Consider the following 144,179-nt stretch of genomic DNA (forward strand, 5'->3'; position numbering starts at 1 on the left):
AAAGAAATACACCACACGCATGAAGCTAAAGTGTTCTATTGGTTCTTCCAAGCTTACACATTACGGCCATGTGCCAATCCCAGTGTCCACGTAAGCAAAAGAGAATTAAGCCTACATTCTCTTTGGAAGCGGCCCACTTCCTAGCAAACATGTAGGTGAGTCTATCAAGGATGCTCCTGTAGCCTAGACATCCCACTCATATGAGTTATAGATCTCATTAAGAGTAAAATACTCAACCTTACAAAGCTTCATGATATCATACTGGGTCACACCATAGGGATGGACTTCGAGATAAACTCATATTTAGCATGATTGTTCACCAATTACACAATGACTCGTTTTCCCATTAAAAATCTAGTTCTTGGGATCCAGTCCCTAGATTGGGTATACATCATAGGTAATTACTCATTAATGAGCTTAAGTTTCATCCCCCTCGATGTATTGTAGATTTTCTCCCTTGATAAGGCCTTAGTTAAGGGATCTGCTAAGTTGTCACCCGATCTCACAAAATCAACGGTAATTGCACCATTGGATATCAACTATCTTCATATTTTTCATGACTTTCCTTTATAGTACTTGTTATGTTCTCTTCCAAAGGCCGCCATGTTGTCACAATGAATCAAAACTGAAGACACAGGTCTATCCCAAACATGTATGTCAGATAAAAAATTCTTTAACTAAGTAGCTTATTCACAAGCAGAGGTTAGTGCAATTAGTTCTGATTCCATAGTAGATTGAGCGATTATAGTTTGTTTCTTAGATCTTCAAGAGACCGCACCACCACCAATAGTAAATACATAACATGTGGTAGCCTTGGAATCTTCTGACAAAGTATTCCAATCTGCATCGCTGAATCCTTCTATGACAGCAGGAAATCTCTGAAAATGAATCCCATTAGTAATAGTGCGTTTAAGATATCCATTACATGTGATATAGCATTCTAATGTTCTATACTAGGACAACTAATATATCTACATAATAAACCAACAGCATATGCAATATCAGGTCTAATGCAATCTGTAACATATCTTAAACTACCAATGATAATAGCATACTCTTTTTTATTTACACTATCATCATCATTAGCATACAATCTAATACTTAGATCAAAAGGAGTACAAATAGGTTTAAAGTCAAAATACTTATACTTTTTAAGTATTTTCTCAATATAATGGGATTGATCAAGAGATACCATTTTCAGATCTAGTTATTTTGATTCCAAAATTACATTTGCTTCTTCACCAAGATCTTACATATCAAAGTTTTGCATAAGCAAGCTTTTGGTTTTATTAACTACTTCTAAGTTAGAACCAAAAATTAAAAGATCATCAACATACAACCAAATGATAATCCAACATGAATCATAATACTTATAGTAAATGCATTTATCACTTTCATTAATCTTAAACCCATTTGATATAATAATATTATTAAAAATTTTATGCTATTGTTTAAGACCATAAAGTGATCTCAACAATTTACACACTTTGTTTTCTTGACCAAAGGTAACAAAACCATCTGGTTGATCCATTAGATCTCCTCTTCCAAACTACCATTTAGAAATGCAGTCTTTACATCCATGAAATCCCAATAGGCAACATAAGAGGGGGGGTGAATTGGGTAATTAAAATTTTTGCTTTAATAGAGTGCAATGTTAAAACCTATTTTAATAGTTTAACATTTATATATCTAACCCTTGTTCAAATAACTATGATAATGAAAATAGGGTTTAGATTTTACCAATCACCACAAGAAAGAGAATGAAGAAGAGAGTAGATGACGCAATCATAAATAGTGGTTTGGTCACAACCGGACCTACTCCACTACCCAAGTACTTGGTATTTTCTTGAGATTTTCTTTCACTACTTGAGATTCCGCACGCTGAATCTCTTTACAACTTGACTCCTTCAAGGGACCAACCCATTTTATACAAACTGCCTCTAAGGTAATTGCTCCTCTTTGCAAGACGCCTCCAAGAAGATGAACCCTTTTTACAAATCACTTCTCTTCGCGAGTACAATGAAGATAAAGAAGTTTAAGCACTCTCAAGCCTCTATATGTGCAAATGATACAATCAAACTCACTACAAACTCTCTCAGAGATATAAACAAAAGTCCTAAATCCAGCATTGTTAATGCTCTCAACATCAAGGCACAAGTGTTTGGGGAGAGATTTGAAAACCCAAAAATGATAGAGCAATAGGTTAATGGGTGTTAGGCTATTTTAGAATGTTTCCATCAAGTTAAAATGGAGCTAGAATCTCCTTTTTATAGCCTTTGAGAGGATATAGCCGTTGGAGGGCAAAACTGTTAAATTAGGTCATTTTGAAAACAATACACGAAGCCCCAACGGATCTATTTTACGTGGTTGCGGTCGACCGAGGGTGTGGTAGTCGCCAGGGGGCCATGCGCTCGTCAGATTTTTAAAAAGGAATTTCAAACAATCTCGGTCGACCGGGGTGTCGCGGTCGACCGGGTAGGTCGCCTGTGATAGGGTCGGTCGCCCGCGAGATGGTTTCTGACCAGTTTCAATTTCACTTCTTTAAAAGGGCTGGTCGACTGGGGTGGTAGGGTCAGTCGACCGCCGATTGCAAAAACTGCCTTTTTAAATTAGTTTTCAGGGTTTCTTTTTGCAATCATTTTGGGTTCTCTCTTGGACATTAAAAACATCAATTTGGGGGTCCAAGAGAGTGTGCCTTGATAGAGAAAATATCAAGAGTATTAGAGATACAACCTATACATGGATTTTTCATCTCTTGAGTCTTCTCTTGAATATGACCTTCAATGAGCTCCGTTCGATGCTTGACTTGGTTGAGATCTTCGAATCTTCACTCCATTTTGTAGGATCTTCCATCAATTAACATTTTGAGCTTGCTCCCACTAGGATCTTCCATCTTCGAATCTTCACTCCATCAGTCGACCACGAAAAAGGTAGTGTCCACATGAATCTCCAAGTCATGCATTGTGTTGTATCATGAAATGTGCTAATCTTTTCCTGTTTCAACACAACACTCAAGGCAACTTATTAGTCTTATAAATCTAATCAATTTATGTTTGTTAATCATCAAAAGTTGGGTGAAAGTATGAGGTACCCTTGGGAGAACCCTTGGGCTTACATTCTCCCCCTTTTTTATAATGACAAACTCAAATTGATAGAATCCCTAAAAGACTAGGATTGCCATGTTTAGAGTTACTAAAGTTGTATGGCCTTGGATATTTAGAAACATTTCATGTTCATAGGGTTATACCTTAACTTTGAAAACGTTTGGTGAAGGAAACTAAGCTCAAATATCACTTTCTATTTAGAGTTTAGTTGCCAAACGAATTTGGGCACTTCAGGAAAGCTCTATGGGAACTTTTGCCTATAAAAGAGACCCTTGGTTCCTCTTGCCACACACCACAACACTAGAACTCATTGAGAGATAAAGAGTTCACTTTTGAGAGGTTTCCCATAGACCTATTGGTGTGCAAGGTAAGAGAAGAACATGGGGCATTTCGGCCTTCATTATGCTTAGAAGAGATCGAAGACTCGTTGGATTTCAAGCTTTAAAGTGGCGGTCATGGTGAAAGGTACATCAAACCCATCTCGTTAAATTCAAGTTTTTCTTTGATTTTCAATGTCAAAGATCAATTGGGATCACTAAAGTAATGTTTAGAATAACACCTTGGTGGTGTGAGAGTCTCCCAACAACACCTTCTTACCAACATCTACAGGTGTATAAGTCTTGAACCAACTTCTGTCATAACAAACATGACGAGAAGCCCCTGTGTCAGCCCACCACCCATCAGATCCGCCAACGGCATTCACTTCAGTGGTCATAGCCACAAGTGGCTCTTCAGTCACATTGGCCTGAGGGATTTGTGCACCTTTCTTTTGCCGACAAATCTAGGCAATATGCCCTTTCAAGCCACAGTTGTAGCACACAACCTTAGAATAATCATTATTCTTTTTGGGGTTCTGGTTCTGACTCTTATTGGTACCTCGGTTTTGGTTCTGTTTCCTCTTCATCGACTTCTTCTTAGGCTTCAGATTCACTTGCGGTTTCTTGTTTGGGTTTCTTACATCAGAAATAGCATTAACATTAGTACCATTTTTCTCTTTCTTATCCTGGTTACGATTCTCTTCTTCAATCCGAAAACGGACAAGAAGACTTTCCATTGAAAGTTCTTTAGATTTATGTAAACGAGAGTTTCTAAAATCTTTCCACGAAGGAGGCAACTTGTCAATCACAGCAGTCACTTGAAATTGTTCACTAATGACAATTCCTTCTGCAAGAATGTCATGGACCAATTTCTGCAATTCACAAGTCTGTGATATAACAGTTCTCTCATCAACCATGTAAAACCTAAAGTCTTTGCTTACAGCATACTTCTTTGAACCCGCCACTTCCGTATCATATTTTTTCTGTAATGCTTCCCAATGTGACTTAGAATCGTGAGAGTCAGTATAGAAATCATACAGCTCATCGGAAAGGCTATTCAAAATAAAATTTTGACACGAGTAATCAGTTTCTTTCCACTGTTTTTTCAAGACCGAACGAGTTGGTTCCAGTTCTGATCTCTATGTCTTAGGTTCAGTTAATACATGGGCTACCTTTTTCGTGGACAGATAAAAGAACATCTTCTTCTTCCATCTCTTAAAGTTTGCACTATTAAAACGAAAAGGTTTATTCGGATTGGAGGAATCCGATAAAACTTCATCGCTTGACGCCATATTAAACAGAGACAATATAAAATTCACCTTAAAATTGTTGTGGATTTAGTATATAATACGGCTTACCAGATTTCTGTTGAAGAACAGAAAAACAAATAAACAACGTTAGTGTAACCTTTTCCGATGCGGCGAGATGCGTTACCGACTATGTCGCTCTCTTTAAGGTGAATTTGCGCCTCTGCGGAAACTAATTCCAATGCAGTAGATTACTGGCCACAATCACCCCTAGGATACAACAACCTAACGCACCGTCGATTTCAAAGAACTGCACGATCAAAGATATTCGAACCACCCGAACACTCCAATTACCCAACAAAATACGTAAAATAGAAAGAGGAAGAAAGAAAACTTCGTTTACAGTAAGATAATGAAAACAAGAAGAAACAGTAAACTTCTGTAATGTTTTTTCGTTGTTTTTGAAAATATAGAGAACTTCCTCTTTTTATAACCCTAACATGTCCGTTCAAGATGCCCTTTAATGTAGTAAAGACGCCATTTATAAAAAGAGCCATTCAAATGACGTTACAGATGCGGAAGGTCGCATCCCAACAACTACAACGTTCAGGAACGGCGCAGTTATTCATAAAATAACGGCGGCATTATTTACCCAGTTATTTGACGTTCCAGGAAGTCGGCTTACTTAATAACGTCGGCGTTCTTTTTGAAGAACGGCGAAGGTAAAGGTAATGTTTTGACGGACAAAAATTAAAATTTAGGGGGAAGGGAAAATACCTTGACTCACTTGCGCGGCCGGCCAGGCCGAGTGGCGCGTGCATGTGTGGGTAGCCAAAAGCCCACCGTGTCCACTTGATGGCTCATGCGCATAGGCCCCCTTTCTCCTCTTCTCATTCACAAAACTAAAGAAGTGAAACGCTATATAAACCTATGAAACTTTTCTCCACTTTCCAATACGGGACTATTCGCTTGTGTGAAGGAAGTGAGCAAACTCATTTTCCAAAACCAAAGTGGCTTCTGTTTGTAAACAAAATAACTTTGTAAAAGACCAACAATGGCCACTCTTGTATTAAAATACCAACAATAGTTTGATATATCACATGACACAGTGCACCTGAATTTCTATAAAACACACAACCTATAACAAAATAATGCTTTGCGCTATAACACTAGCAATGTGAAATTCGCTTACGAAGAGAGATATTTAATTTTTTTTAGGCGAATGTTAAAGTATAAAAAGATTAAATAACGCCTCCTCCAACAGATTAAGCTTTTGGAGCAATTGGTTGTTTTCACAGCAAAAGAAAGAAAGTGACCTATCAGAATTGAATGAGAGAAAGAGAGTTTTGTGTTTCTTTTTTCCCAGTATAGCAAATATTTTGGATGGGTGAAGGTTATCATAAAACGGTTTCCCCTCAGCTGCTAGTATCTAGGATCGGTGAAGGTTATCGCTGAATTAGAAAAGGGAAAATGAATTTTAGCGCAAAACTAAATTAGATAAAAGATAGCTCCAAAACATAATCCCAATTGAAAATTGAAATTTAGCTGTGCGGGAAACAAATTTAATAGTTACAACCATTTTCTAAGAGAAAACATTTTCCAATAAAAATTGTCGAAAAAAAGCGAATGACAATGGAAATAAGCACGGCAATATATATTATAAATGGGTGAAATGGATCGAAGTGCATAGAAGTGCTATGTGCTATATGTCACAAGAAAATAGCACTTGAGCTAAAAAAAATTTACATCTATAAAGTATTTAATAGCTATGGAGAAATTACAATCAAAAGATATTCAATCTATCTATACTATATATAGTAGGAAAGCATGAGTTAACATTTGGAAGTCTCCGCACTAATCTACAACCTCGGGGGCACCCAAAATTTCTAGTTAAATAAGGAGAGATATAGATTATTTGGGGGCTACTCACCTTGTTTTACATTGTTTAACCAGCTGACAAAGGCGATTACGTTTCCCAAAAAGGTATTGGAAACCAATTAAAATGTGTAAAAAACAAGGCGAGTTCTCCCGATTACCAAAACATGATCATCCACATCAGTAACCATTTATTGTTATATAAGTTTTAATATCTACGAAAGGGATTTTCTGGGCAATTTTGCATAAAACCACCTCGCGGCTCACTTTTGCAAGAGACAACGGCCGCAGGCTCACTTTTTAGTAGATTGTCTTATTAATTTAATTCATTTGAGGTGGGATTGGTTTGAAAGGGAGCTGGCTCAACCCTTGATGATGACATACAAAATGGTGATTAATTGCAAGACGAAGAGAAGAAGAACAAAAGGGAGAAGGAAAAAGAAAAGGAGAAGAGAGAAGAATTTTGGAAGGATTTCACGCTTAATCTCCAACCTTGAGGACAAGGTTAGAGGAAGTGGTAAGTGGGTTTTTTCTTTATAAATAACATGTACTCACTCTTTATAATAAATGAAGAAACTTGTTCCAGAAAGTGTGTCTTTGTGCACAAAGGAGAATTGATCCTTCCCTCGAAGTGGATCAAGAGGTTCATCTTCCCTCTAAGAAGATCAAATCTATTGCAGACCGACATGGGTGTTAGATTGGGAAAAATATTTTTTTTACTGCAAATCACTGATTTTCCCGATCCATGTTTTTCTGGGTCGGATCTTGTTGAAGCTTTCATTTCGTCTGATTGCTAAGAGGGATAAAATCGAACCCGGCCCAAAGGATTAGTCTTGAATCTGGCCCCCAATAACAATGCAGGCCCAATTTTGTGTGGACATTGGGTGGGGTTTCAAATCAGGCCGCTTTAAGTGGACTGCCATCAGCCCACCTTGATTACTAAGAGTCGAAAATTGGACCCAGTCCAGTTCATTTCCCCAAGTGTTTGGTCCAATACCATCTTATATATGAACCCATCAGTGACTTGGCCTGTTTACAGCCTTTACCGGAGATACCAAATTAATCCACCCCACAACTTTGGCTAGAGACCTTCAGAGTAAAAAAGTTTTCTCAATAACTCCAATTCCTTACAACATTTTGATTTAGTTCTCTACAAATGAATTCAAGCAACGCCACAGTATGTCATAAAACTTCTTACTAAAAAATACTAAAACAAAATTAGTTCAGATCTAATTCCATTTCTGTTGATGATGTTTAAACCATCTGAAAATCAGACCCAAGAATCCAACACTCTCAATGCCCAAGCAGGGTCAGCCCATTCAAAAAAACTCAGTTCGTTGACCAAGTCACGAAGTTTTAGAACTCAGGTCCCAATCAATCATCACCATCCCATTTAAACAAACAAAATGAAACCTTCACGCTTCATCGAGAATTGCATCGGTTCAACCGTAGAGTCTCATTTGCAACAAGCTTGGATACCAAAGCTTCGAGCTTCTTTACATAAGGCCCTGGTTTGACAACATTAATACTGTTCCAACTCAAGCACGAATCCTCCCTGCTTTGATTTAATAGGGACCTTGAACACGACTTTCTCAACACCACTCCATCCATTGGCAGCCGAAGAATATCTTCATCAACCTTGAGGAGAATTGGGTCTCCTTCGTTGAATCGTCTGGCAAAGGCGGCCCCACTTGTTACCATCCCCTCATAATGGGATGATAGATTGAGTAACTGTGAGTCTAGATTTGGAGGGCTGTCCCAAACAATGTACCTTAGATCATTGTTGATAGTTGTGTTTTGGAAATCAGGAGAATTGCAGAGGAGTGTGTGGAAGTAGGATTCTAAAGGGAAAGCTACATTGGCGAAATACATGAGTAGTTTTCTCGGGAGGTTATCCCACCCATGTATACAGTACTCCATGAAATGCCTACTGAGAATTACCCATGGAGAACCTGTTGCATAAAACAGAATATAAGGAAAACCAAGTGAATTTATGTATGATAACGTTTGGTGAGTATGAACTTTTCTTGTTGATGAGATTATGAAGATGCCCCTTGTTTTTCATGCGATGAAAGAAGAGATTCCCCATCTAATAAATGGGGGATTATACAAAAGCGGGAATGTTTTAGGAATACTACATTTACTTAAATAAAAACTAAAGAATAAAAGACTTAAAGAAAAATGTCGGAGAATTTATACATGATAATGTTTGGTGAGTATGGACTTTTCTTGTTGATGAGATTATGAAGATGCCCCTTGTTTTTCATGTGATGAAAGAAGAGATTTCCCATCTAATAAATGCGGGGATTATACAAAAGAGGGAATGTTTTAAGAATACTACATTTACTTAAATAAAAACTAAAGAATAAAAGACTTTAAGAAAAATCTCTAAAGAAGAGTTTTTCTAATAAAGTCCAGCTATATTCTTAATGAAAAATTCCACTCACCACATTTTCTTATTGGAAAAAAAAAACTAGGCATTTGCAGAAGTTAATTTTCTTTTGTGAAATTGCTCATACACAATTTGATCTTTGAAGTTTCCTAGATTCCTCTCCGAGAGTGATGCATTAGTTCTTTTTAGAAAGAAGTGACAAGCAATGTATATTGTGAAACTTTCCAACAAATCAACACAAATATTTTACCCTTTTCATGAAATTTCATGGTAGTTATAAAAAACTTCTCTTTTTGCACAAATTGTGAGGAATACGATTATGACTATTCCTCTATTTCAAATTATTTTATAAAACATTTCCCCTTTTGTAATTAGAATGGGTAGCTTATGATGCTGATGGTTCTTCAAAGTGGGATACATCATCTGTATCCATTTGAAGTCCAATTTGTAATTTAATTTTGAAAATTAGAATGGGCCGTTCACTAATTTCATGAAAATTCAGGTAGCATTTGTTTATTGTGATGCATTGCTTATGCAAACTATCAGTGCATGTAGAAAGCTAGTTTTTAACTCAGGCTGCTTTTGGTTGCTTGGGAAAAGTATGAAAGGTAATTTCTAGACAGTCAGATTTAATGCTCAGGTGAATTTCCTTCACATTAGTCCCATATCAAGAGTTCTACAGAAAAAAGGGTGGCCCAGTGCAGGAGGCTCCTGCCATTGTGGGGTCTGGGGAGGGCTAGATAAGAATGGATTTGTTATTGAAATTTTGCTTCATTTTCTGTATCAAGAGTTCCACAAAAAATGAAGCAAAATTTCAATAACAAATCCATTCTTATCTTGTGGCTCACTTATATGCAAAAGTGTCTCAGCTTAGAAAACGATAGATTTCTTAAAAACACGATTCAATTGAAAACATAGGGAACAAAATACTTGTATGCGTCAAGGAAACTGACCTGTGAAAATCTTGAAGGCATCTGGTGTCACTCGAATTTCCTTAACGTAGAAGATTGGGGTATTCTCTGACAAATAAAGATTTGGATCTACAGCAATTTGATTAATCCTCACATACCTGCATCAGTATTTAGTTGATTATTGTTTTTTTTTTTAAATGGGCAAATAGTTGATTATTAAGTCTTGCAGAAGAATTTAACATTAAAAATAGAAGAGAGAAATCAGAAAACAAATACTCAGACTTAAATAATACTTACTCTTTCCATTCAATATTACTTGTGTAATGAATAAAGTTAAGATCCCTAGGCAAAGAAGTGAAAACATGAAGGAGATCTGCAAAAAATATAGAACAAGATTACAACATGAACTGTAAAAGAAACAATGATTTGAACACGGCTGGAAAAAAATTGACATGACTTAAAAGGTTTCAACTACGACTTCAGAATAACAAAGGTATAATTCATAACTGAGTATTCAAGTAGGCCACTTCCATGCTAAGTAGGTCCAGTTTTAGAAGTTAAGCCCCTTCTGAGGATCTAGAAATGCTCAATTAAATTAAACTGACAGTTCAAACTTCATTCTTATTGAAGGATAAGAAAATTCAAAGTGATCAATTCATATTCAAAGATATCACATTTGCCACTAATTGCCAAACTCCATGATGGTTAGTTTTCCCTAATTAGAATAATAATAAGAATCAATTCGTTAGGTATCATAAAAAAAATGTTGAATAATATGTAAGGGTAGTCCAAGTATTACATGTATTGTAGAGGCCAGTATAGTCTTTGTACACATGTTGCCTTATGTGGGCCTATATATACATCATTTACATGATGAGCTCCCTTAGTGGATACTCTCCTTCACCTTCACTCATCATCTTCTTCTTCCTCTCTAACCCTAATATCATTTCTAACATGGTATCAGAGCTTTAGGTCTGATCCTCACAAAAAGGAGGAAGAAGAAGAAGAGTCATCCATGTTTCCCATCTCTCATCTCGCGCAATCTCTCTCTCTCTCTCTCTCTCTCTCTCTCTCTCTCTCTCTCTCTCTCTCTCTCTCTCTCTCCATGAGATTTTCTCTCCACTCTCTCACGGTTTCTCACTCTCGCTGTTTTGCGCAAATCCTTTTTTTGGGTTTGCCGTAAATCCTCATTTCTCCCCTCTATCGAAAATATTTCTCAAATCCCTAAAATATCTCCTATCCTGTCTCAGATTCCATCTCTCTCTCTCTCTCTCTCTCTCTCTCAAACTCAAACCTCTCTTTTTGGTACTTCTATCACTAAAATCCCTCCCAGTCATCTCTCACACCCCTCCTTGCACATTGCGCTCCTGCGCAACTCTCTCTCGCATTCTTTCTCCAAAATCCATAAAACCCCTCATTCCAAAACCACGAAAAAAATAAAAGGAAAAGAAAATCCATTATCGTGACCACTTGTCTATTGTGAACCCATTTTGGGTTCTCCTCTTGTCATTCCAAGACCCCAACCTCCACTCCAAATCCCTTCTTTCTCTGTACTTTATCACCACCATCTCATCGAGTTCCCTTTTTCATCCCCAAACCCTAGATCTATTACCTCAAATCTAAACTCCAACTACTTTATTTTCTCTTTTCTATATTTTTTTGGCTTCTATGGCTTGTTTCTTCATCTCCAAGGTGCACCCCAATTGTTTCATGAAATGTCTAAGAGGGGTTTTGTGCCTTAAAAGTCTTCTTTTCTTCGCAAGTTGAAGGTATTCGGCCTTCAACTAGAGGGGGAGTGTTGTCTTGTATTCCTTTCTTGTTGTCTTGTTGTTGTTGCCTTGTGTTGTCTTCTCTTGTCTTGTTGTCGTCTCCGGGCTCATGTAGTCTTGCCCGAGGGGGAGTGTTGGTGGGCAGTGGTGTTGTTCTTCCTCGTATGTCTTGTCATCTTCACTAGTTGATGTTGTTCACCCTTTTATGGCTTGTTTCTTCCTCTCAATGTCAGTCTTTCGTATTGTTCATTGTTTCTTCTTTGCATTCTTGGAGTTGTTCTTGGCCTAGTTTGACCCATTCATCGTGGTTTGCGTTGCACTCCACTTTTCATTGTCTGGCTATATGCCAGGTTGTTAGTGTGGCTATCAGCCTTATCTCTTCAAGTGACGTGCTGCCACCAACCTTATCTCCAGACGATGGTGTCCCCATTGTTGGTTGGTTATCTTCAGGCGACGGTGTCCCCCGGTCCCCATCGTTGGTTGATTATCTTCAGGCGACAGTGTCCCCCGTCGACCTTGTCTCCAGACGATGGTGTCCCCATCGTTGATTGGTTATCTCCAGGCAATGGTGTACCCCATCGACCTTGTCTCTAGACGATGGTGTCCCCATCGTTGGTTGGTTATCTATAGGCGACGGTGTCCTCCGTCGACCTTGTCTCTCCAGACTACAGTGTCCCCCATCGTTAGTAGGTTATATCTCCAGGCGACAGTGTTCCCCGTCGACCTTTACTCTCCGGGCAACGGTGTCCCCTGTTGTTGGTGTCCCCCATCGTTGGTTGTTATCTTTCTCCAAGCGACGGTGTCCTCCGTAATTGGTTGGTTCCAATCACCTTTCTGGTCGTTGTTCTTCTTCTCTTGGCGCTGCGCTGCTCAGCTGATGTCTCTGCTAGTAGTACTTCGCCGTTGTTCACTATGCACGCCTTTGGCGTGCTTATTTTTTGTTCGAGGCTTGTTGCTATTTTTCTGATGCAGCGCTTCTGTTTGATCGTTGATCGCAATGTTAGCCGAGCTCTGATTCAAGGAGAGACCACGTTCTGATTGCCCTTGCCGTAATGCTTATTCAAGCGGAGCTGTTCCTTTTTTTTTGCCGTTGATCTCGCTGTTGTACTCTTGTGGCCGTAGCTTTTTATTATTATGTTTGTCATTATGTATTCACCACACCAGCTTGAGGGGTGTTTTGTTCCAAGTTGACTCTGTATGAGATGATTTTTCTATTTTGTTATATGGTTTTTTTAGTTGGTTCTTGTAGTTTTCTTAGTAGCAAGCTGGAGTTTCATAGTATATACACTGCAGCTTGAGGGGGAGTGTTGAATAATGTATAAGCGTAGTCTAGGTATTACATGTATTGTAGAGGGTAGTATAGTCTTTGTACACATGTTGCCCTATTTGGGCATATATATACATCATTTACATGAGGAGCTCCCTTAGTGGAGACTCTCCATCATCTTCACTCCTCTTCTCCCTCTAACCCTAATCTCATTTCTAACATCATATATGATATAACCATAATATTTTAATCCACTGAACCTCCAGTTTTCAGCTTCTGTACAACCAAACAAGGCAGAAATCTTACAAGGATATACATATGTGTAATGCAACAGACATGAAACCCTAAAAACATAAAACACATCAGTCCAAATAAACTAGTTAATTTTATATACAGTATATTTTTTACGAAGAAAATAAGAGTGGACAGATGTAAAGGCAGGGGGCACTGGTTTAATGATCAATCCGTGTATTTGTTGGTTCTCCGTAAGTCATGCACAAAAACTCTCTCATTTGATGATCCTAAACCCTTCATCTTGTGGCATTTAAAATGGACAGTTCAGAAAATAAAAAGGAAACTAAACAAAAATCTCCATAGCCTGGAGAGTGGTTAAGAATAAGATTTCTCAATTCATGAGATTTTGATATATAGCCCATCCATTGTAGGGAACAATAGATTAATGGTTTCAGTCACCAAATCAGAGCATTGAAGCTATAATTTTGCTAACAGTGTTTTTCCTTGGAGAACATACACAAAAATACTCGTTGACACAATATAATCTTTCTCTTTTCTCTCTCTCCCCCTCTCCCTCTCTCCCTATATATATATATATATATATATATATATATATATATATATATATATGAGGAAACTGTTGGTGAGCTTAAGCTCACCAAACTTATGGTGAGCTAGCTTGCCCAATCACATGGGTCCCACATTTTGGGGAGTGATCCAAACCATTCATTTGCAAGGCCTTATCATAGATAGGGGGTGTACCAAAAATCAGCTCCATAGGATCATCCTAACCCCTCCATTTGTGGAGGACAACAATGGGGCAGATTTGTGTCTGTCCATTTTTGTCCTCCACAAATGGAGGGGTTAGGATGATCCTATGGAGCTGATTTTTGGTACACCTCCCATCTATGTAAGGGACTTTCAAATGAATGGTTTGGATCATCCTAACAAAGTGGGCCCCCATGTGATTGGGCAAGCTAGCTCACCAACAGTTTCCTCATATATATATATATATATGGGATTTGCTAGGGACCATCACAGAAGGCATTTCGCGGAGCGTCTGTTGCATGAAAGAGCAGCCACCTCAGATGAATTAAATGAATAAGACAAAATCAGAGCCTATGTGGCTGCTTTCTCATGCAACAGACACTCCACAAAATGCCTTATGCGATGGTCCCTAGGAAATCCCTCTCTCTCTCTCTCTCTCTCTCTCTCTCTCTCTCTCTCTCTCTCTCTATATATATATATATATATATATATATATATATATATATATATATATATATATATATATATAGAGAGAGAGAGAGAGAGAGAGAGAGAGAATAGAGAGAGAGAGAGGGTTGATTATTTAGATGCTTATGCTGGATGGAATGCCCTTAGTAGTTTTGGCTCTTATATGGCCATAGTTGGGATTCATCGTGTCTTCGTGGTCGTACCAATCACTTCAAGCAATGGAAACAAAAAAAGATGTGCTTCAAGTCCTTGGGCTGTTGAAGTAAAAGAAAAAAGGTCTTAGATTGCTACTAAGAACCTAACAGAAGGAGCTCTGCCAATGGGCAAAGAATTGGAGGCACCATTACAATTCCATGGTGTTTTAGTTCTGTATTCGAGGACTTGCCCCTCTAATTCGTTTGTTTAAGGGTCCGAATTACTCTCCCTTTCCTTCTTTGATTTGAAGTTTTTTCTATCTTCCTCCCATGCTTTCCATTGGTCAACAACCAACCAGCTCTCATATAGTTCTTCATGTGCACAGCCAGTTGAAGTGCATTATTGATTGAGGCAAGTCGATTTAGTAAAGATTTTAAATTTCGGTTTTGGTTTCCACATAAACGAAAACATTTCAGTTTCGGCGGAAATCTTGTAAAATCATGGAAACGCATGGAAAAATACGCAACTGATAGAATTTTAAGTCAAAACTTCAGGAAATGCTAGAATAAACACAAATACACGCTTAGAAACCATCTAATAAGCAAGATAATCATCCACGATGGTTTAATAACAATGAACACCTAGTGACATTTGCTTCCGTGCATACCAGATAATGCAGTACAACCACATTTCAGATGTAATTCATATAAATATGAACAAATAGTACATTCACCACATTTCACATGCAATTCAGATAAATATAATTATGTAACATGTACTGATACAGTATACCACCAATGCGCCTGCAATTTTAGTTTTGTTCTACCAAGCTGGCTGTGTGTATGACATTATTGTTTTGTTGTTGTATGGGTATTATAGCAGTTTATTGTTGTTTTCTTTGTAACAAGCTAGAGTTCTATAGTATATACACTCCATCTTGAGGGGGTGTGTTGAAGACTGTTGAAGGGTATCTTAGTCATTATGTGTAGGGGTATTGTAGTCATTGTACCATGTTGCCCTACTTTGGGCCTATATATGCATCATATTCATGGAAGAGCTCCTTAGTGGAGAATCTCTTGTCTTCCCCCTCACTCTTCTTCTCTCCCTCCAGCTTATCCATTTCTCAACATGGTATCCGAGCCAATGGATCTGATCCATTGATGAAAAACAAAAAGGAAGAAAGGAAGGAAGAAGAATCCCTCTATCCCACGCATTTCTCTCTCTCACTCTGGTGCAAACAATCTTCATCTCTGTCGCATAGCCCACACTCGCGCGATAACCCACTCTCTGATTTTTCTCTCTCGAAGATCTCTCTCTTTCTCATATCTCTCTCTCTCAAAGTCTTTCTCATTATCGTAAACCCCTATTGCACAATTCCCAACGCTCTCTTTTGTAAACCCCATCTCATCTCTAGCGTGAACCCGCCTCACTTCCCCTATTACGAAAACCCTAACCCATTCCCCATAATACCGTAACCTAGTCACCCTCTCAGCCTTGCCGTAAACCTTACCACCCTTGCGTGAAACCCCCACCCACATCAGCACATCAGCAACCTTAGCGCTATCCAGCCTCCACGCCGTATTACCCTCGTCCCTCCCTTGTATTACCGTGACAGTACCCCCTCCACAATGCTGTCATACCCCCCAAGCTGTATCACCATCCCATTCTTTTTCCTTCTCTCCATTCACATCCACATCCAAAATCCCTAATCTCCTCTCCCTCATCATCTATTCCTCCATAGTTTCTCATCACCATCCCATTTGTGGAAGAAACATTCTTCCTAAATACCTTTTCTATCCCCAAACCCTAAATCTCCTTACAAAATCCCAAACACAAAATCCCTAAACCCAAACCTGTTCTTGTGTGTCCCTAAACCCCAACCCCTCTTGTAAATATCGTTTGTAAATCCATCCATCCAAAATATAAAAAAACCAAGAAAGATCCCCTTTTGTACATTCTTTTTCTTCTTTTCTCCATCCAGAACTCCCTTTCTTGTCCTTTTCTTGTTCTAACTCCATAGATCCCTTTCTTTTCTAGATCCATTCCCTGGTTGAGTTCTTTCTAGTTTCCTAACCCCCTTTCTTTATGGTTCAAATCTACCCTTTCTTTTTTGAGCCTCTTCCCCCCATCCACTCCATCCTAATCTTTGTCCTCTCTTCTCTATATTCATTGTATCCTATGACGTTTGTCTTGATCTCAAAGGTGTATGTACACCAAGTGTTTGATGAAATGTCTAAGAGAGGTGTTGTGCCTTGAAAGTCTCATTTCCGCTGCAAATTGAAGGCCGCAGGCCTCATGTAGTTCCATGGATGGAGTGTTGTCTTGTTGATGTCTCCGGGCTGATGTAGTAACACCTCTCGTTGGTAGTTTGCCTTGTTGGTATGATTCCTTTTATGTCGTTCTTCTTTTTTGGTGATGTGTTGATCGGTTGGTTTCTTCTTCGTGTTGTTTGTTGTTTCCTTTTGCTTGGTGTTTTATGTTGTTCACCATTATTTGTTAATAGTTCGCATTGTTAGTTGCTTCTCCGCATTGTTCATTCTTGGCATTGTTAGTTGTTCCTCTTGCTTGTTGTTGGTGCTTCTACACGTGTTTGTAGTTGTTTTGCGTAGTTTTACGCATTCATCATGGTTTGCGTTGCAATCCACTTGTCATTGTCTATGGATATATGCTCGGTCGTTAGTGTTACTTTAGGCCTTGTCACTCCAGACAACGTGTTGTCCATCGTCGTTAGTTGGTTGTCTCCGGCTATATGCCCAGTCGTTAGCGTTGCTTTCGGCCTTGTCTCTCCAGATGAGATGGTGTCCCCCGACATTAGTTGGTTATCTCTCCGGACGACGTGTTGTCCGCCATCGTTGGTTGATTGTCTCCAGCTATATGCTCGGTCGTTAGCGTTGTTTTCGGCCTTGTCTCTCCAGACAACGTGTTGTCCCCCACTGTTGGTTGGTTATCTCTCCAGGCGACGTGTTGCCCACCATCGTTGGTTGGTTTTCTCTCTAGGTGATGTGGTGTCCCCTGTCGTTGGTTGTTTGTCTCTCTAGGCGATATGGTGTCCCTCGCCGTTGGTTATCTCTTGAGGCGACGTGTTGTTCATAGTCGTTGGTTGATTGTCTCTCCTAGGTGACGTGTTGTCCTCCATCGTTGGTTGGTTGTCGTGCGCTCCTCTGTTGAGCACCTTATTCATTGGTTCTTGCATCCGATCACCTTTTTGGTGGTTGGAGTTCTTCTTTTGGCATTGTGTTGCTCAGCTGGTTATCTCTTTAGGCGATGTGGTGTCCCCCATCATTGGTTGGTTTTCTCTCCAGGCGACATGTTGCCCGTCGTCGTTGGTTGGTTGTCTCTCTAGGCGACGTGGTGTCCCTCGCCGTTGGTTGGTTGTCTCTCCAGGCAATGTGGTGTCCCCCACCGTTGGTTGGTAATCTCTTCAAGTGACGTGTTGTCTGCCTTCATTGGCTGGTTGTTGTGCGCTCCTTATTCGTTGGTTCTTGCATCTGATCACCTTTTTGGTGGTTGGAGTTATTCTTTTGGTGTTGTGCTGCTCAGCTGAAGCAATCAATATACTCACAAAACACATTGTTCATTAGATTACAAAAGGTAGCAGGTGCGTTTGTGAGCCCAAAAGGCATAAAAATATATTCAAAAAACCATACCCAGTCAAAAAGGCTATTACTAACTAGAGGAAAAACAAGCCCCCTCTCTACGCATTCAAACAAAAAGAGGATGAATCGAAATATAGCTTCTACACCAAAACTGGGTGCAAAGAACCGAAAGCCCTTCTTTGAAGTTCCTCCCAGACACATGGCTTACATACCCATATCAACATTCAAGAGAGTGAGATCCTAAAAAAAATCTGAGATGTGATTTTCAATGAACAAGATGCTTGGACTTGCCTCTCTTATTGTGCTTCCGTGCGTCCAAGACCTTCCGCTCCTTCGGGTACCTCTTTTGAAAGTTATTACATGTCATTAATAGGCCTATCACGCCCCTCATTAGCCCTATTAATGCCCCTCTCACGTAAGTTAAAGTTCGCTTGGGAAAGGGGAGTGGTGAGGAGGGCCCCTGAGCTAATTTATTCCCTCTTTCCAGCGGAGACCGCAAATAGTCTCTCCCTGCGTAAAACTATTAGTACCTCCCGAAGATGCTGCAAATGCAACACAGGGTCAGAACTGTATATGAGGATGTCATCGAAGTAGACAACGGCACATCGTCCAATGAAGGGTCTGAGCACTTAGTTCATGATCGCATGAACGTGTCTCTCCCAGGCGACGTGTTGTCCGCCATCGTTGGTTGGTTGTCGTGCGCTCCTTTTGTTGAGCGCCTTATTCGTTGGTTCTTGCATCCGATCACCTTTTTGGTGGTTGGAGTTCTTCTTTTGGTGTTGTGCTGCTCAGTTGATGTCTCTTCTCGTGCTACTTCGCCGTTGTTCGATGTGCACGCCTTGGGCGTGCTTATTTTGTTCGAGGCTTGTTGTTGTTTTCCTGCTGAGGCAATTCTGATCATTGTTGGTATACAACTTAGGCTCTTTGATGATTGCTCTATAGGTAGTGTTGATTCAGGAGGAGCTGTCGTTCTTCTTCTAGCCGTTGATCACCCCGCTCTACTCACTGTGGTCGCTGTCTTTTTTTTTGTTATGCTTTTAATTATTTATTCACCACACCAGCTTGAGGGGGATTGTTATGCCAAGCTGGCTGTGTGTATGCGATTGTTGCTTTTTTTGTTGTATGGGTGTTATAGTTCTTTATTGTAGTTTTCTTTGTAACAAGATGGAGTTCTATAGTATATACGCTGCTAGGGGTGGCCAGAACCGAACCAGACCCGAATAAAAACCCGGACTAGACCGGACCGAAAATACTTTGGGTATAGGTCGGTCCCACTGATGAAGAACCGAACATATTCGGTTCGGGTACGAGTATAATTCATTTGGTTCGGTTATGGAACCGAAGAACCGAACTATTTGAATATATATATAATATTTTCTATATTTCTATTATACACATACTTATTAATATAAAGAGAAAACATTTCCTACACACTTGTGTAGGTAAGTTACCTACACACTAGCTTAAAATACAGTGGGGGCCCACATTGTTTGGGTGATCCAAACCATTCATTTGAATGGTCCTCACAGAGATAGGGTGTCCACAAAAAATAATATAAATTACTTATAATATTAATAAGTAACAGTTATTAGAACAGGAGAACCGGACCGAACCGATTACTTATTAGAACCAGAGAACCGGACCAGACTGGACCGATTATGTTCGGTCCTACTATGTACTACGGTTCGGTCCGGTGCTCCGGTTCATGGAACCGGGAACATTTTCGGTTCACTTCTAGGCACTATCGATCAACAGAAAAAGGATATGGTTCAACCCCGATCCACAGGCTCTCGAGCCCCTTTCGTCCGCCCTGCCCGTCTGTGTTCCGCGCAGCAGCTGTAAGGCCGACGTTTTTATTCCTGTTGTTTGAGAACAACCCTAACGTATGCCTCAGAGCAATTTAGCGGCCTATCACATTTCAGGGGCCCCATACTTGGCCAACAACTGTTACTGCTCGAAACAGCCCCCGTTCACTCCGCTAGCCCGGAGTTTACTTGCTTTTTAGGACGGATTTGTTATATCATCCTCATGGATTGGTGAATTATTGGGTCGAGCTGGATTTGCACCAGCGTAGACATATCGCCAACGAATTTCCTCATCTGACTCTTTATAAGTCACAGCTCAATTCGACGTTTCCAATTTCCCATAGAATCTCCGGAGCCTTTGTCGCCAGTATGGTCTTATTGGGACCACTCGGCCGTCTTGCCATAAAACGGCTCCCAAAGCATGAGCAGAAGCGTCCGTCTCGATTTCGAACGGCTTCTGAATGTCTGGCATGGCCATAACCGGTGCTTCGAAGACTTTCTCCTTAAGTGCCTGGAAGGCACGCTCTGGATCCTCTCCCCGGGAAGCGGGTGAGCGGTATGAGCCGCCAGGGGCAACCATTGCCTGTAGAAGGCCGCCCCGTTTTCAGCAAGAGATCGGGTATCGATGTAGACTGAGAACCTATTGTATAAGGTTTGACTATGTGTGAGAATTTGTTTACAATTTTTTCACATACTCGATTTACCTAGGAAGTCCTGAGAGAGTCGAGCTAAGTGACTTCGTAACCTTTCCGTAGCGTAGTAGAATGAAGGCTACGCACCGACACTCTCTTATCCATACTTGGCCAACAAATGAAAATATTTCGGTCGTTTCATGTGAGTTTCGGTGGAAATTTAAAACCGTGGATCCAGTTGTTTCTGGTGACCAAGAAGTGGGTAAAGGAAGTTGATTCAACAGATGTAGAGTGAGTTCTTCCTTGTGCCCACAAGAGCAGAACCAAAGAGAGGACCAATACCCTTAGCTGTAAGAAAAAGGTCATCAATTGCTACTAAGAACCTAACTGAACTTTTCCGGTAAACTAAACTCTAACAGTTGTTGGATAGTTTGTTCTGTTCTCTCTTTGACTCTTTCTCTGTTCTCAACTTTCGGTGATTCTTGAAGACAATGTGAAATAAAAGATCTTTAAGTTCGTCTTTTCATCCTTGGTCTCGTCAAAGATGAAACCCTCTTTATTATATGCAATGTCTTGATTGATTCACTCTTCCAGAAAGGTAATTTCAAAACAGAGAGAAACTACTAGTTGCAACTGCAAGGAAAGTATTTCGCTCAAGCTTTTCATTGCTTTTATCCTAAACAGAAAGAGCCGCTCAATAAAGGAACTTGTCTTTGGGAAAAGAGAATTCCTTTGCCGGGAAGCGCCAGTCAAAGTTGTAAAAAAGAGAAAGTGAGCAAGAAGCGAGCAGGAGTAGTTAAGGGCTTTCGATTTCTAGATTTAGTTTGAGATCCACTTCTGGCTTTGGAAAGTTCAAGTTATGTGAAGTCGGAAGCAGATGTCAAAGAAAGAAGCAAGCAAGCTCAGTTGCGGGACGGTGACTTTGATAAGAGAGAGTCAGAGAGTGATGGGAAAGGATAAGTGCTAGTTGAGAGATTCTGAGGATAAGTTAAGAGAGAAGTTATTTTCGCTGACCTCTTCTATCTACTCGATCGACCGCTTCTTTGGGCAACATGGAGATCTATCCATCATATCTGCCGATCTGCTCGGAGCGTGACCATACTTCCAGGTTTCATGTGAGGATGGGAACGGGAAGGTCAGAGTTAAGCATTCGCTACTCGGAAAGCCTGACTTACCATATGTGAGAAGTGCTAATAGGGGCCCATTAGTGGTGATGGTTTGTGCCTTTTTTTTTTGGTGGTGGCAGTGGGGGGCGGGCGGCTTTGAAGCCCCCTAGACGGCCTATTAACGCCCCCTCACCTAAGTTTAAGTTCGCTTGCTAGAACTAAAAATACAAACAACGCATATTATACTAATAGGCTCAGAGGGAAGTGGGAAGGAGCCCTATTTGTAAGGAAGCGTTACATAAAACATATGTATGTTTAAATACAAACATAATTCTTTGAATCATAAAGGAGCAAAGAATATACCAAGCACTGGGCTATGAGAAAGAGGCGTTGTTTATGTAGACACTGGAGACACTAATGGAGATGGATGGAAATTATCCAATAATCTTCAGATATATGGGCAGATACCAGCATATGAAGTGTATGAATATGAATATTTGTTTGAATTTAGTTAAAAATCTAAAGTGGTGGAAACAAAGATCATTTTAGTAGCTTACCTTCCTGACTAACAATTGGATAATCCGAAGCGCTCAACGTGATAAACCAATCCCAATCCATGCTAATTTTCAATAGAATTGCAGCCGCGTGGAGTGTGGCAGAAAGAGCCGATGAACCTATCTGATCGATAGCATAAGCTTGACCCACCACATCAACATTTCCAAAAGCTCTAAAACGCCTTTCAGATTGAACTGAGACAGCTAATTTATTTCTCTCCCAACTCGAACAACCAGCATCGAGATGCAAGAGGTATCGGTTCCTTGGATGATAAACTGCCTTAAGCAACCTAAAAATCTTCTCACTATCACCATGAGTACCTGAAATATAATAAGCAAAAATAGGAGGATCGCCAGACCCCTTTGATGGAACTTTATTCACAAATTCAAACTCATCACCTCTACTCAAGAGTCCACCATGCAGAAAAGAGGTAGAAAAAACCAGAATCGCAAAAACCAGAATCGCAACCCAGAAACTTGAAAGCCATGGGGAAAATCTAAATATCCTCATTGGATTAGTCTAATTCCTACCTGCAAAATAGTCCTACAAGTAAATTTTCCCCACTGACTAATATTCAAAATCTTGATCAAGGCCCACAATCAAGAACTATACACCACAAACAGAAAACCCATGAAATCTCCACCCCTAAAAAATCCTGATAACCACGAAACCTTGAAGTTCAAATCTGATCCAAATATACCAAGACATACATACGAGCCTTAATCCTGTATTCATTCTTCCCTCAGCAATCCAAAACAATCCAAAATTGCAATCAACATAACTAATCTCCGACTTCGAAATTCAATTTTCTACCAAAGCATACCAATGAGAAGCATAAATCAAGACTATTCCATGAATTTTGTTCTCACAATAATTAATATACTTCAGTGAAACCCATGAATCCCTCACCTCCCACAACGTCGAATCCTCAATTTAATTCACTACATAACCAATCAAGCATCAAAACCCGAAACCCGTGATACGAATTTCAGAACAATTAAGCCAAATTGCTCCAAATTTCTCAAACCATAAAAGTACCACCCACCTTACTAGCAAAAATTATAAGAAGACAATCAATTCATTTTAAAATTGAAATACCCATCAACGATCAGGGAAGAATATAAGAAATCAAAGTCTACGAAAGTTGCTAGGATGGTAAGCTACCGAAAAAATCGAAGAAAAATGGAAATGAGGTAGAAGTTAAGCAAAACAACAAAAGAAAGAGATTTTGAATGATGGGTTTTGTTTGAAACAAGACAAAGAGAAAAAAAAAATACCTGGAGAGAAGATTACAAGGTGGCCTTCGTTTTGGCATGTTGTCATTTTTTTTGCAGGCCATGAGAAAGTGACCCAAGATAGAGAGAAAGAGACTCTTTCTCTATTGTTGAGGGGTTGATTTTTTTATTTATTTTTTATTGTGAAAGAGATGTTTTGAATTTGGCGGTGTATTTTAGATTCCGTGTTTGAAAGTAAGGTATTATAGTTTTTTGAGAGACACCTGTCTCTGTTGAAAGTGAGAGATTTGGCAAACTTTCTGACCAGTTTTACACCTAAACCCAACGAACGGTCAACAATTATACAAGTTCAAACATAAAGAGGGGGTGGTGATAGGGCCGATATAGGCAAGGTTTTAAATCTCGGTTACGGGTATAATTTCGGTCATCACCCACTTTGAGGAGTCATTCATCCAATTGGTGAAATTTCGGCACAAATTCGATAGAAGCACACACTCGAAATGTCGGTTTTTAGGCTGAAATTTCGGCCGAAATTCTGTAAAAAAAAATAAAAAAAAATAAATTATCGAAAATTTAGCTGAAATTGCAGAAACATCTGAAATTTGGACCGAAATTAGGTAAATTTCGCAATTTCAGTTTCAATCCTGAACAAAATTCGAAAATTAAGTCCTAAAATTCAGGATTTTGGCCGAAATTTAAAACCATGGCGATAGGTGTGCAACTTGGGTGGGGCTCAACACGAACCCAACGGGTTCAACCCCATTTTGGCTTGGGTTGGGTTACAGCTGGGAAAAGCGAACCCTATTTAATTTCAGAATGGGGTAGGGTTGAAGCCTTGGAAACCGACTCGACTTGAACTGGACCACCTCCGTCCTCTAAATTTATAATGATTTTCTTTAGGTTATGTTGTTTCTTGTATTTTTCTGTTTGGCCCGGGGTGACCCCGGCTCAACATGACCCGATTTCGGGTTAGATGGGTTGGGTTATGGTTGAGAGATTTAGAGGCGGGTTGGATTAGGCTTGACCATCCTCAACCTGAGGCTCGGGTTGGGTCTGGTTAGGTTTGAGGGAATGCTATCTTGGGATGGGCTAGGGTTGGCCTCAACTCAATCCAACCCAACCCGAGTTTCTACCCTAGGTGGTGATATCAGTTTCCCTTGTTTGTTAAAGAGAGGGTGGGTGACTATTGAAGGCTCTTTGGTATCTAGCCATTTGCCCAATCTCCACAGTACACTTTGCATGATCATGATGATGGAGCTAGTCATCTAGTGGGGTCTACTGTGGATGGCTGGGATCTGAAAATTACGGGTGCAACATGGCCCGCGTTGGGTTGGGGTTGAGGCTAACCCTAGCTCAACACGATGAACTAAAACCCTAACCCTAACACGAGCCTAGGTCAACTCTAACCCAACAAGCCTTTAAATCTTTCAACCCTAACCTAAGCTGGTTGGGGCTGGGCTGGAACGAGTTGAAATTGGGTTGGCATGGGGTAAGAAAAACAGGGAATGATAAATTCGCCCCCTTTTCTTCCCCGGGCCAGCCACTTGTAGTGTTAAAAAAAAAGGGAAGCCAATTTACCACTTCCCCCAAAACCATATCACGGATATTTTAAAATCGTGATAAAATCACAATAAAAGTAGGGGAAGAGAACGGGTCCGATTCAAGTCGGGATTTGCCAGGCAATTTCGCAGACAGCCATTTGGCGGCTCGCTTTTGCAAGAGAGAACAGCCACACAGGCTTACTTTTTAGCAGATTTTGTCTTTTTCATTTTATTCATATGAGCTGGCTGTTCTTTCTGTGTAATTGCTTAGCAAATCCCATACATATATACTTTTATAAATAATTCACAACAAAAGGCATGGAAGGATGATTAAGTGTTTTGAATTTCTAATGAGACATGTGAATAATATAGGAGAAATTGAAGAATTATTCATCAAATTTGAGTTTAATTGAAAAAACATTGAATTAAGAAAATGGAAGGGTGATTAAGTGTTTTGAATTTCTAATGAGATATATAAATAAGAGAAATTATATGGTGCCCGACCGTCAAGTCCCATGAAGGTGGTACCTCAGAAGTACCACCCTTGATATTTGATCCAACAGCAGCCTCTTAAAAAGTGGGATGCTGTTGGATCAAATATCAAGGGCGGTACCGTCTTGACGGTCTGTCATCATATAAAAACTCAATAAATAATATAGGAGAACTTGAAGAACTATTCATCAAATATGGGTTTAATTAAAAAAAAACTCTCATTGAATTCAAAAAAGCAAGAGTTTGAATTATTCATGTGTTTTTGAAGTTCAAAAGGGCTAGTAAGAAAGGCTGTCAATGTAGTTTTTTATTGACTTGGTAGAGAAAAATTCAGATTCCAATGGGTACTCAGCCAAGGTTAATATCAAAGGGGTAATGATTGACTCTTGAAGATGCAAATAGTAATTTCTCATCCTTTGTTTTCCAGTCATGTGTTTGAAAACAAATGTTGTGTGTATACTTCTTATTTTCACATTCCATCTATCCACCCATCTACTGGCCTACATATATGAATGCATGCCTATTCCATATCTGCCAGACAAACATAATGTTATATAATCCAAGCTATTATCCTTGAACTAAACATGCACTAGGGATTATATGTGTTCAGTTATATTCAAAGAGCATTCTAAGTTTTACCAATCCTTAAGCAATTCAGCAGCAACATCTTTGTAGCTAATCTTCTTCTTTTTTGCTGGGTTTGCATCAGGATCAACTTGAGACTTCTCATCTTCAACAACAGGTTTTTCAGATTCAGCTTTCTTCACACCAAGACTTGGTATCATGTCTAGTAACATAGCCTGAACTGGATCAACCATTAGTTCCACCTTTTGGGAGGTACCCTTCTTTTCTTCTTCAGTGTTAGTGAGATTAACTGTCCCGTCGGCCTTTCTCTCATCTTGGGTGCCTATCTTTTTCTCTGATTTTATCTCATCCACACGACTAGAACCTTCTTGGTGTTCGTCATCTCGGGAACACTTTTGTTTGGTGACCTTCATTTTAGCATCTCCTGGTCTGTTTGTATCCTTTGAACCATCTTTTTCATTCATTTCAGTTCCACGAACGTTGAGAGACTCTCTCTGTAATTCAACATTTTCCATCCCGTGAATTTCATCTGATGAAACACTGTTATCTGACTCATTTTGATCTATTTTAGCAGGCTTATTTCCAAGCCTTGATCGTGTCATTCGTGCTCGCTGAAAACCCGTTCTTCCTCTTTTTGCGTTTGTACGGACAGGTCTGCCTCTACTCTGCCTTTCAGGTCTGTCGGGAAATGATGAGAATTTCTGCTTTTCTACATTATTCAAGGTAGCAGGAGCTTCTAGCACTTCTTGTCCACTAAAAAGAAAAATGAAAGAATATAGTTTCCAAAAGGGAAAAACGATGAGGTGCAAGTGATGATACAAAATATATAAACTTGTACGACTTATGTAGACTGACATAACTGTACTAATAATATATGCAAGCATACTTTTGTGTGTGCCATGGATTTGTGTTTAATTATCTGTTTGTATACATCCTAACATACTAATGAGCCACCATAGTATAAGATTTTTGGGTGCCACCAAAATTAGATCTTATTTCCAAATAAGATGAATTAAAATTTATCTTATTTGCAATGAGACACTATGGCCCTGTTTGTTTCAGATTGTGACAACTGATGCTGAGGGCCCCAGCCGATTATTGGCCGAAACTAGTATTTAGTTTTGGGCCAATAATCGGTTGGGGCACTCACCGTCAGTTGTCACAATCTGAAATGAAAAGGGCCTAAGGCTTCTTTGAAAGCTATTATTATACAACTTCTAAGACTTTATTAACCGTTATTTGCTAATAATCATATTTAACTTCAAGACCGTTTGGATGTATGCAAGTAAGTTTTAGAGGTATTCAGAAAGACCCTAAAGTGTCGGAAATACGATATGCATTGGACACCAAAAAATCCGATACATATCGGATTGTCCCCAATACTTCTGTCTTTGATTAGAAGTCATTGTTTTTGGGTGAACAATGATTGTATCAAACAATACATCACATTTTTTATATATGTCTTACAGCTGAAAGTCAGAGACAGATTGGCACCACACAGATATTTGTGTTCATGTATACATATATGCAACAGAAACTCAAAAATAGTGTATGCATATAAGCAACAGAAACTCAAAAATAGCAGCACCCTTTCTACAAGTCACTTCAAAAGGGACAGAATCTCCTTGCTGGTCTTCTTTCTTATTGTCTTTGCAATTGTAAAAAGTGGAATGCTAAACTGAGGGGTGCCCTTGCAAAAATGAGCTGAAAGGGTGCCCCATTGGCTGCACGTCACCCACGTGTATCCAATACCCTTTGACTTTCATCCATTGTAAAGGCACTTGGGTGACATGCGGACAATGGGGGCGCCCTTCATTTTAGCATACCTCTTGTAAAAATTGCAAACATTGGTAACGTAGAACAGCTATGTGGTTCGAGTAGACACCGTACCACCTTTCCTACTTTTCTTTTGTGGCCAAGAAAGCATTGGATAGCGAGAAAATGGAACAATAAACATAGAAATGTGCATGAATGTATTCATGAACTCTACATGTATAATTGTATGTGTTTTCACCTTGTATAAATGAATTTATTTATTTATGCTAGCATGCATGTATGGATGCATAAGAACCATGCAGCATGTCTATAAGCACGTGTTATCACATAATATGATATATATCACGTGGTTACCTTTGTTCAATACTTGATTCTCCTATGTTTTCGGGCTTCAAACTATATGCATCCACTTGCAACCTCTTACCCTTCTCCAAAGAATCTTCCAACCACTGATGCCGCACAACATGCAATTCTTTGGAAGATAGAAGATGTCTATGCACAGCTGGAAAACTGCCAGACACAGAGAAGCAAACAAATAAGCCAAAAGATGATCTCCAAGTGGGTAGTTTTGGTAGGAGAAAAAAACATTCCATATGAAAGTGAAAAGCTACAGAAAAGACAGCATTAGTCCACGCAAGGAGCAATAGCAGCCCCACTACTGATTACATAAGGGTGAAGACAATATATTGCCGGCATGTTGTGGCCTGTAATTCCTTCAAAAGGAAAAATCTAGAAAAATACATCTGAATTTATAGTGTTACATTTGAATTTATTGGCAACACATAATACCATTGCATTAAGCCTTTTAAAGATAGAATAAAATAGAGAAAGAAACCAAAAAAAATGCCAAAAAATAAAAAATCTAGAAAAAAACTATTTGGATAAAATAATAAAAATAGAATGTTTTCTACTTGCCAAAAAAGAAAAAGATCTAGAAAATAGAATGTTTTGGAAGCTAACCAGTATCTAAGAGATCACTTCTACAACATTGGGGAATAATGACGGCATTACTTCGACTTGACTGGTCCGTAATTGGAGTCATATCATCATCCATGACTTAAAGCCTTTCCAGAGCATATCTGCATTGATTCGTTATCTTCCGGAGTTTACATCATGGACATTCAGATGGAGTCCCGTCAAGGATTTCACTGGAGGCTAGTTCGTTGGCGAGGATGTTCTCATAGTTTTAAATTTTGTCCGAAATCCGAAATTTATGCCGAAATATTTCGGTTTCGGTTTGGACCGAAACCGAAATTACATTGAATTGGATTTTTACATGATTTCCCCGAAATTTCGCCGAAATCCGAAATTTCGTTTTTCACCCTTATTTACAAAATTTCTACCGAAATGTAAAAGATTTCTAGCGAAATGTAAAGATTTCCACCAAAATTACTGAAATTTCCACCGAAATTTTGGCCAACCACTATGGTCCCCTCACTTGCCCATAGTCCCTTCTCTTGTAAATCCGAAATTGGCCGAAATTTCGTTTTTCACCCTTCTTTACAAAATTTCTACCGAAATGTAAAGATTTCCAGTGAAATTACTGAAATTTCCACCTAAATTTTGTACTTTTCACTGGAAATTTTAAGGAAACCGAAATTTTTGTCACATTTTTACATGATTTCGGCCGATATTTCCACCGAAACCAAACTATTTCAGTTTCCGTTGTGGCCGAAACCGACATTTAAAACCTTGGATGTTCTATGATAGAGTTCTCTAGGTAGATGCGTTACAATTAAGACGACTTTGCGTCGACTTGTTTCAGGGCGCTGTAGATTTCTACTTCTTCCCACATGAGGGGAACGGATGTGATTTGGTCTCTGGTTTAAGAGTAGTTATTGATGGATTTGGTTATTTACATTTTCTTAGGGTTCTATTTTAGTCCAGTTGCATATTTATGGTACTAGATAGGGGATGTCCACATCAACTTATGATCCACTTGTTTATTACCCATAACTTAGTACCCGAAACACAAGCCCAAATTCACTTAAAAAGCCTTATAATCCCATGGGCCCTCCTACCATCCCACCCCTTAAAACCTCTATTGCCCAATTATTCCCATTTAAACTCCCAATTAATTACCATTTTCAAAAAAGAAAGAACTCCCAATTATTCCCATTTATCCTTTTGGCCAAACCACTATTATGGTCGCCTCACTTGCCCATACTCCCTTCTCTTGTAAATCCGAAATTTTGTACTTTTCAGTGGAAATTTTTGTCAAATGTTTACATGATTTCGGCCGACATTTCCACCGAAACCAAAATATTTCAGTTTCCGTTGTGGCCGAAACCGACATTTAAAACCTTGGATGTTCTATGATAGAGTTCTCTAGGTAGATGCGTTACAATTAAGACGACTTTGCGTCGACTTGTTTCAGGGCGCTGTAGATTTCTACTTCCCACATGAGGGGAACTGATGTGATTTAGTCTCTGGTTTAAGAGTAGTTATTGATGGATTTGGTTATTTACATTTTCTTAGGGTTCTATTTTAGTCCAGTTGCATTTTTATGGTACTAGATAGGGGATGTCCACATCAACCTATGATCCACTTGTTTATTACCCATGACCTAGTACCCGAAACACAAGCCCAAATTCACTTAAAAAGCCTTACAATCCCATGGGCCCTCCTACCATCCCACCCCTTTAAACCTCTATTGCCCAATTATTCCCATTTAAACTCCCAATTAATTACCATTTTCAAAAAAGAAAGAACTCCCAATTATTCCCATTTATCCTTTTGGCCAAACCACTATGGTCGCCTCACTTGCCCATACTCCCTTCTCTTGTAAATCCGAAATTTCGTTTCTCACCCTTATTTACAAAATTTCTAGCGAAATATAAAGATTTCCACCAAAATTTTGTACTTTTCAGTGGAAATTTTAAGGAAACCGAAATTTTTGTCAAATGTTTACATGATTTCGGCCGACATTTCCACCGAAACCAAAATATTTCAGTTTCCGTTGTGGCCGAAACCGACATTTAAAACCTTGGATGTTCTATGATAGAGTTCTCTAGGTAGATGCGTTACAATTAAGACGACTTTGCGTGGACTTGTTTCAGGGCGCTGTAGATTTCTACTTCTTCCCACATGAGGGGAACTGATGTGATTTAGTCTCTGGTTTAAGAGTAGTTATTGATGGATTTGGTTATTTACATTTTCTTAGGGTTCTATTTTAGTCCAGTTGCATTTTTATGGTACTAGATAGGGGATGTCCACAGCAACCTATGATCCACTTGTTTATTACCCATGACCTAGTACCGAAACACAAGCCCAAATTCACTTAAAAAGCCTTATAATCCCATGGGCCCTCCTACCATCCCACCCCTTAAAACCTCTATTGCCCAATTATTCCCATTTAAACTCCCAATTAATTACCATTTTCAAAAAGAAAGAACTCCCAATTATTCCCATTTATCCTTTTGGCCAAACCACTATGGTCCCCTCACTTGCCCAGACTCCCTTCTCTTGTAAACCACCCCCCCCCCCCCCCCCCCCCCCCAAACCAAAAAAAAAAGCCTAGATTGGATTGTCAACAAGTGGGCACGCCCTCAAACCACTATCTCTCGCTCCCTCTCTTCCTCCTTTCTCTGTTTTTCTTGTTCTCTCTTTGCCTCCTACCCCCTCATGGCTAGGGTGAATAGCCGCTCCATCTCCCCTTTCTTTCTTCCCTCCTGTTCAATCTTCACCCATCTCTTTCCCCCTCTCTTTCTACTTCTTCCACTTCCCTCACCCGCACGGCAGGACTTGCTTCCAACTCACTCTCTCTCTCTCTCTCTCTCTCTCTCTCTCTCTCTCTCTCTCTCTCTCCACATTTCTTTCTTTCACCTCACAAATTTTTATTTTTATTTTTAAATTGACTTTTATTAATCCAGAAAGAGGAGGATGAAAGCATCCCCAAGGCGAGGAACAATCATATCATCGATCCAATACATTGCCCAAAAATGAAAAAGTTTACAATAGTATCCTAGTACGTTCCCCATATTATTTTACACAGTGTGAACTGATATCTCCGCCAAACATTACTCCTTGTTAATGCCAATGCGTCTGCCTTCCACTTCCCTCACCCTCACGGCAGGACTTGCTTCCAACTCTCTCTCTCTCTCTCTCTCTCTCTCTCTCTCTCTCTCTCTCTCTCTCTCTCTCTCTCTCCACATTTCTTTCTTTCACCTCACAAATTTTATTTTATTTTTTTAAATTGACTTTTATTAATCCAGAAAGAGTAGGATGAAAGCATCCCCAAGGCGAGGAACAATCATATCATCGATCCAATACATTGCCTAAAAATGAAAAAGGTTACAATAGTATCCTAGTACGTTCCCCATATTATTTTACACAGTGTGAACTGATATCTCCGCCAAAACATTACTCCTTGTTAATGCCAATGCGTCTGCCGTTTCGTTAGCTGACAGCCTCCTATGTTTAACCTTCGGGCAAATAAGGCAAACCAAATCCCACACTTCCACAATGTAGTTATGAAGGCGCCATGGTCTTTGTGGTTTGAGCAATTGCATTTGGAGAATCACCTTCAACAATTAGTTGGTTGTAATTAGATGCTGCAAACCATTTCAGCCCAAACAGAAGAGCTCTAATCTCAGAGCCTCATTTGCATCGCATGTTCCACCGGTCCCGAATAAGATATCACAATCCTCCCGCAGTTGTCCCGGATCACGCCTCCGACACCCGCCCTACTCGGGCTGCCTATAAAGCTGCCATGAAAAATGAGTTTCATCCAACCTCCCGTGGTGCTTCCCATTTTGGAGTTTTCTTTTCGACTATTTTCCTTTCCCATATGGCCTCATTCCAATTCCGTAGGATGACGCCTATTCCATACATTACACATGTTATGTTTATCACCCCTAATATTTCAAAAATCGAGCTTCCAAACGGCACAGATTTTACCCGAGGATGATTCACCGAGGCTAAGTCAAAGCCCGGACCTCCCTGTTTCCCTTTTTCGTATACTTCCTACTCGTTCTCCTAGGCCCCTCCCTTATTTCAATATCATCCAGTATGTTCCAAGTCACCCTCTTACGTCTTTCTTGCGAGGTAAATTCCTCACTCGGTTGGCCAGGAACTCTTGCCTTGGACATCGTTACGTTAATTTTTTTATGACTGTCCAGTTCCGACAATTCCTGGATAGTTTCAGACACCCCGTCCTTCGCCTTGCGATCAATCAACCTTTGACTGCTATCACCATCGCTGGTCTTAGACGGGTCATTTTGGGCCTGATTCTCAGACACAGACCCAGATTCTTCGACGAGCACTAGATCTTCAATAATTTTCTTTGGTTCCATATCCGGAGTGTCCTCTTGTTCAAGATCCACCGCTTCCATAGGTGAGAGAGTCCCGACGGCTTCAACTTCAGTCTCGGGGGCTACTCCGTGCTCCCTCTGTTTTTTAGATTGCAACTTCAAGAATTCTTGAGCGATCTCCTCTCTCGTAGGAGATTCATAAGCTATTAGTTCTGTTCCTTTGGCCACCTTTATACTCTCACCCCGTAGTTTGTATAGGAGTTCATTGAAACGACTTCTGATTGCCCCTCCGGTATATTACCGGAATGTTAGGCGCCATATTGAGAGCCCCTCCTTTGACCTACACCTGACAGTTTAATTCTTTTCTTTAACCGGCTAAATCTATTAGAGACAACCGTTTTCACTTCCCTGTTCTTTTCGAATTTTCGATGGCGATAGTACATGGTCCCCATATGTCCATCATGCAAAAGATAAGCCTCCGATGACTGCCACCTATTCACACTGCCAAAAACTTTAGCACCATGTGGTCCATCCTCTGATCGAACAAAACTAATATCATGCCTCCTGTCCTCTCTTCCTTTTAGGACTTGAGACAGTGTGCCCTCTTTTTGGAGGTTACGTCTGTTACAAGGCATCTTTGGAGCAACGTGATCTCTTTGATCAAAGATGCGTGTCCCCCTTGTTGCGACGTGTTCCATTTGATCTGAAGCACGTGTCCCCAATGTATGAGACCCTTGACGTGTCGCCCCATTTGTGATTTGATGCTTATCGCCAGCCTTGTGGTTGCCGCGATTGAGTGTGCGTGCCCCACCCTCGAGCCGATTATGATTTGATTCATCCAATGGCTCCATTCCAAGCATCCCCACCAGCCCAAAATTCCATACCACCCTAGGTTTTTTCCTCCAGCGAAGGGTCCCTGTTGAAATTTGAATTTACGTCAGGATAGTGTTCATACCCTGACTCCTGATGATGATCGATGGCTAAACCTTTGCCCTTTCTCTGTCTTGCTGTGTTCCAATAGTAATCCGTTGATACATCCACACCGTTCGATTGTTTTCTAGTTTCAATCAACGGTTTGTCCGTCATCTTCCTTGCAAGATCACCAAAAAAAGAAAGACCACGATTAGAGCTGTTGTTCACTACCTTTTCAAGTTCTGTAAACCATTTTTCCCCGACACCTGTTCGCTTCGCCATGGTGTCCTCCAAATCGAAAGGAAAATGATCCATGTTAGTATCAAAATTGTTAACTTACCAACTTCTCCAAAAGCTTAAGCTGTTGGAGAAAAGCATTATTTATCTTTTATACTTTAACACTCCCCCGCACGTGTGGCCCACTTGGCAAACACGTGGCACATGTGGTCCCACTTTGGGCCACCATCGCATGTGGAGTTTTGCTATTCGGGAGGTTTGAACTCAAAACCTGGCTCTGATACCATGTTAACTTACCAACTTCTCCAAAAGCTTAAGCTGTTGGAGAAAGGCGTTATTTATCTTTTATACTTTAACAAAAATGTTTGACTCCCATTTTTAATTCATCAAAGTGGTCACCAACCACGCTAATAGAGGACCATCTGTCCTCCACCTTTAATCGCACGTAAGAACGTATGAACCTCCATTCTGACGTAAAAACTTTTGCGGAGGCGTACTCCATACACTGATCATTTTTCCCGACTGTTTTAATCTCCATAACAGAGCCAAAAACGCCTCCCAAAGCTTCAAAAGTTGAGTAGGCCTACGCATGAAGGGGAATCCCATAGAACCGAATCCAGATGGCTTTAGCACCCGTCTGATGTGCCGGGTGCCAAGGACATAGGGATAGGAGGAAGTTTCCGCATGCTTGGGCTCCCCTTTTGAAGTTGGCTACGGCTTGGGATTCAGTTTCGAACTGTAACAATATTTCCCTTGCATTAAGGATATAAGGTTCCGGAAGATTCGGTTTGTTCCAAAACCATTTAGCCCATTTCCACATCTGAACCCAAGACCATTTTTCCGATTTAACCTTGCCAATAAGGCAAGTTTTGAAGAGTTCATTTCTCTTCTCAACCTCCTTACCAGTTATAATGACCTTGGGAAAACCATCTTTGTTTATGACATCGATGGTGACAGAATCCGGCCATATCTGATGCTTCGATACATCCACCCTTTCAGCCACCATACTATGATGTTTCCTTGCATTTTTTGTCTGATTGCATCTCTGGCATCGCTCCCGTCTCCTAAAATTATGATACCGACAACCATAACAAATCCAGTCCCCAGGAAGAATATCCCTCTAGTTCCTAGAACCCATCAAACCTACCGCCATGGTTTTGAAATATTTTTCTTGGGGTGAGTAATCATCTTTTTCACCTCAAAATTAGGGAGGATCAACCCTCTCTCTTCTCTTTCCTTGCATCCCTTCCCTTTTCTTCTCTCTCTTTTCTATCCCCTCTTTAAGGGAGCAACAATCCTCCCTTATTGTTCCCTTTCTTTCTTTATCCTCTCTCTCTTCTTTGGCTAAGATCATCCCTCCTTCCACTACCGCCAGCACTCTCTCCCCTCTCGGGCGCCGCCTACAGGCTGCAGCTAGGCACGAAGCCAGGCACGTCACCCCAGGGATGGATCCCAGGCGTAAAAACATGTACATTATAATCAATTGTATACTACAATCAGATCTACATTAAATTGCATCAGGGCATCCATATTAGAATCATATTTGCATTGCCAGTTTGTGGGTGGACACCATGAAATGGAGCCCACTGTTTTTTAAATGCAAGCAGAAAGCAAAGAACTACAAGCTCAAATTTAATAAAAACTTGTTTTATCGAAACCCCACTTTCATACCTTTTGCATATTGTATCGAAGTCCACATTCAACTCCGTTACTGAAAAGGCTACCAAATGAGTAGCACATGAAAGAATGTTGCTGATTACACCGCCATGCATAGAGACTTCAAGTTTTATCCTCCTCAATGACAGCTCCAATAAAAATTTGGAATCCATATCTCTTCATTTACAAGATTCATGTCAGTCCAAGTAACAAAAGCCTTGGAATAAAATATGGGAAATGATGTTGTACATGCAACCGAAATCTGAAATTTCGGCCTAAATTTCAGATTTCGGTTGGGACCGAAACCGAAACCCACCAAAATCCGAAATTTCGGCCAGACTCCAAAATTTCAGCTGAAATTTATAGTAATTTCAGCCAAAATTTAGGGAAAATGTAATTTTTTAATTTTTTTTTTCCAAAATTTCGGCACATTAATGAAATTTGCTTTTTTTCTTTTACCGAATTTAGGCCGAAATTTATGTTTCGGCTAGATCCGAAACCGGAACCGAAATTTTAAACCTTGCATGCTACCTTATGCATACACAGCAGTTGATTTTCTCATTCATTGATCTCAAGGAAACAAGAAGAGATGAAGAAAGGAGAAGATGGGACCTTACGCTGAGTGTATTGAATGGTGGAAGTAAATGCAGCAACCCTGAAGCAGACACAAATTCTCCATTGCACAGTACTTCTTTTTATAATACTCAATACCTTTGGGGTATGCAAAACCATCCATGTTGCTAAAGAGCTGGTAAAACCAACCAAAAAGACAATTTAATTTCAGTCTAGTGAATTTTTGGAAGGAATGGGAACCCATCTGAATGCTAAGGCTTGAAGCTATTCGTACGGCTTGAAGTCAACAAAAATCACCAGTTTAGTCTACGTAACTTAGAGTATCAGGGACCGACATGCATGTCAGTGTCAGACAGTGAAATGAGGTATCAAACTTGGTGACCTAGAAAACCCAATATACTTGAAGACCCATCATTACATAAATATTAATTAGTAAAGCATAACAAAAAATGTATTTTAATAATAAAAATACATTGAAAATATAGTATATGAATTGTACCAAAAAAAAGATAAATATCAAATATGTATGTACGTATGTGTATGGGAAATGATATTTCCACCCTATTTAGCAGCATTTCCACCCCCTATGCTTGGCTTTTCTTGAAAATGAAGTCATTTCTATGAAAACACAAAGGAAAGGGGATGGAGAAGCTGATGTATGTGTGTATATGTATGTGTACAGGAAATGATATTTCCACCCCATTTACCAGCAATTCCACGCCTTTTGCTTGGCTTTTCCTGAAAAATGAAGTCATTTATATGGAAAGACAAACGAAAGGGGGTGGAGAAGTTGGAAAAGGAGGGGTGGAAATACCATTTTTCCTACATATATATTATCTTTCTTTTCCCAATAGCAGTGCAGACATGTTGTGTGTCCTGACACGACAACTTTTTGAAATGTGATGTATGGATGGCACATAGAAGTTTAATTTTGGATTTATAAGATATCATGCAAAGATATTATAGGCTCAGAGCTCAGACATTTTACTGCGACAAAATCGTAGTGGTTATAAACTTAAAACAGATAAGCCCAAGCCCAAATGATGCAGCCAAGTCTAGTAATAATTCAATTCATCTAAAATCCATGTTTGGTAAAGTCTAACAATACTACCATCCATATTGAACACAAGTACCCAACAAATATAAGTCAATGGAACTGCCAACCACAAATTTAAGTCTATCAAACCCAAATATATAAATCACTGTCAGCTAAAGAGGGAATAAAAAAAGCATAGATAATAATCAAAACTAACTCTCGGCGCTATCAAGCCCAAATATATAAATCAACACAGCAAGACTAGAAATTTGAATGATTTTTTTAGATTAATTAAGGCAGAATACGCAAAAAATACAGCGATTCAAGCGACAGAATGTAAAATGCAAATCAATGACTAAAACATGAAACATGTCACGATACACCAGAATGTAGAATGGAAACATGATTATGGTAACTATAAGAAAGAAGGCCTCATTTCTTCAAAGTATGCCCTTATTCTGAATTATCTGAAGTGCATCAAATACATGTGGCCTTTATTTTGAGAACCGGTTTTGGAAATTTTGTTCCATCCCATGTGCAATTGAATTTATATTCATCCTTCTTTTGTAGATAATTACATGTCGATTACAATGTTTTTTATGCATTAAATATTACATCTGATCATTTGCAGAGCCCAGATAATGATATTTTTTATTTGTTCAATGGAAAATGTCTGTGGGAACTCGACAAGAAAAAAATATGACCCAGTTTTGGTCAAGGGTGGTGGTGATTAGAGAACTCGTTCTGTACCTCAATAATGTAGTATTCATGCAACACATACAACCATTTGACCTTACAGACCATACAGTCTTCATTTCGGCTCAATTTGTCTGAGCTTACATATTTGCAGTCTAGACATTCCGCCAGTTTTCTAATTGCAGTATTAGCCGACAATTAAGTACAAAGATTCCATTTGATTAAGAAAGTCACAAAGATTCAAGATCTGAAATTTTGCATCTTTGTTGACCGGTTGACCAACTTCATATAATTTGTATTGTATTTGTGCATAATCATCGAGAATCGGGTTCGGAATGGATTTAGAAGTGGAAGTCAACCAAAAAGAGCCAAAATATTAAAAGTGAAAGCATCTACAAGATTTGTATAAATTAACATCTAATTGTGTCATCTCTATTTCATAAAATATAGAATTTGGTTATTTTAAAAAAAACTGGATCAGGAAATACCAAAATTTACCCAAAAAATAAACAAACAAACAAACTAATTGTTCAAAACAGACAAAGATGGTGCCATATGATGCTACTGCACATACCTGTTTAAGGTCCCTAATATCAAGGTCACAGTAGTAATAATCAGAAAATTCATCAATCTCTTCTTGTAGCTTGTTCTTCGAGGAATCCCCAAGGAAGAGAAAGTACCTTCCAAAGAAAAAAGGTCAACTACATGAAATATTATAAGTCTGCATAAAAGAAAAAAAAAAGATAATAAAAAATAATACAAGTGAATGAATAGATGATGTGACTAACTTCGGTTGCAAATGCAGAAGACGTTTCTGTGAACAACAATCCAAGATCCAAGAATAGTGAATTACATCTCCACGAAGCATGGCAGCCTGATATTTGATCCCTGCCAAACTTATTTTATTATTCACTTTTCAGTGCTCGGCATACGAACTTTTAGTACAAACTGACAGTCAAACCTTTTCTCTCAGCTGCGATACAGTGTGTAACCGAGTCATTTAGATTCATCGAGAAAGTCCCCCCATTCTCGACCACCATTTTATGTAAAGAATCAACCGAGTAGGAAGGAGGAACATTGACAAAGTCTATGCAAATCAAGGAATTAGGTAGTTTCTCATGGATATACTAAACAAGATAAAAATATATATGAAGGACGCGACTACGTAAGGCTCTGTTTGGATGCTTAAGCATTCTTTAGGGAAGCAGGATTTTGGATGTCATGCAAACCTTGGGAAAACCATGATCTTTATTATGTTTGGATGCAAGTTAACCAGGAGAGGGAGAGATCGAGAAAAAGTTAGAGAGAGAGAGAGGGGAGAGGAGGATTACCTATGAAATCTCATCTTTTTTGAGATATTTCATATGGAAAAAGAAGTGAGGCCACGTCACCAGACATGCAATTATTACACCTTTTTGTTGTTTGGTAATCTCTAAGGATTTTGGTGTTACTTTGGCAAACAAACACACCAAGTAATCCAAAAAGTGCATTTTTTTGCTTAGGGAATGCTTGAGGATCCCTTACAATTGGCATCCAAATTCCTTTTTAAAGAATGTCATATAAATGGGCATTACCAGATTATAAAATAAAGGGAATGAAACAAATAAAATAGCCATGATTAGGATATAAGAAAATTAAAGTGGGTAAACCGTACAATGTACACGAAATAAGTTGATGCCACGGGAAATATATCAGGCGTCATCATCATTTACTCTTCCTATTTCTTCGGAGAAAAAGGAACAGGAAGAACCTGATAAAAGATTGGGAATAGAAGTGGCTTTATTCAGAGGATACAAAACATCATGTTCGTAAATATGTATGTTGTTTCCTTAATGCCAGAGACATCAGTCCGAATGAAATGAGCAGGGACAACAGATGTGGACTTCTCTCCCTTTTTAGTGCGTTTTGATTTATGATCTTGTAAGCTTCCATGGTCTGTTTCTCTTTGTGTATTACCATTGCTTGAGTGCACCAAGTCAACAAATGCTGAAATAAAATTATATTAAAACATAATCAAAATTGTCAAGTCAACAAATGCTGAAATAAAATTATATTAAAAAATAATCAAAATTGTAAAGAATGGCTGATGTGTAAATAATTTCAAGTCTCCATGATATGTTTCTCTGTGTATTACCATTGCTTGAGTGTACCAAGACAACAAATGCTGAAATAAAATTATATTCAAAGATATAAAAAATTGTAAAGAATGGCTGACATTTAAATAAGGGAAAATTATTAAAAAAATGCAAAGTTTATGCTAAATTGTGAACAAAGGGTGGACATTTCAAATCTATAAAAAAAGGGTTGTCATGTACGAAAATAGACCATTTAGGACGAAAATACACCCCCCCCCCCCCCCCTTTTGCTTTTTCCCACCAACTATGTAGGATCTAATCCCTAAGCAATTTCACCTACCACCTTTTCTTTTCTTTCTTCTTCCCCAAGCAAGTTCCAACGTGAGAAACAGCCATTGCCAATACCTGGGTTGATGAAAAACAGCCATTGCCAACGTAAAAAACAGCCATTGTTCTTTGGAAAAAAAATGGGAAATGTTATCCTCACTACCGTATTTTGATGAGGACACTCCTCACTTTATTAAAAGTACTGTATGGCCCACACCATAGGATGATCCAAGCCGTCCATTAGATGGGCCACAGCCTAAATAGGTTGTGCCCCAAAAAGCATTTCCATAAGTTGATCCTAACCCTCCGATCAGAATGTTAGAGGGTTGATCCTAACCCTCTATAGATCAGAGGGTTAGGATCAACCCATGGAAATGATTTTTGGGACAAACCATTTAGGTTGTGGCCCATCTAATGGACGGTTTGGATCATCCTATGTGGGGGCCATACCGTACTTTTAATTAAGTGAGGAGTGCCCTCATCAAAATACAGTAGTGTAGACAACATTTCCCAAAAAAAAATACCATTACTTACTAAACTATTTGGGTGATAAACATAGCTTCAAATATGTCTAAATTATGGTTCCAAGAGTGATACTTGTGATGGGGACATTCTAATAGTATGAAATTGGTTTTGAAACTGATCATGAGTGTTTTAAACCTTTGGAACCATTACATAGGCCCCGGAACCACTAGGGAACCATATTATAGTTGTTCCGAGTCCGAGGTGTTAAGTGGTTCGAAGAGTCTAAATTATGGTTCCAAGAGTGCTACTTGTGATTGGGACATTATAATAGTATGAAATTGGTTTTGAAACTGATCATGAGTGTTTTAAACATTTTGGAAAAATTACATAGTCTCCGGAACCACTTGGGAACCATATTATAGTTGTTCTGAGGTGTTAAGTGGTTCCAAGAGTCTAAATTATGGTTCCAAGAGTGCTACTTGTGATGGGGACATTCTAATAGTATAAAATTGGTTTCGAAACTGATCATGAGTGTTTTAAACCTTTTGGAACCATTACATAGGTTCCGGAACCACTTGGGAACCATATTATAGTTGTTCTGAGGTGTTAAGTGGTTCCAAGAGTCTAAATGATGGTTCCAAGAGTACTATTTGTGATTGGGACATTCTAATAGTATTTTGCAACTGATCATGAGTGTTTTAAACCTTTTGGAACCATTACATAGGCCCCGGAACCACTTGGGAACCATATTATAGTTGTTCCGAGGTGTTAAGTGGTTCCAAGAGTCTAAATTATGGTACCAAGAGTGTTACTTGTGATTGTGACATTCTAATAGTATTTTAAAACTGATCATGAATGTTTTAAACCTTTTAGAATTATTACATAGGCTCCGGAACCACTTGGGAACCATATTATAGTTGTTCCGAGGTGTTAAGTGGTTCCAAGAGTCTAAATGATGGTTCCAAGAGTGCTACTTGTGATTGGGACATTCTAATAGTATTTTGAAATTGATCATGAGTGTTTTAAACCTTTTGGAACCATTACATAGGCTCCGGAACCACTTCGGAACCATATTATAGTTGTTCCGAGGTGTTAAGTGGTTCCAAGAGTCTAAATTATGGTACCAAGAGTGCTACTTGTGATTGTGACATTCTAATAGTATTTTAAAACTGATCGTGAATATTTTAAACCTTTTGGAACCATTACATAGGCTTCGGAACCACTTGGGAACCATACTATAGTTGTTTCGAGGTGTTAAGTGGTTCCAAGAGTGGTTCCAAGGTATAAAATGTGGTTCCCTAGTGGTTCCCGGGTAGAAAATGTCGTTCCCTAGTGGTTCCAAGGTATAAAATGTGGTTCCCTAGTGGTTCTGTGGCATAAGATGTGGTTCCCTAGTGGTTCCGGGGTATAAAATGTCGTTCCCTAGTGGTTCCGGGGTAGAAAATGTGGTTTCGTGGTATAAGATGTGGTTCCCTAGTGGTTTTGCGGTATAAAATGTGGTTCCGAGGTATAAAATGTGGTTCCCTAGTGGTTCCGGAGTATAAAATGTGGTTCGGAAGTCACCGTCGGACTTCCGAATATAATCTAGAAGCATAACCCATTCTACTGTCTCCGTTCGGACTTCCGAATTTTGGTTCTGAAGTCCGACTCGGACTTCCAAACAATTATTCGGACTTCCGAATTTAAGCCAGAAGGATACCCCATTGTTTTGTCGGAAAAAGCAAGGGGGGGTATTTTCGTCCTAAATGGTCTATTTTCGTACCTGACAGCCCTTTTTTTATAGATTTGAAATGTCCACCCTTTGTTCACAATTTCGCATAAACTTTGCATTTTTTTAATGATTTTCCCTTTAAATAATCATTACAAAACCGTCGGAGAAGTTAGGAAGACGTCAACCAAGAGAAGCCATGTAGATTTTCTTTGAGGTGACGGAATGCTTACATTGTACATCGAGGCACTCATGCCAGGGTTTGTCATATCTCACCCGGTCAATGCGTGGGAATCTCAAACTGTATGGTGCGCCAAACACCTAGAAAAAGGCAATGCCAATTTCAGTTGAAAAACAGAAAAGAAAATCATTATAAGAATACTAAATGGTTACAAGCTGTCACAAACATCTCCGATATTTTCAAAATATAGCGATTTTATAGCTATATTTTAGTAAAACGACAAAATCCTGATATAATCCTGAGAATTAAAAATATATAGAGATATTTTCATTTATCATGATAATATCCTGAAATTTTTACAAAATTTCATGAAATTTTTATTTTCTTTCTTAATTTATATATTTTATAATATTTAAATAACTTTATTTTATCATTTTTTCCCTGATATAAACCCTAAAAAATAAAGAAAAATTAATATATCCAGAGATTTTCCCTTTGCCGAGAAATTCCCGAGAACGATATTTGTCACATAGGTTACAAGATGTGACAAACGCAATCCACAATAACTGAACTACAAAGTATTGTCTGTTAAGTCCGACAAGGAAAGATAAAGTCAAATAGCCCCCAGTCCCAAACTATACCGTTGACTTTATTGTTCGGATATCGGAAGTAATGGAAAGTATGATCGATCTGCAAATCCGTAAAAGATACATCAATTTATGCAAACACATTAATCTTTCTTTTTAGAGAAAAGAAGAGAATGATGGTCTGCTAACTTTTCAGGGCTGTCAATCCAAACATCTGGTCTCTCCTTTGAATTATTTGTTACTTCATAAAAGCTTGGTGCCTTCTTCTTTGGGTACTCATTTTTCCTGATAACATAAAACTGCATGATATAAACGTCATACCATCATATTTATCCATTTATCTTTCGATTAAAGCATATATAATCTATGTATCTATATGTGTGTGCTTCCAGCTTCAAAGATGCATAGTGACCTGAACCCCTACAATCAAACATATAAAAACAAAATAGCTGTAGAATAAATAACAAAAATACAGATGTCTCATTAATAAGAATTCATGGTGTGTGAGTTTTTTTTTATTCTTCTTGAAATGGTTCATGGTGTGTATGTTTATTGAATGAATGCATTATCTTCCGATATATTTAGTTGATTTAAAACTATTTCCGGATTTTGTAGCCTTTTAACTGTTAACGTATGTTAGTAGTTCACTGAGTTACATAAGAGTAGTCTAATCTTTTCTCTCTATCTCTCACATTTTTACGGTATCAGAGCCCTAGGGTTTTTACATTCTCATCTTTTTTTCTCTTTCACTTTATCTTTATTTTCTTCCAAACTTTAAAAAAAAAGGTTATTGTTGAACAATACCGCTGCACTGTTCACGTGAGCAGTGACGTAATTTTCTAGGGTTGTCAGAGGGCACTAAATGGTGCGTCTATTGTTGATGGTCGACATCGCCTTCGTCAATTGAGGATCCGATGCGGAGTTTTGCATCTATTGCATGCTTGATGTTCAAAACTAGATATGTGATATTCCACTTTAGTTGAAAATCCACTCAGATGTTTGGCGTAGTATAAGTGATCAAGGGGTGGTTAAGCAAAATTCTGACAGTTCGACCGTGGAATTTCGTTGCTTCAATATTTCCAGAATGTGTGTGTGAGACTTTTTATAAATGATCCTATTGATAGTATAGAGAATGGGGTAGAAATCAAAGAATTTCTTGGGAATCCTATAGCATCAGTTCCTTCTTTTTTCTACGACAAATGGTCAAAATGTAATCTGGGTTCAAATCCTACTAAGATGTCCACTAGAGACTAGAAAACATTTCTTAAAATATCTTAATTGAATGATATGGAATGACTAATGAAATTCATTTTTATTCTAGATATTAAAGACGTGTCATTCTAACGAATAATACTAAGTAAATTTCCACAATAAGCATAAGAACCACTTCAAAGTATAAAACAAAAATGTTATAAAATGTACCTGAAATAGGGCTTCAATTTCGTAATGATAACATCGAGTTCTTCATCAGAAAGGCCAGTACCCACTCTACAAAATGAAATAAATCTGCCAGAAATATTCTAGCATCATTAGCATCTCAAGTGCATTTAGAACAACAGATAAGCCACGATATTAGAGGAAAAAGTACAATAAAATTGATTAGCCAATAATATTAGGACAGCCGCAAAATGCACTTTCCACATTTCAATTCAACCTAAATAGACTAGTATTGTTGCATGAACGTTTAAAAGGTTGCTCCAATCCATGCTAGCATTTAAGCAACAAAGACATATTCTTATGTTTGGTGGCAATTGACAAAAAAGAAGGTAGACACGTCACATACAATTATTGGACATCATTTTGTCCATTTTTGTGCAAAACCTAAAAATAGTCAATGCTGCATAATTCTAGGTGCTATTATTTTCTCATCTTAAGTCACAAAAATATTAGATCTGAGATCCGATCAAGAGCAGTTTCAAGAAAGGTTTAGAGCAGGATCTGTGATTCATGAGCAGCAGAGTTGTTTCTTGGATCACAAGCACCTGACTTTAATCACTTCACACAGATGGCAAACCAAATATTAGAGATGTATCTCCTACATTCAAACATATATCCGTTTGGCTGTAAAAAAAAAAGAAATAACTTTATTAATAGGAATTTGAGTTAAATAAGCATAGATAAACCCTAGTAACATCACCCCAATTTCTTATTTATATATAAAACCATGTTCATGGTTTCAATTGAGGAAAGCATGTGGTCAGAAAATACACCACTATTTTATTGAAAATCTTGATGGCTAATTATGAGGCATTATACGTAACGATTTGCTCGTTATGCACAAACATTTAAACAAAAGTTAATTACCGGTTTGGGTAGGTATCAGGGGTTGAGCGCTCTGCAAGACCCATCAAAAACTGAGCTACCTGAAATTAATAAAAAAACAATTTGAAAATTGTTTTAGATGGGAACACAAAATACATAAGAAGAAAAGAAAGAGAACAATGGTGATATCCAGAAGAGAAGAAGCATTATCCTTCACCCTTGGAGTGGTGCAAACAGTGGAACCCATGCCTAACCAACAATAACCTTTGTTGTCTCAGTCTCAAGGTTTGCACGACTCTAGGGGCAAAGGATGACCTTTCTCCCTTTGGGAAAATGATACTAGAATTTCCCAAAGAGCTTAGGAGAATGATAAGTGACTCGCCTCCCCACCACGACGCCCAGAGCCAAAGTATCCTCCTATTAACAAAAGCACAAATGAAATGACAAGCGTAACTTAGAAGACAGCATAAAAGTACAAGCATAAAATATGTAACAGATAAAATCGGCAAACCTATTATTAGAACATCCAAATCGGAACCAGCGTGTATGTAATCAGGCTTCAACTTTAACCACTTTCCACTCCGATCTCCAGGTTCCCATTTAGAACCTAGGTCTTTCAATACAATTCCTTCATCTCTAGAGCAGTGAAGAAATCAGTTTAGTCCATGAGAAAGGAATTTAAATGAAAACCAACAATCCGATACGCGGTCCCAATTTATAACCTAGGTCTTTCAATACAATTCCTTCATCTCCAGAGCAATGAAGAAATCAGTTTAGTCCACATTAAAGGAATTTAAATGAAAACCAACAACTTGTATATTTCAGGAAGATCACTCGTGTTTGCAAAAAGAATACACATTGGGCATGGATTGAAAATGTTGAGGTAAAACAGCCAGTAAATTAACCAATAAATTGTATCAATAGCTAGCCTAGAAGGATATATGCTTCAGAGTAGAAAGGCAATATTGGTATTAGAGTATACTAGGTTGTTCGATATTTAACAGTACATAGGTCAAATAATTCAAAAAAAAAAAAAAGGATACGTAGGTCAATGGTCACCCATACATCCTGCAAATATGAACATTAACCACATCCTTTATATCTTCCCTCGACTTTAAGAATTATTGTGAATTATGTTTCTCTACTGTCTGTCTAGATATGTTTGTATGTTTTTTAAGAATTTTTTTTTTTTTTTTTTTTTTTTTTTTTTTTTTTTTGAAGAGGCTGTTTTTTAAGAATTATTGTCTAGTACGCTTCTCTATTGTCTGTCCAGATATGTTTCTATGTTTCTTTCTTTCCGCGGCTGAAAAGAGGGATGGAATTGATTTTAAATATTCTTAAGTCTAAACTCGTTATTTAAGATCATATAAACTGGAATAGATATTCAATTATCAATATATATGAATTGACATATCAGTCTTGGGCTTCACAAGATCACTATATTTGACATCCACACATCCATCATCATGTTGGACAGAATTGCATGGATCAGTTCAAGATGCTAGGTAAGGATGAATGGCGGAAAAAGGATAAATTATTCTTGAACTACAGTGACCAGCATTCCAATTACAATTCATTGCTTAACCATAAATATTTACATAAGTAACACTTGTAAAACATGGAAAGGAAAGTCTGAATAAAATGCTTGCTAACCTATTCTCGATGGTTTCCTTGAAAAATCTTTTGACGTCTTCAATGTCATATGCAATGAGAGACCAGCATGGTTCGCCTATAGGATCAACACAAATTTAGCTAGATTAAGAGCCAAATGATCAAGGATGTGCAAGAGATCAAAATGATAATAGCACCACAAGTATAACATTCATGCAACTGTTACTCCATTTTCATGATCAAAGATGCACTTCGAACATCAAGGTTATTATGGTTAGTTTGAAAAGTTGAAGAATACTCAAGTCATATTTAGGAAAATGTAGAAAAAACATGAGCTAATTTTGCTTATATTAGGGTTCTTACCCAGTGGACAATGAGAATTAAGACCACCATTAGGCACTAAAATTTCCAAGCTGCCCTTCAAAGGATTTACGTATTTACGGAGAAGATCATGGCGTTCCTTCAAGCTCTGATGAATAACACTAGTGTCTCCAACATAAAGAATGTCAAATGCAACATCTAATCATATCTTATGTTAAGGAAAACGTAAAAACATACTTTGCACGACACTGAATCCAATGACCATCATAAAAACAAATCAAGGCAACAAAAAAAACATATGGTGAGCAAAGTAAAGCAGTTAAAAACAACTAAAAAAGAACAAAAGTTCAAATTCATCACAAAAATGTGAACAAAAAAAAAAGATCTACCTCATTATTAATTTTAATGTCAATTAAAACTTTTAATACATCATCACTTGAAAACGAAATTCAAATCACAAACTGCTGAGAAAGATGACTGAAGGCATAAAACCATGCAGCGAAGGAGTTTCAAATTGGTAAGAAGTTATTAGCTTTTATTGCTTACTCAACATTGTTACGTGAAGGGAACAATCAAGAGAGAGAGAGAGAGCCATGTATGTCCTCTCCTCCTCACTAATATATATATATGAGAATAGTGTTCCTTGCTCAGATAGCTTATCTGAGCAGCTACTTCAAAAACTCATGTGGCCCACATTTTTGGCGTGATCCAAAGCATTCATTTGAAAGGCCCTTCCATGGATAGGGTGTGTACCAAAAATCAGCTCTATAGGATCATCCTAACCCAATCAAAGGTGGAGGGGAAAATGGACAGACACTATTTCTGACCATTTTTTCCCTCCACAAATGGCAGGGTTAGGATGATCCTAGAGGGCCCATTTTTGGTACACACCCCACCCCAAAAATGTGGGGCCACATGAGTTTTTGAAGCAACTGCTCAGATAAGCTATCTGAGCAGCTGCGCAAGAACACTTTACTCAATATATATATATATATGAAATGGTTTGTGTGCAGCTCCACAGATAAGCTTATTTGTGCATGGCTCACAAACCATAGGGGGGCACATTTTTGGTGGGATCCAAAGCATTCATTTAGAAGGTCTTTCCATGGATAGGGTGTGTACCAAAAATCAGCCCTATAGGATCATCCTAACCCTGCCATTTGTGGAGGGAAAAAATGGGCAAAAACAGTGTCTATCCATTTTTCCCTCCACCTTTGATTGGGTTAGGATGATCCTATAGGGCTGATTTTTTGTACACACCCTATCCATGGAAGGACCTTCCAAATGAATGCTTTGGATCCCCCCAAAAATGTGGCCCCCCTATGGTTTGTAAGCCATGCCCAGATAACTTATCTGTGCAGCTGCACATAAACCATTTCCTCATATATATAAGGTAAATGTATGTATGTATGTATATATATGATTTGTGGACACGAACACGAGAATCGCGTGTCAACACGGACACGGAGTGTCGGACACGGTACCCTCCCAAAATTTAGAAACAGGGACAGAGTTAAAATAGAAAGTATATAGGATACAACAACAAATATTAGTCAAAGAAGAGCTAAAAATGAGTTAATATTAAAATAATAGTTAATAATAAACGAGGTAAACACAATATGCAATAATAAAACAGAATGTCACACTTGACACAGCACAAAAATGTGTCCACACACCCACATTATGTCTTAACACCGGTAGCAATACATTTAAAATTGTCCAAAGGAGGGTCGACACGGGTGGAGCAGGACACGTGTGCCAGCAATAAATTCGAAGTGTCAAATAAATCATATATATATATATATATATATATATATATATATATATATATATATATAGGGAAAATTGATGCTACTCGGTCTTGCAGCTAAGCTTATCTACTCGGTCGGGTTAAATACATTGGGGGCCCACATTGTTTGGGTGATCCAAACCATTCATTTGAAAGCCTCTTACCTAGATAGGGTGTCCACAAAAAATCATATCCATAGGATCATCCTAACCCATCCAACAGTGGAGGGAAAAATGGACAGACACAATTTGTCCACAAATCTGCCCATTTTTCCCTCCATTGTTGGATCGGTTAGGATCATCCTATGGGTCTGATTTTTTGTGGACACCCTATTTAGGTAAGGGGCTTTCAAATGAATGGCTTGGATCACCCAAACAATGTGGGCCCCCACTGTATTTAACCCGACCGAGTAGATAAGCTTAGCTACAAGACCGAGTAGCAACACTTTTTGGATATATATATATAGAGAGGAAACTGTTGGTTAAGCTCACCAACAGTTTCCTCATATATATATACGGAAAAGTGACTGTACTCGGTCGAGTAGAGAAGCTTATCTACTCGATCGAGCTAAAAACAGTGGGGGCCCACATTGTTTGGATGATCCAAACCACTCATTTGAAAGACCCTTACCTACATAGGGTGTCTACAAAAAATCAGATCCATAGGATCATCCTAACCCATCCAAATGTGGAGGAAAAATGAGGAAAATTGGAGAGATGTAGTTTGTCCACAAATCTACCCATTTTCCCTCCACCTTTGGATGGGTTAGGATGATCCTATGGGGCTGATTTTTTGTGGACACCCTATCTAGGTAAGGGCCTTTCAAATGAATGGTTTGGATCACCCAAAAAATGTGGGTCCCATTGTTTTTTAGCTGACCAAGTAGATAAGCTTATATACTCGGCTAAGTACGCTCACTTTTCCCATATATATCTATATATATTATAGCAGAAGAGAAATTAGAGAATTTTTTAAATATTTCCAAAATTCTGTGAGATTTACACGTCACAGTTTTTTACTTTTTTGAACAAATGCACCCATTCAACTATATAATTTCAATCTTACCCCATATACATGCAGCTTCTGTGTATACCTCCTGTTAAAGAGAAAGATATACACTGTATTTCTGTGTATAGAAAGGAATACGTCCCCTCAATTTACCCCATATACATGCAGCTTCTGTGTATACCTCCTTTTAAAGAGAAAGATATACACTGTATTTCTGTGTATAGTTATGTCAGAGATGTTTGACTTTTTTCCAGTAATTGTCATATATTACTACATGTTGTTCGTATTTTTTTCGTAATTTAAAAACTTTGTAACCATTTATAGGTAATTTTCATTGAAAACTTTATAACTTTAGCTTATTTACTTTTTTTTGTAATGATTACCTTTTTTTTTTTTGCTACCAACATTTGCCATCACATTTGCCATCATTTGCCATGCGCATCTTTGCACGAGGATCTTTTATTTGTAATGATTACTTTTTTTTTTATTTTCTAGCAACAGTTGCCATCCGCATCTTTTCACCGAGAAAATTTCAATCCTACCCCCCTTTATGCTTTTAACAAAGGCACCCATTAGATCAAATAATTTCAATCCTACCCCCTCCTTTATGCTTTTAACAAAGGCACCCATTAAAGCCATATAATTTCGATCTTACCCCCCTCCTTTATGGTTTTTTAATTAAAAAACTATAGGGTGATCTTGACCATCGGATTTAAGATAAGAGGAATTATGGAAACATCTATATATTGGAGGGCTAGGATCGGCCTATGGAAATGATTTTTGGGGCACAACCTATTTATGTTGTGTTCCATCACATGGATGGTTTGGATCAACCTATGACGTGGTCCGTACAGTTCTTTGTCGCCACAGGGTTTTTACTAGTATATATATATATGAGGAAACTGTTGGTGAGCTTAAGCGCACCAAACTTATGGTGCGCTTAAGCTCCCCAATCACATGGGTCCCACATTTTCTGTGGTGATCCAAACCATTCATTTGCAAGGCCTTATGATAGATAGGGGGTGTACCAAAAATCAGCTCCATAGGATCATCCTAACCCCTCCATTTGTGGAGGACAAAAAATGGGCAGATTTGTGTCTGTACATTTTTGTCCTTCACAAATGGAGGGGTTAAGATGATCCTATGGAGCTGATTTTTGGAACACCCCCCATCTATGTAAGGGACTTTCAAATGAATGCTTTGGATCATCCTAACAAAGTGGGCCCCCATGTGATTGGGCGCTTAAGCTCACCATAAGTTTGGTGAGCTTAAGCGCACCAACAGTTTCCTCTATATATATATATATATATATCGAGAGAGAGAGAGAGATTGGCACATCCACATGCCACTGTTTTTCTTTGGAGATAATTACCTTAGCCACTTTATATCCAGTAAGTTAATAAAAGTTCTGAGATCCAAAATTACACCTACATGGTGAGTTGCCCAATTCTACCGAGCTAGCCTCGGAATTGTGAAATAGATACTTGTAAGGAAATATTTTCTAAAGTGTATCCTGATGTCATTATGCGAGTAATATAAGTTCTCCAGTCTCCACTAAGGACATATGCTATGTTCTTATAAAATTTGTAAGACATAAAATGCACAAAACTATTACACCTACATGGTGAGTTGCCCAATTCTACCGAGCTAGCCTTGGAATTGCGAAATAGATACTTGTAAGGAAATATTTTCCAAGTGTATCCTGATGTCTTTGAGTAATATAAGTTCTCCAGTCTCCACTAAGGACATATGCAATATTCTTATAAAATTTGTAAGCCATAAAATGCACAAAATTACTAATTCGGCCCATCCTACAGAGCCAATCTGAAATAGAAAAATAAGTGAAGGACATTCACTTTCACCATCCCAGTTTAGCTTCATGAAATAGATTGAGAGTTAAGAAAGTAACCAGTTTGACTTGCATTCACACACAATGCAGCCCATTATTTGCCCCATCATCTATTTAGTACTATGAGGGCCACAATTTCATAATTCAGGATCTTATCACCAGCATACTCACAAATATTTTCGGTTTATATCGAAAACAACTGAAAAATAAAATATTTAAAAATATATAAATGATAAATTTAAGAAAAATTACAATAAAATATACTGTGAAATTGATATTTTCATGGTAAAAGATTAAAATTTGAAAAAACTGCAATATTTTTTAAAGGGAAATGATATCAGCACTCCAATATTTTGATATTCAAGCTCTCCTTGCTTGTCTTTTAATATTTAATAGGCCTCTGAGAGCTTTTTGGGAACTGTATTAACCTTTTGACAGCCCTTTAAGTACTAAAAGATGAGCTATGAGAGCGTGAATATCAAAAGATGGCAGTGCTGATATCATTTCCCTTTTTTAAAATATCTGGATAATTATGAGTTTTGGCTGTTTTATCAAAATGTCAGGATAAAATGGCCATATTTTGGGGGAAAAAAATCGGAGACATTTGTGACTTTGACCATTAGAACCACTGTGACATGCAAAGCCCAAGTATATCAGAGATGTTTACAAGTTCTCTGCTATTTTTTGTTTTGGGTAACTACTTGCATAAACTAATGTGGCCCATAGTGGAAGAACATAATAACCTTAGCAAAAATCGAAGGTAAATAGGAAATATTTGATGAAAATGCCACTAAAGCTATTAATATATCATATATCATATAGAACACAAATAATAAAAAAATTAACTTTAAGATCCATGAACTTTCAATTAAAGTTCAATGTAGAATTTCATAGAAATCTATTTTTGGCCAAAACTTAAAAGCCAGCACATTTAAAATTCCTAAGGTTGGTAAAATTTTAAAGTTATCATTATGCAAATTAAAACTATCCTCTACTTCTATGGAGCTTACTGGATGAGACAGCAATTCAGACATATGAACCAACATGCTGCCAGAATGACTGAGAAGCATTCAAAGCACCAAAAATAAACACGGAAATGAAGATAAAAAGACAGAATTGTGGAATACCATATCAAGCATAGTCAAGCTGAACAAACCTTTTTTTACTATGGTAGAGAACTATGATAACTGATTGGAGAAATCAATTGTTTCCAAAGAACATGTCTATAAAAGTATGACTCAATAAAATATGAAAACCAATATGTAGATAGCAATTATTAGTATAAACTCTCATTTTATTAATAAAGTTATCTTTCAAAAAAATTTATTAGTCTAAACAAGATATACAGTAGTATTGCATCAGAAATTTATACAGTATAATAATTAAAACCTGCACCAAGCAGCCAGTGCAAAATATGAAAAATTGCAGACATCCCACCAATTTATGCATTAAAGTAAACCTGCATCTTAGAACCCCTGACAAAATTTAGTGTGAAAGAATGCTACAGCTGAAACGTAAATACCAAAGGAAAGAATCATAAAAGTAAAGCTCCCAATCAAGTGATTACTGTCATAGTTTTAAATTTCGGCCGAAATCGAAATGTTTCCGCCGAAATTTCGGATTTCGGTCGAGAGCAACACCGAAAGAACGTAGGATCAGTATCGGTCAAGATTTCGGCAAAAGTTCTCCAAATTTTCTGAAATTTCGTCGAAATTTTATTTTTTTCATTTTTTTTGCATAATTTCAGCTGAAACCGAAAAATTTCGGTCAACCGAGACCGACATTTCAATCCTTGATTACTGTACTGACCTCCAGAAAACACAATGTAGGCAATTCATACTAGGTCTTTAGTAACCCAATCAAATTTCAGCACTAGATGCAGATTTAAAGTTTGAGAGACGTCAGGAGGCAACTCAAAAGGATACAGCATAACTGCACCAGAAGAGAATACAAATCAAACTACTGGAAAAGGTCCACCATATTACTTATTAAAACATGAACATAAAAGTAGAGAATTTCCCCAATGGCAAACCTGTCGATGACCCTCTAATCCCTCCTTCACTGCCTTCGCTGAAAATGAAAGCATTTTAACACATTAAGGCTACTGAAAATAAGTGTATTACATAGTAAGCAGATAATTACACAAGCAACTCAACCAAACTAATTAAAGACCTATTTCTTGATTGGAGCCAAACTCTGCAAAACGATTGGTGGATGTGTCCCAGACCAGCATTTCACCGTCAAGTATACACCTGGATAGCACTGTATTCAGAACACTTACCAACTAAAAGTAACCTTTATACTGCCACATCAGAAATTCAACGCAATTTGCTATCACCATGGTTCTAAATTTCGTCCGAAATACCAAAATTTCCACCGAAATTTCAGATTTCGGCTGTGACCGAGACCAAAATTTATACCGAAATTTTAAGATTTAGACCGAAATTACCGAAACCGAAATTTCAAACCTTGGATCACACCATCATACTAAAGACCGTACGACATGGTAAGACAATAATCATATGCCAAAACACAACATAGTCAACTTCAATAAATTTACACCTCTACTCAGTCAACTATGTAAAGTGTTCAACTGTCACAGTAATTAATGGCTATGCAGATTTTCTTGATAAGTCAAAACTTTATCAATGAAACTTAATATATTACAAATAAGTCGACAAGGGGCATAGGGTTCAAATACTACATCTCCCATTATCCTCTAAAATAGAAATAATGGACACATGATTGGGGATTGGATGAGGGAGGACTTTTGGGGAGACAATGCGAAAGTTTCTTTCTACTCAGAACATTGGAGAAAGCAGTCCAGTCTACATTACCCCTGATATATCTATATTCTCGGAAGTTGTCCCGAACTTCAATTTGGTGTACCCACTTGGTCTAGTAATGAAGCTATCACATGCGATCTCCCTTTCATCGTCAAAGCCAGGAGCATAAACAGCTATCACAAGACAAAGAAAGAGACGATACTGAATTGGACGGGTGTCTGGACATATTATCTCCACAAACTGACATGGGTCCCAAAACACCCAGATGACTCCAGACAAGCCCCTAGAAGGGAGGAAGCCTGCTATTGCACGATCATATACTAACTTAATGGACTCTATGGTGAAAGACTTCATTTTAGTTTCCAATTAGGAAGGATATCAGGCCTTGTTGAATCGATTAGATCAGCCATAGTCCTCTTATGATCTTGGCCATCCAATCCCCTCATGTTCCACGAAGTGAATTTCATTCATGTTTTGGACACAGAGGAGGCCTCGTATTGGGATCAAGGGAAGGTTTAGCCCTAGGGACCATATCATAAGCGATGAAGAGGGTTTTCCAAATTATCTAGCAAATTTCAGTTTGGATATTTTAAGGGAAACTTTTCAGTTCGTATAAAGAATGACTTTTTCGTCTAGAGTGTCACTAAGGACAACAATTTTATGTTTTACAATCTATTCTTAAAACAGGTGTACTTTAGCATGGTTTTAAATTTCCATCGAAACTGACAAGAAACGACCGAAATGTTTCCATTTCCATCCCGCCAAAATGCAAAAAGAAAAAATGCATACCAAAATAAAAAACCGGTAGTGTATTAGTGGTATACTATATCAGTATGTGTTATATAATTAAATTTATATAAATTATATGTGAAATGTGTTTCATGAATTACGAATAAATACTTATATGAATTACATGTCCAATGTAGTATGTATTGACTATCAGACATGCGTGACAGCACATGCCACTATGTGTTTGATGTTATTAAACCATTATGGATGTCATGCTTATGTGATGGTTTTTAAGTGTGTATTTGTACTTATTCTATCATTTACTGAAATTTCGTCTTAAAATTCTATCATTTGCATATGTTTCCACATGTTTCTGTGATCTTACAGGATTTGCACCGAAATTTCCATCCGAAACCGAAACGTTTCTTTTTCTCTGGAAACCGAAACTGAAACCAAAATCGAAATTTAAAACCTTGTATTGCAGAACATTTTTATCTGAATGGGCAATGAGAGGAAGAGATTATTCTTCTAAGGAAAATTTTTTGCTCGATTAACTCTTCTTTGAGGTCATCTGAGTCGGTGTCAAAATTATAGCTCGTTGATGAGGAGCCAGAGAGACACGTTTGACCTTGTCTTGGAATATGAGCTTTTCTAACAATATTATGGGGAACCATACTTCCTACTTTTGAAGATGGGGCGAGGAGGTTAAATTTTTAGGAGCTAACTAAGAAGCTTGGAACTTGTTGAAAGATTTCTCCCGAAATTCAAAATCTAGCTTTCTAAAGAGGATACGGGTCGAAGTTTATCTCCATTAGATAGATTTGCAGTCGAGATCAAAATCATGTCCATGGTGACAGAATCCAAACATCCAATTGGATAAAGTTCTTTACCATCTGTCAACCCCTCTTCTTCTAATAGATGGTCAGTCGTCTGACAGAACTAAACCTGGGACCATGGTTTTAAATTTCCATTTTGATATGTATTTCGGACTTCACCAAAATCGAAATTTTGACCGAAATCATGAAATTTCAGCCGAAATCCAGTACACCAAAGAAAATCAATATTTTATACTTAAAAAAATACAATATTATTAAATTTTTGAATTTAGCAAAATTGCGCCCGAAAATTTGCGAAATTTCAGAAATTTCCAAAATTTTGAGAAGTCCGACATTTCGGATTTTGCCGAATTTCGGTATCAGTCCTAACCGAAATACGGACGAAATTTAAAACCATGCCTGGGACACAAGAAGAAGATGTAGAACCCGCCTAAAGTTTGCAGAATCTGGTAGCCATGGCAGCTAGAGATGTGTGTTGTGCTTGAAGGATTTAGTATGTGTTTCAATTGGCATGGAAACAAAAACATTTCAGTTTGGTTGAAAATTTTGATGGTAATCTTGTAAAACAAGGAAACAAATGGAAACATACGTGAATTATGGAAATAAGCACAAATACACACTTAGAAACAACCACATACGTAAGACAGTCATCCATAAAGGCTTAACAACATTGAACATATAATGGCATGCATTGCCGCCCCTGTTTGGAATAATAAGGTTCATTCTAAACTCAAAATGTATACAACCATATAAATGTAGGAAACACAAAATGTATCATTCATTAATTCCACAAAGAAAGTAGAATATAATGTAGAACAATATAAAGATGGGGTAATACAACGTAAGGAAGAAATTTGCATGCATAAGATATGTTTACATGTGCGGTATTTGATATTACAGTTAGATGACACTAGCATTATTGGTCCATACTATGCATGGGTGTAAAATAATGGGATCCACCCTAGACATGGACTTGGGGGGAGATCGTGGGACCCACCCCATCAAAACCCGAGAAATAATGGTGGGGCCCACCCAATGCATGGGTTTGAGTACGGTTGGTGGGACCCACTCTATCTAAACATGGTGTAAATGGTGGTCCCGACCCTATGCATGGATTTGGCTGGAGATGGTGGGCCCTCTCATGGGTGTAAAATGGTGAGCCCAACCATATGCATGGCTTTGGGTAGAGATGGTGGGCCTCACCATATCAAAACATGAGGTGCAAAATTGTCAGACCCACCCAAGCTATGCATGGGTGTAAAATGATGGGCCTCACTCCATCAAAACATGTATTGTAAAATGATAGGCCCCACCACTATGCATGAGGTGTAAAGAAATCTACCATAGAAAAAATTCCAATAAAATATTCCATGAAAAAGTTTTCCAAAAAAAATTTCCATGGAAATAAAACGAATGACCAAAGAAAGAAACAAGTTTATTATTTAGTATAGATTTGATAATTAATGAAAACTTTATGTTTATAAGGTGTGTTTATAAGGTGTGTTTATAATACGTCTTTTTATACTCACTTTAATGGGGGAGATTTCTTGGAATCTAACTCCAAGGTTATTCTATTTATGCATGCGCTAGTGGTGATTTTGACGTTAAAGAGGTAGAAGTTCTTATGATATGGAATAGAGTCAGGATTATTCTCTTAATGAGCGTTTCTAAGTTGTGGACAGAAGGAGATTCAATGTTATTAGGTGACTTTGTATGGAGTCTAGCCCTTGGAGATTTAGACATCTCTTCATAAGTTCATATAGACCTTTCATACTTCGAGGGAGGTGGAAGACTTGATGTAGAATGTCTACTTTGTAGTTTTTGAATTTTTTCTTGTCTTTTATTTTGGCGGACTTTCATCGCACCCTTTCTCGCTTGTATGAAACTAAACTCTTTTTTTTTCTATTAATTGCAGCTATTTGAAAAAGATAAATGACTTGGGTGGTGCGGGAGGCAAAGTTTTCCTATAATTGTACAAAAGTCCTTGGATTTGGATTGTGAGATAGTTAAGTTCTTACATTTGTAAGTTATAAAAAATAACATTTATAAAATATGTTAGAGTCAGAGAATGAAAGAGTTGGAGACTTGCTCCCCCTCACTATGATATTTATATTATAAAGACAAGTGCAATGACTATATTGCCCTTAGGCTTATTACATATATCTAACACTCCCCCTCAAGCTGGAATGTAGATATTATACATTCCTAGCTTGTTACAAATATCATTGAGTTTAGCTTTGCTTAAGGACTTGGCAAATACATCCGCTAGCTGATCTACAGATCGAGTGAAAGCAACCTGAACTTCGCCTCTCTGCATCCTCTCGCGAATAAAATGACAGTGTACATCGATATGCTTGGTCCCCTCTCATGAAACACGGGATTGGTAGCAATGTAGATGGCAGCTTTATTATCACAATAAAGCTGTGCTAGAGAAGACGATGGAAACCCAACCTCAGATAGGAGAGATCGTAGCCAGAGAAGTTCTCAACTCGTGTGAGACATAGATCAATACTCTGCCTCTGCACTAGACCTAAAAACTATATCCTGTTTTTTACTTCTCCACGATACAAGGTTGCCTCCAACAAAGGTACAATAGCCTGTGGTGAATCTCCTATCTGCTGGAGATCATGCCCAATCTACATCACAAAATCCTTCCACTCGACTATGTCCATGTTTCTTGAACAGAAAACCTTTCCCTGGTGCCCCCTTTAGATAACGAAGGATCTGAACTACTCCCGCCCAGTGAGACGTGTGGTGCACTCATAAACTGACTAACCACACCAATTGCATACGAAATGTCTGGACGAGTAACAGTGAGGTATCTAAGCTTTCCCACTAGTCGGCGATACCGACCAGGATCATCCATCAAATCTCCTTCTTCTGCCATAAGTTTAGTATTAGGGTCCATAGGTACAGTCGCTAGTTTCATTCCTATGAAACCAGTCTCCTCCAATAAATCTAGAACATATTTCCTCTCTAAGAGAGATAAAATAGTACCAGAATATGCAACCTCAATCCCCAGAAAGTATCGAAGGCGTCCAAGATCCGTTGTAGCAAACTCTTTTTGTAGGAACACTTTCAACCTCTGTATGCCAGATGTATCACTCCCTGTAATAATAATATCGTCTACATAAACAATGAGCAGAATATGCCCTGCATCAGAACAACAACTAAACACCGAGTGATCCACTGCACACTGTCGCATACCAAATCTCATAATCGCATCACTAAAGCGGTCAAACCATGCTCTTGGAGATTGTTTCAGTCCATACAAGGACTTATGGAGTCTGCAAACTGAGGACATCTCTCCCCGAGCAACATACTCAGGAGGTTGCTCCATATACACCCCCTCAATCAACTGCCCATGAAGAAAGGCACTTTTGACATCCAGCTGATACAGAGGCCAGCCTCGATTGACAGCGAAGGAGATACAAACACTGACAGATGGAATTTTGGACAGTAGTGAAAAGGTCTCTGTGTAGTCAAGGCCATATGTCTGGGTGTAGCCCTTAGCGACAAGGCGTGCCTTAAGTCACTCAATGGTTCCATATGACAAGTGCTTGATGGCAAATACCCAACGGCAACCAACAGCCTGAACTCCAAAAGGAAGCGGAACCAAATCCTAGGTATAATTAGATTGAAGGGCCGCCATTTCAACATCTATAGCAGCACGCCAGCCTGGGTGAGCTAGTGCCTCTTGGACATTCCTGGGTAAAGAGACAGAAGATAAGGAAGAGACAAAACTGCGAAAACAAGGGGTGAGATTCTCATAAGAAACAACTGAAGAAATGGGATGAGCAGTCTGACGAGATCTCATACAAGATGTAATAGATGAATCAACTGCAGTAACAGGACTAGAAACAACGGGTACCTGAGTGGCAGCAGTCGGGATCTCTGTCTGGGAGGAAACCTGCTCAGGCGTGACATCAGATGCCTTCTCTTTCGCTCGTCATTGGTGGACCTTAGTAACAGGCGGTGGGAGACACGGTGCATCTGTAGTAGGAGGACTAGGATGATCAACAGGATCGTGAAGAACAAGGATAGAACGAGGAAGCGGCGGCACTGAAATGACAGAAGCATCCCCTGGAGAGGGAGGAAAGAACGGCTCCAACTCAAAGAAGGTGACATCGGCTGAAACAAACATGCGTCTCAATCATGGGCTATAGCAACAATAGCCTTTCTGGGTACGAGAGTATCCCATGAATACACATTTCTCTGCCTTAGGATCCAATTTATCAGCACCTGGAGATAGATTATGAACAAAACAGACACATCCGAACACTTGCAGATTCAGAGGAAAGGGCTCATCTGTAGGATGAAGGGAAAAAGGGGTAGAGCCATCCAAAACGGAGGATGGAAGACGGTTAGCCAAGAAACAGGCAGTAAGTACGGCATCACTCCAATAACACTTGGAAACTCGCATTTAAAAAAGCATAGAGCGAGTGATATCGAGAAGGTGGCGCAGCTTGCGCTCAGCCACACCATTTTGCGGTCAAGTATGTGCGCAGGAAGACTGATGCACAATACCACGAGAGGATAAGAAATCCTGAAACTCGGTAGAGAAATATTCCCTAGCATTGTCAGTGCGCAAACATTTAATGCTACAATTGTATTGGTTAGCAATCTCTGCATAAAATGTGCAAAAACATGAAAAACATGAGAGCGATCCTTAAGCAAGTAATATCCAAGTAACACGAGAATAATCATCCACAAACACAATAAAATATCTGTAACCAGAATGTGACATCCTTGAAGGACCCCATACATCTGAATGTACTAAAGCAAAAGGACTCATAATACGACTAATGACTCTAGAGGGAAAAGACACACGGCCGTGCTTCCCGAGTTCACAAGACATGCAATCAAAAGACTGAATAATAGACGACAAAACTAACGACTGGCGAACCTTCTGTAGAGAAGGGTGGCCTAAGCGACAATGCCACAGGTAAGAATAGCAGAGTTGTCCAGAATATGACGAGATGGGCTACTGTAAGCGGTAGAGTCCATCATGCTCACGGCCTGAGCCAATCATCCTCCCAGTCGAGAGATCCTGAAAGACACAATACGACTGATAGAATGAGACACAGCTATTTAAATGTTTTATAAGCTTACTAACAGAAATGAGATTAAAAGGGAATTTAGGCACACACAAAATGGAAGATAAAGTAAGCCCGGAATGGATGTCCCATCGATGAGAGTGACCGAGTGGGAATCAGAGGGAAAAGGGAGAAAAGAGCTACGAGAAGAGGAATTATTGGTGAAATGGTTCGAAGCCCCAGAATCAATGATCAAGGAGATGAAGCTACTAATTAAGGATGCCGGATAACCACCTGGCTGGGCAAAACTCACAGGGGATAGACGGCTGCTCAAGCGAAGATGCCGAAACTCATCATAATCACCCCGTGAAATGGTCAGTGTATCCATAGCATGTGCAGGAGCCGAGTCAAATGGAACAGAAGTATCAGGTAGCCTGGCAGCAATGATGTGGGCCGAGCGTGGAGGTCGAAGCTCAGGATGGAGCTGAAAACAAATATCAACATGGTGGCCCTCTCTCAGACAATGGGTACAAAAGGAGCATCCTCGGCCGCCACCAAGGCGACCACCACCATGGGCTTCACGGCCACGGCCATGTCCACGACCAAAGGAGGCACCACCACGGCCCGAACGAGAACCGTTATCATATGCTTCTAAAGCAGAGCCATCAAGACACTCCTACCGATGAGTTATGAGGAGAGCATTGTTGAACACGAGAATAGACCTCCATGAGTGAAGGAATGGATCCAGATCCAATAATCTGCTGATGAAGATGTGTATACCAGGACCCAAACTCTCAAGGTAATGAACAACACGTATCTGCTCCCGCTGGCGAGCAGCAACAGTAAGGTCGGACGTGAGAGGCATAAATACATCAAGCTGCCGGCATAAGGCTACAAACTGACTATAGTGAGCAGCTGTGGACATATCGCCACAGTGAAAATGTATCCACTCAGAGTAAGTGGAGCAAATACGACTGATGTTGGACACATCAGAATAAAGCAGTGCAGTTTGATCCCAGACCTGTTTGGTTGTAGGAAGAAGCATCATGGGGCCAGCAATATGATAGGCCATACTCTGCCAAAGTAGGGTACGGACCTGAGCATCTTCCTATTCCCACCGATCATAGGTAGGGTCCATAGTACGAGGAGGATCACGACGAAGAATATGGGCCTTGCCCAAGCAACTAAGTCTTAACTGCAGCTTTCCAAGTCACATAGTTTGCACCATCTAATTTGACAGTGGTCATCTGTGGGAATGAACCATCCACAGAGACAGTCGAAGTAGGAACCGAAGAGGGTGTCGCACGGACCTCATGGGTCACGCCGGAGGATGGATTCTCAATAACGGGATCCATAAAGACAAACAAAAGAGGAAAAAAAAGACAACCCTGACGAATCGGTTTAGAAAACAAAGAAAGATGAAAAGATGGGCAAACTAAATGAAGAAGAGTACACTAAACGAGGCTCCAACGAGAACATACAACTGAATTAAGGCACAAGTAGACATCCATAGGGAATAACCACGGAGCCACAAACAAGAGAGAAGGGTAATAGAATGACAATCTAGTGTATTAGGGCGCTAGGAGGAATAGGGAAAGAAAAACAAGAGATAGAAAGCGAGAGACATGTTAAAAAAAGGTAGGGTTAGGGTTTAGAAAATGATGCTTAGGGTTAGGAAGAAGTGGAGGGGCTGGTTGGGAGAAAAAGAATGGGATGGAATAGGGTTAGAGGCGAGGAGGCGATGGTGGAGGCGAGGCGATGGCGAGGGGCTGGAGGACGTGGCACTATTCACGGTACTGTTCACTGGTACTATTCAAGGTACTGTTCACGGGTATCGTTCACAGAGAGAGAGAGAGAGAGAGAGAGAGAGAGAGAGAGAGAGAGGTGGAGGCGAGGCGATGGTGGAGGTGTTCATTCGCGGTCCCTGGGGCATCGTAATCCTAGGGCTCTGATACCATGTCAAAGTCAGAGAATGAGAATGAAAGAGTTGGAGACTTGCTCCCCCTCACTATGATATTTATATTATAAAGACAAGTACAATGATTATATTGCCCTCAGGCTTATTACATATATCTAACAAAATATTTAGTAATTTAAGGGAAATTCAAGAAATGAACAGTTTGGATCATCCAATAATGTGGGCTCCATTGCTTTTTTTTTGCTGTACTTGCATGCAAGTGAGAACATCATAGAAAAACTCCTATCTATACATCTGTTCTATATATTTTAATGGGAAAATATCGGTGACCATCAAAGGTTACTAAAAACATTATAGATGTAAAGTTTTGTTTAATTATTAAATTCTTTGTAATATTAAATTTTAGGTATTAAATATCATATTCATATAAATTTTTCTATAACTACTAAATAGTATATTAATGTAAATTTCTTTGTAGGATATATGAGAAAATATGAAACCTCAAAGCATAATCAATGAAGAATAAAGCATATGTGGAATATATGCACACAACAAGAGGAAAGAAGTAAAAGCTGGCCAAGGGAATAAATTGTAGCCCGTAAAAATACAATGCCTGACTACTAAATTATCAACAAAATGTGTTTTACCTGTCGACCAGGATGTTTTGAAGGATAATCTTTGACATACCAGATCCATACTCAGGATGATCAATAAAGTTCCTAAATAAATGAATAATCATGAACCATAGTTAACAGACATAAATACTCGTTATCTAATTGATGAAGAGGATAAGCAGAATAATCAGGAAAACAAAAATAAGAACAAAAATTGTTAAAGGTGAAAGACATAGTGTAAAGTGTAAACTAAAACTTCAAAACAAGAAACCACTAACATTGTCCAAAGATCTGATAAGAAGTTCTAGCCAACAAATATATTCAGCAGAGTCTTTGAATGTTATGATAATAGAAGTGATTCCAGATTCTGGTCTTTAGCTCCATTTTCCTCTCACTGTTGGGTTGGTTGAAGACATCTATCAGTGACACTGGACAGCACATTAAGATAACCGTTCAAAGTTTATTCTTAAGAAGCTCTATTTCACATATCTGAGCACTAATGGCATGCTTGTAAATATAGGGGATAGAACTCGGGAGTTGCCTCTTTACCCATGTTACATGGATTCTTCTAAGTGGGCGAAGGATCCATATCGGACACGTCTTGGATTCCAATACTTCAGGATTCTCTAAGACACTTCTAGATCTCTTTTATCTGTTTTCTTTTCTTTTCTAAATAGTTCTAACACAACTTTACAAATAATGTACTTCTTGAGTTTTACACATCTTAATAGTAAGTTTCTTAAATGAAAATAAAACATTGTATCTACATAACCTACTAAAATTTTCAACATAGTACTTTTTATAATATGTTGAGAATAAAACATTATATCCACGAATCATTCTTTTTTAGGTTTGCCGAATCCGACACTCATATCCGTTGCAACATAGTTCTTTACCCTATCTGAATTCTACCTCTGTTCTTTTCTCTGTCTCTCCTTTCTCCTCTTCTTGATATATGAGGAAAGTGTTCCTGAGCTATAGCTCAGATAAGCTTATCTGACCTATAGCTCAAAACCACATGTGGCCCCACATTTTTTGGGGGATCCAAAACATTCATTTGGAAGGCCCTTCCACAGATAGGGTGTGTACCAAAAATCAGCCCTGTATAATCATCCTAACCCAGCCATTTGTGGAGGGAAAAAATGGGCAGAAACATGGACACACATTGTCTGTCCATTTTCTCCTCCACGTGAAGGAAATCATAGGTGGAGAAGAAAATGGACAGATAATGTGTGTCCATGTTTCTGCCCATTTTTTCCTACCATTTGTGGAGGGAAAAAATGGGCAGAAACATGGACACACGTTGTCTATCCATTTTCTCCTCCACCTTTGATCTCCTCCACCTTTGATTGGGTTAGGATGATTATACAGGGCTGATTTTTGGTACACACCCTATCCGTGGAAGGGCCTTCCAAATGAATGATTTAGATCCCCCCAAAAATGTGGGGCCACATGTGTTTTTGAGCTATAGCTCAGATAAGCTTATCTGAGCTATAGCTCAGGAAAACTTTCCTCTATAGAGGAAAGTGTGTGTGTGTGTGTGTGTGTGTGTGTAGAGAGAGAGAGAGAGAGAGAGATTAAATGGCGGCCGACCGCCAAGTCCCGTGAAGGTCATACGTCAAACATACGACCCTTGATATTTGATCCAATAGCAGCCCCTTAAAAAGTGTGCTGTTGTTGGATCAAATACCAAGGGTGGTACCGCTTTCACGGCATTTGACGGTCAGGCACCATATAATATATATATATATATATCGGAAAAGTGTTGCTACTCGGTCTTGTAGCTAAGCTTATCTACTCGGTCGGGTTAAATACAGTGGGGCCCACATTGTTTGGGTGATCCAAACCATTCATTTGAAAGGCCTTTACCTAGATAGGGTATACACAAAAAATCAGATGCATAGGATCTTCCTACCCCATCCAAAAATGGAGGGAAAAATGGAAACAAATTGACAGACACTATTTGTCACAAATCTGCCCATTTTTTCCCTCCATTTTTGGATGGGTTAGGATGATCCTATTGATCTGATTTTCTGTGGACACCCTATCTAGGGTAGGGCCTTTCAAATGAATGGTTTGAATCACCCAAACAATGTGGGCCCCCACTGTATTTAACCCGACCGAGTAGATAAGCTTAGCTACAAGACCGAGTAGCAACAAACAAACACACACACACACACACACACATGCCAATATTACAAGCATGTCACTTATTAGTGACAACATAAGGATAGGGCCCATCAATACATTATATATCGAAGTGTAAACCCTATGAGAGGCCCACTACAAACATCCACTTCATGTAAACCCTATGAGGGGCCCACTACACACATCCACTTGAACACTATAAGTCCCTAAAACTTGTAATTATAACCAGCCATGAAGTCCTCTAATTAGAACCCTAGCCTACAGTAATCCTTCCTCCCCGGCCTACCATAACCCTATGTCATTTTATACGCTTCCAATGAGGCTTAGTGCACACTTTATGTTTGTTTACCATGATGCGTCCCACATGTTTCCGCTTTACTCTCCGCAATGTTCCTTACTAGTTACAGCGGTACAGTGGCTGTAGAAAGCAACTACCAAATCGAACTTCGTTTTTATGTGGACTTCATGTAAAAATAAATTGTGATCAAGAAAATAAGAAGCAAGAACAACTATGATCTGTGGACACGGACACGGACACGGCGACCTCTGAAAATGTAGAAACGGGGACACGGCGAATAGAAGGGGACACGGTAAATAGAAAAGGGACACGGCTACATACACACAATGAAAAATATGTAACAATATGAAGATTATGACTTTAAGCATTTAAACATGCCATTCAAAAACAAATATGAAATGCAATGTGTGTAGCCTAAAAAACATTTATTAGGCTCGAAATTTATCTAGGAACTCGGGCACGGCACCTTAAATTTTATTGATATATGGAAAAAGTACTGGAGGGGGGCATACGGCCTTACCTCTAAATAAAAAATAGAAGACATTCCAATTATAAAAAGTGCTAGTAAAAAAAACTAATATATCGATAGAATAGAAGCTATACAAATCAAATTAAGTTCTCAATCGAATAAAGTATCATCATCTACTCCTAAATCTTCATCTAGTGGCACCGAGACTGGCTCAAGCATTGGATCATTAAGAGAAAGATTCTCCAGATCCAAATCTATAGGTACTTCCAAATCTGAGTGCTCAGCAACAACATCCCAACATTTGGAAGGCCCTACTTTGTAGCTCTCTTCTCTTCTTGATAATAGCCTTAGGTTACTATGAATATATACAAGATCTTCCGCACGATGAGCCTTCAACCTATTGCGTTTTACATTTAATATATAAGAGAAGGTACTCCAATTCCTCTCATAGAAAGAGGACGAAGCTGGTTGATTGAGTAACCTGCAAACATGAGGAAATAAAATTAATAAATAAATTAAACTATATTCTAAATGAAGACAGATAATAAATTCAATGAAATGATTTTCATACCTATCAGCTAATGCTGCAAGCAAAGGTGCACTGGCTCCAAAATTAACCCACCATGTTGACAGTTCAGAGAAATATCTATCGCGCATAGATTCCCATCCAGCGAATGACCCACGACATCCTGCAAACAACCCATACTCTTCACGAATTTTTGCCTTTGTTTCTTCAGACGAAAATAATCGGTCAAAACACTTGTTACGACCTTTAGAAATTTATTCATCCCGATTAGGAGACACACGTTTCAACCCAAAAGTTCCCTCTGCGAGCCACTTATCACTATAGAATCGGGGTACTAGAGAATGCGCCAAACAATGAAGAGGGGTATTACTTTTATTCCATCGTTTGACTAAAATGTCATGCACTTCTGTGTAAAAATAACTTGTATCGATGAGATGATTCTTCTTTTCGTGAGTAAAAATCGCATCTTGCACCTTTTCGATCATATTATCCCACATATCATATATTAGGTGCAAACATGGTTCGTCAGAATCAGCAATTCTCATCATCTCAAGAATAGGTGCAGTAAAAGATAGCAAATAATCTACCTTTTCCCACCAACCATCATCAACAAACATGTTCTTTATCAATTGAGCCTTCTCAATATCTTGTTCTCTGAGAAATTTCCAATCATCATCAAATACCATCTTTAAGAGATACGGTTTAACTTTTTTAACCCGACGTAACATGATTATACTCGAGGCAAAACGAGTTTCTGCGACATTACGAAGCCTAAGATGAGAGTATCTGCTAAATATAGTGCGCGTATGAGAATGGTTACAGACAAAAATCCTTAACATTTTAACTTCATCGATAAGGGAAGTAATCCAAATCAGTTGATGAAATTGACTTCTATCTCTTTCATCCAATTCACAAATATTTTTCAAAACCAAATTAAGAGTATGAACAACACACGGTGTCCAGAAGATATGTGAATACATGGGCTCTACCTGTTGTCCAGCATTTTTACAAACCGGTGCATTATCTGTGATAACTTGCACAACATTTGTTGGACCTACATCAACAATTACATCTAAAAAAAGCTTTGCCATATAACCACTATCTTTATAATTTCCAGAAGCATCAATCGCCTTCAAAAATATAGGACGACTAGAAGATGAAGCTAAGAAATTAATCAAAGGACGACTGTTATTATCTGCCCATCCGTCACTAACGATAGAAACACCACGTCGAGGCCAACTATCCTTAATCGAACTCATAATTTGTTCAATGTTGGCCTTTTCCTGAGTCATTAAAGTAGTCCTGACTCTATCGTAGTTAGGTACCGAGTAACCCTGCAAACTATTCTCGCATGCATGCTTGATCATCTGCCTAAACACTGGATTCATAACTCCTGATAGTGCGATTCCAGCCGAATAAAAATAACGAGCTATCAAATGATCTAACTCGTCACGTGCGGCAACATTAAAATATTGATTAATTGTCTTATCTCCTTTTCTTTTTTTCACTCCAATATTAGATGTAGGCAAAGGAATAGTAGCCATGCCACCAGATGATTGTAACAATTTTTTCCTATGTTCCACTTTATCCACCATCTCCTTAATGATACTTATATCATCATCATTAATTAGGTTGCATTTTCTAATTCCCTCTCCAGAAATTTGAAGTAGATGAGCCTTAACCCTAGTATGTGAACTGTTAAATATTGCTTTGCAAAAACTGCATCTGAATTTCTAATTACCACCTCCTCCTTTCAACTTCTCCAATCTTTCAACAAACTTCCACAATGGAGTTTCCAATCTTCATCTTGATTGCCTTAGGATGATTTACTACCACTAGAAGAAGCCATTAAACTGGAATCAAACAGATATAGAAGTATATGAGAATTTTCGATAATTATGAAAGCGGGAGGATTCCTTCAAAAAACAAATTAACTGAGATTATTAAAGAACCGCATGCAGAGAGGTTTTTTAAAACATCTAAAAGACACAAAAATCGTCAGATCCCTTGTATAATTAAAAACAGTGTATTGCTAAAATTATTAAAACATTATAGTGCCAAAATCAGTAGTGCAATTATTGAAACAGAGAAAGCTTTTTAAAAAGAAAAGCAGATTTTGTGCAAGTATTAAAATAGTGTAGTGCCAAAATCAGTAGCCAAATCCTTGTACATATTTAAAACATATAAAATGCCTGTCACATAGGTCACTCACCTTTGATGACTTTCAAAAGCTACCATTGATAAGTTTTGTTTGTAATCTAAAGTGCTCTACTCATGAGTCAAGACTATTGTTGTACTTTTCCTTCTTTTATAAATGCTATACAATATAAAAAATTGGGCAGAGTTTGGCAGCGTGAAGTTGACAACACATGACCTGCAGCAGCTGCAATAAATATAGTACCATCAAAACCAGTGACAGTTCAAAGACTTTCAGTAAAAAAAAATTGTATATAAATGGCTATAGCCTATAGGCCATCACCTTGTGAAAAGAAGAGGTCAGCTCAGTCTATCTGGTGCAGCTCAGTCATTGTCAATCATTGTCTGTCTCTGCCTCTGTGATGATGTGTAGGTAAAAATACAAAGAAAAAATTGTCAACTGGTGACACAAAAATAACAAAATAGTGAATGGGTGACACCCTTTTGAAAGCTTGTGAACGGAGGTCATATTACCTTTTCTGACATGGCCTTTTACATAAATACCCTTCAGGAAGAAAAACCCATTGTTTTTACTTCTTTTCGTTTTTAACTGTACAGAGGCTTTTTTTTTAACTTTTACTCTCTCCATTTTCATTTTAACCACCTGAAACCCATCTTCTCTGGCGTGAGGTGTGACCGGCGTGAAGATCTCTCCTTTTTCTCTGGAGTGGGGCGGTTTCCTACGCTATGTTAGGGTGTCGTGTTTCATATTTTTTACTTTTTATTTTCGTTCTATTAAGTCACCTTTGTGGTGTATTGTTTCATTGTCACTATTTGGAAGTCTTTACACATCTAGGGTTTAATTTTTTATTTTTTTCCCTATTTTGTTTCATTTTGACTGTGGAGAACCCCATTTTGATAATCTCTCATTCTCGGTGTTGAGAATCCCCTTTTGAGAGTTGGTAATCCCCCATTTCCATTGTTGGGAACCCCCTTTTCACTGTTGACAACCCCGTCTTGAGATTGATAATATCCCTTTTTCAGTGTTGAGAACCCATTTTCAGTGTTGGGATGCTTTATATCCAGTGTTGGGACCCCCTTTTGAGGTTCATAATCCCTCAATTTAAGTATTGAGGACCCTCTCCAGGTAGATTGATAATCCCTCATTGCCAGTGTTGAGAATCCCCTCATTTCCAGTGTTGGTAACCCTCTCTAGAATGTTGATAATCCCCCATTGCCAGTGTTGAGAACCCCCTCTAGGTAGTTCATAATCTCCCATTTGCAGTGTTGGGAACCCCTTTTGAGGCTGATAATCCCCCACTTTCGGTGTTGAGAATCCTTTCTAGGTACATTGATAATCCCCCTTCTCCAGTGTTAAAAACCCCCTATTGAGGTTGATAATCCCCCTTCTCCAGTGTTGAAAACCTCCTGAAGGGAGGTTGATAATCCCTATTTCCAGTGTTGGGAACCCCCTGTTGAGGTTGACAATCCCCATTCTCGTGTGTTGAGAACCCGCTGTGGTTGATAATCCCCCTTCTCTTGTGTTGAGAACCCCCTGTTGAGGTTGATAATCCCCATTGTCCAGTGTTGAGAACCCCCTGTTGAGGTTGATAATCCCCCTTCTCCAGTGTTGAAAACCCCCTCAAGGGAGGTTGATAATCCCCATTTCCTGTGTTGAGAACCCCCTGTTGAGGTTGATAATCCCCTACTCCAGTGTTAAAACTCCCTATTGAGGTTGATAATCCCCCTTCTCCAGTGTTGAAAACCCCCTCATGGAGTTTATAATACCCATTTCCAGGGTTGTGAATCCCGGTTGAGGTTGATAATTCATATTTGTAGTGTTGAGAACCCCCTGTTGAGGTTGATAATCCCCCTTCTCCAGTTTTGAAAACCCCCTCAAGGGAGGTTGATAATCTCCATTTTCAGATTGTTGCCAATCCTCTTTTGGATCATTGTTCATATAGTAATTTTTGGTATGGTTTCTACACTTGAGAATCACATATTTGAGTTGCGAACCCCATTTTAAGAAACATGAACTTACATTACAATTAATTATGTTCTTTTTTTGTGACAGTGATAATATATATAGTTGGATTGGGAGAAGGCAAAGTCTACAATGAAGACGCGTGTAAGTGTAGTCTTTTTTGTTCTCGTTTTAGATTGTTAGTCAATAGAATGCTCTTTTATTCTCTAATTGTGTTAATAGGCAAATGAGAGCCGGAGTCGAAAGTCTAATAGGAAGCCCGCAATGGGTTTAAAGAATGAGGAGATGAAAATCAAAGGTGGTAAGGGGAAAATGAAATTGAGAGGTGAAAAGGGAGAAATGAAACTGAAAGGTGACAAGGCAAAAATGAAAAATAGAGGTGAGAAGATGAAAACCAAAGTGACAGGTGAGAAGATGAAAACCAAAGTGAAAGGTCAGAATATGAAAACCGATGTGAAAAGTGAGAAGATGAAAAGCAACGTGAAAGGTGAGAAGAGTGAAGTGAAGAAGATACATGTAAGTGTATTTGATCTTTACAGTTTTAATCTAAGTTACTTGATAAAAGTTCAAGCTCTGATTATGTATGTTGTTTAACAGGATCCATATGTCCCTGCACGATGTTCTCCATCGTGCAGGAGATGCGGAGTACACAGTTCCGGCAGTCCCACTATGATGCCATAGGCAAGACCCCTTTCAAGGACTTCATCCGCCTAGAACAGAATCCACTAGAAGAGGCTGTCATGCATAAGCCTCTAATTAGAGCACTACACAGTAAGTGGGTTCCGGCGATGAAGACATTCACGCTAGTGGGTATCGCAGTTCCATTTAGGGCTAGCGATGTTGCATTGGCTTTAGGCCTTCCACTTAGAGGGGAAAAAATTAATTTGGCGAGGGTTCCGTGGACGGACAAGAGTAAACCCACTCCTTTACTGCCTGGGTGGCCATTTCGTAGAGGATCTGTTCTGGCATCTGACCTTTCTGTGCAAATCAAGGCCTTAGTTGGTCTAGAGGACCAACCCTCCATAGAGACTTGTGTGAAATATGTCGTGCTACACCTATTTGCTACAATGTTATTCACTCAGGCTGCACATCGGGCCGACCAGCTGTTTTGGTCCTATATCGATGATTTAGAGAAGATGTGCGACTATAACTGGGGGGAAGCAGTATACAATTGGTTACTCGAGTATTTAAACATATCCGTTGCAGGCGGAAAATATCTTGGAGGTTGCTCCCTCATATTGCAGGTATCATGGCCTCTGCAATAGTTTGCCTTTTTTATTTATCTTCCTATTAATAAAATATTAACAAAGTCTGTCTTGTGTGTGCAGGTGTGGCTTTTCGAGCACACGAAGTTGTGGATACCAAAAAATCCAGATGCCTGTCCACGTCTTCTGAAGTGGAACTCGAAAGGAAATGAATCGAAGAAGTATTCTATGATTGAGCATGGGAAGATAGACAAATCTGAGGTGAGACCCTATCTACTAGATACCATTTTAGATAATCTCTAATATTTTCTGATCTAACAACTTTCTCGAATCGTTAGGTAGTGGTGACATTGACACCACGAGAGGACGAACTGCGGTACATTCCCGAGCAGATATCGCAATGGAGCTCCTTTTATATTATGTTTTATTTAACTTGGTAATGTTTACAAATTTTGTGTGTTGTATCCCTTATTTGTATATTAGGAACCCGAGGAAGAAGGAATCATTGGGCAGGGAGAACCATTAGGGCAGTCACCTACTGTCCCAGCATTGACCGGCACACCTGCGTTTGAAGGAAGGGATACTGTAGTTGAGGAGGGTGGTCAGGAGGCCAGTGAGGATAGGAAGATAAAAAGAGAGTGGGAGAAGATAGGAGAGGCATGGGAGAATATAAAAAAAAAGAGGGTACAGAATGAAGAGGAGAAGGAGAGGTTAAGAAGAGTCAGGGTGGAGATGGAGGCGGAGAAGGAGAATTTACGAATACAGATTGCAGCTGAGAGGGAAATTATACAGAAGGAGTGGGAAGCGATGAGAAGACAGGAGGGAGTCCAAGGTGAAATGGAGAAGGAAGAATTGAGAAAAGATGGGGAAAAAAGAAGAGAGGAGGAAAATATGGAGACAACAGACATCGTCAGTGATGGACTGACTATGGAGACATCAAACATTGTCAGTGGTGGACTGGCAATGGAGGTCATAAATGTGATGAGTCAGGGTGAAGATGTTGGTTTCGTAAATGAAGCAGTTGTAACAGGAGCGTCAGATGTTGTTACCATTCTCGATAGCCCTGAGGGTAAAAAGAAGAGGAAGAGGACGGAAAAATTAGGGAGCATTGAGAGGAGAGTGAAAAATCAGACAAGAGATAGGAAACCAAGCTACGCCAAGAATAGCCCCTATACAGTACCCCCAGTGACAAAGAAAAAAAGTGAGAGGGCAACGAAGAAAGTAACACGGAGGCGAACTGATCTCATTCAGAAGTTGAAAAAACAAGACCAAAGGCAAGTACACTTGTTTTCAATTAACCATTATTCAAAGTTAGATATTTGCTTCCTCTAAACTTTGTATATTTTTGCAGTCGTATTCTCATGACCGTTGACGGGGTAAAAGTCTTGGCCGAGGATCTCGAAACGTTGTGGAACCTGAAAGGAGTCCTCAGTGGCCAAGTAAGTGTCATTTTTTAAATTAAGTGTTGTCTTCAGTACCCATGGTTGAGGTAATTAAGATTTTTTTTTGAGTTGTAGGTGTTGGATGTATATGGGAAGTATTTGTGCGCCTCCAGCAATGCCTTGACTGGACGGATTGTATATATTCCTTCGTCATTACATGTAAGAGGCTTTTTTGTAGGTATACATGTTACTTTACAACTTATCCATCATTTAGTGTTCCCACAAAATTCATTTCATTGTACAGGGATATAAGACTTCAGGGCGTGATTCAATGGATGACAAAAATAAGTTGGACTCCGATCAGTTGGCGAATGAGCTACTGCATCGTACACTTGACCATATCCCGTTAGAAGATATTGGGATACTTTTAATCCCATGCTGTCAAGACTTTCATTGGGCTCTTGTGCTTGTTGATATGGTGAATAAACAGATGGTCGAGTTCAACTCAATAGAAGGGGACTCATTTCAGGAGCGAACATCTCCCATTGTAAGTAAATTAACATCTTCCGTAACATTTAAAGTTACTTCCATATGTATAACACTCAATATTCCTTCGTTGTCTTAAATTCAGGTAGCATTAATGAAGGAATATTTGAAGGGCCGGGGTTGCAACATCGATGACTTTCCAAAGTTACTTCCATATACTCGAGTAACCAATTGTATACTGCTTCCCCCCAGTTATAGTCGCACATCTTCTCTAAATCATCGATATAGGACCAAAACAGCTGGTCGGCCCGATGTGCAGCCTGAGTGAATAACACAGTAGCGAATAGGTTTAGCACGACATATTTCACACAAGTTTCTATGGAGGGTTGGTCCTCTAGACCAACTAAGGCCTTGATTTCCACAGAAAGGTCAGATGCCAGAACAGATCATCTACGAAATGGCCACCCAGGCAGTAAAGGAGTGGGTTTACTCTTGTCCGTCCACGGAACCCTCGCCAAATTAACTTTTTCCCCTCTAAGTGGAAGGCCTAAAGCCAATGCAACATCGCTAGCCCTAAATGGAACTGCGATACCCCCTAGCGTGAATGTCTTCGTCGCCGGAACCCACTTACTGTGTAATGCTCTAATTAGATGCTTATGCATGACAGCCTCTTCTAGTGGATTCTGTTCTAGGCAGATGAAGTCCTTGAAAGGGGTCTTGCCTATGGCATCATAGTGGGACTGCCGGAACTGTGTACTCCGCATCTCCTTAATAAAGCACGATGGAGAACATCGTGCAGGGACATATGGATCCTGTAAAACAACATACATAATCAGAGCTTGAACTTTTATCAAGTAACTTAGATTAAAACTGTAAAGATCAAATACACTTACATGTATCTTCTTCACTTCACTCTTCTCACATTTCACGTTGCTTTTCATCTTCTCACTTTTCACATCGGTTTTCATATTCTGACCTTTCACTTTGGTTTTCATCTTCTCACCTGTCACTTTGGTTTTCATCTTCTCACCTCTATTTTTCATTTTTGCCTTGTCACCTTTCAGTTTCATTTCTCCCTTTTCACCTCTCAATTTCATTTTCCCCTTACCACCTTTGAATTTCATCTCCTCATTCTTTAAACCCATTGCGGGCTTCCTATTAGACTTTCGACTCCGGCTCTCATTTGCCTATTATCACAATTAGAGAATAAAAGAGCATTCTATTGACTAACAATCTAAAACGAGAACAAAAAAGACTACACTTACACGCGTCTTCATTGTAGAGTTTGCCTTCTCCCAATCCAACTATATATATTATCACTGTCACAAAAAAAGAACATAATTAATTGTAATGTAAGTTCATGTTTCTTAAACTGGGGTTCGCAACTCAAATATGTGATTCTCAAGTGTAGAAACCATACCAAAAATTACTATATGAACAATGATCCAAAAGAGGATTGGCAACAATCTGAAAATGGGGATTATCAACCTCCCTTGAGGGAGTTTTCAACACTGGAGAAGGGGGATTATCAACCTCAACAAGGGGTTCTCAACACTACAAATATGAATTATCAACCTCAACCGGGATTCACAACACTGGAAATGGGTATTATAAACTCCATGAGGGGGTTTTCAACACTGGAGAAGGGGGATTATCAACCTCAATAGGGAGTTTTAACACTGGAGTAGGGGATTATCAACCTCAACAGGGGGTTCTCAACACAGGAAATGGGGATTATCAACCTCCCTTGAGAGGGTTTTCAACACTGGAGAAGGGGGATTATCAACCTCCCTTGAGGGGGTTTTCAACACTGGAGAAGGGGGATTATCAACCTCAACAGGGGGTTCTCAACACTGGACAATGGGGATTATCAACCTCAACAGGGGGTTCTCAACACAAGAGAAGGGGGATTATCAACCTCAACAGGGGATTCTCAACAGAAGAGAAGGGGGATTATCAACCACAGGGGGTTCTCAACACACGAGAATGGGGATTATCAACCTCAACAGGGGGTTCCCAACACTGGAAATAGGGATTATCAACCTCCCTTCAGGAGGTTTTCAACACTGGAGAAGGAGGATTATCAACCTCAATAGGGGGTTTTTAACACTGGAGAAGGGGGATTATCAATGTACCTAGAAAGGATTCTCAACACTGAAAGTGAGGGATTATCAGCCTCAAAAGGGGTTCCCAACACTACAAATGGGAGATTATGAACTACCTAGAGGGGGTTCTCAACACTGGCAATGGGGGATTATCAACATCCTAGAGAGGGTTACCAACACTGGAAATGAGGGGATTCTCAACACTGGCAATGAGGGATTATCAATCTACCTGGAGGGGGTCCTCAACACTTAAATTGACGGATTATGAACCTCAAAAGGGGGTCCCAACACTGGATATAAAGCATCCCAACACTGGAAAAGGGGGGTTCCAACACTGGAAATGGGTTCTCAACACTGAAAAAGGGATATTATCAATCTCAAGACGGGGTTGTCAACAGTGAAAAGGGGGTTCCCAACAATGGAAGTGGGGGATTACCAACTCTCAAAAGCGGATTCTCAACACCGAGAATGAAAGATTATCAAAAGGGGGTTCTCCACAGTCAAAATGAAACAAAATAGGGAAAAAATAAAAAATTAAACCCTAGATGTGTAAAGACTTCCAAATAGTGACAATGAAACAATACACCACAAAGGTAACTTAATAGAACGAAAATAAAAAGTAAAAAATATGAAACACGACACCCTAACATACCTGCACGATGGGGATGGGGGAAAAATGAAGCCCACGCCGGAAAAAATGAATCCCTCGCCGGAAAAATGAAGCCCTCGCCTGAAAAAAATGAAGCCCTCGCCGGAATACAGTTGATAACGGAGAAGAGAGGTTCGGAATAGCGCAGGAAACCGCCCACTCCAGAGAAAAATGAGAGATCTTCACGCCGGTCACACCTCACGCCAGAGAAGATGGGTTTCAGGTGGTTAAAATGAAAATGGAGAGAGTAAAAGTTTTAAAAAAAAAGCCTCTGTACAGTTAAAAACGAAGAGAAGTAAAAACAATGGATTTTTCTTCCTGAAGGGTATTTATGTAAAAGGCCATGTCAGAAAAGGTAAAATGACCTCCGTTCACAAGCTTTCAAAAGGGTGTCACCCATTCACTATTTTGTTATTTTTGTGTCACCAGTTGACAATTTTTTCAAGAAGTTTTACAAACAAGAAAAACAAAAGCAAGAGAGAGATGAAGAAACGTACTGATAAAGAAAGGTACTATCTCTAGCAATGAAGACTGTGCATGGAGGAAGCTTTACGCAATAGGGATATATACAGATTATAGAGTATATTGAAAACAGGAAAGATGGGTACGGAAGAGGAAAGATCAACCAAACAATAGTAAGATAAGAACAAAAGGGCAAAAGAAAAGATACGTACTCAATCAAAACACAGGAATGTTACTTTTTTCATATAATAGAATAAGATTTATTTCCTTTATGGCGTAACAGAATAGGATACATAACAACAGGGAATCGTGCTAAATTTATGCCCGTGTCGAAACACATGTCGACACGTGTCCATAGACGTGTCCGTGTCGACACGGGTCAATTGTAAAAATATGCCGTGTCCACGAATCATAGAGAACAAGTGATCAGTGATAAAGTAACAAATTCTAAAATCTTAAACAAATGACTGGCTGAACATGCTCATCATATGTAATGAATCTCTTTTTTTTTTTTGAATGGTAATCATATGTAATGAATCTAAATGCTACAACCTTGAGAAAAAGTGTATCTCTGCTCCATTCTTATGAATTTGAATGCGATCACCATCAAATTTGCACTCGACAACTACCTGCTTTCCATGAAGCTAGAAAACAAGTAAACAGAACAAATCAAAGGAGATTTCATGAAAATAATAAGCGCCAAAAAATTAGTAGATACAAACCAGAACAATATATTTGTCTAATTAAATAGAAGAAAATTACAAAATATGCAACACAGAGAATTGGCAATGGCAGTCTTCCAAGAGTGTAATATAGTATGATGTGAAGACGTCATCAAAATATGAGATTCTGACATATTTTCCAGGTTCCTGTGAATTCTTTTATTTCTGGCTTTCTGCATTATTTTGAACAAATTTTACCCTTCAGTAAACTTTTGCATCAATTATCATTAATGAGAATTTTCATCTTTTATTAAATATATTTTACTTTCAAAATTCATTCCAAGTCTCTTCTAGAGTAGTTTTCACATGAAGTTAACCAATGTATGCTTATAGTTCTGTCAAACAGATGACGGAGAAGAGAGCCAGCTATAGCAAAGGGAAAAATTAGGGTACGGAAAAATCATAAATCCCTTAAGTATCATAAGGATATTCCTCTGTCAGTATAATGTTCGGTGGCATCTTCAATCGAAAAAAAAAAAAAAAAAAAACCATGTAGTGCCATTTATACAGCTCGGGTGGAAAAAAATATTAGGTTCCAGGAGGATACAGCCATACAGGCACATCATAGATGCTAGGAGCACAGAAAAAAAATTAGAGATCCCACTTTGCAAATCGTTTCCAACAAAAAAGATTTTAAAAAGAATATGATCCATCTGTCCACCTAGTGGTAACAAAGAAGGTGAATTATTATGTTCTAGAAGGCTTGAGATACTTAAATTAAAAACCACTCGCAGTTAGGAGCAACCTGTTTCCATGCAGTAGCAGCATCACTAACTCTTTTAGCTAGCTGAGGCCGCACAACTTTTCCCACTTCTATGTCCTGCAAAGATGATGTAAAATCTCTGTCAATAGCTTTGCATGGTGCAAATATCACTAAAATATTTATAAATGCATCTGTCAACAGCTTAAAAGAGGCAGGAAACGACATTTCTCAAGATTTTTGTAATCAAATTCCAGCAGTTAAACTATTCAGTTGCTCTAAAAAGGCCAGCAGCAAGAAAACAGGCACAGACAGGTCCAACGAATAGTGATAAATCTCAACTCAACTCAAAAAAGCCTTTGTCCCAAACTAGTTGGGGTCGGCTAAATGAATCCTCTGTATGGTTGCCGGGTTTTTTTTGTTCCTGGGAGTTATGTGGGAGAAAAAAATACCCTGGGAGATAGGTGGGAAAAAAAAAGTCCTGGAAGTATCCTGGTAAAATAAAAATCCCATGTTTGGTTCACCGGATTATGGTGGGAAAAAAAAAAACCTTTGTTTGGTTGCTTGAACTATTGGGTAGAAAAAAATTCTTCTCAAGCTTATTTTTTGTTCCTGAGTTTATTTTTGTTCCTGGGGTTATCTTGGGATGGGATGAAAAGGCAATCATTACAAAAGTGGGATTAAAAAATTCACTCCACAAGTAATCATTACAAGAGTGGGATTAAAATAAACCTAGTGCTAAAAGGCAACCAAACATGGGATGGGACCAAAATTTAACTTACTCTCCCACAAAACTCCCAGGAACAAAAAAAAACTCGGCAACCAAACAGAGCATGAAGAAGGTAAAAGGAATCTACCCAGCTCTAAACCTGGTTCTAGTTGGGTTCTTCTACGTGGATCATTTTCTTCCATTCTATCCTATCCAAGGTCAAGTTCTTTGTTATGTTCCTAGCTATCAAGTCTTTCCTCAATGTTTCTACTCAAGTTGTTTTTGGAATGCCCCTACCTCTTTTTACTCCATTCAATCTATAGGAGCCTAATTTCTAGCCATCCATTTCAAAACCTGCACAAATCATAACCCGAACCATAACCATAATCCTACCTATAACCTACAGAATGAATGAGTTGGATGAATCAAACAACTATGGGAGATGGTGTATTTAGAGGGTTGCTCAGGCTGCGCGATACCTCAAGAACCTTTTCTTATATATATATATATATATATGGAGAGCAGAGAGAGAGAGAGAAAATAGTATTCCTGCGCAGCTGCTCAGATAGCTTATCTGAGCAGCTGCTTCAAAAACTCATGTGGCCCACATTTTTTGGGTGATCCAAAGCATTCATTTAAAAGGCCCTTCCATGGATAGGGTGTACCAAAAATCAGCCCTATTGCTTCGTTTGGTTGCTAATAAAAAACAAAAATCCAATAAAGGCCCTTCCATGGATAAGGTGTACCAAAAATCAGCCCTATTGCTTCGTTTGGTTGCTAATAAAAAACAAAAATCCATTGGATTTTTGTGGAAAAAGGGAAGTGACATCAGCATTACCTTGGAAGTCTCCCATGTAATTTTCTAGGGAATGGTGCTCTCTCTTTCTCTCTCTTCACTCATAATGACACCCTTGTCTAATAAATGATTGTCCCCTCCCTTGTCTCCTCCCTTTTTCCACAAACAATTGATGGAATTTTTTTTTTATTTGCAACCAAACGAAGCATATAGTATCATCCTAACCCAATCAAAGGTGTAGGGGAAAATGGAAAGACACTGTTTCTGACCATTTTTTCCCTCCACAAATGGCAGGGTTAGGATGATCCTAAAGGGCTCATTTTTGGTACACACCCTATCTATGGAAGGGCCTTCCAAATGCATGCTTTGGACCACCCCAAAAATGTGGGGCCACATGAGTTTTTGAAGCAGCTACTCAGATAAGCTATCTGAGCAGCTGCGCAGGAACACTTTTCTCATATATATATATGAGGGCGAGGTTTCTGAGCCCTAGCTCAGCCTGAGCTAGAGCACTATATATACACCATCTCCACTTTGTTTGAGCCATCCAATCCATTCATTCTATAGCAGCTCACATAGATAGGTTGTTCCTAACATACCATCTCCATACCATAATCCTAACCATTCAATCTATAGAAGAATATCTTCTAGCCATCCATTTTAAACCTCCATAAATCATAACCCTAACCATAACCTATAATCCTAACCATAACCAGAAATCATAATCCTAATCATAACCTATAGAATGAATGGGTTGGATGAGTGAAACAACTATGGGAGATGGTGTTTCTGAGCTCGAGCTCAGAAACCTTTTCCTAATATATATATATATATATATATATATATATATATATATATATATATATATATATATATATGAGAATAGAGTTCCTAAGGTGTCACCTCATATAGCTTATATGAGGTGGCGCTTAAAAACATAAGGGGCCCACTTTGTTTGGATGATCCAAAGCATTCATTTGATAGGCCCTCACATAGATAGGGTGTGCCCAAAAAATCAACTTCATAGGATCATCCTAACCCTTCCATTTGTGGAGGTTGAAATGGATGGGTATAAACCTCCATAAATATGCCCATTTTTTACCTCCATAAATGGAAGGGTTAGGACGATCCTATGGACCTGATTTTTTGTAGGGACCATATCCATCTAAGGGCCTTTCAAATGAGTGGTTTGGATTACCCCAAACAATGTGGGCCCCTTATGTTTTTAAGCGCCACCTCATATAAGCTATATGAGGTGACACCTTAGGAACTCTATTATTTCTCTCTCTCTCTCTCTCTCTCTCTCTCTCTCTCTCTCTCTCTCTCTCTATATATATATATATATATATATATATATATATATATATATATGTGTGTGTGTGTGTGTGTGTGTGTGTGTGTGTGTGTGGGGGGCGAGGGGGGGGGGGATGATATATAGATAAAATGAAGCGATATGATTTTGAGTTACAACGATTCCCCGCACCCACCTCTACTCGTGCCTCATATACTATATCCAGCCTCACCAAGAATAGCATTGCATTACTGATTTGACTTCAGGTACTCGGATAGCATTATGGAAGCTAAGAATAATTTTCAGCAAAATCATTTGATGTAATACTGCTTATCGATTTATGCTGATTATGTAAGAAGTGAAAAGGCGATATTTTACTATCAACTGCTTTAGTACCTGCCGTCTGTGTCTTTGAGTTCGATCCTTCAGCTTTTCACAAACTAATTTCAAATCGCACGTTACATTGAACAAGTCTTCAGCATCTGGATGAAATTCCTGAAAAATGGTCTTTTCACTTACTCCCAGCTTCAGATCTACATAGTCATCCAGTCAAATATAAATCCCAACGGTACACTGGCCAAAAAAAACCGATGCATGCATGATAAGAAACAGAATACCTTTAAGAATGATCATGACAATCCACTTCATTTCCTTTGCATTTGTTTTCTTAATGAGATCAGCAAGAACAGAAGCCTTTCCCGGCCTGTTTTGAAGCAATTGTCAACTATCGGATTAAAATGAAAGGGAAACAATTAAGCTCAAGAAAGCCCTCTATAATCCAATCAAAACAAACAATGTTGACAAACATCTCAAAGAAAATTGAGGATAATAATAGGCAAAAAAATCTCCAAACTAAAAGGTGGGGGGGCAATCAAGGTACATTTGGTTCTGATCCAAACCAGCAATATTTTAATTCACCAGAATGTTCAGATTGGGAGGCTTAGCATAAGGAAACTTTGCTCAAGTATCTAGTTATTGATGATGTGTCATGGAATAATGATTGTGGTACTAGAATTGAAAATCACAAGTGAAAATGCACATGAAGATAAGCTTCCGTATCAGAGAGGAATAATAATTTACTCAAACAAAAAAGCACAGAACAAGTTCATAAAAAATCCTGTAGTCATGCCTGGAACAGCTACCTGCAAGCTTACCAAAATTCAGACTGTAATTGCAAAAATAATGTCTTCCTCTTCCTCTTGAAACAGTGAGATACCAAGATAAGGATGTAAATTTTGTTGCATGCATATCTTCTTGTACACTTTATTCCATTTTCAGTAATACAGTGGTAAATTAAGGTAATTCATTTATCTTGAATGCAAATAATTACATTTTCTACATTCACTCAGCGAATTCCTTTTTCAGCGGCTGAAAGAACTAACAAAATCAAATCTAATGATTTTCTTTGGAACGGTGATACCACCTTTGATTGGGATTTTGTAGACTATATTCTTAACACGATGACTTTTGGAGTAAAGTGGTGTGTATGAACGAGAGTGTTGCATCTTAAGCCTCTATTCTCAATCATCCCTCCAAAGGGTTTTTCCCCCAGCTCAAAGTGGTTTACGACTTTACGAAAAGGGGCAGGGTTAGATTAAGTCGAATTTTGATGGTAGTAGTAATTTGGCAGAGGCGGAGGTCTGTGCAGCAATAGTAATTTGGCGGAGGCTGAGGTCCCCAAAAGATGGGCACTGGGGGATTTTTCTCTTGCCCAATGGACACTGTTATATTATCTAATGTAGGTCCTTGCAGCAATAGTAATTTGGCGGAGGCGGAGGTCTGTGCCCCTTCAAGTGATGTAAGCTGGTTCCTTCAAATGATGAATCAATTACTTGGGTAAAGGGGGATTCTCTTAACACGATCATATGGTTAATGGCGGTTCCTTCCCCTTCGAGCTTCAAAACCTGCTCGAGGGGGATTTAGAGATATTTTTCATCGGCTTCGGTATTATTCATAGGGAGGGCAGTGCTGCTGAGTGCTGACTATTTGGCCACTTTTGATGTTTCCTACAGTAGAATGATGATATGCCGCGAGATACTTATTTCGTGTAGTTGCTTTGTTAGCAATGGCTAGCCTGGCCGTTTCCATTTAATAAGATATCACTTGTTCAAAAAAAAAAGATAAATGATTTACAGATATTTATTTGGGCCTGGAGTAACCATATCCATACAATTCAATACAATACCAACAAATATAAATAGGATTAGCTGTTTATATATTTGAAACAACCAGTTGCTCCAAAAGCTTAAGTTGTTGGAGAAGGCATTATTTAATCTTTTATACTTTAACACTCCCCCTCACGTGTGGCGCCTCTTTTTAGGGTTGGCCTACACGTGGCACATGTGGCCCCTCGTTTTGGGCTAGCCATTTCATGTGGACCTTTCAATAACAGAGAGTTGTGAAATTTGAACACAGGACATGGGCTCTGAGACCATGTGAAACTACCAGTTACTCCAAAAGCTTAAGCTGTTGGAGAAGGCGTTATTTTATCTTTTTTACTCCAAATTGGGAATGGATCACAAAAGACGCAAGGCGTACAGTGGGTGGCATTATCACAGTATGGAAGTAAAGCTTGCTAGCAATGAAAGAATGTTAGATAAAAGATCATTCGATCTCCATCAGATTCACACTCCGTGCTTCCAAGATCCAATGGATGTTTACCGCTGCTTGTGGGCCAGTTAGGGCTCGGGAACAGAAGGAATTATGGATCGAATTAAGCAACATACGAAAGCAATGGTCTTGCCCGTGGATCGTGGGGGAGATTTTAATACCGTTAGTTATGTGCACAAGAAGAACAGACCGGGACGAATCACAATTAGCATGAGGAACCTCTCAAATTTTATCCTCGATAGCGAGCTTATTGATCTTCCGCTGGAGGGGTCGAGATATACATGGTCCAACAATCAAGATCGCCTGGCGATGAGCAGGTTGGGTATTCTTATTTCCAAGGAGTGGGCTGAACTATATCCCGAAATATATCAACATGGATTACCAAAACCAATCTCTGATCACAACCCCATCCTGCTGGAGCTATCTGAACGATGGACCTCGTCCGTTCAAGATGGACATGGCCTGGTGTGAGCTACCGGATTTTCACTCAAAGATTGCCGAATGGTGGGGCGAAATGGAGGTTGAAGGATGGAAAGGGTACGTGCTTTGTAAGAAGATCAATGCACTCAAAGGGAAAATCAAAGAATGGGCTAGAAGCAAAAGAAAAGAAATGGAGCAGAGAAAGGCGGGAATAATGGTGGAGTTAAGTGCGCTCGAAATAGCGGAGGAGGAGGCTAGGCTAAGTGAAGAGGATCTACAGATCAGAGTACGATGAATTACTACGGAGGGAGGAGATTACTTGGCACCAAAAATCATGCGCCATATGGCTCAAGGAGGGGATAACAACAAAAAATGCTTCCATCGTATAGCGAGTACTCGGCGGGGGATTAATTCTATTAATTGTGTATCCTGTAATGGGATGCTTATTGAAGAGAGGCCTGAAATCTGCAGCGGGTCGTTGAATATTACCGCAAGTTATACTTGCAGGAGCATAAATGGAAGCCGAAGTTTGGTGGGCTGACTTTTAAGCAAATATCCATGGAGAGGGCTATATGGATGGAAAGAGAATTTACGATGAAGGAGATTGAAGAGGCGTTGCATGCTATGCAAAAGGATAAGGCACTGGGACCGGACGGGTTCCCGATGGCGTTTTATCAGAGGCACCGGGAAACAATCAGAAACGATGTTTGGGAGTTTATGAAAGAATTCCACGAGAGAAGTACTGTCAATAAAGCTGCAAATTCCACATTCATCACTCTTATACCAAAGAAAGAAGGGACAGTGGAATTTCAGGATTATCGGCTGATAAGCCTCCTACATGGTATGATAAAGTCCTATCTAAAGTTTCCGCGAGGCGTATCAGTACTGTCATGGGAGTGGTCATTTCAAAATATCAAGGAGCTTTTGTCCGGAGCCGTCAGATTCTCGATGGCATCCTCATAGCCAACGAGTTTCTCGATTCCATGAAGAGATCAAACGCACAGGGGATACTCTTCCGTGTAGACTTTGAAAAAGCTTATCACCATGTGGATTGGGAGGTACTAGATTATACACTTTCACGAATGGGTTTTAGTCTTTTAGACAGGAATGGCGAGGATGGATTTCAGCGTGCCTCAAAACTGCGAACTTCTCGATACTGGTGAATGGCTCTCCTGAAGGATATTTTGGGTCCAGTCGTGGGCATAGACAAGGAGACCCGCTCGCACCATATCTTTTCATAATGGTAGCTGAATCTTTGAGTTCGATCCTCTCCAAAGCTGAATCCTGTGGATATATTACGGGGGCCTGAAACCAAGCCAGCATTCCTCCTGCTCAATCTCGCATCTCCAATTCGCAGACGATATGTACTCTTCCTCTCGGACACTGTGGGTCAAGCTGCAAATGTGAAGCAGTTGTTCCAGTGGTTCGAGTTCATTTCTGGAATGAAGATCAATCTAAATAAAAGTGTCGTGGCGGGTATCAACTTAGAGCCGGACATGGTCGCCACTTACGCAAGATATTTGAGTTGCCAAGTAGCATGTTTTCCTATCAAATACCTCAGATTACCGTTAGATTATGCGTACCCAAAGCCGAATTATGGGATCCGGTGATTGAGCGTATTGAAAGAAAGTTAGCTATGTGAAAAAATCTGGAAAATGAGGGTCGTGGTGCGACATTGAGACATCTAAAAATCTGGAAAGTGGGGCTACTCTCAATTCGAGGAGGATCAATGGGTGTGGACGCCGGACAGTCAAGGTGGATTCTCGGTTCAGTCGTTTTTCATGCGTCTCAACGAGGGTCGTTGTGCGACATCGAGACGTGCAAAAATCTGGAAAATGGTAGCCCCACCTCTTATCACTGCTTTTCTATGGACGCTTGTTCATCGCAGTATTAATACTTGCGACCGCTTAAATAGGTGTGGTTTCCGATTATCTAGCCGATGTGTACCATGCAAGAACTCCGAGGAATCGCTCAATCTTCTTTTCCTCCAGTGCCCCTATACGTTCCAGGTATGGATGGGGATCGTTAAATTTTTTGGTATGTCCTGAGTGTTTCCTCATCGTGTTACAAAGTTAATCCTCAACCGGTGCGGTGCTTATTTTGGATGTTTTGGGGAATCTATGTGGAAATTGATCCCATACGCCATTGCTTGGCACATATGGAATGAGCGTAATAACCGAATCTCCTGTGGTAAAGAACGAGGCAGACCTCACATTGTGATAGACATTAAATTGTCTATAATCAACTGGCACCTTGCTAAAGGCGGTAACCCTTATAATGTTGGTGAGATCTTACGTAACTGGAGTTCGGTCATCTCTAAGAAGAAAGCTGTCATTCGTATCCCCCCAAGATGGAACCCACCACCAAAGGGATGGTATAAACTGAACTTTGATGGCAGTTCCCGTGGTACTCCGGGGAGGGCTGGTGTAGGCGGGAATGTGGGATAATACGTGATCATAACGGAACTGTTATAATGACATATTCCGGTCCAGCTGGTGTTTGTGACGCGAATGAAGCCGAGGTGACGGCTCTCCTCTTGGGTCTGAAATGGTATGTGGAACACAACATCAGACCCCTCATCATGGAAGGTGACTCTGCTAACACTATTGCTTGGGCAAGGAAAAAAAATTGTGGTCCGTGGCGAAGGCTATTAAGATTGATGAAATCCGGGACTTGATTGCCACTATTCATCCGAAGATCACTCATATGCGAAGATCTGCTAACCTTATGGCAGATGACCTGGCAAAGGAGGGTGTGAACCGGGATCATACTTGTGTAATGGTCCATACTGTTGCGTAGGGAGTATTTTTATTTTTACTTCTTCTTGTGCTCTTTTTTGCTGAATCACTGTTATGTCCGGGGACGACTCGTCCCTTTGTATTGACTATGATTCTATGCAATAATATCGTTATCTTTCAAAAAAAAAAAAAACTACTGGCAGCAAAAGTTTATGTGATGTCCAATGCTTTGGAAATCCAAACCATTCATTTGTTAAGCCCTACAATGGTTGGGTCATAGGCCAAAAATGTCAAGCGTTGGAAAATCCTAACCTCTGATTTGTCAAGAACTTTGTACCATTGTTTTTAAATTTTCTAAGCTGTTCATTTCACACTCTACAATTATAATGGTTAGGATTGTCTAATGTTCTAGCCAGGGCCTTTCTGACCAGCAAATGAATGTTTGGATCATTATAAAGCTGGTCCTGGCATGTAATTTTTTACCCACGTTGGTTTTCTTCGGACAAATGGTGCAAGTGACCATTTTTCCAAGGTACAGCCGTAGCTATATCCAACCCACCAAGAGTAATAGTTTCTCTAAAATGAAAGACCCTGATACAAAAATGAAGGCATAATATCTCTACCCATATCAGAATACAGAATTGTGTCATGAATAGGAAACATCAATTATAACAAGACAACAACATTGGACCCACATATACATGCATATTACCAAAGGCAGGGTTAGCAACATTGAAGAGGGGTCAACAGGTCGGACCCACATGTTAATTCGATCAAAATTTACCTTGCAGTCAGGCCGGACCTAGATTTGGGCTATTCATTGTTTCACCAAAACTGTGATTGAGTCCGGTGATTGACACCACTACTACATTGTATTGCATGGCATCTATAGCAAGGTAATCCAAATCATATATTGGCTACAAAAAATTCTTAAAAACATAGCCTTTAGGCATGGCATCCATAAACAAAAAATCCATCCAAGGCATGACCATTGGTACCTATTTTCACTTGAAGCCAACTGGTCGAGCAAGTCATTTAACTCTTTAATTGTTAATCCACCAGAATCCTTCCCTTGTCTCCGTTCTAGAACCTGGCACAATGATCCACAAAAAAGTCAAAGATATAAACTTTAAGATATTGATATATCATCAATGCAATAAAATCATATAGAAAGATATTCATTGACTAGGATTTAAACTTTAATGCTCCGATCAAGCACATTCTAAACCTAGTCAAGTAAAATTACAATCTAGTACATGCGCAATCAAAATAAATTAAAAAAACTAACTGCAAAGATAGAGGAAATGGGGTTCAGATTTCAATATCCATAACGAACTCTTACCATCCAAGCTATAATAAGGGAGTAACATATTGAAGGGATTTCTTACATCTGACCATGACTAAGTGGTGAGTTCAATAAGATATAAAATCAAATTTTCACGGGTAATATATTGTAAGCAGCACAAAGAAACTTATATTGGCAGTTCCCTTGATGACACCACGATCTCTAAGTACAGCATCCAAGTTGAAGTAACTTGTGTTATGACTTAAACCAAGCAGCAAGAGCTCCGTTTTTATCAGTCAGGGGCATTTGAAGAAGCTATGTTCAATCCACCCAAAAAAAAAAAAAAAAAGAAGAAGCTATCTTTAAGGGTAGTAATTCTAAACCAACCCATATGAAGGAAACAAATAAACAACAGAAAACACTACCATAATTTCCAACAATAAGGACTTACCAGCATAAAACCAGAAGGAAATAAACCAAAAAAAACCACAACTCAACAACCCTAACACCCAAGAAAGCCTGCCCACCATAGTATCCGGAAACTCCATGGACGAGTGGGAAACTTGTTTCCCCTAAAAAACATTTCGGAAACATTTCTGAAATGCGGTGAAAAAAAATAGAGGAAATGTTTCCGAAGCGCATGGGAAACATATGAGAAACTTGAGTGAACATATGTGAAACTTATGAATATCGTTTTGAAAAAACATACCAAAAAATTGTGGAATAGATATTAGAAAGGAAAACAATAGTATATATTGTGATAAAAATTTGTAATGAAAATAAAAATAAGAAATATTCAAATAGAAACTTGAAATTAACAAATTTTAAATCTACAAAACCATATATTTCGTGTCTTCCTTGTCTTTTATATGTTTTCATTGACATTTCTTTGTCGTTTCTGAAACATTTCTAATGCGTTTCGTAAGACATTTCCCATTACGTTTCTCAAACGATTTTAGATCGTTTTTCCGTTTCTCGTGTTTCCTATTTCCATTTCACATTTTGCTTCCCAAATTCATTTCCCACCCTGATAACTATGCTCCCTGCTACACACGCCAACCAAAGAAGAAGAAATATGATATGGTCCTAAGTGGGGGCCTGCCTAGGTATGGGACTAGGTGCCAGGTGGGACCTAGCCCGGTATGGGACAAGTTTGAAGGGCCTAGTCTAACGCAGTCCATCAGCTCAGTTTTGGAGCTTTTGGTGTATTGGTTAGGTGCCTAAAATTTGGTATCAGAGCAGCCACCACATCCCCTGTTCAAGTCACGAAAGGGGTGACCCGTGGAAAGGACTACCTGGAAAGGGCTACCTGGTAAAAAGCCAGAGTGAAGTTGCCATAGAGTGGGCTGCCACAGAAGGCACAACATGTGGAAAGGGCTACATGGAAAAAAAAGGCCAGAGTGAAAGCCGTCACAGAGTGGGCCGCCAAGGACGGCATATGCAGATGCATGGTAGAATGTTACAATCCTGAATGGGGGCCTGCGTAGGTGTGGGACTACGTGGGACTCAGCCTGGTATGGGACAAGTTTAAAGAGCCTAGCCCAACACGTTCTATCAGCCCGGGAGCTTTTGGCGTATTGGTTAGGTACCTAACATTTGGTATCAGAGCAGCCACCACGTCCTCGGTTCAAGTCACGAAGGGGGCGACCCGTGGAAAGGATACCTAGATAGGGCTACCCAATAAAATGCCAAAGTGAAGTTAGCACAAAGTGGGCCACTTCGAAAGGAGTGGCTTGTGAAAAGAGCTATCCGGGGAAAAAAAAAGGCCACAGTGAAAGACGTCGCAGAGTGGGCCTCTGAGGATGGCGGATGTGGAAGCATGATGGAATTTTATGGTAATTAGTGGGGAACTGCCTAGGTATGGGACTAGGTGGGACCCAGCCTGGCATGGGACAGATTTAAAGGGCCTAGCCTAACGTGTTCCATTAATATTTTGGCTTATTAGTTAGGTACCTACCAAAATAATAGCCCAAAAAATCCTGACAAGCAAACAATAGAGAATGACCCAATAACCAAATTGCCAAAGTCTATCAAGTCAACAAAAGAGAAGCACCAAAACACCCAACAAAAAATAAATACAAACCCATCACTAACCCACAAACTGAAAACAAAAATTGATTAAAAACCCAACTAAAAACAAAAATTAATTAAAACCCAGTTCAATCTGAGTTCAAAACCCATACCTCAGCAGCGACAAGCGCGAAATTGCCAACATTAAAGCCGGTCTTGGCGCCGCCCTTACGCCAATTGATGAGGCGCTGAGCGTCCTCTGAGTCCTTAGAGATTCCGAGGGCTTCGATCAAAGATATGGCGAGTGAGGATTCTTTCAATCCGTAAGTCCCTCTCTCTCGATCGTTAGTTGGGAGGATGAGTCTGATCGCACTGAAATACTCCTCCGAGATGCAGTAGGTGTCTAGAAACTTTCGGAATTTGATTCGTTTTTTGGCCGGGGATTTGTTTCGTTGCATCGCTTCGAACATTTCACATAGGACCCTGAATTCCATATTGGGTTTCGACATTCCTCTCTCTCTCTCTCTCTCTCTCTCTCGGAAGTTTGTAGGTTTGAAATGCGCGGTAGGGGCCACTCTCTCGTATTGTACAAGCCAAGGTTTCTTTAATAATTGCACAACCATTCTTTAATAATTGCACAAACGCTGCTTGTCTTTTCATTTCTAATTGTTTGTAAGAGCTTTTTGGGAACTGGAAAAAACCCTTTTAAATAATAAAAGACAAGGTGGGTTAGTGAAATTATATAAACATGGTTGTGCTGATATCATTTAATCAAAAAGTACGGTACGCCCCACTCTATAGGATGATCCAAACCATACATTTGTTGGGCTATAATGTAAATAAGTTGTGCCCAAAATCCAAATAATCATTTCCCTAATGTGTGGTCCCTCTATAGATCAGAGGGTTAGGATAATCCGATGTGGGATCTTGGCTTTTTGCGTGGAACCCCAACAATCCGATGTGGGATCTTGGCTTTTTGCGTGGAACCCCAACAATTCTCCCCCGTGGAAGCAACATGGGAATTATGGGATCTTTCCTGAGTGATTTTTTCACTATCCTGAGGGGAAACCGGGGTTACCCACATAGTCCCCGAGTGATTTTCTCCATCCTCGAGGATACAATGGGGTACCATGCTTGGGCTCTGATACCATCTGTTGGGACTCGGGTTGAACTCACCCTTAAAAAAAGCTAGTTGTTAAGAGGAGCGTGCCAAGTCCTTACACGCCTTCTACATCCATTCATTCTTTTCAATGTGGGATCTTTGCTTTTCGTGTGGAACCCCCAACAACAGTCACATTGTCTTGTGAATGTAAAATGGCCGCTTTGGCCTAGTGCTTTTGAGTATCTGTTTTTTCCTCAGTTACCATGTGAGATAAGTGTATAATTTTTTTGTTGAATTAGTTTATACAAACTTGAAGGCAAATGCTGCATCCACCTTTTAAAGCTAATTATTTTCAGTCTGCTAACATTGTCTAGAATGGGTTCATCAACAGTATGTATGGTTTCTATAAATTAGTCACAATTTACTAAATACTGGTGCAGACACTCCATTTTGACTGAACCCTGAGCTTTGAAATTGAATAAAAATTCCGAGGTCAATTGCTAGAGTCTCCGGAATACAGGTCCCGAAAATTCATGGAAGCATGTTCAAATGTGAAGAGAACCTTGAGTTTCATTGACCCATCCTGCTCATTAGTGAGTGCAAAGTCCTCAAGATGTGGTTCTTATTCCAAGAGGAGTGCTAGCAAGCACCAGAAGAATCGGTTGAGAAAGGGCAGAAAAGGCAAGCCGAGTGTGTGTCGTTACCAAAACAGGGTTGAACTGATATCATTTCCCTTGTCTAATGCTGAAGGAGGAGTAGATTAGCCAAGTTGAGGGGTAATTCCGAAGTCTGCAAGTAGCATGCTCATCATGAGCATTTGTGATACAAATGGGGGGTGAAACATCTGAAAAGGAGGTTATCCAATGGAAAAAGAGGTAAATGTATCATTTTTCTTTTAAAAGGGGGGGGGGGTGCATAATCCCGTCCAGGTCTCGTCTCATTTCGCGCGCTCATCAGTTTCGTGCGCCCATCAAAAGCAAATAGTGCTAATATCATCAACTAGTTTTTTAGTATAAAATCAATAAAAAAAAAATGGGAGAGAAGAATCCATTTTCGTTCCAAAATATCAGAGAGAGAGAGAGAAAGGGTTTCTAAGCAGAAATCATCTTCTCCGATCGTATTCAACCGGATTCCGGTGAATTTCGCCAAATTCCCGCTAAGCTCCATCCGGATTTTCATCTTAGTAGCATAGCTGTTTCTTCTTCCTCTATATGCGCTCATTTTTCTTCAGCCTAACCCCCAGATTTTATATCTGAGATCTATTACTCCTCACAAACCCATTTTCCACCTCAAATCCTAGATCCAAACCCAAATCTGAGATCCTAACCGGTTTTTCTTCTCCGGTAGAATTCCGATTGATTCTCTGGCAGATCCGATTTCCGGCCATCATGGCTCGATCTCAGAGAGAGCGAGAGAGTTAGATCTGTAGATAAAAAGGAGAGATCTGGTGTGAGAAGAAGTAGATCTGAGAAAGGAATCATATCTGAGAGAGAGAGAGAGAGAAGGAAGGGTGAGCTCCGATCATCTTCTCCGGCTATAGTTTTAGCCGGATTCCGGTTATTTCTTCTTTTTCTTCACCTTTCTGACCTCAAATTTTCATCATCTCCTTCGAGATATGCCAGAATCCGGCTTTGTTCCTATCCTCATTATTTCTCCGGTTGGATCTGGTTCATCTCCATCATTTCTATGGTCTAAAACTCTAGATCCGGTTGTAGAAACCTAAGATCTGACTTTCTCTTACCTTGTAAGCTTTGGATCTGGAAATATTTGTGGTGATTGGAGTTGAAAATTGAAGAAAGTGGAAGATCAAATACATCATCTGCTTTCGATTAGAAGAGGTAACCAATCAGAGGTAAAATTTCATTTCAGTTTCAATTGATGCTTGAGGTATAGGCTATAATTTCCATTCATGATTTGAATGTTTGATTAGTTTGTGGTATCTTTGTGCTTGTGGAAATGCGTTATGGATTTTATTTTATTCTATATAATTGTGCTTGTAAATGATACTGGCTGTAAGTTTTGTTGATGTTATTTTCATAGTAAGAAATAATGAGATCAGTGTAAGGCAATCATTTTGAGAAAAATGCTTGGAGATATTGATTCCAATGCTTTTATATTTGTTAATCATTTGTGTTTGGATTCCACTGTTGAATGGCTTTGTGGAAGTTATTAGGGACTATTAGGTTCATTTGGGAAAATTCTCTTAAATTTTTGAAAAGGGAAATGTTTTTAAGATACTGTTGGATTCTTTTAATCCAACTATGGTGGTAAAATGCACTTTGGGGCTGATATAGTCCTTTCCTCTGTTTTTGGGTCATGGAAATGTCCGTAGCTGCTGTCTAACAGGGAAATACACTTAATAATTGTGATTTTTGTTTAGTATAAGGTATCATGACTGATGCTATAATCAAATTTGGATGTATTGATTATAGTAAGTTGATGTGCCTTTTCATGTGTGGATTCTGAGGGCATGAAAAAGCTATTAAATTTTCCCTGTTACTCATTGATTGGCATAACTTTTTGAAATGGGAAATGTTATCAGTTTTATATGAGTGAAAGAATCATTGAATATCATGTGTGGAATGAATTGTTTTTATTTATTTATATTCTTACTGATTTGGTTTTCGAGTGTTTTAAATATAAGCTTGCTTAATTTGATATCTTAGCTTTAATTGAAGTAAGGAGAATAATTTGTGCATTAGCGTGATCATAATAATTTCATTTTTTTATGCAATTAGTTCGGATTAGGAAGTTATGTTGTAGAAATCATTGTGTGTTGTAGTGTCTGATGATAATTTTGGTGGCATAGTTAATTTAATGTACCTCCCTGCCTGTAAGAGGTTTTGCCCCAGATTTTTATAAATGAGACATGTTTTGGGCTGAACCATTTACATGGGTTGTTGCTTTCACATTCTTATGCCTGGATAGTTGCATTATAACAGACTCTTTGAGGACTTGTTGGGATGTTTTATACAATGTGTATGAGGAGAATGCACGAGTCATTGGGGGTAATACATCAGAAGCAAGGAGTAATTATGTGTATGGGTGGTATGTTATGATGAGGTCAATGAGAAAATGGAAATAGACATTGTTGTTTTTTTTTTCCTTCGGTTCTGTAGGTGGGAAGTATATGAAATCTTCATTGTTATCCCATGCTTTTCTTTTACAGATGATGTATAAATTAGTATATATCAGGGTATGGATTCAAGTGATTTTCTAGTCCAAAATGTAAAAGATGGTTTTCTTTTAATCCCTATTCCTTGTTAGATTTTGGTCCATACGCATGTTGTTGTTTAATTATGTGGATCAAAGTAGCTATGCTATAACTGTTATTTTAAAGGATCTTTGGATTGTGAGTTATCTCCATGAACTCAATGGCCGAAACCTTTAGGTTACATGGATAGGATGTAGCCTGAACTCTTGGATTAGATATCATTGCACCATAGGCCAAGATGTTATACCTAGTGTTATTTGTGCTTGAAGTCTATTTGAAATTGTGAACAGAATTTTAGACTTACAAGTTTCTTTATTGGTGATAAAATCTAGCAATGGAATAATGCCTGTATGCATTAGGGAATTTACATTGTACCTATGTGATTGATTATTTAATAGATTTGTGGGCTGTATAGATGAATAAGTGTTTGCCGAATATATGTAATTTATCTATGGGGTGCTAAACTAATAGAACTTGTAGTTCCTTTTTTTTTAGGATGCTAAAGCTAAAAGAATCTTTTATCTTGAGAGGATTGATTAACATCTTAGTATGTTGTGGTCATAAGATAACTGTGATCTCTTGGCATTGAGAAGAGTATAGATTTGGTCTGTAGCTTTTAAGTTGAATTTTCATCTAGTAGTAGTGTATCTTAGTCTGATAAATTTGTGTATCCCATTGCATAGGCAATGATGGCGATAGTTGGAGCCTCCCCTTTAGAGAGACAAGTTGTGTCTCTATAGAAAAAGCTCATCCCTAGGGGACTTGCTCAGTCCAAGTAGAGCTCCCCTCCTTTTGTATAGTAGACTTTACTAGTCTTTTAGACACCGGTAGAAATTAGACCCCTACTAGGAGACATGCTACGTCTCATTAGGCCATGCTCCTTTGAAGGCAAGCCTCATTTAGAGCCTACCCTCATGGAAGTTACCTTGATTTTGATAAATAGTTTACTCGTATGAGGCATGCAGTGCCTCATTTATGGAACCTCCCCTACTTGTATCCCTTGCTAGTTGGAGACCAACTGTGGGACCCGATCCCGCGAGAGGGGTGGGGCGCGAGCCGCCGCGCTCTCTCTCTTGGTCTCTCGTACCCACGCGATTGGCGTGTGCATTTTAATGTTGATTTGAATTAATCTTTCCTGTGAACTTGGGATCACTAAGGCAATCCGAATTCCACACGAAAGAGACTGACAGAGTCGCCACCTAGATGTGGGATCTAGGACCCGTAATTAACCAGAAATCTAGACTCGCTACCTGGTTACGAGAATGGAAGGTATGGGGAGTTATCCGCCACATGCACCATTCCTGCCCGATAATCGGTCTTCGATTCCAAAAGCTAACTCTTTTAAATTTATTTTAAATGGCTCATTGAACTCTATGTTAATGTGCGAACTAAGTGACATGCATCCTAGAATCTAATTTTAATGTGAATCCTAGATGTGTATCTTGATTTATTAATTTGTCTGGATTCATTCTAAGTGAAAGTTCTCCTAGAATTCTAATTTCATGGAAAATCCTAAGTGATTTGATTAAGCATTTACAAGAAAATTAATATACAAAACACCACAATTTGTTTGTGGTGCCGACTCGCGGGTGGTATGCCATCAGACATCCAAGCTGCCTACGTACCCAAGCCTTACTGGGATCAGAGTCGACGTAGTTCGGTGCACCTAAGCTAAGCTACTTATGCCTAACTCAACTAGGACACCGACCTAGACGGGATTGACTGTTTCAACAGTTTTAGGAGAAGTTATTTAATTCAAGTTGAGGATTTTATTATCTTAAGATTTCATCTAAGATGCTATATGATTCTCATCTAAATGCAAATGGTCCCTTAGACTAATGCAGGTTTGCCTACATCCTAGTTTACTAGGCTTGTCCTAGGGAAAGATTGGGTGACTAGTGTAACTAGACCTATGGCACGGTTGCTATACATAGCAAACGTCCGTGATGAGGCTGGACTCCTAACTCTAGGACTCCCTAAAACCTAAGACTCCCTAAAACTTAGGACACGACACGACACCGGTGTTCCTAAATTGGGCTCTAAGGGTCCTTACGACGGAAACCGTAATCCAACGGTTCCGAGAGACACGAGGTGAATCGATTTCAGTTCTTGAGGTTAGTGAAAAAAGGGATGGAAGAGATGATGAAATAGTGTGAGGGAATGAGAAAGATAGAGAAAGGTGCGACTGAACTTGGGAGTGCCAAATTGCCTACGTACCCCGCGATGGGGATCAAGCCACACGTAGTTCCGCTGGGGAGGTTGCTTGGATTTTGGAAAACAGGTTTGGTATTTGGATCAGGAATCGGGTTTGTATTTGAGCATTGGACTTGAGATTCAAAAACATTGATATAGCAATGGGATTTTGGAATTGGGAATTTGCATCAAAGAATTGAGCATATTGGAATCATCAAGGGTTTGAATTTTCGGAATTCAAAGTGGGCGGGCTTATGAGATTCGGCCAAATGGATTCAGACATGCGACTCGGATTGTGTTGGGATATGACTTGGTTGGATTGGGTTAATGGTTAGGGTCAAGTGAGTCGGGTCTAAGTTAGGAGCAAACCCGAGACTAGCCATGGTCTAACTAGGAGGAAGCAGGGTACAAACCAGGGTGCGGACCAGGGTGCACCAGGGTGCGAACCAGCAGGGAACCAGGGTGCGAACCAGCAGGGGAACCAGGGTGCGAACCAGCAGGGGAACCAGGGTGCAACCAGCAGGGAACCTGGGTGCAACCAGCAGCGAACCTGGGTGCAACCAGGGTCTAACCAGAGTGTGAACCAGCAGGGAACCAGGGTGCGAACCAATATCGAACCAGGGTGCGAACCAGTAGGGAACCAGGGTGCAACCAGCAGGGAAGCAGGGTGCGAACCAGTAGGGAACCAGGGTGCGAACCAGTAGGGAACCAGGGTGCAACCAGCAGGGAACCAGGGTGCGAATCAGTAGGGAACCAGGGTGCAACCAGCATCGAACCTGGGTGCAACCAGCAGCGAACCTGGGTGCAACCAGGGTCTAACCAGAGGCTAACCAGGGGGAAAACAGACCCTACATGCTTCCTAACATGGTTTTTCTTTTAAAGTAAAAGATATGCATGAAAACAGACCCTACATAGAATTGAAATAAATGCCTACCTCTTTGGAAACCCACTTTGTGTTTGATTTTTCTTTGATGGTAATTCCTTGAAGATGATTCCTTGCTTGATAATGACTGCTTTTGATATATATCACCCAACGTATAAAATCACCCGATCCGGCAAGGATGGCCGAACCCTTGAAGAGATGAGGGAGAGGGATGAATTTTCTAAGAGAGGGGTTCTTTTTCTTCTTTTTGTTGGATGGTGGGATGAGAGGGTATTTATAGGAGAATGGGATAGGAGGTTAGGTGAGGTTAGGTGAGGTTAGGTAAGGTTAGGTGAGGTTAGGTGGTTAGGTGAGGTTAGGTGAGGTTAGGTGAGGTTTGGATGGTTAGGATGAGAGGAGAGGTTAGGTGAGGTTAGGTGAGGTTTGGATGGTTAGGATGAGAGGAGAGGTTAGGTGGTTTTGGATGGTTAGACCCAGGTCAAGATCTGCCATTGATCTAACGATTTACGGAAATCGGGTCTCGGAATGGAATCAGGGTTCGGGCTATGAAGTGACCCTATCTTATTTTGTCCCGATTGATGATCCGTAAAGTCAGATCAAGATATTAATGACCTAAAACATATATTAGGTTATTGTTGGTTAAAGTAAAGCAAAATGTGGGTGTCTACAGATGCCCCTCTTTGGTAGAGACGACGTAGTCATCGAATACCAAAGTTAAAATGACAGAACCATTTTGCGTAACTTTAATCGACAAAGGAACCCCCTAAACACAATGCAACCTAATATAATGCAAGACCTTAGATGAAATCCTAGAATTGGAATGCAATAAAACAAACCCGCTGCGGTGCCGCTGGCAACGAGAGAAATGGGATACCATTTTCAAATGGATTTTCGGAGGGAAAGGAATATCGCTTTTGAACAGCTTCAGAGGAAATGAGACGTCATTTTCAAATGGTCTCAGAGAGAATAATGGATGACTTTTGAAAGATTCTTAATGAAAATGCAGCATCATTTTTGAATGGGCTTGGGCAAGATAAAATACCGTATTTATACGGATTCCAAGGAAATGAGACATCATAGTTGTATGATGTTCAAAGGGTATAAGAGATCATTGTTGTATGGACTTGAAGAGAATGAAATACCGTATTTGTACGGATTCCAAGGAAATGAGACATCATAGTTGTATGATGTTCAAAGGGGATAAGAGACCATAGTTGTATGGACTCGAAGAGAATGAAATACCGTATTTGTACGGATTCCAAGGAAATGAGACATCATAGTTGTATGATGTTCAAAGGGTATAAGAGATCATTGTTGTATGGACTTGAAGAGAATGAAATACCGTATTTGTACGGATTCCAAGGAAATGAGACATCATAGTTGTATGATGTTCAAAGGGGATAAGAGACCATAGTTGTATGGACTCGAAGAGAATGAAATACCGTATTTGTACGGATTCCAAGGAAATGAGACATCATAGTTGTATGATGTTCAAAGGGTATAAGAGACCATAGTTGTATGGACTCGAAGAGAATGAAATACCGTATTTGTACGGATTCCAAGGAAATGAGACATCATAGTTGTATGATGTTCAAAGGGTATAAGAGACCATAGTTGTATGGACTCGAAGAGAATGAAATACCGTATTTGTAAGGATTCCAAGGAAATGAGACATCATAGTTGTATGATGTTCAAAGGGGATAAGAGATCAAAGTTGTATGGACTCGAAGAGAATGAAATACCGTATTTGTACGGATTCCAAGGAAATGAGACATCATAGTTGTATGATGTTCAAAGAGGATAAGAGACCATAGTTGTATGGACTTGAAGAGAATGAAATACCGTATTTGTACGGATTCCAAGGAAATGAGACATCATAGTTGTATGATGTTCAAAGGGGATAAGAGACCATAGTTGTATGGACTTGAAGAGAATGAAATACCGTATTTGTACGGATTCCAAGGAAATGAGACATCATAGTTGTATGATGTTCAAAGGGGATAAGAGACCATAGTTGTATGGACTCGAAGAGAATGAAATACCGTATTTGTACGGATTCCAAGGAAATGAGACATCATAGTTGTATGATGTTCAAAGGGTATAAGAGACCATAGTTGTATGGACTCGAAGAGAATGAAATACCGTATTTGTAAGGATTCCAAGGAAATGAGACATCATAGTTGTATGATGTTCAAAGGGGATAAGAGACCATAGTTGTATGGACTCGAAGAGAATGAAATACCGTATTTGTACGGATTCCAAGGAAATGAGACATCATAGATGTATGATGTTCAAAGAGGATAAGAGACCATAGTTGTATGGACTCGAAGAGAATGAAATACCGTATTTGTACGGATTCCAAGGAAATGAGACATCATAGTTGTATGATGTTCAAAGAGGATAAGAGACCATAGTTGTATGGACTTGAAGAGAATGAAATACCGTATTTGTACGGATTCCAAGGAAATGAGACATCATAGTTGTATGATGTTCAAAGGGGATAAGAGACCATAGTTGTATGGACTCGAAGAGAATGAAATACCGTATTTATACGGATTCCAAGGAAATGAGACATCATAGTTGTATGATGTTCAAAGGGTATAAGAGACCATAGTTGTATGGACTCGAAGAGAATGAAATACCGTATTTGTAAGGATTCCAAGGAAATGAGACATCATAGTTGTATGATGTTCAAAGGGGATAAGAGACCATAGTTGTATGGACTCGAAGAGAATGAAATACCGTATTTGTACGGATTCCAAGGAAATGAGACATCATAGATGTATGATGTTCAAAGAGGATAAGAGACCATAGTTGTATGGACTCGAAGAAAAGAGGCACCGTTCACAAACGGGCTCAAGGAGAAGACAAGACCATTCACAAATGGACTCGAGAAATGAGGCACCATTCACAAACGGGCTCAAGGAGGACGATACCATTCACAAATGGATTCGAGAAAAGAGGCGCCATTCACAAATGGGCTCAAGGATAAGACAAGACCATTCACAAATGGACTCGAGAAATGAGGCACCATTCACAAACGGGCTCAAGGAGAAGACGAGACCATTCACAAATGGATTCGAGAAATGAGGCACCGTTCACAAACGGGCTCAAGGAGAAGACAAGACCATTCACAAATGGACTTGAGAAATGAGGCCCCGTTCACAAACGGGCTCGAAGAATTTAGAGATTTTTTATGAACTTGAATTTGACGTAGGATTGGATTTTTTTTATTTTTTATTTTTTTTAATTAAGGATTTGGATTTGATAAATTTTTTTATTTTTGGAAAATGAGGTACCGTCCGCAAACGGGCTCAAGGAGAAGATGAGACCATTCACAAATGGCCTCGAGAACAGAGGCACCGTTCACAAACGGGCTCAAAGAGGACATTAGAGCATTCACAAATGGACTCAGAGAATGAGAAACCTGTTCACAAACGGGTTCAAGGAGAAGACGAGACCATTCACAAATGGACTCGAGAAATGAGGCACCTTTCACAAAAGGGCTCAAAGAGGACATGAGATTTTTCATGAACTTGAATTTGACGTAAGATTGGATTTGTTTGAATCGGGGATTGGATTTGATGAATTTTGGATTTTTTTTTTTTTTTTTTTTTTGAACTCAATGAAATCGGGGACATTATAGATCGTGCCCAGTAAAGATATTGGAAACCAAGACTTTGACGAATGATGAGACGACCAACCTTATGAACGAAGAACCATTAGTAACAAGAATGGATTAGGAACACTTTTATGAAACTTCAACAAGATTTTTCTCAATGAGACTGTTGGTCTTGTCTTCTGGGGATTTTGATAACTGAAACCTTGAACAAGATACTTGAAATTGGTAATTTAGAACAACGGCTCTCTAACATGGAAAAGCGGGATCTGTTTTTTGACAGGTGCTTAGATGAACATTTCTTGACCAGGATAGTATTTAACTAACCGGAAGGAAATTCTGAATTTTAATGGTTCATCTTTCTGAGAAATTGGCTCAACCACCATTGCATCTGGGGCTCTTCCAAGCTTAAGGTGCCTTCCTGGGGTATGATCTTTTTACGGAAGCTGGGCTTTCTGATGTTTCTACTTCTGAACTCTTCTGAGTTGATCTTCTTTGAAATGTAGCTGTTTGACTAGATTCTCGAACCCTTTCAGGTATAATTGCAGGGAGCTGCCTAGGCCGGGCCTCCTTCACCAAGACAGTTACATCATTTGGACATAGGAACGACGATTGACTCTTTCTAAAGAGAAAACTTAGATGAAAGGCACTACTCAAAGGATTGAGCAGCCCTGAAGGAGTGAACTTAGAATAACAAAGATTGACTGACTATACTGACAAACACAGTGATGCTTCTGACTTAGTTAATATTTTGTTTGGTAAGTCTATCCTTTCGAGGAATAGTTTTTCAATTGGTAAACACTGGACTTTTTCCTTAAAACAGTAATGCCTCAAGGATTTAATTACGCCCCCTAAGATTGCTTAGCTTCAATGCCCCCAGTTTTGAGGATATCACTTGAATTTGCTTGAACTTCAGTTGATCTTCAGTCTTGATACCAGCTGTAGCCTTCTTATAATGATTCTCTTACCGTGACCAAGTCACCTCTTCGGGGTTTTTAACTTGGCGGACCGCGCTAGCCTTAACTTTTGCCTGAACCACCATTCTAGGTTTTCGATCCAGCAGGCTATCCCCTTAGCTTTTGCCTAAGCCGCCCTTTCGGGTTTTCAACTTAGCAGGGGAATGATCTTAAATTTTGCCTAGACCGCCCTTTCAGGTTTTCAGTCTAGCAGATCTTCAAACTCCGTTCGTTTTCTTATTCATCATTTTTTTTATTGTGTCTCGGGACCTAGCTCATTAGTTCTGAACACCAGAAGGACTTTATAGGTAGGATAGGGCTTTTCAAAGAATGGCTTAAGGTTCAACAAAGATTTCGACCGAACCTGTGAACAGGTTGCCTACATATCCCAAGGTAGGAATCAGGTCGTGTGTAGGTCAAGGCGAATGCCCCTAGTTTGAAGATCAATTGTTTGAAGGTTAATTGATTTTTTTCCTTTTTTCTTTTCTTTCTGGAACAATTAACTTCTCTTCTTTTGGAACTTGTCCCTCTTTTTTTTTTCTGGAACGATTGATTTTTCTTTTTCTTTTTTTTTGAATCGACCGAACTCGGTTTAACCGAGCTGCCTACGTACCCCAGTGTAGGGATCAGGTCTCGCGTAGTTCGGGGCGGATGCCCCTAGTTTGATGGGTTTTCAAGAAAATTTGATTCAGGCTCGAAGGGTTTGCAAACCGGTATTCTTTTGACGTTGGGTTCTGATTTTGGGATTTATTCGGCCAAAGGAGGCCTTCCGATGTTCAAATTGGGAATCGATCTAGGTTACTAGGGTCCCTCTGGTACTGATTATTTATTTATTTTTTCTTTTCTTTTTTTTCACAGAATTTGACGGCATTTCCAGGTAAGAGATAATGGATCTTCTTCTTCCAAGATTCTAATACGTGCTTTTGATTTTCATAGAGTGAAACTTGTTCTTTGACATCCTCCATCTATGGATTCGTACTCTCGATATCTGATGATCACTTTTCATTGTTTGCTCTTGAACTTTTCATCTTGAATTTGTTGGCTTTATGTTATGAATTTGAGAACCAAGGTCATTGATTGGAAATATGAAAGTTGTTTCCACTCTATGCCCCTTGTATAGCATATATCTTCTCACTTTCTTCATTTTCTTTGAGCTTTCCATCTATGTCTTGCCCCTGGTATCGGTTGTAGCTTTTCTAGACAATCTTCTTATTCTTGAAATAATTTTATCAATTCTTCACACTCTTTAGAGGGTAATGTATTTTCAATCGGCATTCACTGAATCAAAGTTTCAGTGCCAGTGTTTATCATTTCAATTTCATCTTTGAAAGGTTGGGATTGGCGCTCCTCCTCTCGTTCAAGTAATTGCTGTGACTCAAGTGGAGTTTCGTCAATTTTGTCCTCATTTGAGGAGGGAGTCTTATTTTAAGATCAGAAGCACACTTAAGAAACAAACACAAGTGAATTATTGGACACGACCTATCCTGAACATGCTCAGGATTCACAACTCTAAATAAAAAAGAGAGATGATTTGCCTGGACTAGGCATTGACCTTGAAATGTAAGACCGGACTCAACAATTGTACTGACCATGATGACTGATTCGCATAGGGGAATGCCCCTAGTTCAAGGATTATGATAGTGAACTCTGAAGGACTTAGCAAAATATTCTTGAAAAAGGTTGCCCTTAGAGTAAGAAAGGACTAAGGGTACAAGTAAGATTGGATCATCTGGACCAGGCATGATCAGATCATGAGATTGCATAATCGAAAGATTGTGAGATTCTGCTCCTGCCAGTTAGGGGATGGCATGAAGATACGATCGAATTGTATGACAGAAGAATGAAAGACGCACGATCAAGAGATTAGATGAGATAGCATAAGATTGCTTTCAACGGATAGATCATGAATGACTAATCCTATGAGATCTTTGAAAATGATGGGATTTATATCCTAACCCCAAAGGGAAAGTTTTTAATCTTCACACATTTTAACAGTGTTACCTGAGGGAATCAACCCTAATCCTAGTCTAGCGGAGTGGAGAGAGGATCTCGACTCATGACTTTGTTCGTGTATCTAAGGACCGATCGTAGCCATTGGAAGATGGACTACGGCCTAATCTAGACACAAATAGGTAGGATATCCTAAACTAGGCTCACACACGTGATGCACATGTGTTCGTATACTACATGCATGTGTGGGTTAATCTAGGGGTAAGGCCAAGAGTTCCCTTAGCGCGAATCCATGTTCGATATACTGTACCAGTGTCCGGCGTATCAGTACGTGAACAAGAGATCCGTTTACGTACCATAAAGGTACTAGGCTAAGGGTGGAATGCTTCTCTAGCACAGAGCACCAGGTGATGAAATCCCAGTCAACCATGCTAGATAACACTCCGGGTTCCTAAAATAGGATGTGTGTGCACGTGAGATGCAAGGGTTTAGATGCAAGTGATGTAAGTGTATGCAATATGTTTGCGCAATCTACGATGCCTTCAGGTTTTGTTAGATTAAGTTCAAGTAAAATGTGATGAGAAAATAAAACAAGACAAAGTAATCTATCAAGTATAGAGTTTTTATGAGCCAGTTAAATTAAATTCAAATGAATTATCTTTTGAAATTTTAATGAAGTTAGGTGATCCCCAGCAGAGTCGCCAAACTGTGGTACCCGATCCCGCGAGAGGGGCGGGGTGCGAGCCGCCGCGCTCTCTCTCTTGGTCTCTCGTACCCACGCGATTGGCGTGTGCATTTTAATGTTGATTTGAATTAATCTTTCCTGTGAACTTGGGATCACTAAGGCAATCCGAATTCCACACGAAAGAGACTGACAGAGTCGCCACCTAGATGTGGGATCTAGGACCCGTAATTAACCAGAAATCTAGACTCGCTACCTGGTTACGAGAATGGAAGGTATGGGGAGTTATCCGCCACATGCACCATTCCTGCCCGATAATCGGTCTTCGATTCCAAAAGCTAATTCTTTTAAATTTATTTTAAATGGCTCATTGAACTCTATGTTAATGTGCGAACTAAGTGACATGCATCCTATGATCTAATTTTAATGTGAATCCTAGATGTGTATCTTGATTTATTAATTTGTCTGGATTCATTCTAAGTGAAAGTTCTCCTAGAATTCTAATTTCATGGAAAATCCTAAGTGATTTGATTAAGCATTTACAAGAAAATTAATATACAAAACACCACAATTTGTTTGTGGTGCCGACTCGCGGGTGGTATGCCATCAGACATCCAAGCTGCCTACGTACCCAAGCCTTACTGGGATCAGAGTCGACGTAGTTCGGTGCACCTAAGCTAAGCTACTTATGCCTAACTCAACTAGGACACCGACCTAGACGGGATTGACTGTTTCAACAGTTTTAGGAGAAGTTATTTAATTCAAGTTGAGGATTTTATTATCTTAAGATTTCATCTAAGATGCTATATGATTCTCATCTAAATGCAAATGGTCCCTTAGACTAATGCAGGTTTGCCTACATCCTAGTTTACTAGGCTTGTCCTAGGGAAAGATTGGGTGACTAGTGTAACTAGACCTATGGCACGGTTGCTATACATAGCAAACGTCCGTGATGAGGCTGGACTCCTAACTCTAGGACTCCCTAAAACCTAAGACTCCCTAAAACTTAGGACACGACACGACACCGGTGTTCCTAAATTGGGCTCTAAGGGTCCTTACGACGGAAACCGTAATCCAACGGTTCCGAGAGACACGAGGTGAATCGATTTCAGTTCTTGAGGTTAGTGAAAAAAGGGATGGAAGAGATGATGAAATAGTGTGAGGGAATGAGAAAGATAGAGAAAGGTGCGACTGAACTTGGGAGTGCCAAATTGCCTACGTACCCCGCGATGGGGATCAAGCCACACGTAGTTCCGCTGGGGAGGTTGCTTGGATTTTGGAAAACAGGTTTGGTATTTGGATCAGGAATCGGGTTTGTATTTGAGCATTGGACTTGAGATTCAAAAACATTGATATAGCAATGGGATTTTGGAATTGGGAATTTGCATCAAAGAATTGAGCATATTGGAATCATCAAGGGTTTGAATTTTCGGAATTCAAAGTGGGCGGGCTTATGAGATTCGGCCAAATGGATTCAGACATGCGACTCGGATTGTGTTGGGATATGACTTGGTTGGATTGGGTTAATGGTTAGGGTCAAGTGAGTCGGGTCTAAGTTAGGAGCAAACCCGAGACTAGCCATGGTCTAACTAGGAGGAAGCAGGGTACAAACCAGGGTGCGGACCAGGGTGCACCAGGGTGCGAACCAGCAGGGAACCAGGGTGCGAACCAGCAGGGGAACCAGGGTGCGAACCAGCAGGGGAACCAGGGTGCAACCAGCAGGGAACCTGGGTGCAACCAGCAGCGAACCTGGGTGCAACCAGGGTCTAACCAGAGTGTGAACCAGCAGGGAACCAGGGTGCGAACCAATATCGAACCAGGGTGCGAACCAGTAGGGAACCAGGGTGCAACCAGCAGGGAAGCAGGGTGCGAACCAGTAGGGAACCAGGGTGCGAACCAGTAGGGAACCAGGGTGCAACCAGCAGGGAACCAGGGTGCGAATCAGTAGGGAACCAGGGTGCAACCAGCATCGAACCTGGGTGCAACCAGCAGCGAACCTGGGTGCAACCAGGGTCTAACCAGAGGCTAACCAGGGGGAAAACAGACCCTACATGCTTCCTAACATGGTTTTTCTTTTAAAGTAAAAGATATGCATGAAAACAGACCCTACATAGAATTGAAATAAATGCCTACCTCTTTGGAAACCCACTTTGTGTTTGATTTTTCTTTGATGGTAATTCCTTGAAGATGATTCCTTGCTTGATAATGACTGCTTTTGATATATATCACCCAACGTATAAAATCACCCGATCCGGCAAGGATGGCCGAACCCTTGAAGAGATGAGGGAGAGGGATGAATTTTCTAAGAGAGGGGTTCTTTTTCTTCTTTTTGTTGGATGGTGGGATGAGAGGGTATTTATAGGAGAATGGGATAGGAGGTTAGGTGAGGTTAGGTGAGGTTAGGTAAGGTTAGGTGAGGTTAGGTGGTTAGGTGAGGTTAGGTGAGGTTAGGTGAGGTTTGGATGGTTAGGATGAGAGGAGAGGTTAGGTGAGGTTAGGTGAGGTTTGGATGGTTAGGATGAGAGGAGAGGTTAGGTGGTTTTGGATGGTTAGACCCAGGTCAAGATCTGCCATTGATCTAACGATTTACGGAAATCGGGTCTCGGAATGGAATCAGGGTTCGGGCTATGAAGTGACCCTATCTTATTTTGTCCCGATTGATGATCCGTAAAGTCAGATCAAGATATTAATGACCTAAAACATATATTAGGTTATTGTTGGTTAAAGTAAAGCAAAATGTGGGTGTCTACACCAACTTGGTCTTCTAGTAGCGTTATTAGAAAGTCTTTGGCTTATTCGTCCTTTTAGGAGTATTATTAGAGAGTCTTTGACTCATTCGTTCTTTCAGTTGGTATTATTAGAGAGTCTTTGACTCATTTGTCATTATTAGGGAGTCTTTGACTCCATTGTTTTCTTTAGTTGTATTATTATAGAGTCTTTGATTCATTTGTTCTTATTAGGGAGTCTTTGACTCATTTGTCCTTATTAGAGAGTCTTTGACTCGCTCGTCCTTTGATAGCAGTATTAGAGAGTCTTTGACTCATTTTCCCCATTCCTTTAATTATTTTTAGGAGCTTCTCCTTAGTGTTGTCGTCACTTTTATTCTTTAAAGACTATCGTTCTCATTAGAGCTTTGCCTTTTGGGATCTTAGATCATTTCTTTATCCTTGATAATTAGCTTACCTGGTTTAGGGGTTTCCCCTGTTAGCCCTGGGGTTTGGCTCGGGGTGTTGCTTTGTATATTCCCTTAGGTCTTTGACCAAAAGGGTGAAAACTCTTTAAACTTCAAAAACATTGGAAAAAAGTTTTTAAAATCCAAAAACATTGAATATTTTAAAACTCAAAAGCATTAGAAATTTAAAACATCAAAAACATTTGAAAAACCTTTAAAAAAAAGCTTAAAGTGTTGAGTGTTTTAGAAGTAGTAACTAGGAGAGTTCGTTTCGAACTACGTTGGCTTGATCCTCTTCCACGAGGATGTAGTGCAGCTTGGGATTTATATCCCAAGTCCAGCCAAACTTTTGTAAATAGCATTTTAAATCTTTTTGAATAAGCATTTAAAACCCTGTTTTCAAAAGATCTTCCTCTAGAGTTAGGAGTTTCTCCTAGATAGAGAGTTTTAGAGTTAGGAGTTTCTTTTGATAGGTTGTTTGATTGTTTGTTTGTTGTGTGCTGTTTTAGAGTTAGGGGTCTGTCCTAGAGTTATAGGAACGCCTCCGTCCGGTCAGTCGGCGATCCACATCGCCGAGTGATGACTAGAGTAGGATACGTTAGTCCACCCTTTGTTTTCCTTAGGAAACATAGCCTAGTTACACATAGGTTGTAGAAACCACCTGCATTAGCTTAGGGCTAATCTACATTTAGTTAGGGCATATAGGGTGTCCTAAAATCCACAATTCACTGGAATTTAAATAATCGTACAAGAAACTTTAATAACTGGTCCGGTCTTTTAGATCGAGTCTAGGATAGAGGTCTAGGTATCCTAGGCATCATAGCTTAGAATAGGCGCGAAGAACTACGTTGCTCTGATTCTTGCGGAGGCGGAGATACGTAGGCTTCTTTGGATGAATACCAGACCATCCGAGGACTCGGGCTAAATGGTTTAGAGTCTTAGGATTTGTTGTGTTGTTATTGTATGTTTTGATGTGTTTTCTTACTTTCTTGTACTGATCCTATACCTTTAGCTGTAGCTTGCATGTGTATGTCCACCAGAACTTAGACACCAGTTAGGCATGTCACTCACAATCTAGTTGTCATTAGGTGACACATCTTTTATCTTACTTTATGTGTGCTTATTATTTTATCCCCGAGTCATGCATGATTAGGTAGACGTTCACTCGGGGATATTTGATCACATTTCACATGATTTTTACCTAAACTTCTTTGGAGTTAATGAAAATGGCATAAGAGACCAAGTGCTTGCACTCGGACGAATTGGGAGTGCTCTTCGGATCTTCTCCATTCGTAATCAGGCACGAGCCCATATATATTTCTGGTTATCCATTGCACAGAGGATTTGATTTTGGGGTTCCATGGCCTATCCATGGATGGCGACTCTGAGTTTATTTCAGGTACGTCTAGGTTTGGGGATTTATCCTTGGATCAGGAGGTATCTCTTTCTCTCACCTTTCTCTCGGATCGGGGTCCACAGCTGGAGATACCAAACAAGTATTCTTAAAGTTGATCTTTGCTACTAAACTTGTTTCTTTTCAAGTTCTATGCACTCAATTCGAAACGATTGAGATCGATTCCATCTACATTATCATTAGTGAACTCTACAATCGAATTCAAATCCAGAGAAGAGTTGTCGATGGGTTGGGGATGAGGGGTACAAGTGACTTCCTCTTCCTATCGAGTCCTTTCTCCCTCTCTTATCTTGCTTGTGTGGAGGCTCTAGCGATGTCCACGGTCTTGCTGATTTGGTGAAGTTGCAGAAATCATTTGAGGCCTTTGATGACAACTTTGATATTTCTACTCGTGACTCCTCAAGGGCAATTGAGCCGTGATGACGCTTAGTGAGTGCTTCCCTTGCCTTCTCAAGGCTTGATTGCAAGTATTTTCCTTGTGCTTCGATTCGAAGTTGCAAATGTCTTTGAACATGTGTATGATGGGTTTGCATGACACATCAATATCTCATTCTGTTTAAAAATGATTAAATAACACAACTCTAATAGCTTAAGGCCCTGTTCGTTTGAGATTGTGGAAGAGGATTGTGCTTATTGGACTCAAAATTATGTTGTTGGACTCAAAATTACATAATTTTGAGTCCAATAATCACAATCCTCTGCCACAATCTCAAACAAACTCATCCTATTCTTTTGGAGTAATCGGTTATTTCACACGATATCACTATATTCCCACGACATGTCCTAAGTTCAAAACCCAACAACTCCTTGATATTAAAAATCCACATGTACGGCCAACCAAAAAGAAGGGCCACATGTACGGCCAGCCCAAAAGAGGGGACATGTGCCACTTGTACAGTTGTTTGAGTAATTGATTGTTTCACGCATTCCTCTAAATTTAAATGTAAACTTTTTTTTTTGTGATTTCTTGAGATTCATCATTAATTTCTTTATTCCCCTGACAAAAATACAAATTCGATTGAAATGTTCGACAATAAAGTTCAATTTGCTTGCTAATCTTTATATTTGGAGTTCATCTATCTAAAATATATCTTAGAAGTATTATTTAAAAAAAAAAAGAATTTTCAAAATTTTCCATTCCTTTGTTCTGTTTTGCTAAGAAAAGCCTTAATGATGTCTTGGTAAATATACTTTCATTGCATATTTTGTAATAAAAAAATTGTTTTTTACTTTTAGGTTATGTTTCTTTTGATGTTTTGGTAAATATACTTTCATTGTGGAACAATCTCTTCAAGTGCAAGTGCAAAGTTAAAGAGAGAGTTTGCAACGTCAACCTTGATGGAAGTAAGCTTGTGTCAAAATACATGGTGGAAAGGCTCAAGTTAAAGATAGAGAATAACCCTTCTCCCTACAAACTCAATTGGATTTCCAACGGAAATGAAAAGAAGGTAACTAAACGTTGTCAAATCCTTTTTGAAATTGGCGCCTACAAGGATGAAGGGATTGTTAGAGATTTTGCAAAATGATGTCGAGAAAATAAAAGAATTTTCTTAAGTTTTATTTAAATTATAAAAACAATTTTAAGACAGGGCCGGTCGACTGGGGTAACCCGGGCGACCGCGTATTGGTTATTGGAAACTTAAACAAATTCCAGTAAGGTATGGACGAGCGGCCGCAAGAGGGCGGTCACCCATCCATACCTTATTAGAATCTCAATTTTAGTTTCCAGTAACCAATACGCGGTCGCCCGGGTTACCCCGGTCGACCGACCCTGTCTTAAAATTGTTTTTATAATTTAAATAAAACTTAAAAAAATTCTTTTATTTTCTCAACATCATTTTGCAAAATCTCTAACAACCCCCCATCATTTTCAAAATGAAAATAATTTTCTCAGGAGGCTTGAAAACCTTATACATAAATGAAGGTATCTCTCGATTTGAACCTTCACTTAGTGTAAATACATCAAAGTTAATCATAATTGCATAGTAGATGCATCTTTGAACTAGCTATTCTATTTGATTAACCGGACACATTTATACACACAAGATTTCGTCTTTATAAGCAATTTTTAAGAGCCGATACATGTATTGGCCTTGTGTCTATATCTCAATTTTATGAGAGTTTTAGAGACTAGCCAAGTCTCATAGGAAGAGGCACCACTCCCACACTCACATAGGTAGACTTATTAAGAGTGTCCTTGTAACTAAAACACTCCAACACCCTGTTATATGCCTATTAAGAGCCCATTTGCTCATCCTTACCCTTTTAAACATTACAGGTACCAAGAACTTTACCTTGGGATGAAAATAATGAATATTATAGTGCTTGCAGTCACTCCATATGATGTACTTGGACTCATTGAACTCAAGACTTGATGTTTGTTCAAGCGTTGAGTTGAGGTTCCATCATTGGTGACTATTGGTTAATGGCTTTAACCCCATCATTGGTGACTATTTCTCTTGTTCCTTCTACTAGAAAGGTAACAAGATTAGGACCAAAATTCTTTTCCTTTCGATCTTTTTTACTTCTTCTTATTTCACTAATTTCACTTACTTCTCTTTGAAGTTCTTGATGGGGTTCCATGGAAGTACTAGACTCAACTTCCTTTGGAATAGAAGTAAATCTATTTTCATAGAAAATAACATCTCTTGACTCAACTATAGTGTTTACATCAAGGTAGTCATTGGGTTCTATCACTAGAAACCTATAGGCCTTACTGTGAATGGCATATCCTAAAAAGATACATTCAATACCTTTCTCTCCTATATTTCTTAACTTAGGTTTAGGGACTTTAACTATAGCCCTACAACCCCAAACTTTAAGGTAATTTAAGTTTGGTTTTCTTTTCTTCCAAAACTTATAAAGTGTTATATTAGATTTCTTACTTTGAACTCTATTCTAGATGTGACAAGCTGTAAGCAAAGCTTCTCCCAAAAAACTTTTGTTTATACCAGAGTTTACAAGCATTGCATTTACCATTTCTGTTAAAGTTCTATTCTTTCTTTCAGCCACTCCATTTTGTTGTGGAGTATAAGGGGCAGTAGTTTCATGAATAATGCCTTCCGATTCACAAAAATCAGGAAAATAATATTCACCACCTCTATCGGATCTTAAGCATTTAATCTTTGATCCACATTGGTTTTCTACTTCAATTTTATACACTATAAACTTTTCTAAAACTTCATTTTTGTGACTAAAGAGATATACATAACAGTACTTTGAATAATCATCAATGAAAGTGACAAAGTACTTTTTGCCTCCTCCAGTGGGGACACTATGTATATCACATACATCACTATGAACAAGATCTAACAAGTTATTATTTTTATAAACTTTAGGAAATGACTTTGTAACGATCTTAGTTTGCATGCATATCTTGCATTTGTCTACCAAGTCATATTGATACTTAGGAATCAATTCTAATTTAAACATATCATCAATTTTCCTAGTATTAACATGTCCTAAGCGACTATGCCATAAAGGTAAAGAAGAATCAACAACATAAGCAAACACATTCACTTTATTAATATTCAATTTGAACATTCCCTCATACATGTATCCCTTCCTAACAAATGTACCCCCTTTAGAAAGAATAAATTTGTCAGATTCAAATACAAGTTTGAAGCCATTCTTGTTAAGAATGCTTTTAGACACCAAATTCTTTCTAACTTTAGGTACATGGAAGACATCGGTTAGAGTGAGACGCTTGCGGGATGTAAATTCCAATTCAACTTTGACTCTTCCTTTGACTTCAGCCGTCGACGAATTGCCCATGTAATGGACACTTCCATCTTCTACCAATTCATAGGAGGAAAACAGATTCTTGTCTTTGCAGACATGCCTCGTCGCGCCCGAGTCAATCCACCTATCATTGCCATCTTCAAGGACATTTGCCTCTGAAATCCATGGCCACAAACTTTTCTTTGTCTGTTGGTGCGCCCGACTTCTTATCATTAAGAAATCGACACTCACTCTTGTAATGGCCAAGTTTGCCACAATTGAAACAAGCTTCTTTCCTTTTCTTGTTCTTATTGAACTTCTTTTCAGAATTCTTGTTTCTCTTCTGATTGTCTTTCCCTTGTTGGTTCGACTCTTTGACATTTTCCACCAAATGGATTTTAGAGGATAGAGGTTCATGCTCTTTGTTATCTCTTATCCTTGACTCTTACTCAATCTTGAGGCATTGAGACAAATCCTCAAGCGACATTTCCTCTTTCTCGTGTTTAAGACTTTTTCTAAAGTCTTTCCAAGTTTGTGGAAGTTTGTCACTTATCGAATGAAGAATGAAAGAATCATCAAGAAGAATACCTTGTAAATGTATTTGACTTACTATATGTTGAATTTTATGCAACTGGTCAATTACAGGCCTATCATCAACCATACGAAAATTCAAGAACCGACTTACAGTAAACTTCTTGCTACTTGCATCTTCCACCATGTACTTTGCTTCAAGTGGTGTCTAAAATGTCACTTGCCGATCCTATGCTTTGGTATATGTCGAAAAGTGAATCCGACAAAGCAATGAGAATATGTCCTTTGCAAATGTAATCTTCTTGTTCCCATTTCAGCCTTGCACGAGCTTGCGCTAGAGTTTCATTTTCTACCGCCACAGGCCTTGGAGTTGTGAGAACACGAACCACCTTGAGTGAAGTGAGAATGAAGTGCAACTTTTTCAACCACCGCTTGAAGTTCCATTTGTCAAAACATTCAAGTTTGATGAAGTCTTTAGTCATTTGAAGAACCGAAAACAACGCCATCGAAGCACTCAGAAACAACAGAAGAAATTTGTCTTAAGATTGTTGGTGGGATTTCCTAAAATATAGAAATTATAGAGTTGCTTCAAGTCGCATAATCGCTTTCCTTAAGACAAATTCCGCCCCCACCAGTTGTATGCAAAGGGGATCTACAAATTGCCTCCAAGATACAATGAAGCCTTGTAGGAATGTACTACAAATGTTTGATGACACTTTGGACAAGTGGAATCAAACCCAAAACACCCTTTTAAGAATTTCAAGCCTTTGAGAAAAATGCAAAACTGTTTCTGCAGAAAATAGTCTTTTGTGTACTGTATAATGAACAAATCAACTTGATAAAACAAGGAAATAAGAGATTGCTAGAGAGAGAGAGAAAGTACAGTAATAACTTAATTTCAGTAGTTGTTAATTCTGCTCTTTTTATAGAGCAATAGATGTCTATTCATTAAGGGAAACATCCCTTCAAAACATCTCTTTGATTGGTTTGAATAATGACCATTCGATCACAACCTTTTGTGATTTAAGTGTTTTGGATCATACACAAGGTGTCTCTTGTGTTAGAAAAACATCCATGACTGTGGGAAAGAAAAGACATGAAAGAAGGTTGAAAAACGAAAGTGAAAAGCCATGTCCAAATTCTCCCAACGGATAGTTTTTCGAATAGTCGCGGTCGGCCGAGCTACCGCAGTCGCCCGCCGGCATGTGCTGTTCATTTTATTTTTTTCACGATCCAAAGAACCGCGGTCGACCTCCGACACCTCCCTGGAAATTAAATTGAGATTCCAGTAAGCTATCCGCGGTCGCCCGTCCATACCTTACTGGAATTTGTTTAAGTTTCCAGTAACCAATACGCGGTCACCCGGGTTACCCCGGTCGACCAGCCCTATCTTAAAATTGTTTTTATAATTTAAATAAAACTTAAGAAAATTCTTTTATTTTCTCAACATCATTTTGCAAAATCTCTAACACTATCTGCCTTTTTGAAGAAATTCGGTGAGTTCAATTCCCCACATTTGAACTACAACATTGGATTTCTTTCCTATCCATGTACACCATTGAATTCTGGAAACGGTTTCATCAATAAAATCATCTCGGGCCTGAGTAGTGCTGTTAATCTTGTTACTACATTTTCATTTTATAAAATCACTATAAAGCATTCTCTGAGTAGAAATTTTTGTTTGGAACATGCTTGATAGAATGTCACAACCATTATCAGTTGGCATACTAAGTGTGAGGTGATGAGGTGGAGAATCAACCATAAACCATGGGCAATATAAATGTATTCGGTCTTGTATTGGATAAGCAGCCTCCAAGCTTTAAAAAAATCTAATGGCTGTTAGGGCCTAGTTAGAAGATTGTTTGTATTTGGGAAAATGTCATTGTGAAGCCAACTCTTCAATGTCGTCAGTGTCCTTTAATGGTTCTGATTGTTGATGGTGATCCAATTCGCTGCTTTGCTATTTTAAAATTGAATACAGGTGTTTGATTAAAGGTGGAGGTGAATTGTAACTGCTTACAACCAATCCCTATGAAACTCTAGTATTCAGTTCAGTATTTAATAATTTCTTGAGTGACTCACTAAGAGTATTCAGATTGTAGTGTGCGCTTGAGCTTAAGAAATTTCGTCGGACTACTTTAAAGCACAGTGAACCCAAAACCACCTGAAACTAAATTTTCGAAGGTTCTACGTACTTTTAGTGGTAGAAATTGGTTGGCCTGTATGCTCGGGTGACTTCTTCGAGGAAATTTTGAACCACCACTATACAGTGCTGCATCAGGGAGGGAGGGAGGAAAGACGAAAAAGAGAAGAGAGGGAAAATCACAAGGGGGTAAAGGTGTGGTGGTCGTGGTTGGGGGGGACGGGGTATTCTCGTTTTCTGAAACTTCCCTAGGCCTTCCTGCTTAGGTTTTTTATATGGGGGCTGAGGGGTGGTTCACACATACTAAATATAGTAAGTTGTTTGTACTTGGCGTTAGTAATGTGTGGTATTGGGAAAAAGTTGGAAAGATGGACCATATGTTGATGTGGACATCCCTCACAACTAGGATAAAAAATTATAACTAAAATAGAAATAAATACTAAATAAAAGAACTAAACACGTTTCCCATACAAAATTACTAAAATCAAGTCTATGAATCACATCACGACGCAAACCCAATAAAATAAAAAATATAAAGCAAGCATCCCAAACTAAATCCTCCACCTTCCTCAAAATATCGAGAATCGCTCTGAAGAACTTTCTAAATTTCTAGTGATAGACTTCATACAAAGCTACTAATTAATGTTGAGAGAATCACCTTACACCCGCAGCATAGAAACATTGATTAGGGAAATGAACATAACTACATTCCATATTGTGTACTTCTGCCTCCGAGGCATTGCAATCCTCTCTAGGGCCTGCATAGGATAGAACAACCTGGGAGTTAGAGTCAAAGATAAAATTTTTGTCTTTGAAAAGTGTAGTCGGAGATAATCCCCCTCGTAAAAGTAAGTATAAAGGTAATAATATAAACACACCTTAGTAAAGTAAAGTTTCTTTTAATTATCTAATTCCATTTAAGTGTATTATCAAATGCCACACATGCACACAATTCTTATGCATGCAAATTTCTTCTTTATGTTGTACTACTCTAGGCAAATGACCATGGAGATTTGGTGCAAGGTTTTAAATTTCGGTTTCTGTTTCGATTTTGGTCGTCATGGAAATGGAAACGTTTCGGTTTTGGTGGAAATCCTATAAAATGAAGGAAACGTATGGAAACATATGCAAATGATAGAATTTAAAGATGAAACTTCAAGAAAGGCAAGAATAAGCACACATATGCACTTAGAAATCATTACATAAGCAAGACAGACATCCATAATGTTTTTAAAACATCAAACACCGTCAATGCATGTCAAACATTTAGTACCTGCCAAATTTCATATGTAATTCATATAAATATTTATAAATAATGCATGCTCGACACTTTGCATTCACTTCGTATAAATAAAATTATCTACTACATACTATTATAGTATACGACTATTACACTTAAGGTTTTGGTTAATGCATTTCGGTTATTTTGGTTTTGGTTTCAGTGGGGAAGGAAACAGAAATATTTTGGTCATTTCGGTGGAAATTTAAAACCATGATTTGGTGAAAAAAGGGAGCACGTTTGGAGATTAGCGATGGATGCTAAGTACGGCTCCAGCTTTGGAGGTTGCCTCCCCCCCCCCCCCCAATGATGGATACAAGACTAAAGGGGCAAACGATTAGGAGAGGGGAATTGCTAGCGTCCATCTTAAAAAGGCTTTTCGCGGTTGATCTGTCGCAAGTCTGACCAGCCACCTCATGAATGGAGACAAAAGCTGTCGTCTCCATTCACGAGGTGGCTGGTCTGAATTGCGACAGACCAGCCGCGAAAGGCTTTTTGCGATGGAGCTTAGCAAATCCCTTAGGAGAGATATCCTAAAACTTTTGCTCACTTTATGACTAGGAATTTGCTTCCGAATGGGAGCAAGGGACAAAGTTAGATTCTGGATAGACACCTAGTGTGGTAATGGCACACTCAAGAAAGATTTCCCAATGCTTTATAGCGTCACTTCGAACATAAAAAGTATCGTAGCAAATTATCTATCGAGAATCGATGGTTTAGTGAGTTAGAAATTTGGAAGATAGAGTTCCTTCGGATTTTTGTCCACTGGAAAGTAGACATTGCAGCATCTCTCTTAGACAGGATAAACTTAGTCTACATTAAGCGGATGGGCAATAGACAAAAGCATTTGGAGATGGACACCAGAGGGCTCTTTTAATGCCTGCTCCTTTCATCAATTGGTCTGTCCAAATCCCTTCATGCTAGTTCGGAACTTCTGGAGGTGTCATGTGTTGCCGCATGTATTGTCATTCTATTGGACAACCGGCATCAACAACATCCTTACAATTGACTAACTATGCCTCGACATAAGATCATCATTAATCGTTGTGCTTTGTGCTGATCCCGAGTCTGTCAATCATCTGTCATTTCACTGTAGGTTTACCTATGAGCTCTGGCACTTTGTTTTTGTCCTATTTGAAGTGTATTGGATTCTCTCTGGCCACATTGTTGATCACATCGAGTCGTGGGTATTTGCCCTTGGTCTCTTAGAGGAAAGGTTGTATGGAGCCTCCTTTTTACTGTTGTCCTTTGGTTGGCTTGGAAAGAAACAAACAGGGGTGTTGAAAGGCATCTCAAAGGGTGTTTGTAGTCCACAAAGGCAAATCTATCGGCAATAATACGTTGGCGCCGTCCTTCCTTCAAAGGAATCCCGATGGCTTCGTTCTATAAATCGTAAGAGAAAATTAGGACAGGCATATGCTTTGAGGAGGGCCCGTGGCCCAGGTGGGAGCCTTCCTATCCAGGGAAGCTGAAACTTGTGTTGCATGGATTTGAATTTGCATGTCGGGATCCAACACGGATTCGAGGTGTCGGATTCGGCAAACCCGAAAATGTAGGAATTATGGATTCAGTAATTTCATGCATGGTTTTAAATTTCGGCTGAAACAAAACAGAATGACCGAAATATTTCGGTTTCAGCTACGGCCACAACAAAATTTACATGAAGTGGTTTCTTTACAAGATTTTAGCAAAATTTCAACCGAAATTTTAAATATGTCCACTGAAATTTTAAAAATGTCTACTGAAATTTATGAAATTTCCACCGAAATTGCTGAAATTCACACCGAAATTTTAGACATTTCAGTTGAAATTAAAAAAGAAAAGAAATCATTATCATAATTTTACATGATTTCAACCGAAATTTCGGCCGAAAACAAAATATTTTCGGTTTTGGTGGTTGCCAAAACCGACACCGAAACCAAAATTTAAAACCTTGATTACATGAAACCAAAGATATTACATGAAATATGTATACACACATATACACAAAGCTATTACTTGAAATACAAATCTGGTTCTTTGTGTTGGTAGTTGACCACATGGCCTGTCTTTTTTGTTGAACTAGTTTCTCTCCGTCATGAGGCTGACCATTCATCTTCTGTATACTTGGCTTCTTGGAAAAATTTGGTCCGCATTTTAAAATGTTTCGGGACATTATGCCATTGGGAGTGATGTTTCCTCTCCCTTGTTTCGATAATGACATTACTCACTTTATCAAGGACATCTTAGTTTGCCATGTTGGGTATATGATATAACCCATGTATGTTCTAATATAAGCCCAATAAGATAATGGACCGGTGTAGTGGGCCTATTTGGGCTAGAGCCGACTAACCTATTAAAACCCTATTGTATCTAATATATATAGGGGTTGGAGGCAACAAACTTGGTATTCCAAATTAGATACCTTGGATGTAATGCTTCAAGCAACCTCTTGCTTGACCTAATTCCTCTAACAATCGTGAAACTAACCTTGGGTAAAGAATTCAACATGAAAAGACCTGGGTGTTGAAAACACCATTCTTGGTATGAAAGTTAGTTTTTGAAAGGCAAGGAATCACCCTTGACCTAGCCCATTATATTGAACAACTACTTTCTATATGGGGATGCAGTGAGTGCAAACCGATTGAGACACCTTTCGATTATACCAAGAAGCTGATCTCTAAGCAAGAGACAATGTGTGAATCAGTTAGATTATTCTAAACTGATTGGTAGTCTCATGTATGTTTTGTGTTGCACTAGGCCAAACATAGCCTTTACAGTTGGCATGCTGAGTCTTTAGACTAGCAATCCTGGCCATGAGCATTGGAAGCCCTTATGAGGCTGATGAGATACCTTAAGGGTACTCAAGATTATTCTATTTGTTATGGTGGCCATTCTCCTGTACTGGAAGGATATTCTGATGCATCATGGGGCTCAGAATTAAGAGACAGTAAGTCTACCAGTGGTTATGTGTTTACCCTGGGTGGAGCTGCTGCTGCGTGGAAGTCGAAGAGATAGACTTGCATTGCTCTGTCATCCACGGAATCAGAACTTTATGCTCTAGCTTCTACGGGTGATGCAGCAGAATGGATAAAGAATCTGATTATGGACATTCCACTGACTCGATTAAGGATTAATTCCTTAAGTGTGTTTTGTGATAATCAAGCTACAATTATGATTGTGAAGAACTCACTCTTTAATGGTAAGAGGAGACATCGTAGGCTGAAACATGCCATGCTGAATTATCTCATTGAACATAGGATTATCACTTTGATTGATGTGTGCTCGAAGGATAATATGGCTGATGCTCTCACAAAGGGACTGACCAAAGATTGAATATTCAAAACTGTGGGCGATATAGGGTTAAAGTTTGTATAGACAGGACTTAACCTACATCCATGTTATTTTGAATCTTTGAACCTTCCTTTTGGCCAAGATAGGCACTTGATATGTTTCGATGATGTTTACAGTTGTTGTGTGTCATTCCACATTTGATGACATGTCCTTTTTGGGAAAGGTTGTACATTCCAAACTTGATAATTCAGCTTAACTCAAATATAGATAAGATGACTGTAACATTCCAAATGGAAACATGAAATGGTTCTTTGCAAAAGAAACTATTAGGTCTTGTTCTTTATTGAAACTTGACAATGATGGAATAATTCTTTGCAAAAGAAGTTGTTTAGGTCTTGTTCTTTATTGAAACTTGACAATGATGCTTATGGTGAGAGTGATACAGATACTTTTTCAGCCATTTTAGAATTGTACTAAGTTCTTCAGGTAGAACTAGATACTTTCGTGAATTATGAAATTGTACTAAGTTCTTCTTCAGGTAGAACTAGATACGTTAGTGTTTTACACAAATGATTGGATTCATTTTCAAGAAATCTATATTTGGTAATTCACAGGGATTGGCGAAAAAGGAGGAGCTTGTCCTGATTTGGATTTTGATGAAGACGACTTGATGAGTAAATCTTCTAAAGTCATAAAGGCTATGCTTTCATTTCAGTATGTATAGAGTTCACATTTTTGTGAAACTTTATTTTGGATCTCGATGAGAATCATACCCCATGAATGAATTCATCTAAGATCGGTGGGGTTCACTTATATGTGAAACTACCTTTCGTTTGAGTTTAGATTATTTCTAAAACTCTTGGTTAGTCTTAAAAGTATTCTTGTTTTCAGTTAGATTACAGATCTTTTTTGATATGGTGCTATGGATGATTGTTGGATATATGATATAACCCATGTATGTTCTAATATAAGCCCAATAAGATAATGAACCGGTGTAGTGGGCCTATTTGGGCTAGAGCCTACTAACATATTAAAACCCTAGTGTATCTAATATATATAGGGGCTGGAGGCAACAAACTTGGTATTCCAAATTAGATACCTTAGGTGTAATGCTTCCAACAACCTCTTGCTTGACCTAATTCCTCTAACATGGTATTGGTAGCTTTTTCAGTAATTGTAACAAGCCTTTAATAGGTACATTTAAATTGAAGAGAGGAGTGCCACTATTTAAGAAGGTAGTGAAGATATCAATTCCCATGACTATTAACGTAGCCAACCTAAAAGGAGTTGCGGCTTTGCAAATAATACTGTGATTTCTTTCTCAATTTCTCTTCACCATTTTCATTTTTTGCTTATAATATTTCTGATCGTGTTTGTGGTGCATGAGAACTCATGAAATGAAAGATAGAGGTTGTCATAAGTCTTCAATGTGCTATCAACATTGATGTCTACGGCCTACAAGCAGTAGATACGACACTCAAATATGACCATAGCATTTGCTTTACCAACTGCCACTTCTCCAATTGTAACCCATTCAACTATTCATAGTAATTTATAGAATGATTTACTTTGGCTCTGTTGCAGCCAACATTGGAGCACCACTATTGTTTGGTCTAGCTTAGCATCATCTTGACTCATTGTGAAGATCTATATCTGAAAGCGTGTATTTCTCAACTCCTTTATAAGTTTCCATAACTTCTAGTTAACATCCTTTTATTTTATTCTGTTTTCATATGATTTTCAATTGATCATTTCCTATCTCAACACGAAGTATGTTGAAACTTTTAGAGGACATTTTACGATCTATTTGTTCCCCCCATAATTTTATGCAACTTCTATTCCAAGCGAATATACTACTTGGTAAAAATATTTTATTTGGTTGAATCAAGATACCAGTACTACTAACTTGGAGGCGGATGCTCTTGCTCGTGGTGGCTTTTCTAGAAAAACAATTTTGGCATTTGATACCCACAAAACGTTTCACTTCCTAAATTCACGAAGTTGATGTTAGGAGTGCTCAAAATGTCTACTTTCATTTTGGGCATGTTGTAATTCTTGTGAATAACCAAAAGACTGAATAACCAAAATACTGACATTTTTTTTGGTTAGATAAGCAGAGTTCGAACCTGCGACCTCAAGGTTGAGAAACAACCAGGGGGAGGGTTGTCGTATAGAACTTAAGAAAAAGTCATGGAAAACCTTGGTATTTAGTTAAAAAATGAAGGTGATCAACTTTTGACGAGTGCTTGATCAATGTGTAAAGAACTCATCGACTTCTTAAAAAACTGGATGAGTTGTTCCGTGGAATTTTTAAAAACAAATTTTGCCTAATATTCTCTAATTTGCAAAGTAATTTCCCCAAAAATGATGAAGTGGCCAGAATGTTTAGCCATTGAAAATATTTCCAGAATGCCCCTAAATGATCTATCAGAATTTCGTTAATGAAAATGCCCTTTAACCAGCTATAAATCGCGATTTTTATACCTCAATTTTTTAGTCTTAAAGGTTCTCACTTTGAAAATGAATGATGCTTTAATGAGACTAAGAATATAAACTTTTACACATGATTTTCTCCCTCCCTAAATTCTGATTTTGGGCGTTGTATGTTTTTTCTGTTTTTTTTAGCCAGCTTTTCGTTGTATCAAGGGGACCTTCTCGGTCTCCCTTTCATCATTCAATATATATATATATATATATATATAGAGGAGAAAAGGACTGTACGCTCGACCGTACCTAAAGTTAGGTACGGTAGAGTACCAAATCACATGGGTCCCCCATTTTTGATGGGCATCTAAACCATTCATTTGCAAGGCCCCATCATAGATAGGGTGCATACCAAAAATCAGCACCATTGAATCATCCTAACCCCTCCAAAACTGGAGGCCAAAATGGGCAGATTTGGGACCCATATATATATGAGGAATGATAGATACAAGGGAGCCCTTGCATAAAGAGACGCAAAAGGGCTCCTGATTGGATCCACATCATCAAATGTAACTGATTTTTCTTTTTCAACCAATTTTAAAATGTAATTGAAAATGACGTGGATCCAATGAATAGCCCTTTTGCCGCTCTTTATGCAAGGGTTCCCTTGTATCTATCATTGCTCATATATATATATAGAGGAATATGTTCGTGCGCTCAAGCTCTAATAAGGAATGGTGCGCTTGAGTGCACCATTCACATGGGTCCCACAATTTCTGTGAGGATCCAAACCATTCATTTGCAAGGGCCTATCATAGATAGGGTGTGTACCAAAAATCAGCTCCATTGAATCATCCTAACCCCTCCAAAAGTGGAGGGCAAAAATGGGCAAATTTGTGGTCTGTCCATTTTGACCTCCACAAATGGATGGGTTAGGATGATCCTATGGAGCTGATTTTTTGTACACACCCTATCTATGTAAGGCCCTTTCTAGTGAATGCTTTGGATCATCCTAACAATGTGGGCCTCAATGGTTTTTGAGCTCAAGCTCACGAATATGTTCCAACGCTCAAGCTCACAATCCTTTTCCTCATATATATATATATATATATATATATATATATATATATATATATATATATATAGAGAGAGAGAGAGAGAGAGAGAGATAGTGGTTTGTGGGCAGCTGCACAGTTAAGCTATCTGTGCATGGCTGCCACAAACCATGGGGGGGCACATTTTTTGGGGAATCCAAAGCATTCATTTGGAAGGTCCTTTCATGGGTAGGGTGTGTACCAAAACTCAACCATTTAGGATCATCCTAATCCTGCCATTTGTGGAGGAAAAAAATGCGGAGAAACAGTGTCTGTCCATTTTCCCCTCAAACTTTGATTGGGTTAGGATGATCCTATAGGGCTGATTTTTGGTACATCCTATCCATGGAAGGGCCTTCCACATGAATGCTTTGGATCCCTCCAAAAATGTGGCCCCCCATGGTTTGTGGCAGCCATGCACAGATAAGCTATCTGTGCAGCTGCACACAAACCATATCCTGGACACTATATATATAGAGCATGCATTTGCTGCGCTATATAGAGCATTTCCTCATATATATATATATATAGCATGCATTTGCTGCGCTCGAGCACAGAAACAGGGTGGGGCCACATTTTGGGTGGGATTCAAAGCATTCATTTGATGGGCACTTTCATGGGTAGGGTGTCCACCAAAAATCAGCTCCATTGGATCATCTTAGGGTGTCCATTTGTGGGGCAAAAAATGGACAGATTTGTGGACAAACAATATCTCTCCATTTTGGCCCCACAATTGGACACCCATTGGTGATCCAATGGAGCTGATTTTTGGTAGGCCCCCCATCCATAATGGGGCCTTCCAAATGAAAGCTTAGGATCACCCCCCAATGGCCCCACCCCCCTGTTTCTGTGCTCGAGCGCAGCTAAGCCTAGCTGCGTCGAGCGCAGCAACCCTTTTCTCTGCGCTCGAGCACAGAAACAGCGTGGGGCCACATTTTTGGGTGGGATCCAAAGCATTCATTTGATGGGCCTTTTCATGGGTAGGGTGTCCACCAAAAATCAGCTCCATTGGATCACCTTAGGGTGTCCATTTGTGAGGCCAAAATGGACTGATTTGTGGACAAACAGTAGCTGTCCATTTTTGGCCCCACAAATGGACACCCATTGGTGATCCAATGGGGTTGATTTTTGGTAGGCCCCCCATCCATGATGCGGCCTTCCAAATGAATGCTTAGGATCACCCCCTGTTTATGTGCTCGAGCGCAGCAACCCCCCCTCTCTCTCTCTCTCTATATATATATATATATATATATATATATATAGAGAGAGAGAGAGAGAGAGAGAGAGAGAGAGAGAGAGAGAGAACGGTTCCTACACATATGTGTAGAGAGTTCTCTACACACTAGCTTAAAATATAGTGGGGGCCCACATTGTTTGGGTGATCCAAGCCATCCATTTTAAAGACCCTCACATAGATAGGGTGTCTACAAAAAATCAGATCCATAGGATCATCCCAACCCTACAATTTGTGGAGGTAAAATGGATGTCTTTAAACCTTCACAAATTAGTCCATTTTTTGCCTCCACAGTTCGAATGGTTAGGATGATCCTATGGATCTGATTTTTTGTGGACACCCTATCTATCTGAGGGCCTTAAAAATGAATGGTTTGGATCACCCAGATAATGTGGCCCCCACTGTACTTTAAGCTAGTGTGTAGATAACTTATCTACACATATGTGTAGGAACCGTTTTCTCATATATATATATATATATATATATATATATATATATATATATATATATATATATATATATATATATATATATATAAACTTTTACGCAAAAAAATTAGTCTAGGGGTAGGGCACTGATTCGCTGCGGGCTGCAAACGTGGTACCAAAAACAAAATCTCTTTTTCATTCTTTCTTGTACTGGGGGATTTCACTCGGACAAAAAGTTCGTGTATCCCTAGTTATACCACATGTGATGCACATGTATCTGTATTTTTGGTGTTATGAAGGACCCACTATGGAATAGATATAGATAATGAATAAAATGAAAGATTTATTTTTGTACAATACATGTCTCACATCCTAACATAAAACTGAGAAACCTCTTTCTTTTTAAGTGGAGGATCCAAAGAAACGTACTTCTATGTCAAAAAAGGCATTCGCCTAACAGAAAGGGGTTTCTTGTCTGTTAGTTTACTAATGTATGCTGAAAAAATATTCTTCAGGGACTCCTTGAAAATCTTTTTTTTTTATAAAATTAAGCTTTTTGCCTATATCATTATAAGAGTAGGAAAGTTGGGAGAAAACCCAATACAATTTGGGTGACCTTTGCATATATTTATAGAGGACTTTACAAGTAGTTACATTGGAAAACATGTTCTTAACTATCTATAACTACATGTGTTTGAATTTCAAAATAGATAACTAACTAACTTCCTAACCTACCACTACCAAGATCCAACGGTCAGATCTTTCTAGATCTGATCCAATACACTCTAACATGCCCTCTCAAACATATGTGGATTGAAAATTGGCATACGTTTGATTACAATAAAATTTCCCTCAAAATTAAAAATCACCAATTGATGCACGCAACCGCTAATGAAAGTCTTCTGATGTTAGTGGTTGAAGCCTTTGTCGAATGTCCACTGAATATGATCAATGATGCCGGCTGCCGAAGAAAATGTCGCTTGCAAGATAAGTAGCAAAGAGCCTCAATGGGCTTGTTGGAACTCGAGCCTCCAAGGGCGAGTCTTCATGGGTCGTTTTGGATACCGATCCTCATGGAAAGAGGTCACAATGGACCTAGCCATATTAGGCATTTGTGGGCCTTCAATGGGCCGTCGGTTTTGAATACCGATCCACATGGAATTTTGAATGAATCTCTTAGGCACGCACCTCGTGACCGAGAAATCTCAATTGAGAAGAGAAACTATTTTGGGCACGCACCTAAAATTAGGTACCTCAATCGAAATAGGAAAGAGTGAATTTGGAAAAATATTAAGGGAGGAAGAAGAACGAGACGTTGGTGTAAAATGACTTTGAAAAGAAGAAAGTGGCAACTAGAAATTGAATATAATGATGGCAAATCGGATGGAGTAAGGATTTTTTTTTTTTGGTTGTGCATATCAAATTTGAGGAGAGATCAAATTTATGGGTGTTTGAAAGACAGGTAAAAAAGAAGAGATGATATCTGCAAAAGGGTGTGGATATTAATTTTTGGGGGGATGGTTTTGGCATATAGCATCAAAATAGGGATTATCCTATGTTTGGAGTACGACAGAGCTTTCCTTATCCAAATCATTAACTGCAGCATTGGTTTGTCTATAGGAATAAGGCGCCAGGTTAGTTCTATGGTTTTGAAAAGTAGGGAAATGAGAGAAAAAGGGGTTGGTGATGGTTGCTTAATCGGCACCTAATGAGTAGCCGAGGCAGCGTTGGGCCGAGCGGAAGAGATAGATGGCAAACAGAAAGTAAGGGTGACGAGATACACTCCATAGGACCGCTTCTTGGTTTTGAGAGTGGAGATAAGGTCAGCCTCATCCATTCATTGGAGAGGTTGATGGGGATGGAGCAGTCTCCCTAATCCCAGGCAAAGAAGAAATGGGAAAATGGGATTTGGGTGTTTATGAAAATATGGAGCAAATGTGGAAGAAACAGAACAATAATTTCAGACATGGAATCCGGTTTTGGTATGAAGGGTGGGATTTTGAAAAAGAAAATCTCCGTGAAGAGGGAGGATTTTGGGTTGCATGGAGCCCGGCCGGCCGCCGGAAAAATGAAATTGCAGTTCTTGTAATCAGGCTAGGTCGGTGGCTCTCATACCATATAAGAGTTGGAAAATTGGGAGAAACCCAATACAATTTGGGCGACCTTTGCATATATTTATAGAGGACTTTACAAGTAGTTACATTGGAAAACATGTAAACGAAATTACATGTGTTTGAATTTCAAAATAGATAACTAAATAACTTCCTAACCTACCACTACCATGATCCAACGGTCCGATCTTTCTAGATCTGATCCAATACATTCTAACAATCATTATTCTTGGTGATTTTTTGGAAAATAGTTTGTAAATTTGGTAGTTGTAGGAAAAAAATCCCTTTAAAAATTGAATCAACAAAATTTTAAATAAGAACCTCGACCATGTCAAATCTGTTGGGTATATAATATAACCTTATTATGTTCTAATATAAGCCCAATAAGATAATGGACCGGTGTAGTGGGCCTATTTGGACTAGAGCTCATTAACCTATTAAAACCCTAGTGTATCTCTATATATATAGGGGCTGGAGGCAACAAACTTGGTATTCCAAACTAGATACCTTGGGTGTAATGCTTCAAGCAACCTCTTGCTTGATCTAATTCGTCTAACAATCTTGAAGCATTACAAAGAGGACGTCTGCCTCTTTGGATCATCTCCCACTTTTTTGGTTTTTCTTATACGATTTTCCTCCACCGAACCAAAATTTTAATTCGTCTCTGAAGTGGGATTGGAAGTGAAAATAAAACTTATCAAAAGTTTTTTTTTTGGGGCAAGGGTTACTTCTTCCCCAAATCGATTTGAATTGAAGAGCAGCCACCAACAACGACTGCTACTCTCTCTCCTATTCCACACAAATCAATTTAGGGCTTGGCCTCAAAATTCGTTTGTGGTTTTGGGTTTCTTATCCCCCAGATTTTGTTTGGGCCTGTAGGGTTTGAGAAACCCTAGTTGATTGAAACCTTAGTTGATTGAATTGATTGAAACCCTAGTTGTTTGAGAACTGTGTTTGTTATCCCCCTTAAACCAAAAACCCTCTTCTATTAACACCTACAAATCCTTGTGAAGCAGAACACTATGGTGGGTTTCTGTTAGCGAACTCTATAAAGCAGATTTGGGCGTGTCGATATTCCCACACAGAAACTTCTTTTTGGGTGTGGGTTTTCTTCACACATAGAAGTAGTTTGTCTCTCTCCTACCTTGCTATTCACATGGCAGTCCAACCCAAACCAAAGCCGATTTGGGTTTCTACTGATAGTGAATGGGTTTTCTCAGAAATCATTTATAATAGCAGACCTTGTTTTCACTTTGAATGGCTAAGTGAAATTCCTGTTGGTCGAGACTTGTCTTGGGTATAATCCCTGTTGGCCATAGATTTTATCTTGTAGAACAATTGCCGAAACTTTCTTGGGCATAAGCACAAATATCGAAACCCTCTTGGAGTTTCAATTGTTGGTGTCAAGATCGTTTTTGAATATTTTTTGCTTAGTCGAATCGAGCTTGTGGCATTGGTGGATCCGAGTGTAACTCTTGGTCGAGTACTTTTACCTTTGCCGGATTATTACTTTTTGGGGACAAAACCCATATCATATTCTTGGAGCTCGGCTTGGATTCGATTCTTGGTGCTCGATCTTGAACTTGGGTTCTTGGATTCGATTTCTTGGATTGGGTTCTCGCAATTCGCCAATCAGGTGCACTCTTTTCAATTTTTAATTTCATCTAAATTATACAATGGACAAGAATGCTATTCCCTTTGAGATGGTCAAACTTCAATCATTTGGTGGATCTGAGTTTCATTCATGGAAGCGAATGACTCAATTCGGTATAAAATATATGAATTGTTTTTACACTGTTTTGAGTACTTTTGCTGAGACAAGTGAAGAAGTTGATGAATCTCAATGGCATTCTTTTAAAACTGAAATGTATCAGAAAAAGTTGCAAGTGGGACTGGATGATCTCAAACGATTCATTCGAATCGAAGATGATAATCGAGCCAAGAATGATTTGAAGATGGTTAGACAGCAACAGTCTGCTGCTAATGTGGTAATAAGTCCTAAGAAATTTCCTCGGAAATCCAAGCCACCTAAAAGTGAAACCAAGTTGAAGGCCAAAAAGACTATCTTTCAGAAAAAGAAGGGCAAGTGCCACAACTGTGGGAAATGGGGTCACTTTGCAACAGACTGTCGGCTACCTAAGAAGCCTAAATCTAACACGCCATAGAAGGAAGCTCAAATGATGGTGGGCAAGGCTGAGCCTAAGAGTTTTGTTGCTATGTTGGGCAACGATAAGGCCAGTACTTCTTCAGACTGGTGGTTAGATACAGGAGCCACCTGCCATGTTTGCAACTCAGAGAAACTACTTACAGATGCTGTTGGTGTGAAAGAGACTGTTACAGTGGCTAGTAGAGTCGAGGCAGAAGTGACTCACACTAGAACTGCGAACTTGGTCCTTTCTTCATGAAAAATATTAACTTTTAAAAAAATGTTAAAGTAGTTCCTGCTATTCAAAAGAATTTAATTTATTTTAGTCTTTTAGACAATGCTGACATGTGTTTTTCTTTTTTAGGTCGTAGAGTAACTTTAACTGTTAACTCTTTTTATTTTTGGCTGTGCTTTCTTAATCGATGGTATGTATAGATTGAGTTTAGCAAATGAAACCGTTAGTCAGGTTAGTTTAACTCATATTGATCCTAAGTTGTTACACAATAGATTGGGACATGTGAACTATCAAAAAATGGTTCAACTTGCTAAAACTTATAATATACCTTTCGATACATCGATTAGATTTGACAGATGTGAAGTGTGTGCACTAATCAAGATCACTAGAAAATATTTTCATTTGGTTTCTAGAAGCACAAAACTTCTTAAGTTAATACATTCTGACATCTGTGACTTTAAAAGTTTCACTACTCGAGGTGGTCGGAAGTATTTAATCACTTTTATAGACGATTTTTCTAGATATTGTCATATTTATCTCCTAAAATCGAAAGATGAAGCTTTTGATAAATTTAAAATTTTCAAGAATCGTGTTGAAAATCAATTGAACTTGAAAATTAAGCGATTTAGGAGTGATACAGGAGGAGAATACACAACGACAGGGTTCAAGGAATTATGTGCCTCTCAGGGCGTAATCCTCGAAACTACTGCTTCTTACTCGCCTCAATCTAATGGCATAGCTTAACGTAAGAACATGACGTTAACTAAAATGTTAAACTATGTTATTGACAGCTGGCATGCCTACTAGCTATTGGGGAGAAGCAGTTTTAACTGCAAATCACATCCTGAATAGAGTGCCAAACTCAAAATGCTCCTTCACTCCGTATGAGTTATGGCATAAGCATCCTTGTGGATATGACACTCTTAAGACTTGGGGTTGTATTGCTTATGTAAGGATACCAGACCCTAAGAGACCTAAAGTGGGAACTAGAACAAACATTTGTGTTTATTTAGGAGGTGCAGAAGATCGAAGATAGTGTTGCTGCTCTGTTTTTTGATCTATCAACCAGTATGATTATAGAATCTCGAGATGTAGTTTTCTTTGAGAATAATTTCTCAGAGATCAGGGTTTGACCATACCAGGCGATACAGAGATGGTTACAGAATTACCGGTTGAGTTGAACCAGTTACTTCTGACACTTGTCCCAATCTGATTTCTGAATTAGTTCATGTAAGAGTTTCTACAAGAGATAGAGTACCCAAAATTTTGGTGAGGACTTTGTGACCTACCATTTAGAGAATGATCCATCATCCTATAAGGAAGCGATGAGATCTAGGGACTTTTTGTTGTGGGCAGAAGCCATTAATGATGAAATGGGCTCTCTGTTAGAAAATCTAACTTGGCAGCTAGTCGATTTGCTAAAAAGGGGCTAAGACTATGGGCTGTAAGTAGATATTTGTATGTGATTATACAAAGTTTGTTATGGTCTTAATCAAGCACCTAAATTGTGACATCAGAAATTTGACAAAGTAGTAAAGAGCTTTGGGTTTCTGACAAATTACTCGGATAAATGCCTTTACTATTGTTTTGTGTCGAATAAGGTCATGATTATTTGCTTGTATGTAGATGTTGATTGTTATTTCCAATCTCTCTCTGTAATGAGTAATGTGAAACTACCCTTGGGTAAAGACTTCGACATGCAAAGACCTGGGTGTTGTTAACACCATTCTTGGTATGAAAGACTACTTTCCTTTTGAGGATGCAGTGAGTGCAAACCGATTAAGACACCATTTTGATTATACCAAGAAGCTGATCTCTATGGAAGAGACAGTGTGAGTCAGTTAGATTATTCTAAACTGATTGCTAGTTTCATGTATGATTTGTGTTGCACTAGGCTAGACATAGCCTTTATAGTTGGCATGCTATGTCGTTTTACTAGCAATCCTTGCCATGAGCATAGAGATGCCCTTATGAGGCTGATGAGATACCTTTTGTGTACTCAAGAGTATGCTCAAAACTATGGTGGCCATCCACTTATTGTGGAAGAATATTTTGATGAATCATGGGGATTAGAATCAGGGGACAACAAATCTACTGCTGTTGTGTGTAAGTCGAATTGGAACTTTATGCTATAGCTTCAGTTGCAAATGAAAGCAGAGGAGATAAAGATTCTGATTATGGTCATGGACATTCCACTAACTCGGTTAAGGATTAATTCCTTAAGTGTGTTCTGTGATAATCAAGCTACAATTACGATTGTGAAGAACTCACTCTTTAATGGTAAGAGGAGACATCTTAGGCTGAAACATGCCATGCTGAATTATCTCATTGAACACGGGATTATCACTTTGATTTATGTGAGATCGAATGATAATATGGCCGATGCTCTCACAAAGGGACTGAACAAAGATCAAATATTCAAAACTGTGGGGGAGATGGGGTTAAAGTATGTATAGACATGACTTAACCTACATTCATGCTATTTTGAATTTTCGAATCTCCCTTTTGGCCAAGATAGGCACTTGATATGTTTTGATGATGTTTATAGTTGTTGTATGTCATTCCACATTTGATGACATGTCCTTTTTTGGGAAAGGTTGTACATTCCAAACTTGATGATACATCTTAACTCAAATATGGATAAGATAACTGTAACATTCCAAAGAGAAACATGAAATGGTTCTTTGCAAAAGAAACTATTTGGTCTTGTTCTTTATTGAAACTTGACAATTAGTAATGTTTCTTTGCAAAAGAAGCTATTTAGGTCTTGTTGAAACTTAACAATGATGCTTATGGTGAGAGTGATACTGATACTTTTTCAGCAATTTTAGAATTGTACTAAGTTGTTCTTCAGGTAGAACTAGATATTTTCGTGAATTATGGAATTGTACTAAGTTCTTCTTTAGGTAGAACTAGATACTTTCATATTTATAATATTGGTTGGATTCATTTTTATGAAATCCATATTTGATAATTCACAGGGATTGGCGAAAAAGGAGGAGCTTGTCTTGATTTGAACTTTAATGAGGATGACTTACTTGATGAGTAAATCTTCTAAAGTTATAAAGACTATGCTTTCATTTCAGTATGTATAGAGTTCACTTGTTTGTGAAACTTTATTTTGGATCTCGATGAGAATCATACCCCATGAATGAATTCCTCTAAGATCAGTGGGGATTCACTTATATGTGAAACTATTTTTTGGTTGAGTTTAGATTATATCTAAAACTCTTGGTTAATCATAAAAGTATTCGTGTTTTCAGCTGGAGTACAGATCTTTTATGATATGGTGATGTGGATGATTCAATATTTTATTTGGACATCACACTATCTATCTATTGGATTGTGCTATATGTAGAACATAGGAGGAGATTGTTGGGTATATAATATAACCTTATTATGTTCTAATATAAGCCCAATACGATAATGGACTGGTGTAGTGGGCCTATTTGGGCTAGAGCCCATTAACCTATTAAAACCCTAGTGTATCTCTATATATAGGGGCTGGAGGCAACAAACTTGGTATTCCAAACTAGATACCTTGGGTGTAATGCTTCAAGCAACCTCTTGCTTGACCTAATTCCTCTAACAAAATCTACCTGCCTTTTTCCTTTTGGACCATGATATTGATATTTTAACAGTGCCTTTCAAAATCCTCATCGCGGACAGTTTTCTTGCACTCACCTGTCATATGTTCTCTCTTTTCGCACCCTTAAGATTCTCCCAGGCCATTATTGTTACTTCGGTATCTCATTGTTCTGACCTTCCCTGTGTTGTTTTCCTGAAGTATTTCTCTGCTTAGCCCATATTGGACAATCAACTCTATCTTTGAGTTGCTATGCCATAGCCATTAGAAATACATACTTGTTCCAAGATCGAAGTCTTTTATATTAATGATGGAGTCCCTCATTATTACATACTCTATCAGTCCCTCCATTATCACTGAGCTGGCTCACTGGTGATTGCCCATGTTGCTTAAGATTTCCTCTTTGACCAATATTATGAGCCAAACATGACACAATTTCATCTTCTATCTCTTCTTCAAGGTGATATAAGCATCCATTTATCTTTTTGTCTTGAGGAACATGGCAATACAATATTATTGTTGAATTTAAGAACCAAAATACTTGACACAAGAAGATAATAAAAGAACTTTTATTGAAGGAGGTGGAAATTTTTCTCATAAAAACTACTGTTTCATAACTCTATTCCATTCATCTGAAACAACTGACATAGACACCCATATATAGAAGTTGATGTCGGTCACTTAAAAAACCACACGTTCATCTCTTTTTTACTTCTAGTCAAACTCTACTACTTAAAGCAATCCTACTAACTCCTCTCTACATAAGTAACTGAACCGACTCAACTCTTATGGATAAAGCAATACAGCTAATAGATAAGAATAGAATAAAGTCTTTCACAGCCAACACTTCTTCTATAGGAATTATGAAAAAACAAAACTTGGGTAGACTAGAGTTGACCCCACAAGGTAACCCTGCTCTGTAACTCCGTGTAGCCACAACTATAAATATTCATGAAAATTGAAGTGTTCACTTCTCTAATTTCAGATAAGTCGCAGGAATACTTCATGCGATCCGTTACCATTATTTTTAGGAATTTGTCTCAATAATATTTTGAAAGCATTCTTTCTTGTTGGGTATATAATATAACCCATGTATGTTCTAATATAAGCCCAATAAGATAATGGACCGGTGCAGTGGGCCTATTTGGGCTAGAGCCCACTAACCTATTAAAGCCCTAGTGTATCTAATATATACAGGGGCTGGAGGCAACAAACTTGGTATTCCAAATTAGATACCTTGGGTGTAATTCTTCAAGCAACCTCTTGCTTGACCTAATTCTTCTAACAATCTTGAAGCATTAGTTTCAACCCTAGTTTTGGGCATGGGTTTTTATCCTTCGAAAATTCAATTTGGACGTGATTTTCAATTCGTTCTCAAAATTATTTTCAATTCGTTCTCAAAATCTCAATCGGTTTTAGCCGTGGGCCTATTCTCCCCAAGAAAACGAATTAAACGAATTGGCCGTGGGTTCTCTTCTCCCACAGAAATCGATTTAGGCGTGGGTTTTTTTATCTCCCTCGAAGTTGCTTTTGGGCAAGCCGTAGTAAGGTGTTCTCCCTTTCACAGATTGCTCGTTGTTACAATCGGCCGATCCAAAATCGGCAAGTTTGCGCTTCTTCCCCCGTCACAGAGATTGTTTTCTGGCTTAATACCACCATGAATAGAACGGGCTATCCGGTGAATATGAGCGATCGCCTCCATTAACGGTGACATAACTCCGGCAGCCTTTTGATTCGGAAAAATGCGGTTTGAAATTCGATCGTATAGATCTAAAGAGAAGCAGAGGTCAACAATTCTGTGCAGACAAGCTTCGTCCTCATAACCTCGTGGAGATTGAAACCGAGTAGCCCTCCCTCTCACGCCTTCTCCTAATACATAGCCGTTCGGTTCTATTGGGAAGAGGAAGTTTGCCTCTCTTGTGTGCAATACAATCTGTTGGAGGACGACAACCTTCTTGGGATTGAAAGCAGTCCTCTCACTTTGGTTTTCTTCAAGTTAGTATTGGGGTTACTCTAAATCACTTGGTCGGTGAAAAATAAAGGAGCAAAAGCCCATGTACGACTTCTGTTTGGAGCAATTTATATTGAGAAATTCAATTTTTGGGTCCACAAACACCATCATCAAATTCCCTTGCAGGGGACAAGAACAAGAACAACCCTAATCTCAGATTTTTTGGATGTGGGTTTTCTACCCAGAGCTTCCTCCAAAATTACTTTTTTGGGCGTGGGTTTTCTTCTCGCACAACAATTGTTTGGACTTTCTCACTTGGTCGGATTTGTTGCCGCTGTGAGAGGAGTTAATCCAACAAGGGGCCGATCTCTTCTTCTTACTGTCGCCTGGGCTTACGAAAAATAAGGAGTCGATTGCTTTGAGTTGGTTGTTCTGTCTCTCTCTCTCTCTTGTGCTCAAACACAGTCCATTGTAAAATTCAATTTTTGGGTTCAACATCCAAAACTCGAAACCCATCTTGTGAGTTGCTAACCAATTTGGCCGAACCATCTTCGTGGGCCTAAATCTTGTGGCCGGTTCTTGGTGGCTGAAATTTCGTGGTGGCCGCAACGTTGGCAATCAATTTTTGGAGCCGACACTTTGGAGCAAAATTATTGTGGGAGGAACGACTTGGTTCTTGGCTTTGGTTCCTCGATTTGACTCGTAGCTTTGGTTGTTGAGCCGTCGGTTCGTGGATTTGGTTCTTTGTTTTTGGCTCACCCCCTGTAAATCCTAATTATTATTGGGTTTGGGTATTCGCCTTGGCTAGTTTGTCCTCTCCTCGGGTATTACCTTGGTGGTTATCTCTTGCTACTGAGTTTCATCTTGGATATCTCGGATTCGGGTTTGGATTTGGTTCGCGACTTAGTTATTCTTATTTGGTTATCGTGCTTCACAAATCAGGTGCACTTTTTCCATACTTTATTTTGGTAAATTAGACTAAAATGGAAAAGATTGTAGTTCCCTTTGAGATGGTCAAACTTCAATCGTTTGGAGGTTCTTAATTTTATTCCCGGAAGCGAAAGACTCAATTTGGTCTGAAATACTTGAATGTTTTCTTCACCATTTTGAGTACCTTTGCTGATTCGATTGAAGGTGTTGAGGAATCTCAATGGATTCGAGATGAGGATTTCTACAGCGACTACTTGTTAAATTGTCTTTCAGATCGTTGAGCAGAAACCTATAACAAGTTTAACACTGCTAAAGAAATTTGGGACAATTTAGATGCTCAATTCCGAAAGGAGGATGAATCGTCCAAGACTTACTTTGTGGACAAATTCATAGATTTCAAGTTCCAGGAGGACATGGAAATCACTCCTCAAGTAACTGATTTAGAGAATTTGAGATCTAATTTAGCAAATGAGAAAATAGCAGTGTGTGATTCGTTTCTTGTGGGTGCAATCATATACAAGCTAACACCTACATGACACTCTTTCAAAACAAAGATGTATAGAAAGAAGGTGTAAGTGGGACTGGATGATCTCAAACGATTCATTCGAATCGAAGATGAGAATAGAGCTAGGAATAACTTGGAGATGGTTAGACAGCAACAGTCAGCTGCTAACACAGTGATGTATCCCAAGATATTTTCTAAGAAATCCAAGTCACCTAAGAGTCATATTCCCAAGTTGAAAGCTAAAAAGACTGTCTTTAAGAAAAAGAAGGGCAAGTGCTACAACTGTGGGAGATTGTCACTTTGCTGCAGATTGTAGGCAACCTTAGATGGTTAAATCTGACACACCTTATAAGGAAGCTACTATGTTGGTAGATAAGGCTGAGCCTAAAAATTTCACTGCCATGTTGAGAAAAGATAAGGCCAGTAATTCTTCAGATTGGTGGTTAGATACAGATGCCATTTGTCGTGCCATTCATGATGAAATGAGCTCTCTGTTAGAAAATCTAACTTGACAGCTAGTCGATTTGCCAAAAAGGGCTAAAACTATGGGCTGTAAGTAGATATTTGTATGTGCTTATACAAAATTTTGTTATGGTCTTAATCAAACACCTAAATTGTGACATCAAAAATTTGACAAAGTAGTAAAGAGCTTTGGATTTTCTGATCAATTACTCTGATAAATGCTTTTACTATCATTTTGTGTCAAATAAGATCATGATTATTTGCTTGTATGTAGATGTTGATTCTTGTTTTCAATCTCTCTCTGTGGTGAGTAATGTGAAACTAACATTGGGTAAAGACTTCGACATGAAAAGACCTCGGTGTTGTTAACATCATTCTTCGTACAAAAGTAAGTTTTTGAAAGACAAGGAATCACCCTTGGCCTAGCCCATTATATGAAAAAAAAAATACTTTCCTTATGAGGATGCAGTGAGTGCAAACCGATTGAGACACCATTTTGATTATACCAAGAAGCTGATCTCTAAGGCAGAGACAGTGTGTGGATCATTTAGATTATTCTAAACTGATTGGTAGTATCATGTTTGTTATGTGTTGCACTGGACCAGACATAACCTTTATAGTTGGCATGCTGAGTCATTTGACTAGCACTCCTGGCCATGAGCATAGAAATGCCCTTATGAGGCTGATGAGATACCTTTCGTGTACTCAAGAGTATGCTCTGAACTATGGTGGCCATCAACTTATTGTGGAAGTTTATTCTGATGTATCATGGGGCTCAGAATCAGATAACAGCAAATTTATTGTTATTGTGTGGAAGTCGAATTGGAACTTTATGCCCTAACTTCAGCTATAGATGAAAGCTAAGGGATAAAGAATCTGATTATGGTTATGGCATTCCACTGACCCGATTAAAGATTAGTTCTTTAGTGGGTTAAGGATTAGTTCCTTATGTGTGTTATGTGATAATCAAGCTACAACAATGGTTGTGAAGAACTCACTCTTTAATGATAAGAGGAGACATCTTAGGCTGCAACAGGCCATATGCTGAATTATCTCAAGAACACGGGATTATCACTTTGATTGATAAGAAATCGAAGGATAATAGGGCGAAGCTCTCACAACAGGGACTGACCAAAGATCGAATATTCAAAATTGTGGGGGAGATGGGGTTAAAGACCGTGTAGACATGTCTTAACCTACATCCATGTTATTTTGAATTTTTCGAATCTCCTTATGTTTTTGCCAAGATAGGCACTTGATATGTTTCGATGATGTTTACAGTTGTTGTATGTCATTTCACATTTGATGACATGTCCTTTTTTGGGAAAGGTTGTACATTTCAAACTTGATGATATAGCTTAACTCAAATATGGATAAGATGACTGTAACATTCCAAAAAAGAAACATGAAATGGTTCTTTGCAAAAGAAACTATTTGGTTTTGTTCTTTATTGAAACTTGACAATTAGGAATAGTTATTTGCAAAAGAAGCTGTTTAGGTCTTGTTCTTTATTGAAACTTGACAATGATGCTTATGGTGTGAGTGATACTGATACTTTTTCAGTCATTTTGGAATTGTACTAAGTTCTTCTTCAGGTAGAACTAGATACTTTTGTGTTTTACACAAATGATTAGATTCATTTTTATGAAATCCATATTTGGTAATTCACAGGGATTGACGAAAAAGGAGGAGCATGTCTTGATTTGGACTTTGATGAAGATGACTTACTTAAATCTTCTAAAGTCATAAAGACTATGCTTTTATTTCAGTATGTATAGAGTTCACTTTTTTGTGGAACTTTATTTTGGATCTCGATGAGAATCATACCCGATGAATGAATTCCTCTAAGATCAGTGGGGTTCACTTATATGTGAAACTACCTTTTGGTTGAGTTTAGCTTGTTGTATATCTAAAACTCTTGGTTTGTCATAAAATGATTCGTGTTTTCAGTTGGATTACAGATCTTTTATGATATAGACCATATGGTGATGTGGATGATTCAATATTTTGTTTTGAACATTACACTATCTATCTATTGGTTTGTGCTATATGTAGAACATAGGAGGAGATTGTTGGATATATAATATAACCCATGTATGTTCTAATATATGCCCAATAAGATAATGGACCGGTGTAGCGGGCCTATTTGGGCTAGAGCCCACTAACCTATTAAAACCCTAGTGTATCTAATATATATAGGGGCTGGAGGCAAAAAACTTGGTATTCCAAATTAGATACCTTGGGTTTAATGCTTCAAGCAACCTCTTACTTGACCTAATTCTTCTAACATTTCTTGCCTTTCTTCTTCCCTCATCCATGTATCTCTTTCTTCATGTTATACATTACCCTTATGTACAGAGTTGCAAATACAAGATGACTTGTGCAATCCTGAATTAGAGAAAGAACTCGAGAAACGGATTAGGAGGAGAAGACACGGATCTTGTGATAAGGATAAATGGCCAGGGGATGTTCAAGATGGTGATGATGGGCGATTATCTTCCAGGGATGATTGCCTGAAAAATGGTCGATATAAAGATGAAAGGCAAAAAGATGGAAGGTATGTAAAGATGAAAGGCACAAGTACCGAGAAGATTTTGATAGGGATCATAAATACAAAGATGATAAGCACAGAGATGAACGATCCTCAAGAGATCGACCGAGCGAGAGGCATGAAAATAAGAATTTTAGGGATGAAAGAAAGCCTTCAGGAAGTTGTCATAAGAAAACTAAGCTTCATGATAGTGATCGTGATGGTAATCCCTATGTTGACGAGCGAGGTGCCGGATACAAAGATAACAAGGGAAGGAAAAGGTATTCTAATGATAGTGAGGGTCATGGTGATAGGAAGTCCAGAAGTACCAAGGAAGGAACAGCTCATTGAAGTGGAGAAAAAATCAATGGGAAACAGTAAACAGACTCCCTCACTGACAGAGGCAGGACTGAGTCGCATTATCATCATTCCGATGTTGCTGATTCTACACCAAGCAGTAGTAGCCAACTGACGAGATCCCCCAGCTCCAGTGCCCATGCTTCCGTAGATCAGTACAAGTACTATATTTTTTTTCCAATTGATGCTAAGTATAACATATTGTTTACGAAATCATTGTTTCAAAAGCTATTTCGACAATTTTAATAATTATATGCCACTGTCATCATTCATATTGGATTAGAGTAGCAATATTATCTTGAAAGGTTATTTTATTTATGATGGCAATGATAAGTGTTAATGCAACTTTATTTTTTCTTTTTCTTTTTTTCTTTTGTATTTTTTCTTCACACAGAATCAAGGCTTTTGTAGCTTCCATATCACCATAAAGTTATTGTCTTTATGTAGAATTGCTCTGATGGGGTGAAACTTAACTCTCTGTATGGCATATTTATTGATGGTATCTGTCCTTGAGTAAAGTACTTGTTTTCTGAAAACTATATGATTTGTTGACTGGCACCATTCTAGGACCCATATTATAATTTTTATACGTCATTCGGGTGTCTTTTAAGTCCCTAAGTTACAAGAGGGGGTACCATAGTTTTTTCTTTCTTTCTTTACTGTTAAAAGAATCACTTGGTTTCTTTGAGCTATGAGTTTTAAATAGGCCCCACACATGTATTACAAAAAATTTAAGTGAGGAGAGTTTTTAAGTTATTAGAGCGTATTTTAGTCCAAAAATGTTAGGTTTTTGTTTAGGGTTTTAAAACTTTCTAGTTCTTTTTCTTTTCCCATATATATAGTTTTAAAACTTAACTGCCTTATGTTGTTTGGGTTATATATATATATATATATATATATATATATATATATATATATATATATATATATATATATATATATATAGAGAGAGAGAGAGAGAGAGAAAGGTTCCTACACATATGTGTAGATAAGTTATCTACACACTAGCTTAAAATACAGTGGGGGCCACATTATTTGGGTGATCCAAACCATTCATTTTTAAGGCCCTCACATAAATAGGGTGTCCACAAAAAATCAGATCCACAGGATCATCCTAACCATTCGAACTGTGGAGGCAAAAAATGGACTAATTTGTGAAGGTTTAAAGACATCCATTTTACCTCCACAAATCGTAGGGTTGGGATGATCCTATGGATCTGATTTTTTGTAGACACCCTATCTATGTGAGGGCCTTTAAAATGGATGGCTTGGATCACCCAAACAATGTGGGCCTCCACTGTAGTTTAAGCTAGTGTGTAGAGAACTCTCTACACATATGTGTAGGAACCGTTTTCTCATATATATATATATATATAGAGAGAGAGAGAGAGGTGTTTCTACTCGATAGTAGATAATGTATCTACTTTGCCGGCTGGAAACACAGTGGGCCCACATTGTTTGGATGATCCAAAGCATTCATTTGGTAGGCCCTGGCGTAGATAGGCTGTGCCCAAAAAATCAACTCCATAGGATCATCTGTGGAGGTTAAAAAATGGACAGATTTGTGGATGTTTATACCCGTTCATTTTAAACTCCACAAATCGAAGGGTTGGGATGATCCTATGGAGCTGTTTTTTTTTGGCACACCCTGCCTATGTCAAGCCCCATCAAATGTTTGGGAGCTAGAGCTCACATAAGCTTTTGTGAGCTAGACCTCACTAACATAGGGGCCCATATTGTTTGGATGATCCAAAACATTCATTTGATATGCCCTCATATAGATAGGTGTGCCCAAAAAACCAGCTTCATAGGATCATCCTAACCCTTCCATTTGTTAAGGTTAAAATGGGCAGGTATAAACCTCTATAAATCTGCCCTTTTTAACCTCTAGAAATGGAAGGGCTAGGATGATCCTATCAAGCTGATTTTTTGGGCACATCCTATCTATGGGCCGATCAAATGAATGCTTTGGATCATCCAAACAATGTGGGCCCCCTATGTTAGTGAGGTCTAGCTCATATAAGCTTATATGAGCTCCAGCTCACAAACATTTCCATTCGTGACCTAGAGCTTGTTAGCTAGAGCTCGTATAAGCTTATATGAGCTAGACCTCACTAACATAGGGGGCCCACATTGTTTGGATCATAGTTACCAAGGTGGGAAACGAAATGTGAAACACAGATGGCAAACGCATGGAGAAAAAATATAGGGGAAACGAAAAAACAATAGAAAATCATAAAAAAACACATGAAATACAAGGAAAACACGAAATATGTGGTTTTGTAGACTTAAATTTTGTTAGTTTCAAATTTCTATTTGAATTTTTCTTATTTTTATTACAATATATGCTATTGTTTTCTTTTTTAATATCTATAACAATTTTTATGTGTTTTTCCAAAACTGATTTTCGTAAGTTCCACACATGTTTCCTACATGTTTTACATGCATTTTCTACAAGTGTTGCATATGTTTATCGCGCGTTTCACACATGATTTACATAAGTTTCTTATATGTTTTCCATGTGTTTCGGAAACATTTGTCCAAATTTTATCATGTTCCGGAAATGTTTCCGAAATGCGGGTAACATGTTTTAGGGGAAACAAGGTTCCCACCGGCGAGAAACGTGTTTTAGGGGAAACAGGTTTCACAC

General features: G+C 38.9%; 2 protein-coding genes across 2 annotated transcripts; both read right to left on the reverse strand.

Annotated features, from left to right (window-relative positions):
• Positions 1-7,672: 7,672 nt before the first annotated feature.
• LOC143856471 (beta-glucuronosyltransferase GlcAT14A-like) lies at positions 7,673-23,406 on the reverse strand. Its single transcript, XM_077366698.1, has 4 exons — positions 22,184-23,406; positions 10,144-10,219; positions 9,889-10,004; positions 7,673-8,495 (listed from the first exon to the last, which is right to left on the reverse strand). The coding sequence occupies exons 1-4, from the start codon at positions 22,689-22,691 to the stop codon at positions 7,966-7,968; spliced, it is 1,230 nt and encodes a 409-aa protein (XP_077222813.1). The 5' UTR covers positions 22,692-23,406; the 3' UTR covers positions 7,673-7,965.
• A 2,434-nt stretch (positions 23,407-25,840) lies between these two features.
• On the reverse strand, positions 25,841-91,964 carry ATLIG4 (DNA ligase IV). Its single transcript, XM_077365727.1, has 27 exons — positions 91,579-91,964; positions 89,109-89,200; positions 82,960-83,045; positions 82,739-82,875; positions 79,592-79,666; positions 78,677-78,768; positions 64,308-64,379; positions 54,528-54,607; positions 54,388-54,425; positions 54,281-54,287; positions 47,752-47,907; positions 47,431-47,506; positions 46,289-46,413; positions 46,160-46,194; positions 45,820-45,878; positions 44,938-45,021; positions 43,705-43,800; positions 43,570-43,618; positions 42,981-43,068; positions 39,967-40,158; positions 39,134-39,259; positions 38,961-39,060; positions 38,747-38,852; positions 36,485-36,615; positions 35,883-36,044; positions 28,165-28,320; positions 25,841-26,787 (listed from the first exon to the last, which is right to left on the reverse strand). The coding sequence occupies exons 1-27, from the start codon at positions 91,912-91,914 to the stop codon at positions 26,085-26,087; spliced, it is 3,459 nt and encodes a 1,152-aa protein (XP_077221842.1). The 5' UTR covers positions 91,915-91,964; the 3' UTR covers positions 25,841-26,084.
• Between the last annotated feature and the right edge of the window lie 52,215 nt (positions 91,965-144,179).

Source organism: Tasmannia lanceolata, unplaced genomic scaffold, assembly GCF_043159265.1.
Source record: "Tasmannia lanceolata isolate RefF3 unplaced genomic scaffold, GAP_Taslan_0.1 ptg000023l, whole genome shotgun sequence".
NCBI classification, from domain to species: domain Eukaryota; kingdom Viridiplantae; phylum Streptophyta; class Magnoliopsida; order Canellales; family Winteraceae; genus Tasmannia; species Tasmannia lanceolata.

Excerpts from the sequence above, each read along its gene's own strand:
- LOC143856471 (XM_077366698.1), bottom strand. The coding sequence starts at position 22,691 with ATGAGGATATTTAGATTTTCCCCATGGCTTTCAAGTTTCTGGGTTGCG. Across the intron at positions 10,005-10,143 it reads AGTAATATTGAATGGAAAGA|GTATGTGAGGATTAATCAAA; the intron begins GTAAGTATTATT and ends ATACTGATGCAG. Across the intron at positions 8,496-9,888 it reads TGCCTTCAAGATTTTCACAG|GTTCTCCATGGGTAATTCTC; the intron begins GTCAGTTTCCTT and ends TTTATGCAACAG.
- ATLIG4 (XM_077365727.1), bottom strand. The coding sequence starts at position 91,914 with ATGTCGAAACCCAATATGGAATTCAGGGTCCTATGTGAAATGTTCGAA. Across the intron at positions 45,022-45,819 it reads CCTGATACCTACCCAAACCG|ATTTATTTCATTTTGTAGAG; the intron begins GTAATTAACTTT and ends TATTTCTGGCAG. Across the intron at positions 43,069-43,569 it reads TCCGAACAATAAAGTCAACG|GTGTTTGGCGCACCATACAG; the intron begins GTATAGTTTGGG and ends GCCTTTTTCTAG.